General features: G+C 44.0%; 1 protein-coding gene across 2 annotated transcripts; it reads left to right on the forward strand.

Annotated features, from left to right (window-relative positions):
• The first annotated feature begins 66189 nt into the window (after nt 1-66189).
• On the forward strand, nt 66190-119556 carry LOC141127122 (probable tRNA methyltransferase 9B). Of its 2 annotated transcripts, XM_073613328.1 has the most exons (4): nt 66200-66370; nt 77183-77373; nt 96036-96209; nt 118403-119556. In XM_073613328.1, the coding sequence occupies exons 2-4, from the start codon at nt 77220-77222 to the stop codon at nt 119323-119325; spliced, it is 1251 nt and encodes a 416-aa protein (XP_073469429.1). In that variant the 5' UTR covers nt 66200-66370; nt 77183-77219; the 3' UTR covers nt 119326-119556. The 2 variants fall into 2 exon arrangements, with proteins under 2 accessions (XP_073469430.1, XP_073469429.1); XM_073613329.1 differs by lacking the exon at nt 96036-96209 and having other exon boundaries at nt 66190-66370.
• Nucleotides 119557-144179: the final 24623 nt, after the last annotated feature.

Here is a 144179-nt window from a genome sequence, read left to right on the forward strand (position 1 = left end):
AACCCACATTGCTATAATCTTTTTATATAGACTATAAACTGAAGGGCTTATGAATAAATGGTTGTGGAACAAATCATTTGAGTTTCCATGATTTCTTATGGAGAAATTTGCTTTGATATACAAGTGCTTTGGATTACAAGCATGCTTCTGGAACGAATTATGCTCGGAATACACTTTGTAGTGAGTTTATATACAGTACTTTAAAGAATTCCCATTTCTGTTCTGTGTCCATTGATGCCAATATTCCCTCCCAGTCTAAGTCCTGGAGAGCAGCCCTCATCCTTGGAAAATTTGCTCTCTTAAAGTTAAGTGTTTTTATTTTACCCGTATGTGTATGTTGCTTACAGTTAACATTAAATGAAATCGTGTTATGGTCACTGCTACCCAGATGTTCTTTTGTATGAGTTTTGGTAATAAGCTCTGCATGGTTTGAGATTTCCAGGTCCAGCAGTTCAATAAACTGAACCATAAAATTGTCTTGTAATGGGTAATACCTATACCTGAAAATATTACCAACATTAAATATTGAAAAAATATAAGAAAAGCCTATTTCTTAATTTTTTTCTCTTTCAGCATCTTAGTAGATGCTCCTTACTTATCCTTATGTGGTAGTGCAATACATGTTTAAACTTTAATGTTCTATTATTATAGGCTCTGGATTTAATTGTGTTGCCAATTTAAAAATGCCCAGCAGAGTAGTGTTAATTTTTATGTCAATTTTCGATTTAGTTTCAGTCATAGTCTTTTGACTAAAATGCCATTTTAGTTTTAGTCGTATTATAGTCATCTGAATTGTTTAGTTTTAGTCATATTTTAGTTGTCAGGGCTGGGCTCAGCCCTTCCTTCTCTGAGCTGGCCGCTCAGCTGTCGGCTAATTGCCAGCTCCTATCTCTCCACAGTGACACACCTGTTGATATCCTGCTCGTCAGTCCTGCATACTTAAGCCGTCCAGTCCAGATAATCTCTCCCTTCGCCTTGGTAACATCTCCAGAGATACTCACCTGTGTTCCTGTTAAAGTCTTGCTTGGCTGACATTCCTTCTGGCTCCAGATCCTGCTCTACCAAGCTGTTCTCTGGCTCCCTGATGTTTTCGCTTGTCTGACTATCCATTCCAGTTCTTGAACTCTGGCTATGTTTGACTAAGTTTACTCCGTTTACCTTTTTTTATTATTATTAAACAAGTGCGATTTAACTGCACTTCTGGCTCAGTCTGATTCATGGTTTCTGACATTAGTGAACTTAAATAGTGTTAATTTAATTGATGAAAATATTTTAGTCGAACATTGCGGGGAGGGATGCACGGCAGCTAGATGGCCCATGTCTGTCGCTCATCAGATCCACACCTCTCCAGCTCGTCCAATCAGAAAGTGCTTTGCATTTATTCAGACAATGCAAAGCATTCCCTGAATGGCACCTGTGCTAAACAGCCAACCTCCTGTGTTAACAATGCAGGAGGGCAACCACTCGGCACAGGACCCGGAAGTTAGTAGAGATCACTGGAGTTGTGGTGTCTACTCCAGCCAGGTATGGTTTATACAGTATATACAGTACATAGTTACATTGGTCCAAGCTGGACCAATGTACCTCTATATAACATACTGTATACATACTTGGAATTCTTCTTTAAAGTGTAGGTTCGCCTTTTCAGTAAGGTGATTCATCAATATACACCCTCCTGGTCCCCACTGTACTTACCACCATGGGTGCTAAGCTATCAGCGCGCACACACAGCCAGTATAGCAGTCAAGGAGTTTGAATGTCTCCCTCTTCTTACCCTTCCTTCTGTAGGGCTTCCTTGGAGTGATCAGAGCAATTCTGGTTGGTCAGCACCAGCATGTGACAGCTCTGACCAATCTAAATCACTCTTATGTGTCCCAGAAGCCCTACAGAAAGAAGAGGGAGAAGAGCAGGAATTTCAAATCCCTGGACCACTGCAGCGGCTCCATGGGCACTGACAGCTCATCGTCCATGGAGGTAAATACAGAGGTAAATACTGGGGAGTGGGGAGTACACACGGGCAGAATGTCGGGAGACATTTGTCAGTACAAAAAATACCGGCCGATATTCTGCCCGTGTGTATGTCAGTCTGTCCGACAGAAGCCGGCCATTAGGCCGACTTCTGTCGGACGTGCATGCTAGAAAACCAGCATCTAACTGACTCCCAATCAGTGGCAGAGAGCGCTGATCAAAGTGTTCTGGCGAGGGGGGTGTCTCCCTGTCAGAACACAACAGCTCAGCAGGGGAGATTGCTGAACTAACCTTGCATGGTTAGTACAGCGGCTGTACTTGTCAGTTTTTTTTCATTACACAAAGAAAAACTGTAGTGTGTACCCAGCTTTAGTTCACCTTTTCATTTTTTCTGAAATAATGAAGTAACCCTTTAAAGGGATATTTCACACTTACCACAAAACTTCCGTGCAGATAAGGGGCATCTGTAGGTCAAGACAACCTGTGCAGCTCTGACTAAAGTTAAATAAAACCCTTGCTATAGGTGTAGGCCATTTACATGCCTTATAAAGCCTGACTAGAGTACTCCCAGGACATTGCTAAGTGAGGCCTAGTCATCACTGCTCAGCTCCACCATCACAGGAGTGAGCTCTCAAATGCTGAGCTCAGAGCTACTGCATTAGGGGAGAGAAAGAGTATGTGAGGCGGTTTGAATCAGAAAAAGAGCTCACTCCTGTGATGGAGGAGGTGATCAGTAATGACTAGGCCTCACTTAGCAACGTCCTGGGAGTACTTAGCAACGTTCTGGGAGTATGCAAGTCAAGCTTCATAAGATATGTAAATGGCCTACACCAAGGCTTTATTTAACTTTAGTCAGAGCTGCATAGTTTGTCTTGATCTACAGATGCCCCTTGGGTACGCACTACAGTTTTTCTTTGTGTAGTGAAAAAAAACTGACAACTCCAGGCGGAGTAAGATATGTAAATGACCTACACCTATAGTGAGGGTATTATTCATCTTTAGTCAGAGCTACAGTTTGTTTTAACCTGCAAATATCCCTTACCTGCATAGGCAGTTTTTTTGTAAAGGCGAACTATCCTTTTAAGCTCTTAATTTTATAAAATGTTTATTTAACATTCTTTCTTGATAATTTTAGAATTTTTATATTTATATATTTATTTTCATTTGAATTAAAAACCGACCTTTGCTTTTAGTGTAGTGGGTGAGGTGTTGTGTAGTCTATATAAGAAAACACTCTGATTTCTGAGGGTTGACATTATGGCCAGAGATGTGTGCTTTACTAATGAGAGACAATTTTCTCACTGATTACAGAGAGCTTGATGCCTGTCAGACGCAGTGACTTTTGGCAGCCTTTTTATGCCGCCTGTAACTACTTTTGGCTTAAAAAAGAGCAATGTAAATTTATGAAGAAGTTTCCTTATCTCTTCATTGCTGAACAGACTTCCCAAAAGGATTTTAAAGAGACCCTGTTACCAACTACAGGCAAAAGTGCAGAAAAAATCAAGTGTTTTAAATGCTTAGTTGCAGCATTTTTTCCTTTCCAAAATGTATTTTTTTATATTTTTTTTATACACTACAGTACACAAAATTAGGTGATGATTTAAAAGCCTTTACAGCTCATCAGTTTAGAGTTTATTGTGAATGCTAGCCCTAGAATTAATGCTTCCACTCTGTTGTGCATGATAATACCTAATATGTGTGGAACAATTGTTATTTTTATCTGCAGTCACACCCAACGTGTGCAAATGGCCATTTACATGGGGGCAAGGGGACTTTTAAATTATTTTAGGTTGATTTTTATTTTTTTATCACATTTTAACCACTTGTCCTCTGGAAGATTTACCCCCCTTCATAAACAGGCCACTTTTTGCAATACGGCACTGCATTATTTAGCTGACAATTGCGCAGTCGTGCAACGCTGTACCTAAACAAAATTTGTGTCTTTTTCCCACAAATACAGCTTTCTTTTGGTGGTATTTGATCACCTCTGTTGTTTTAATTTTTTGCATTATAAACAAAAAAAATGAAAATTTTGAAAAAAAAAAAAAAAAAAACAATATTTGCTATAAAACATATCCAATAAAAAAAAATTTTTAAATATAATTTCTTCATCAATTTAGTCCAATATAAATTTTGCTACATATTTTTGGTATAAAAAAATCCCAATAAGCGTATATTGATTGGCTTGCGCAAAAGTTATAGCGTCCACAAGCTATGGGATATTTTAATTTTTTTCATTTTCATTTTTTAATAGTAATGCCAGCAATGAGCTACTTATAGTGAGACTGAGATATTGCGGCAGACAGTCGGGACACTAACTGACACTTTTGACACATTTTGGGGACCAGTGACACCTATACAGTGATCAGTGCTAAAATATCTGCACTGTCACTGTACTAATGACCCTGGCTGGGAAGGGGTTAACATCAGGGGTGATCAAAGGGTTAAATGTGTGCCTGACCAGTGCTTTACTACTGTGGAGGAGGTGCTTGTACTAGGGGAAGGCATGGATCGGTGCCCCTGCTTAGCAGAGACACAGGATCAATGCCTTCTGTACTGTTCTGTTCTGTGAACTTAAGCATCGGCAGGTACCCGCCGATCAGCTCCCGCTGTGTCTAATCACAAATCCTGCGCAACAGAGCCGCCTTGTCACAATATAATACAGTATGCAGTCAGCAAGCAATTCATTTTTTGTAAACCTTTTATGTTGACAAGCACCATATTGATAGCATAAGGTGGGTAATAAGTTCTCTTTAAGAAGAAATCAGAGATCTGTAGGACCATTGATGTCACCTCTGCTTTCCTCTGAAGCTAAATAAGTACAGATCACTAGCTCCAGCATACCATCATGGGGGTGTTTGGGAATATTTCTTGTTTGCCAGCGAAAACTTCTAGGGGAAGAGATACACTTTCATCAGTGGTCAGCCTTACAGCACTATCATGTTATGATATGTTATGTTTGAATAAGTCAGGTGTACACTCCATGGACACTATAGGGTTTTTAGGTTCTGGCTCTTTTTTCTCCCTACTGCACAGTTCCCCGAGCAGAGGGAAGTCATACTGTGCAATAATAATGGGGTACACACTACTCCTACCTGGCACTGGTGTACAGTAATTGTGGTGCAGCGTGGGGGTGCGGAATACACACTTATGCCCTGTACACACGGTCGGATTTTCCGACGGAAAATGTGTGATAGGACCTTGTTGTCGGAAATTTCGACCGTGTGTGGGCTCCATCACACATTTTCCATCTGATTTTCCGACACACAAAGTTTGAGAGCAGGCTATAAAATTTTCCGACAACAAAATCCGTTGTCGGAAATTCCGATCGTACACAAATCCGACGCACAAAGTGCCACGCATGCTCAGAATAAATAAAGAGATGAAAGCTATTGGCTACTGCCCCGTCTATAGTCCCGACGTACGTGTTTTATGTCACCGCGTTCAGAATGATCAGATTTTCTGACAACTTTGTGTGACCGTGTGTATGCAAGACAAGTTTGAGCCAACATCCGTTGGAAAAAATCCTAGGATTTTTTTGTCAGAATGTCTGATCAATGTCCGAGCCATGTGTACGGAGCATTAGTTCCAGTGCAATAAAAGCACTTGTATTGAAATAAAGCAGCAATAGTTCACAAATACCCAGTGGTATCTGTGTCTGTGGAGAGGGGAAGAATGCAGTCCTCGAAGTTGTAAGCCCTAAGTTCACCCTCCTCATCAGGAACCTTTCCTTGCCACTGTCCTACTAGGTGGGGTACCTGTCCCTACTGTACTAACTCACAAATGCGCACCAAACCTGGGAGCTAGGGCCTTAAATAGGCTCTGCCTGACTCAAGGTGGCTGCCAGAGTCACATGGGGTGGCATCTCCAGTGATCAAGTGACCCAGGATACCATAGAGGAACTGCGTTCCTCCTGACTTCCTCTCCAACTGAAGTTCCTCTGCAGGAGAGCACCACCTGCAGTGGGGAAAGTAGACTGCACCGTCTACAAGTGGAAAGTTTCTTCCCAGGATCATACTGTGCAATAATAACAGGGTATACACTACTCCTACCTGGCACTGGCTCAGTTGTTCAGGGTCTACGAGTGGGTTTGGACCAGGGTAACCATGCTACCGGAGTCTAGGAGGGCATGCACATTTTTGACATATAATCTGGCATGTCAGGATCAGCAAACAGAATGGAGGACCCAAACAAGCACAGCTGCCGGAGTAGGCCACACTCCATAAGCTTTTGGTTCACAGGATACTTGGCGGCAATATGACCCCACTCACTACACCTTCAACACTTAGAGACAGCCTTCCAACCATTCTTGGTGCCCCCCCCCCCCACTTTGCGGTATTGCAGTCTGTGAAGCTATTTTTTATTGGCAGAGGCCCTTGGCAGCAGAATAATGCTAAAGCCAAAGGCTTATTTTGGATCGGCTTGACTCACCCACCTCTGGAGGTAAAGTCCTCAGAAGCATATCGATGGGGACTCTCTCCACTAGTTGTGGCCCTATGAGAACCTCAGACTGTAGCCATAGTTTAACCAGGTTTATGAGGTCAAACATTTAGGAGAGGGGAGTTACCACTGTTTAGCTCCAGCTGTGTAACCACTGTGCCTTCACCCAGCATGACACATTCAAACATCGCAGGATTTTTGTTTTTTACTTGTCATAATCCTGGGCATTGACTGACATGAGGTCAAAGTACACCTTTTGTGAGTCTCCTAATAACAATGTAGTGGCAAACACTGCCCACCATTCTTAGGCCAGGCCTGCCTTTCTGCAAATTGCTAAAAAGTACATAAGAAGGACTTCCACATCATTCTGGGTTGGTTGTCGTTTGGGTTGGTTGGCACTTTTTCTAAGTTAAGCATACCTACTTGAAAATAATTATTTTAAAACCTTAATGTCACTTTAACAACTCTACTGTGGATGGAAAAGTGCTGTTTGTCACTATATATCTATCTATATATAGATAGATATATAGATAGATAGATAGATATACAGTGCCTTGAAAAAGTATTCACACCCCTTAAAATTTTCCACATTTTGTCATGTTACAACCAAAAAAACTTAAATGTAATGAAATGTAATTTTATTGGGATTTTATGTGATAGACCAACACAGAGTGGCACATAATTGTGAAGTGGAAGGAAAATGATAAATAGTTTTATAAATGTTTTCCAAATGAATATGTGAAAAGTGTGGCATGCAATTGTATTCAGCACCCATGAGTCAATACTTTCCAGAACCCCCTTTAGCTGCAATTACAGCTACAAGTCTTTTTGGGTATGTCTCTACCAGCTTTGTACATCTAGAGAGTGACATTTTTGCCCATTCTTGGCAAAATAGCTCAAGCTCTGTCAGATTGGATGGAGAGCATCTGTGAACAGCAATTTTCAAGTCTTGCCACACATTCTCAATTAGATTTAGGTCGGGACTTTGACTGGGCCATTCTAACACATGAATATGCTTTGATCTAAACCATTCCATTGCAGCTCTGGCTGTATGTTTAGGGTCGTTGTTCTACTGGAAGGTGAACCTCTGCCCCAGTCTCAAGTCTTTTGCATACTCTTAACAGGTTTTCTTCTAAGATTGCCCTGTATTTGGCTCCATCCATCTTCCCATCAACTCTGACCAGCTTCCCTGTTCCTGTTGAAGAAAAGCATGGTGTGTTCATGGTGATGTGCAGTGTTAGTTCTCCGCCACACATAGCATTTTGCTTTTAGGCATAAAAGTTAAATTTTGGTCTCATCTGACCAGAGCACCTTCTTCCACATGTTTGCTGTGTCCCCCCCATGGCTTCTCGCAAACTGCAAATGGGACTTCTCATGGCTTTCTTTCAACAATGGATTTCTTCTTGCCACTCTTCTATAAAGGCCAGATTTGTGGAGTGCACGACTAATAGTTGTTCTGTGGACAGATTCTCCCACCTAAACTGTGGATCTCTGCAGCTCCTCCAGAGTTACCATGGCCCTCTTGGCTGCTTCTCTGATTAATGCTGTCCTTGCCCGGCCTGTCAGTTTAGGTGGATGGCCATGCCTTGGTAGGTTTGCAGTTGTTCCATACTCTTTCCATTTTCGGATGATGGATTGAACAGTGCTCTGTGAGATGTTCTAAGCTTGGGATATTTTTTTATAACCTAACCCTGCTTTAAACTTCTCCACAACTTTATTCCCGACCTGTCTGGTGTGCTCCTTGGCCTCCATGATGCTGTTTGTTCACTAAGGTTCTCTAACATAGTTACATAGTTACATAGTAGGCGAGGTTGAAAAAAGACACAAGTCCATCAAGTCCAACCTATGTGTGATTATGTGTCAGTATTACATTGTATATCCCTGTATGTTGCATTCATTTAGGTGCTTATCTAATAGTTTCTTGAAACTATCGATGCTCCCCGCTGAGACCACCGCCTGTGGAAGGGAATTCCACATCCTTGCAGCTCTTACAGTAAAGAACCCTCTACATAGTTTAAGGTTAAACCTCTTTTCTTCTAATTTTAATGAGTGGCCACGAGTCTTGTTAAACTCTCTTCTGCAAAAAAGTTTTATCCCTATTGTGGGGTCACCAGTACAGTATTTGTAAATTGAAATCATATCCACTCTCAAGCGTCTCTTCTCCAGAGAGAATAAGTTCAGTGCTCGCAACCTTTCTGTATAACTAAGATCCTCCAGACCCTTTATTAGCTTTGTTGCCCTTCTTTGTACTCGCTCCATTTCCAGTACATCCTTCCTGATGACTGGTGCCCAGAACTGGACAGCATACTCTAGGTGCGGCCGGACCAGAGTCTTGTAGAGTGGGAGATTGGTATTGCATGCCATTGCTGACCCTATCATCTACTAGGACCCCCAGGTCCTTTTCCATCCTAGATTCTCCCAGAGGTTCTCCCCCCAGTGTATAGATTGCATTCATATTTTTGCCACCCAAATGCATTATTTTACATTTTTCTACATTGAACCTCATCTGCCATGTAGTTGCCCACCCCATTAATTTGTTCAGATCTTTTTGCAAGGTTTCCACATCCTGCGGAGAAGTTATTGCCCTGCTTAGCTTAGTATCGTCTGCAAATACAGAGATTGGACTGTTTATCCCATCCTCCAGGTCATTTATGAACAAATTAAATAGGATTGGTCCCAGCACAGAACCCTGGGGAACCCCACTACCTACCCCTGACCATTCCGTGTACTCCCCATTTATCACCATCCTCTGAACTCGCCCTTGTAGCCAGTTTTCAATCCATGTACTCACCCTATGGTCCATGCCAACGGACCTTATTTTGTACAGTAAACGTTTATGGGGAACTGTGTCAAATGCTTTTGCAAAATCCAGATACACCACGTCTACGGGCCTTCCTTTATCTAGATGGCAACTCACATCCTCATAGAAGGTTAGTAGATTGGTTTGGCAAGAACGATTCTTCATGAATCCATGCTGATTATTGCTAATGATACCGTTCTTATTACTAAAATCTTGTATATAGTCCCTTATCATCCCCTCCAAGAGTTTACATACCAACAAACCTCTGAGGTTTTCACAGAACAGCTGTATTTATACTGAGATTAAATTATACACAGGTGGACTCTATTTACTAATAAAGTGACTTCTGAAGGCAATTGGTTCCACTAGATTTTAGTTAGTATCAGAGTAAAGGGGGCTGAATAAAATGCACGCCACACTTTTCAGATACTTATTTGTAAAAAATTTGGAAAACCATTTATCATTTTCTTTCCACTTCACAATTATATGCCACTTTGTGTTGGTCTATCACATAAAATCCTAATAAAGAAAAATGTCAATGGGGTATGAATACTTTTTCAAGGCACTGTATATATAGATATATATATATATATATATATATATATATGTGTGTGTGTGTGTCTATATATTGTATATTTATATATATCTCCCTAGATTAATACCCATTTCCCAACAATGATGTCTGATGGTCTGGTTGTTATTTGCATTTAGTGTACAAGCATAAAATGCTCATGAATATGAACATGATCAATGTCATTTACATTTTTAGCGGTCGCAAGCATAAAAAAAGTCACTGTTGTGGTAATTTTTGCTCTTATCAGCCCCACTTAATTGTACCTTAATGGTTCACTCCTTCCTGCATGATAATATAGCATTGAAAGGGGAATCAACCTCTCCTAAAGTAAAAATATATGTTCACTATGATTCATGCTCTGCCAATTCATCACATTAATGTGATATTATTTTAATCAGCAAACTTTGTTAATTATATATTGCAGTATATGAATGCGGGTGTGCAAATTAGGTTCATGTTGCATTGGGAATAATTGCAGGAAAAATTCATTTTTTTAAAGCTTGTTCTATTTTTTTGAGCAAACATAACACTGCATCACTATTACAGGACATAATTTCAACAACCACTAGATGGCAATGATGTGGCTTTTTGAAAAGTAAAGAGAACGCTTGAACCAAAAATGTAAGAGAAACCTTCTTTAAGACAAGTTTTGTCATTGTCGGAGTTTTATCTTTCATCATAATCCTTCCAGCTGCAAAGATATTAACCATAAGACTTTAGTTATGATATATAAAAATGTATGTTATCTAAAAGATTGTCACAGTGAACAGACTGATAATACTATATACATGTTAGGGTGTGGATGCACTGGTTATGGAGTTCCTGTTGTCTAGAAATATTCTTCATATCTGAGCCGAATTATGATTATCTCTCCTCTAGCTATGCAACGTCCTACGCCGGTGCCGATATCTTCTCCCTGGTCTTCTTCCCAGTTCAGGAACTTCAGCCATCCTAACTGGTCACACCGAGATGACGTAACTCCAACACTTGTCTGCGGAGATCATTCATTTTGGAAGATGCTGAAAATGTACACTGAGCTGTATCTGCATAGCTCATTGCAGATTGTCAAGAAGATTGTAAACAGACGGGTAAGAATTCTCTATTGCAGAAAAGACATATTATATAAAGCCTGTCTGGTTTCCTTTTTTTCATTTGTATTTTAAGTTCCACTTTATATGATATAGAATGTAAAATACATTTCCTTAAATGTAAAGGTTTTGGAAACATAGCAGTAGGACAGGTGCAGGGATGTCATTTAACTAATGTGATCATTGGGGGGGGGGGGGGGGGTGTTATTAAAGTGAACAAATCAACAAAAGGGCACGGAGATGGCTTATCCCAAAATTAAAACATTTCATCAATAAAGATTGACTTGCTAAATTTCACTTAAATTGGAATCTTACCCATAACAACCCATTAATAATTATGCTGCCAAAATGAGTGTGTGCTGTAAATTGCCTCCAGCAGTGTTCCTGTTCCTTCTTGCTGGAGGCTGCCATTTTGCTGAAGCCCAGAGCCCCTGAGCAGCAGTAAATCGTTAGGCTGTCAGCAGATTGGCCTCCACATTTTTGGCACAGTGCTGAAAAATAGAGAGCAACTGAACATGTGCAGAGCAGGGTGGGTTTACATAAAAGGGCTTTGTAAGGGTCCCTTTTAAGGTTGGTATGGAGCATGTTACGTAGAAGGGAATAGACCCTGACCCATAGTCTGCAAACCTTAGGACATGTCCACCAAATGTGGGTCATTGTGCCCTCTAGTACGCATCCCTAGTAACAATTAGAGGAGTAGCAAGGAATAAAACGAGCTATCCTGGCTGGTGTATAATACCATCTGTAAAAGACTTTGTATGCATTCTCCAGAGTGAGGACATTCCTGGAGCTCTTTATAAGGGATGCTGTCATGATCTGCCAGTCCAATCCAATTTTTTTACCCAGGTCTTTCTCCCATTGAAGATGATATTTTCTCACTGGGGGCTTCCTAGAGGAGATGATAGAGGAATAGATTAAGGATATTAATCCTGAAGAGTGCCGTCGGGCCCTGCAGATACTTTCAAAGGGGGTCAAAGTGTATGGGGTAGGCTGGGCCCTTATAAGTTGTTGGAGGAAATGTCTGATTTGAATGTAACTATAATGCTCCCTAAGGGGAATATCATGAGAAGATCTACGGGCCTCAAGCGTAAGTATTTTCGTGGGGGTAAACAGAGAATGGACATCCGTGAAGCCATTATCTGCCCACCAAGAGAATTGTTTAGGGTTTTCGCAGCTAGGGGGGAATAAAGGGCAGTGAACGAGATGCAGCAATGGTAGATGGGGATAGCAATCCTGCTGAATATTTAACAGAGTCCCATATAAGGAGGGAGTGAGTCATACATGGGCCAAACCCATGTGGGCATTTTGAGGGGGGTAGCCAGGGTACAGAAGAAATAGGGATAGGCTGAGAGTCAATTAGATCAATAGTGGCCCACAGAGGCATTTGATATGTGTCATGAAGGTGGGATAAGGGAGCTATATTCGCTGCCGTGTAGTAGGTCTGAAGATTAGGGACTGAGAAACACCCGTTGATCCGTCGAGCATACAGGATTCGCTTGTTGATCCAGGGTCGAGCGGAACCCCAGATACATTTTAAAAGCTTCCATTGGTGAATTTGCAAAATATGGGAGGCAATGGGGACTGGTAGCACTCGAAAAAAATACAACAATTTTGGGAGGTAGGTCATACGGACTGCAGAGATTCTGCTGAACCAGGATAGCGGGAGGTGGGACCAAGAGGATAATGTATCAGTGAGTTTCCGAAAGAGAGGAGGAAAATTGGTCTGGTATAGACCATCGTATTTGGGAGTGAGGTGTATACCTAAATAGGGCAGCGAGGGGAGCCATTGAAACGGGAAATTTGCTTTCAAAGAGGTCGATTCTAGGGGGGAAAGATTCACGGACATCGCTTTTGACTTTGTAGGATTAACCCATAGACCTGAAAGAGACGCAAAGGTCTCCAAGAGGGAGAACAGGTTAGGCAAAGAGATTCTGGGTGATGTCAGTGTCAATAGGATATCATCTGCGAATAAGGAAATCTTTTGATCAGAGCCCGCAACCATAATACCTTTTATATCTGGGTGTGAACGGATCACCTCTGCCAGTGGTTCCATGGCCAGAACGAACAAGAGAGGCGAAAGTGGACAACCCTGTCGAGTGCCCCTCCGGATAGGAAAAATAGAGGATTCAAACCCCTAATATTTCATTTTAGCCTGAGGGGCATCATACAGGGCCACTAACCAGCGTAAAAATGAAGCACCAAAGCCATAGTGGCGGAGTACTGTCATAAGATAAGGCCAAGACAACGTGTCAATGGCCTTGTTCACGTCCAGTGACAAAAGCATAGTTTCCAAGGAGCGGTTGTGGGCTAAGTGCTGTAATTGAATGATTCTCTTAATGGCATCCCCTGTCTGTCTCAATGGGATAAAACCTACCTGGTCTTTATTAATTAAGCGGGGAAGGAAAGAGTTGAAACGTCGGAAATTGGCCCAAGAGGAGTGGCCATGGTCAGACTTCGACAACATCACTATATTAGCCGCCAGTAGACCGGGTGAGAGCGTCTGACCGTTTTTAACGGAATTTAGCATGCTCGTCAAGGGGGAGGCCAATACGTGGACTAGTTTTCTATAGTAAAGAGCCGTAAAGCCGTCCGGACCAGGCCTTTTACCTATCTTCAGGTCCTTAATACATTGTCGAACCTCAGATTCCTGAATATCGCAGTCCATAAGGTCCATATGTGTCTTGGATAAGGTAGGCAGCGAAATGCGCTACAAAAAAATCTGTCCTATCCTGTTCGATAGCAAGATCTTGGGCAGAGTACAATTTGGTAAGTCTATGATGGAACTCGTCCAGTATACGGAAGTATATTATGTAGCGTACATAGGGTGATAGGGGAGGGTTTGGGGTTAAGTGCGTAATCTCAAGGCCAGCATTGCATTTGGTTTGTTTGCTTTAATATACCAGTGCTGACGAGACCAACGCAATATGCGTTCTGCCTGATCAGTGAGGCATAGGTCTAATTCTATGCGAGCCTGGTCCAAAAGCTTACGATTAGCAGGCTTGGGAAGTTGTTTAAAAGCTGCAGAGATGGAGTCCAGCCGAGATTCCAATGTCATCTGCAGCTTTTGTCTTTCCTTTTTTCGTTTTGATGCTATTTGTATAATATGACCCCTGAGCACGGCCTTGTAGGCCCCCCAGAGAGTCACCGGGGAGGAGACAGAGGTAGAATTAAGGCGAAAATACTCTACGGAAGCTTTTATAAGATCTTCCCGAACGTCTGGCAGAGATAAAAGCGAGTCATTCATAATCTACGAAAAGGGGGTCATGGTCTGTCCAAGGGGCCGCAAGGATGAACACTGACTCTATTAATGGGAGATGTTTTCTAAGCATAATCATATGGTCAATTCTAGAATGAGAATGGTGTGGGTGGGAGTAATACGTATAGTCTTTACTCAATGGGTGAAATTCCCTCCAGAGGTCTACCAGATCATGAGAGCGCAGGGAGTGAGAAGATGAAGAAGCCACTTGTTCTGAAGGGTATTTGTCTAGTACTGGATCCAGGGCTACATTTGAGTCCCCTGCTAAGAGCAGGGTCCCCCTTTTGGTGGGACGTCAAAGGGAGCAGACATGTGACAGGAAGGGTCCTGGGTTAGAATTAGGAGCATAGTAGGACATTATAGTTATTATTATTATTATACAGGATTTATATAGCGCCGACAGTTTACGCAGCGCTTTACAACATTAGGGCAGACAGTACAAGTACAATACAATTCAATACAGGAGGAATCAGAGGGCCCTGCTTGTTAGAGCTTACAATCTAGGAGGGAGGGTCAAGTTATACAAAAGGGTAATAGCTGTGGGGGATGAGCTAATGGAGAAAATAGTGTAGTTGTTAGATGGAGGCAGGATAGGCTTCTCTGAAGAGGAAAGTTTTCAGGGATAGCCTAAAAGTGGATAAATTTGGAGACAGTCTGACAGATTGGGGTAGGGAATTCCAGAGGATCGGCGAGGCTCGGGAGAAGTCCTGGAGGCGGATATGGGAGGAGGTGATGAGGGAGCTAGAGAGCAGGAGATCTTGGGAGGAACGGAGATGGCGATTAGGTTGGTTACTTCCGCATCATGAATAGTTCCTGCAAGCAGAAGGTATCTGCCATCAGGGTCAGCTATTTGTTTAACACAATTAAACGGATTTACGAAAAGCTATCAAAACTCCCCTCTGTTTGGTCGGGCCATTAGCTAAAAATACCTAGGGATATTGGGCATCAAAGTACTTGGGGCTAGAGGTGGGGGAAAATAAGTTTCCTGAAGGGATGCTACGTTTATACGTTGCCTTTTTAGATACTTAAATATTTTCACCCTTTTTTGCGGAGAGTTCATACCTTGAACATTGGAAAAAATGAGGTTTCTTAGATGAAATAAAAGGTTTTATTTAGAAATTCTAGGACTGGGCATTATAAGATGTATCGCCAAGAGAGTAAGGATTAGTACATTATAGTGAATGTACAGTATAGTGTTCTGTTCAAATGCATTTTATTTACTTTATGTTTATGGCTATGTAACAATATAGACCCATACTACAGCGACTTATAGTGGGTTTGCAATATTGTGGCAGACAATCGGACACTTTGCGGGAACCAATGACACTAATACATTGATCAGTGCTAAAAGTACGCACTGGGGTCCTTAACTATAGCGCTGCGTGCTAATTAGCGCTCAAATTACCGCAATCATGGTAATTAGCACCCAAACGGAATTCACAATTCCGGCTCAAGGCTGATACACAGACCAGATTTTCTTTTCCTTTCACGAATTGAACCCATATGGGACGGAAGTCGTTTTTTCCAGTAGCCTGCTACTTTTGAGACTCACTCCCCCACCTGCTGTGGACTCATATATTATTCTACAATCACGGTTGTCCTGGATGGAACCTACCAGCAGCGTCTTCCAGCACAGTACTCCCGGGATCCCCAAAGCTCGCATGACACTCCACCGTACGGTGATTGTGTCCATCTCCACCGGTAAGAGTATCCACTTCTACCACATGCATGAGGATTCCTTCCTGAATTGCAACCATCATCCGCACTTATTACCTTGTTTTTATTTTCTAAGAACACTATACTGCATATACCAATGAAGTTATGAATCATTATGGACACTTTGCAGTTATTTGTGACTGTCCGCTCATTTTGTCATCTGTTATAACCACTATGTAATTTTATATAGGATGTGAGCACGTCATCCTGTCACTTATCACATTTAGCGCTGCATCTATCTATTACCTATATACTTATTTGCACGGTGCACCACACTGTTTGATGCTGGCAGCTATTTTCACTTTTTGTAATAGCGCAATTATTTATGAGTTTTATTTGTTACCCCTGGAACTTAGGACAGTTTGACACCACAGAGATGTAGACTACAAACATGGGGCAGCCCAGTGGCTTACAGGTTAGCACCTCTGTCTAGCAGCACTGAGGTTCTTGGTTCAAATCCCAATCCTGCTCCCTGGCTAGAGGTTTCTATGTTCTTCCTCTGTTGTGCTGTAAAAATGTATTTTTCACCAGTGATGACATTTTTTATGGGTTTCACATAATGGAACCCCAAGAAATCACATTGTAAATCAAGCAAGTGTGGGTTTGCACCACATTTAGAACTGGGGTGCTTTGGCCCAGATATGGATGTATAAGTCTGGTGTGATCCTGCACGCAAATTTTAATGTTGTATGCTTATGATAAATGACAAATGCGCTTGTCACCAATTTGTGTGAAGCAGCCCTCACAAAGTTGTCATTTCCTGTTTTGGACCCTCCACATGCCCAACAACGTACAAGTTTGATTTGGAGATTTTTGGGATCACTGATCATGGCCAGAGCCTTGGACATTTGTTATTTTGAGGTTTACCCTGCACAGATATCTATGCTGACTTTTTTCTTTTGTAAAGAGTGTATATTCCTAATGAACAGATGTGAGCACTTGATGCCTACATGAAGAGACAGAATCAATTACACTGGTGGGTGTGTCCTTTACAGAGTGGGTCTAGGTGGATGTGCTAGCATGCCTAGCTAGGTTATTCAAAGGCCTGCATTTGTGGGGGGTGTTTGGCCTAAGAACAGGCCTGAATCTTTCTTTGCAGTGTGTATATTGGGTTACAAATAGATATGTTTTTGTATTTTTTTTGGGGAGGGGTGCATAATTCCTGTCCCACAACCCACTTAGGTTGTTTGGTGATTGCTTCTAAATCTCACATGTTAGACTTACAACTGCTATGTAATGGTTTAGATGAAAAGGAAGGTTCCTGCTAATTCATTCCTGCTGTGTGTGTCAATGTAGTTTGTGTGCTGCTTTTTTGGCTTTTGTATTAATTTTGTCTGTTTTTGCTTATGATAATCCTGCCATTTAACTTTTTAGGAGTTTGGGGCGAGGACTTCTGATCACCACATAGGTTTGTCATGGTTGTTAGTAGCTTGATTTGTATCCCTGCTTTTCTAATGTTATTTGTTTAACGTGTCAATTTTTTTGTGTCCTACCCTTGTAGATTGAAAGCTCTTTTGAGCAGGGCCCTTCTAACTATATTGCCAAATGCTGGAGCATCATTTCCAAGCCTTTTATTTATTTTTTGGCAAAAGTACATTAATCTAACAAATGTTTATACTAATGTTGAAATAAAAAGTTGATTGTTTTTTGCTTTATGTTTGACTTTTGCAGACTTGAAATACATATTTTATAGTGCAAACTATTCATACCCCTTCAAATCTGTATTAAATCTAGTTGTATACAAAAGTATTTAGTTGTGCACACATGCTTGTACTTGATTATAAAGTGTAATGGAAGGGAGGGGGAAGCAACCCCCCAAAAATCCCTGCTCCAAAGCTGAATTTCAGGGCTCTAATAATTATTTTGTGGACTAGGTAAGCCGTGAAATATGTCAACTAAATGTGCATTCTCTCTAAGCACCAAATTAAAAAAAAACACAAAAACAATAGTTTAAACAAAATTTGGTGTGGGGGCCCTTTGGGTCTGGTATGGATTTTAAGGGGAACTCAATGCCAAATTTTTCAAAAAATTGGCATGGGGTACCCCCAAAATCCACACCAGGCCCTTCGGGTCTGGCAAAGCTTTTAAGGGGAACTCCACGCCAAAAGGTTTTAAAAATTGGCGTGGGCCCCCCCCAAATCCATACCAGATCCTTATCCGAGCATGCAGCCTGGAGTTAAGGAGGGGGGAGGGCCCCTTCATGAACAACCCTGGGCTGTGGTTGTCGGGGTCTGCAGGCGGGGGCTTATCGGAATCTGGAGGCCCCCAGATCCCGCCCCCCATGTGAATGGGTATCGGGTACATCGTACCCCTACCCATTCACCCCAAAAAGCAGTGAAATGTAAAAAGAAAACAAGAGCCAGTTTTTGACAAGTCCTTTATTGTAAAATAGCTCTGAGCTATCTTCTCCTCGAGCCGGCTCTCCCGGTGGAGTCTCTCCCACTACCATCTTCTCCTGCTGCTATCTCTCCAGGTGCCGTCTCTCCCGCCCCATCTTCTCCTGCCGCTGTCTCTCCCGGTGCCGTCTCTCTTGCCGCCATCTTCTCCTGCTGCTGTCTTCTCCCATAACTGTTCTTTCTCACCGCCGGTTACTCGCCCCATGGCTAGATAAGAGATGCAAGACAGCGGACGTCAACACAACAGAGGAAGACAGCCACAGAAGTTATTTTTATTTAGCGGGTAACCAGCGGCAAGGAAGAACACAGCAGCGGGAGAAGACGGCACCGGGAGAGACGGCGGCAGGAGAAGATGATCGGGAGAACACAGCTTAGAGCTATTTTACAATAAAGGACTTGTCAAAAATAATATGCTGACAATAGGCGATTGCATAAAAGCCAATGGCTTATGAGCATGGTTGTAATCATAATATTAATGCCTCAAAACATTATTGTATAGATTTAAAAGAATCAAACATTAGTACATGTATTTCCTATGTATGATTGTGGTCAGCTTAGTAGTGTAGTGGCGTGCCCTGCTACCTTTAAAGGTTAAAGCCATGGGTTTCAATCCCTGATGGTATCCCCTGCTGAAAATTTGCATTGTACTCGGCAGCATATTTCAAAAATCACACACTAGTTAACGTGCAGGATGTTAGTATACTTTATATGCTTTTATGGGTTTAATTCATTATGCACTGGAAAAATAAACACAGCTACCTTAGGTAGGTGGTAAAGGGCCTGGTATGTACTGGGGGGGGGTAACTGTTTTTAATTTTTTTACAGCTGTGAGCACGTTTGTATAAATTTTTTTCGTTTAGAAATGTCATTATTGCTGCAGCATTTTCTATACATCGCACAGATGCGCCACTTTACAGGCAGACCAAGGGGACCCCCAGGCACGATATTTAAAGGGATATTTCATTTTTATTGTTTCACTTTAACCACTTCAGCCCAAGAAGATTTCCCCCCTTAATCACCAGGCCGTTTTTTGCGATACGGCACTGCGTCGCTTTAACTGACAATTGCGCGCTCCTGTGACGCTGAACCCAAACAAAATTGACGTCCTTTTTTTCCCACAAATAGAGCTTTGTTTTGGTGGTATTTCATCACCTCTGCCGTTTTAATTTTTTGCGCTATAAACAAAAAAAGGGCAACAATTTTTTAAACAAAAACTATATTTTTTCTTTTTTGCTATATTAAATATCCAAAAAAACAAAAAAAAAAACACATTTCTTCATCAGTTTAGGCAAATATGTGTTCTTCTACATATTTTTGGTAAAAAAATCGCAATAGGAGTACATTGATTGGTTTGCGCAAAAGTTTAAGCGTCTACAAAATAGGGGATAGATTTATGGCATTTTTTTACAAGTAATGGCGGTGATCAGCGATTTTTAGCAGGACTGCGACATTGCGGTGGACAGATCGGACACTTTTGACACTTTTTTGGGACCAGTGACATTTATACAGCGATCAGTGCTATAAAAATGCACTGATTACTGTATAAATGACACTGACAGGGAAGGGATTAACACTAGGGGTGATCAAGTGGTTAAATGTGTTCCCTGGGAGGTGTTTCTAACTATGGGGGGAAGGGACTGACTGGGAGAACAGAGAGATCGCTGTTCCTATTCACTAGGAACAGACGATCACTCTGTACTTCCCTGTTAGAACAGGGATCTCTTTGTTTACATTGACAGATCCCCATTCTAGCTCTGTCCAGCTATTGCGGGTGGCCGGCGGACATCGCGGCTGCCGACCACGCGCATCATCTTCCCCGCCGCGCAGCAGGTGTTCGCTTGCCTGCTATAGCGGAAACAAGCGGACCTGCCGCAGTATAATGACGGCGGCTGGCCTTCAAGCGGTTAAGCATCATTAAAATCACTGCTCCTTTAAAAACAATCATTTTAAAAACTTTTTTTGCATGGATACATGTCCCCCAGGGCAGGAACTGGGTCCCTATACACTTTTTATGGCCAATAATTTGCATACAGGCCTTCAATAAGGACTTTTGATTTTGCAGGTTCGAGCCCTATTGATTTCACCAATTCCCACATATGCCAATGTACAGGCATGTTCGCTGGCAATAGCACGATTTTCCTTTTGCATGTCCGCCCAGTTAAAGTCTTAATTGACTGCTAATAAATGTGGAGTGCCCATACTTGCCGGGAATCTTAGTAAATGACCCCTACTGTCACTGTACTAATGACACTTGCAGGGAAGGGGTTAAACATCTAGGGTAATCAAAGGGTTAACTATGTAGCCAGTGTTTATGTGTACTGTATGTGCTGCTTTTACTAGGGGAAGAGGTGGATTCTAATCTTTGCTTTGCAGGAACACAGAATCTATCTGGTCCCACTGTCAGAATGGCAATTTGCCTTGTTTACATAGGTAGATCCCCGTTCTGTGTTGTTTATTTACTTATTTTTATTTATTTCACGTACTTATATAGCGCCGTCAATTTACGCAGCGCTTTACATATACATTGTACATTCACATCAGTCCCTACCCTCAAGGAGCTTACAATCTAAGGTCCCTAACTCACATTCATACATACTAGGGACAATTTAGATAGGATCCAATTAACCTACCATCATGTCTTTGGAGTGTGGGAGGAAACCGAAGTACCCGGAGGAAACCCACGGAGCCACAGGGAGAACATGCAAACTCCAGGCAGGTAGTGTCGTGGTTGGTGATTCGAACCAGTGACCCTTCTTACTGCTAGGCGAGAGTGCTACCCACTACACCACTGTGCCATTTATCAATGATTGCTGGGTGGCGGAGGACATTAAGTGTCCGGAACCTACAGATCGGCTTCTGCTGTGAAGTGTGCCCCCTGCGCCTCCTGCAGGCAGAAGTGTGCGAATGTATACGTGATCCTGTGCACAGCTGCCGCCCTGTAGCAGTAAAAATGCTAGAGGGCGGTTAGCAAAGAGCTTTACCTATAACAACTTAAAGTGGTTCTAAAGTCATAGCATTTTTACCTTTCTTACATTCCCTGCATTAAAGGATAATTAAACCGGGTTTTAAAAATAAATAAATAACAAACATGTCATACTTACCTCCTCTGTACAGTTGGTTTTGCACAGAGTGGCTCCGATCCTCCTCTTCTGGGGTCCCTCAGTGGCGCTCCTTGCTCCTCCCATTTTTGAGTGCCCCGTTGGAGAAGCGCTCTCCCTCGGGGCACTTCGTGCAGGCGCACTCCCGTGCCCTGCTGCTGCATCTATTGACACAGACAGCAGGACTCAGCCTCGAACATGATTGACAGCAGCGGGAGCAAATGGCTGCGCTGCTATCAATCTATCCAATCAGGATCTGAGACACTGCCTGGAGCTGGTGTGCTCGTTCTTGGCGCTGGAAAGAGAGTAAAACGGGGGGTCTGGGGGGGTGCTGCACTATAGAATGTTTGTCACCTTAAAGCAGAGTTCCGCCGTAAAAAAAAAAAAAATTAAAAGTCAGCAGCTACAAAAAGTGTAGCTGCTGACTTTTAATAATTGGACATTCACCTGTCCCACAGTCCAGCGATGCAGGCGTACGAAGCCCTTCTCCTCTCTCCCTCCTCTCCACGGTGTCTTACTGTGGCGCCCGGCTGTGGCTTCACAGCCGGGCACGCACTGCTCGGGCACAAACCGCGCTGCACGCTGTGAATGGCCGGATAACCTTCTGGGACTTGTGCCGTGTCCCAGAAGATTGCAGGGAGGGGGGAGGAGGTGAACTTCCTTCCGGACCCCCGGGGAGAAGTGGGAGCTTGATGCCTCTAAAAAGAGGGTATCTGCTCCCCCCCCTCAAAAAATAATTACATGCCAAATGTGGCATGTCAGGGGGTCTCCTTCACTTAAAGCGGAAGTTCCATTTTTGGAACTGTCCCCCCCCCAAAAAAAAAACACTTACCTGAGTTTGGTTTGTGGCAAACATGTCTGCTGCTACTATGACCGAACAACTATATCTGTGATTGATCAGTCTTCAGCACATTGTTTTCAGAAAACTTGGTCTTTTCCTGTATTTTAAATGGCAAACTGTATTCTTGTTTTCTTCTTGGACAGCAAATGCTTTTTCTTAACATAACGTTTATACAGATTGAATTGGTACTGATTGTAGGTGCAGGCAACCGCAACTGACCTGAACATCCCACAGTGAAATTTTGGATTTCTTGCAGACTTTCTTTATCATCAAATTGTCAGCTCTTGGGTTGAGTTTACTGCTCCAGTCAATCCTTAACAAATAAGCAGTTATTTTGAAATCTACACCACATATAGATAATTTTCCTTATAGTGAAATGATTGATTTCAAATTATTTGGCAATCTTTTTAAATCCCTTGCCAGATTCCAAGGCATCCGCAACCTTATTTCTAATCTCATAGGTTTGAAGCGTTAGTAAATATAGGGGGGGTGCTTACTTCTTGCATATGACAAATCTGCATTTTTGCTCATTTAGATCATGAAAATGAATGTACCATGTCAGTTTTATGTGTCATTTGTAAAGGCATATGATCTTTATCTTTAGGCACTGCTTGAATAAAAATCTAATTGCTTGCTCAAATATGTTAAAGAGGTCAACAAATTCCATGGGGTGTACTTATTTTTTTCACATGACTGGGGGATATGGGTCTATTTATCAATACCTCCACAACTTTCACCTAAGAGTCACCCATTTTTCTGATCACATATTTTGTCAAAAGTGGGTGCATCTTGGGTGAAAGCTGATAAACAGACCCCTTCGTTTATAAATATATAAAATAATTCATATCAATGAAACGTAAATAATATATTAAATTAATATTCAGAATTTCCATTTCCAGGTAAATATGAAATACTGCATATGAATATTTTACATTTTAAATTTCAGAAAACAGATGGGTTTTTTTTTTTATTTCATTTTAGATTAGGTTCATTTTCAAGTTTATCTCTCTATTCTTAGCTGTTCTGTTCAAAGAGCTTAAATTCCAAGTTACAAACAGAACTGAATTGAAGGTGTGGAGAGTGTCTACCTCCCCTTCGCTGTCTGTCTGTTCTGTTCAGGTGGAGCTGTGCAAAGCTTAAATAAGAGAGAGTTAGAAGTTAATCAGTGTCTTCTATGATTTCTCCTAAGAAAACATAGATAATTTTTAGTTTTTTAGGAGCAGCATTGGGGCCTTTGGTGAAATATCAAACAAGACCTCTGATGTTTCTCCTTTGAGACAGAGAAAGGTGATTGAGGACACAGCCCTCAATCTCCATCTCTGCAGCCTCAGCTACACAGAATGAATAGACAGCAACAGCTCTGTACAGAGCTTCCTGTTCATTCACAAACTCAGGCTTAGTAAACACCGTTTACTATGCTTCAGTTATGAATGGACACAGGAGTATTCGGATTCAGTACCAACAATCACTCACAGTGTCTATTCAGAAAAGGAAGGGGCCAGTAAATGACATCCTGAAAGTATGCCCTGCAGCAGCCAGCGGGAGAGGGGGATAGCCGGCAAAGCGGGAGAGGGGGGCAGCAACAACCTGGATAGGAGGTCATATAGAAGAAACTGCAGGAGGAAAATGGAGGGCATTGATTCCTTTATATACTGCCCCTGCCGCCCCACTTATTCAGGTGTAGACAAATGTGACAGGGGAGCCGCACAAGCCTTTTGAAGCATGGGGTCAGGTCACGATTGCGACCCCTATAGTTAAGCCTCTGGTTTAATTATATGATACTTTATAAATATGATGTATATGTGTATGAAGAAATTAATACAGCATCACAGCTATTGTTCATCTACACAGTAAAAAGAAAAAGTCCAGGTGTGAATTAGTTTGTCGTATACTGTAAATGATTGGCTTGCATTAACTTTCTGTTTCCTTAGCAATGCAAGTTCCGTTGGCAAGCATAAGTGCATAAAATTAGAAAAAAACAGGCACACATTTTCATTAAATTATACTGATTTAATCATCCAACTAAAATGCTGGCACAGCCTCAACTCCTGCACCTTTCAGACCAGAGGCTAGTCAGATGGGTTGTGGGCCGCTGCCTATTTGGACTGTGTGACCGTGTAAGATGTAAGTGTTCATTTTTTAAACCACATAGCAAAGTACTTCACCAGTTTCGATGTTTAGGTCTGTGTGTGGCTAACAATGGCCTTAAAGAGGAAGTAAACCCTGATGGGGTTTACTTCCATTATGTGTCACTTACCTGAAACCAAAGCCTGCTGTCCCCACTAGCAGCGAGCATCCATCTTCACCCCTCTTCCTTATGGGGCTGCGAACTCCGGCTCTGTGACTGGCCGGAGTCGTGTGACGTCAATCCCGCGCATGCGCTTGGGAGCTGTCAGTCACGGCATGACTCCCTTTAGAAACGGCATGATCTGCCCTTTCTAAAGTGCACATGCGCCGTAGACATCGGCGCACTGCTTTATTGTAAATATGTCCTAAACCAGGGGGGTTTAGGAGATATTTCCAGCACCTACAGGTAAGCCTTAATATAGGTTTACCTGTGGGTAAAAGTGGTTGTACAGGGTGTACAACCACTTTAACAACCCCTTTGTATAACTACAATATATAATCCACTACCCAGGGACTTTTCCTAAATATTAATTGTAGGCTGTTTCATTGACTTCACATTTGCAAATGTGAAATAGAAACATGTATATGAGGAAATCAGCCTTTAGGCTGGTAACCTATATGTATGCACACTAGCTTAGACTTCCTCATGCTTCTGTAACCCTGACTACATTAAATCACTGAACTGATGAGGATTAAGATTCTAGTGTCACTGCTGTACCTAAAAGGCCTGGCTGTCTCGGAACTGCATTAAGGAGCTGCAGGAGACAGGATCAAGAGTAACATAATTTACCACCAGCTACAGTATGTAATGTAGGGGCATACCTAGATAATCCTTTCAAACTCAATCCTGTGTTTACATGACTAGAGACCAGTTGTCATATTTTTTTGGGGGGTTCTAGGAAGTGATTGGATGAGATGGGGAAGAATGGAGAAGCAAGAGCTCAGAACTGCGGTAAAGTATCTGCAAAACAGTTGACACCAAAACGTGTTCCTATATATATGCTAGTACCTTTTATCAAAAAGCAGCAGCATTAAAGTGTGGAAGAACAAATGCTGAAGACGAGCAGTCAGTCAAGCAGATCATCTGAAGGTATCACTCAAAGTTCATGAATTAGTACATATATAGATGTTTAGTGGTCATGCAGACTAGCGTGAGTTTTCTGCACATGTGGTCCAAAACCTTCTAAAACTTGAATAAAAGATGATCAGAGCGTGTACCAGTAAACTCCTGCACTATTCCTATTAAGTGAACGCAGAAAGATTTTTGCAGCAATTTGCAGCCATGGATAAAGCTGGTCATACATTGGTAGATTTTTTAGGTTACAAGTCAATCAAAAAAAAAAAAAAATTAAACTCAATTTTTAATTAAACTCAAACCAATAGCACGGATGGATATATCCCCCCTGCCAGGCTATTGTATGCTGACAGTTGACAGAACTTCTATCGTAATACACAAGCAGCAGCTGTATCTGATCTGATGCAGTTGTTCTTCAACCAACAATTTTCCACTCGGCTCCTTCAATTTATCAATTGAAGAATGTGGGGCAGGGGGGGGGGGGGCAACAGGACCACCTACTGTGCAAATGTTGTCCATTTTATAGGGAAATGGTCAGAGCTTGCAAAGTGTATGCAAAGTGCAAAGTGTATGGTCAGATTTAGACAAACACTTACTATTATATCCCAGAGCCAAAACAGAAAAAATAATGAAGAAACGCTGGCTTGCCCATTACAAAAGATTTGGTGTTTGTGATTCAGCTGGAAGGGGACTGCAACAGTATTTTGGAGCATGGAGAATGTTGCCTTGGAGGGTTACCTTGCATGGAGCCAAATCCTCACAAGGACATACTATGCTATCTTGCTAGATTAAGGGAAACAGTAACTGAAAGCTAAACATGAAAGGGTTCACAAAGATAGCACTCCAAGCCACACATCAGCAGTTGTAATGACTGCAATCCATGAATTTGGATGTGTACCACTTATCATCCCAGATCTTGTCCAGTTTGAAATACCATTTTCTTTTCTAGCTAAAAAAAAATGTCTGGTCTGCATTTGGGATTAACAAAGAGGTTACTGATTCTCTGGAGGCCTATTTTGGCACCCTTGACCATTTTCATTTTAAGCGTTAAAGAGCTTTTCAAAAGAGCTTAAGGGAATTCCTCATAACTCTGAATGTCTTCTTTAAAATATGTGTAATTAAAGCGGTCAAAATATATTTCTCACAAGTGGCTGATGTTGGCCAAAATTGCCAACTAACCCCATTAAATACTGGCTTGCATGGAGTCCACAAGTTTTGTGGTTATATGCTATGCTTATAAGACAAGGACTGCATCAAATAAATCAAGAAATTTGTATCATTGTTAGATCACATAAGTTAGGAAGCATTGTATGAGCAAACCCATATCTGTGCTTTGTCCCATTTTCTTCCATAGTTCAGTAACAAGCAAGCTTTATTCACTTAGCAAAACGACGAGCACAAGGTGATAATATTATGTAGAAAAGATCAGTGGATATTGTTTTGAATACTATCAATCCCAATAATAATTAAAGTGTGATGGAATTTGTTTGGCAAGTTCCTGGATGTGCAGAATGTAATTATCCAAAGTACTGGATGCTGGTCACAGTGTTATTGGATTGTTCTTTGTCTAATCCTATTTTTACAATGATCCCATTGTATTGTTCTATAGACTAAATTACCCTTAATCTTAATAGATAAGCAACTTTTTCGCAAATGAAATTCGGTTGAAAAAAATGAATGATTAATAGTTTTGGGTTATTGAACTTAACATTCTGAGAAGAGTCAAGATTTATATGTATGGCTGGAGCAGCTGTATTGGCAGGGGAACCCCACCAGCTTCTACACAATATATACTGTATATCTATATGTAGCACCCTCTAGTTAGGTAGGTGCTAGAGTGAGGATTTTTCTAGCAGAGTGGGCAGGGCTGGGTGACTCACAGGTAGCATCACTGTCACCTCCCTCTTCTTTCTATTAGGTGCTAGAAAGAGAGGAGGAGAGAAAAGGTGGAGCTGCCTGGGGTATTTTGAAGAGCCTTGACCAATCCCCAACTTGGATTGGCCGGAGGTAGGGTCTCCTTTAAATACCCAGGGTCAGCCCAGCTGGGGAAGAGTTGTCGGGTGGAAGAGCTGGAGTGAGAGAGTGTGGAGGCTGTTGGGGCCCACGGGGAGCTCCCCAGTCTGGGGGGGGGTGACCCTGGGTCGGGACTTGGGTGCATCCAGGAGGAGAGAAGAGATCCTGGGAGAGAGGCACATGAGAGAGAAGGAGAGGGCAGCAGTAGAGAACACTGCTAAGAGACTCCAGGGAGGACAACTGGTCGCAGCCAGGAGGGCTGGGGAGTGAAGCACAGTTGGGAGGACTGGGGAGGCATGCCTGAGAGAACTGGGAGTATGCAGTTTGAGATGGGTGCAGATCCAGAAGAGTGGTCTGTGGGAAGGACAATAGAAAGATGTCTTTGCAGATGGGCTGACTGGCAGGTCCTGAAGAGAGCTATCTGGGCGTAGTAGCTGAGTAGAGGACAGTTAGCACCTGAACTATTTCTACATCATAGGGGCCTGAGACCCCTGCCCGCAAAAGGCAATCCACTGAGGCCTGGCTGAGTTACTGTCAGGCCTAACCATGCGGTGCTAGCTAGTCTGGAGGAGTAACAGTCTGAAGCAAGTGAAGTGCTGGAAGAGTAACAGTCTGTAGCAAGTGAAGTGCTGGAGGAGTAAAGGAAAGAGGTCTCAAGCAAGAGTTTGTGTTGGAGAGAAGACTGGAGTGTATATTCAGGAGTGTATATAGTAGTCCCAAGTAGGGATGAGCTTCGAGTTCGAGTCGAACTCATGTTCGGCACGAACATCAGCTGTTCATCAGTTCGCCGAACAGCGAACAATTTCCATACCAGGCCCTTCAGATCTGGTATGGATATTAAGGGGAACCCCGGCCAAAATTAAAAAAAAAAAAAATGGCGTGGGGTCCCCCTCAAAATTTATACCAGACCCTTCAGGTCTGGTATGATTTTAAGGGGAACCCTGTGCCAAAATTTAAAGAAAAAACGGCGTGGGGTCCCCCCAAAAATCCATACCAGACCCTTATCCGAGCACGCAACCTGGCAGGCCGCAGGAAAAGAGGGGGGGACGAGAGAGCACCCCCCCTCCTGAACCGTACCAGGCCACATGCCCTCAACATTGGGAGGGTGCTTTGGGGTAGCCCCCCAAAACACCTTGTCCCCATGTTGATGGGGACAAGGGCCTCATCCCCACAACCCTTGCCCAGTGGTTGTGGGGGTCTGCGGGCGGGGGGCTTATCGGAGTACCCCTACCATTTCACATAAAAACTGTCAAAAATGTTAAAAATGACAAGAGACAGTTTTTGACAATTCCTTTATTTAAATGCTTCTTCTATCTTCTTTCTTCTATCTTCTATCTTCTTTCGGTTTCTTCCTCCATCATCTTCTTCTTCTTCTGGTTCTTCTGGTTCTTCCTCCGGTGTTCTCGTCCGGCATCTTCCTCCGCGGCGTCTTCTTATCTTCTTCTCCTCGGGCCGCTCCGCATCCATGATGGCATGGAGGGAGGCTCTTGCTGTGTGACGCTTCTCTCTTCATCTTTTTCTCTTCATCTTTTTCTCTTCATCTTCTTCTCTTCATCTTCTTGTCTTCATCTTCATTTCGGGCCGCTCCGCATCCATGATGGCATGGAGGGAGGCTCCCGCTGTGTGACGCTTCTCCTCTTCTGACGGTTCTTAAATAACGGGGGGCAGGGCCACCCGGTGACCCCACTCCCCTCTGACGCATGGGGACTTGACGGGACTTCCCTGTGGCATTCCCTGTGATGTCAGAGGGGGTGGGGTCACCCGTTATGTAATCCCGCCCCCTTTTTTAAATTTTGGCCTGAAGGGTCTGGTATAGATTTTGAGGGGGGCCCCACGCCATTTTTTTTTTCAAATTTTGGCCGGGGTTCCCCTTAATATCCATACCAGACCTGAAGGGCCTGGTATGGAATTTAGGGGGACCCCCACGTCATTTTTTTTTTTTAAATTTTGGTTCGGGATTCCCCTGTGGGGAATTCCCATGCCGTTTTTATCAATGAACTTTTATGTGTATTGTCGGACCGGCAATTCTTTAATAGCCGCGAGTAGTTTTAAATGACTTTTTTTCCTTTTAAATGTCATTTTGCTGTCAGACTGTTCTAAACACGGGAAACATGCGCCCCTTTACAGGCATACTATAGACACCCCCCAGGTACGAAATTTAAAGGGATATTACACTTTTATTGTTTCACTTTAAGCATTATTAAAATCACTGCTCCCGAAAAAATGGCCGTTTTTAAAACTTTTTTTTGCATTGATCCATGTCCTCTGGGGCAGGACCCAGGTCCCCAAACACTTTTTATGACAATAACTTGCATATAAGCCTTTAAAATTAGCACTTTTGATTATTCATGTTCGTGTCCCATAGACTTTAACGGTGTTCGCGCGTTCGAACAAATTTTTTGCCTGTTCGCAAGTTCTGGTGCGAACCGAACAGGGGGGTGTTCGGCTCATCCCTAGTCCCAAGCAAGTTACACTGAATCTCCTGGGCATCCTATAATTTCCCATCCAAGTTCAAGAGTGCCTGAGAGATGGATGCCGGTTGGGCAGGGTGACAGGGGAACTACAATATTCAGTATCCCCTATAGGGGCATGGCTATATATATATATATATATATATATATATATATATATATATATATATATATATATATATTTTGTGTGTGTGTGTAAATACATATTAACTGCTCCAGTCAGCTTTCATACATGTACACCCCTTATGCACCAGAACAAATTTACATTTCTGCTATAGGCCTTATTTGGCAATGACTTTGTAATCATTTATACACATTGAGGTTGATTTACTAAGGTTTGGTTCACACTACTGCAAGCTGAAAGTCGTATGACTTACTGTTTACTTGACTTGAGTACTACTTTGATACGGCTTTGAAAGCTACTTTGGGGAATGCAACACATCAATATAGATGAAGATCCGATTTGGAGGCGACTTCCATTAAAGTCTATGGGCACAAGTCAGATAGATGTCACCTTGAAGTAGTACAGGAACCTTTTCTCAGAATTTTTTTTATTTTTTTTTGCAAAAACTGAAAGCTACATCTGAACACAAAAATCCCCCTCAAAAGATTTTTGAGGCCTCCCCACATATATGCTTGAAAACGTTAATTGCGATACACATGTTACATATCGCCGCACACGCCAGAGTGAGAGCAATATTTCCAGATTATCTGCAAGTGTCATTTTAAACAGAAGCATTTACATATTGACAGCTACTTCTGTCACATAATACATAGCAAGTCAATTTGACAGCCAAGAATTGCCTATATTTGCAATTGGGGAGGACCTGGGTGTATGAGCTACACTAGAGACCTTGCTGAATTTTTTTAGGACATATCTTCTGTGCCCCAAGTTTCTCAAGTGGTTAATATTTTGCCATTTGCAGCTAGTAGAAGATCTCTATGCAGCCTCTTTGCTATCTGAATGTTTTTTTTTTTTTTTGTTTTTTTTTTTACTCCAATAAAGTTTTATTTAAAAATAAAAGCACATAAACCAAAGTTTACAGCATTTCCAAGACAGTCTCTTAAGCATCTTGAACATACTCAGAAAACAGCTCATACAATGTATAATAAACACAATGGTATAAGCCTAGCTTGCCTCTGTCACAAAAAAGACAGTACAGTTTTAACATAGGTCAGTGATGGTGAACTTTGGCACCCCAGATGTTTTGGAACTACATTTTCCATGATGCTCAACTTCACTGCAGAGTGCATGAGCATCATGAGATATGTAGCTCCAAAACATCTGGGGTGCCAAGGTTAACCATCATTGACATACGTAAACAACAAACCTAATCTCCATGGTTCACTGCACCTGCTGATATGTGTACAGTAGGGATGAGCTTCGAGTCAAACTCATCTTCGACTCGAACATCAGCTGTTCGTAAGTTCGCCGAACAGCGAACCAAATTCGAATGCCGCGGAACACCCTTTAAAAGTCTATGGGAGAAATCAAAAGTGCTAATTTTAAAGGCTTATATTCATGGTATTGTCATAAAAAGTGTTTGGGGACCCGGGTCCTGCCCCAGGGGACATGGATCAATGCAAAAAAAAAGTTTTAAAAACGGCCATTTTTTCGGGAGCAGTGATTTTAATAATGCTTAAAGTGAAACAATAAAAGTGTAATATCCCTTTAAATTTCGTACCTGGGGGGTGTCTATAGTATGCCTGTAAAGGGGCGCATGTTTCCCGTGTTTAGAACAGTCTGACAGCAAAATGACATTTCAAAAGGAAAAAAAGTCATTTAAACTACTCGCGGCTATTAATGAATTGCCGGTAGGACAATACACATAAAAGTTCATTGAGTCTGGTATGGATTTTATAGGGAACCCCGCACCAAAATTTTTAAAAAAATGGCGTGGGGTCCCCCTAAAAATCCATACCAGACCCTTATCCGAGCACGCAACCTGGCGGGCCGCAGGAAAAGAGGGGGGGATGAGAGAGTGCCCCCTCCTCCTGATCCGTACCAGGCTACATGCCCTCAACATTGGGAGGGTGCTTTGGTGTAGCCCCCCAAAACACCTTGTCCCCATGTTGATGAGGACAAGGGCCTCATCCCCAAAACCCTGGCCAGTAGTTGTGGGGGTCTGCGGGCGTGGGGCTTATCGGAATCTGGAAGCCCCCTTTAACAAGGGGACCCCCAGATCCCGGCCCTCCCTCCTGTGTGAAATGGTACCCCTACCATTTCACTAAAAAAGTTTCAAAAATGTAAAAAATGACAAGAGACAGTTTTTGACAATTACTTTATTTAAATGCTTCTTCTTTCTTCTATCTTCTTTCTTCCTTCGGTTTCTTCCTCCATCTTCTTCTTCTTCTGGTTCTTCTGGTTCTTCCTCCGGTGTTCTTGTCTGGCATCTTCATCCGTGGCATCGGCGTCTTCTTCCCTTCTTCTCCTCGGGCCGCTCCGCATCCATGATGGCATGGAGGGAAGCTCCCGCTGTGTGACGCTTCTCCTCTTCTGACGGTTCTTAAATAACGGGGGGGCAGGGCCACCCGGTGACCCCGCCCCCCTCTGACGCACGGGGACTTGACAAGACTTCCCTGTGGCATTCCCTGTGACATCAGAGGGGGCGGGGTCACCCGTTACGTAACCCCGCCCCCTTCTGACGTCATGGGGAATGCCACAGTGAAGTCCCCGTCAAGTCACCGTGCGTCAGAGGGGGGCGGGGTCACCGGGTGGCCCCGCCCCCCATTATTTTAGAACCGTCAGAAGAAGAGAAGCGTCACACAGCAGGAACCTCCATCCATGCCATCATGGATACGGAGCGGCCCGAAAAGAAGATGAAGACAAGAAGATGAGGAGAAAAAGATGAAGAGAAAAAGATGAAGAGAGAAGCGTCACACAGCAAGAGCCTCCCTCCATGCCATCATGGATGCGGAGCGGCCCGAGGAGAAGAAGATAAGAAGACGCCGCGGAGGAAGATGCCGGACGAGAACACCGGAGGAAGAACCAGAAGAACCAGAAGAAGAAGAAGAAGATGGAGGAAGAAACCGAAAGAAGATAGAAGATAGAAGAAAGAAGATAGAAGAAGCGATTAAATAAAGGAATTGTCAAAAACTGTCTCTTGTCATTTTTAACATTTTTGACAGTTTTTTGTGAAATGGTAGGTACCCCCTTACCATTTCACACAGGGGGGAGGGCCGGAATCTGGGGATCCCCTTGTTAAAGGGGGCTTCCAGATTCCAATAAGCCCCCCGCCCACAGACCCCCACAACCACCGGCCAGGGTTGTGGGGATGAGGCCCTTGTCCTCATCAACATGGGGACAAGGTGTTTTGGGGGGCTACGGGCGTGGGGCTTATTGGAATCTGGAAGCCCCCTTTAACAAGGGGACCCCCAGATCCCGGCCCTCCCTCCTGTGTGAAATGGTAAGGGGGTCTACCATTTCACTAAAAAAGTTTTAAAAATGTTAAAAATGACAAGAGACAGTTTTTGACAATTACTTTATTTAAATGCTTCTTCTTTCTTCTTTCTTCCTTCGGTTTCTTCCTCCATCTTCTTCTTCTGGTTCTTCTGGTTCTTCCTCCGGTGTTCTTGTCTGGCAACTTCATCCGCGGCATCGGCGTCTTCTTCCCTTCTTCTCCTCGGGCCGCTCCGCATCCATGATGGCATGGAGGGAAGCTCCTGCTGTGTGACGCTTCTCCTCTTCTGACGGTTCTTAAATAAGGGGGGGCAGGGCCACCCGGTGACCCCGCCCCCCTCTGACGCACGGGGACTTGACGAGACTTCCCTGTGGCATTCCCTGTGACATCAGAGGGGGCGGGGTCACCCGTTACATAACCCCACCCCTTCTGACATCACGGGGAATGCCACAGGGAAGTCCCCGTCAAGTCACCGTGCGTCAGAGGGGGGCGGGGTCACCCGCCGTCAGAAGAGGAGAAGCGTCACACAGCAGGAGCCTCCCTCCATGCCATCATGGATGCGGAGCGGCCCGAAAAGAAGATGAAGACAAGAAGATGAGGAGAAGAAGATGAAGAGATGAAGATGAAGAGATGAAGATGAAGAGAGAAGCGTCACACAGCGGGAGCCTCCCTCCATGCCATCATGGATGCTGAGCGGCCTGAGAAGAAGGAAAGAAGACGCCGACGTCGCGGAGGAAGATGCCGGACGAGAACACCGGAGGAAGAATCAGAAGAACCAGAAGAAGAAGAAGATGGAGGAAGAAACTGAAGGAAGAAGATAGAAGAAAGAAGAAGCATTTAAATAAAGGAATTGTCAAAAACTGTCTCTTGTCATTTTTAACATTTTTGACAGTTTTTTGTGAAATGGTGGGTACCCCCTTACCATTTCACACAGGGGGGAGGGCCGGGATCTGGGGATCCCCTTGTTTAAGGGGGCTTCCAGATTCCGATAAGCCCCCCGCCCGCAGACCTCCACAACCACCGGCCAGGGTTGTGGGGATGAGGCCCTTGTCCTCATCAACATGGGGACAAGGTGTTTTGGGGGGCTACCTCAAAGCACCCTCCCAATGTTGAGGGCATGTGGCCTGGTACGGTTCAGGAGGGGGGGCGCTCTCTCGTCCCCCCCTCTTTTCCTGCGGCCTGCCAGGTTGCGTGCTCGGATAAGGGTCTGGTATGGATTTTTAGGGGGACCCCATGCCATTTTTTTTAATTTTGGCGCTGGGTTCCCCTTAAAATCCATACCAGACCTGAAGGGTCTGGTATAGATTTTGAGGGGGACCCCACGCCATTTTTTTAAAAAAAATTTTGGCCGGGGTTCCCCTTAATATCCATACCAGACCTGAAGGGCCTGGTATGGAATTTAGGGGGACCCCCACATCTTTTTTTTTTTTTTTAAATGTTGTCGTTTTTAAAACTTCTTTTTTTTTGCATTGATCCTTGTCCCCTGGGGCAGGACCCAGGTCCCCAAACACTTTTTATGACAATAACTTGCATATAAGCCTTTAAAATTAGCACTTTTGATTATTCATGTTCGTGTCCCATAGACTTTAACGGTGTTCGCGTGTTCGAACAAATTTTTTGCCTGTTCGCAAGTTCTGGTGCGAACCGAACAGGGGGTTGTTCGGCTCACCCCTAGTGTACAGTAACGTTTTCCTGTCGGGAGGGTATAACTTAACCAATAAGTAACCTGTCCACCATCACCATGAATGTTCTTTTTTACTAAATGTGCTAAAAAAATCTGATTGACTCAGGGTATACCCGTCCCAACTTACAGTGCTTTGAAAAAGTATGCATACCCCTTGAAATTTTCCACATTTTATCATGTTACAACCAAATACGTAAATATATTTTATTGGGATTTTATGTGATAGACCAACACAAAGTGGCAATTAATTGTAAGTGGAAGGAAAATTATAAATGGTTTTCAAAATTGTTTACAAATAAATATCCGAAAAGTGTGGCATGCATTTGTATTCAGCCCCCTTTACTCTGATATCCCTAACTAAAAACCTATTGGAACTAATTGCCTTCAGAAGTCACCTAATTAGTAAATTGAGCCCACCTGTGTGTAATTTATTCTCAGTATAAATAGAGCTGTTCTGTGAAACCCTCAGAGGTTTGTTAGAGAACCTTAGTGAACAAACTGCGTCATGAAGGCCAAGGAACACACCAGACAGGTCAGGGATAAAGTTGTGAAGTTTAAAGCAGGGTTAAGTTATAAAAAAGTATGCCAAGCTTTGAACATCTCACGGAGCACTGTTCAACCCATCATCCAAAAATGGAAAGAGTATGGCACAGCTGCAAATCTACCAAGACATGGCCATCTAGCTAAACTGACAGGCAGGGCAAGAAGAGCATTAATCAAAGAAGCAACCATAGGCCCATGGTAACTCTGGAGGAGCTGCAGAGATCCACAGCTCGAGGTGGGAGAATCTGTCCACAGGACAACTATTAGTTGTGCACTCCACAAATCTGGCCTTTATGAAAGAGTGGCAAGAAGAAAAAGGGCATAAAAAGTCCCGTTTGCAGTCTGCGAGAAGCTATGTAGGGGACACAGCAAACATGTGGAAGAAGGTGCTCTGGTCAGATGAGACCAAAATTGAACATGTTGGCCTAAAAGCAAAATGCTATGTGTGGCGGAAAACTAACACTGCACATCACCCTGAGCACACCATCCCCACCGTGAAACATGGTGGTGGCAGCATCATGTTGTGGGGATGCTTTTTTTCAGCAGGGAAAATGAAGCTGGTCAGAATTGATGGGAAGATGGATGGAGCAAAATACAGGGCAATCTTAGAAGAAAACCTTTTAGAGTCTGCAAAAGACTTGAGACTGGAACGGAGGTTCACATTCCAGCAGGACAACAACCCTAAACATACAGCCACAGCTACAAGGGAATGGTTTAGATCAAAGTATATTCATGTGTTTGAATTGCCCAGTCAAAGTCCAGACCTAAATCCAATGGGGAATCTGTGGCAAGACTTGAAAACTGCTGTTCACAGACGCTCGCCATCCAATCTGACAGAGCTTGAGCTATTTCACAAAAAAGAATGAGAAAAAATTTCACTCTCTAGATGTGCTAAGCTAGTAGAGACATATCCAAAAAGACTTGCAGCTATAATTGCAGTGAAAGGTGGATCTACAAAGTATTGACTCAGAGGGGCTGAATACAAATGCACGCCACACTTTCCACATATTTATTTGTAAAAAATGTTGAAAATCATTTATAATTTTCCTTCCTCTTCACAATTATGTACCATTTTGTGTTGGTCCATAGCATAAAATCCCAATAAAATACATTTAAGTTTTTGGTTGTAACATGACAAAATGTGGAAAATGTCAAGGGGTATAAATACTTTTTCAAGGCACTGTATCTAGCAGTCACAGGAATTTGTTCAAGTGTTTATCCATTCTAGTTTTTGATAGTGTGTGAGCATTATAACTCCTGTCTCGTTTTTACTGCTTATTGGGGTTCCATTAGTTATATTTTCTCTCACTTACCATCCTGGTGAAAATGGTTTTGCTGGACAGGAAGTGAGGAGAAATTTACAACAGAAACAGATAAAGATTTATTTTTTATGTTCAAGGTTTTCTGAGCAAGGTTTCCTGAGCTGGGTGTTTGATTTTTCTCACCTGCTTCTAGAAGAAACATCCATACTATGAAGCAGGGAGATTCAAATAGCCAGAATAAATATTTATCATGCTCCAGCCAATCCCTGGAAGGAGGCATCCAGAAGGGAGGTTGTTATATGGACTTCTGCTGTAGAATCCTAGATATACTGGCCATTACTTCAACCTCCAGGAAAGCTGCTATTTGAAGATTAGAGAGAAGTTTGTTCCTCTAATGTTGCTAGTGATTGGTTTGGAGTTTCTGTGATCCTAACCCCTCTCCTGTTGAAGTTCTTCAGCAATAAATGCTAAAAGATATACCCTAGACTGAGCCTGAATTGTTGGTGTGTGTGGAATAGAGCTTGTGTGACTGGCAGCCTCTGTACAATTGTGGGAGACCTAAGTACATTCTCAGTGGCCCCTTCGGGGGGTATCTACTACACCTCTATCAGCTATCTTTCTTGAGTGTCAAAGCAATGGAGCAGAGCGGTAAGAAAAGTGTCTTTTGGTAAGGTTTGTTAACGCCTACGGGACACAGTTATCACTAGTCATGGTCATATTAGTTATACAAGTCCATTTTCGCTAGTCCAGATAAGAAGTAAGCATATAAGTAAGTAAGCTATAGCTGGTGGCGCTGATTGAGCAGGAAAAACCTGGCAGGGCGGATAACACCTACTGTATATTGTTACCTATTCACATTGCATAACTTAAACTCAATGTCCACCGGCCACCCTCGATCGTGGGAAAGAGAGCCAGAACAGGGATCTGTCTATGTAAACAAACAGATCCCTGTTCTGACAGGGGAGGAGAGAGAGATCTGCTGTCCCTAGTGATCAGGAACAGCAATCTTTCTTTTGTCCCAGGCAGCCCATCCCCCATACAGTTAGAAACACCTCCCAGGAAACACAGTTAACCCCTTGATCACCCCCTAGTGTTAACCCCTTCCCTGATCATTGTATTGGTGTCACTGGTCCCCGAAAAGTGTCACTTAGGGTTAGATTTGTCCGCCACAATGTCACAGTCCCGCTAAAAATTGCAGATCGCCACCATTACCAGTAAAAACAATTAAAAAATAAAAAGTCCCTAAATCTTTCCCCTATTTTGTAGACTCTATAACTTTTGCGCAAACCAATCAATATACGCTTATTGCGATTTTTTTTACCAAAAATTTGTAGCAGAATACATATTGGCCTAAACTGATTAATACATTTGTTTTTTATAGTTTTTTTTTTTTTTGGATATGTATTATAGCAGAAAGTAAAAAATATTGTTGTTTTTTTTTTCAAAATTGTAGCTCCTTTTTTGTTTATAGCGCAAAAAGAAAGCTCTATATGTGGGAAAAAAGGACATCAATTTAGTTTGGGTACAACGTCGCACAACTGCGCAATTGTCAGTTAAAGCAAATTGCAAAAAATGGCCTGGTCAGGAAGAGGGTAAATCCTTACGGGGCTGAAGTGGTTAATGGTGCCATTATGTTTTGACCTCACCTTTTTACTATTAGTATATTTGAAAAACTTTTAGGGAATCTTTCACTCTCCTCAGCAATGTGTCTCTTATGGTCTATTTTAGCTGCCCTTATCGCGCTCTTGAATTTCTTATTGCATTCTTTGTAGTTTTGGATGGTGACCCCTCGTCCTTATATTTTTTAAAATACCATTTTTTCTCATTAATATGCTTTTTACACTAATACTTATCTACGAAGGATTAACTTTTGTTCATTTATATTTATTGCCCATTGAAATGCACTGTGGAATGCCATTCTTTAATATGTCCTTGAAGCACTCCCAATTTTCTTTAGTTTTGTTTGTTGCAAGAATTTGATCCCATTTAGCCCGGGTTCACACCACAACGGGCTGCGGATCGCACAGGAGCGCTGTGCGTCCCTGTTCACCGTTTCAGGGACGAATCAGGGCCGATTCTATGCCTGAATTCGGCCCTGAAACGCAGCCAAAGACGCACAGCGTTTTTGTGCAGTGCGCACCGCAGCCGCCCCTGAGATATGTGAACTGGCTCCATAGGGAGCCAGTCACATTCTCCTGCTATGCGAATTAGAGGTGCGGAAACGCACCTCTAATTCGCATAGGTGTGAACCCGGGCTTAGTATCCCGTAGTATGGAGTGTAGATTATTAAAGTTGGCTCTTTTGAAATGTAGTGCTCTTGTTCTATCTTTTTGTCCCCTTTTTCTAAAATGTATTACTCTGTGATCCCTGTTTCCCTTACTTCCACATCCGCATTCAACTCTATATTGTTTGTAAATAGTAGATCTAGCAGAGCAGTAGTTGAAGCTTTCACATTTGACTCATGAAACTGTCTTGCATTATGTTCAAGAAATGACTAGCATTAGTTGAATGCATAGTTTCATCTGCCTGGTCAATATCAGGATAGTTGAATTCTCCCATTATTATAACATCTTTCTAGAAAGATCTGGAAAGAGAGGAGGAGAGGAGAGGTGGAGCTGCCTGGGGTGTTTTGGGGAGCCAATTCCCAACCTGGATTGGCAGGGGGCAGGCCTCCTTAAATACCTAGGGTCAGCCCAGTTGGGGAGGGGTGGTCGGGTGGAAGAGCTGGAGTGGGACAGTGTGGAGGCTGTCGAGGCCTTCGAGGGAGCTCCCCAGCCTGGGTAAGTGACCTTGGGCCTAGGCTCGGGTGTAGTCGGGACCACCTTCAAGAACGCATGAAGAGGTCCTGGCACAAGAGAGAGCAAAGTGAGGACAGCGAGAGTGAGCACTACTAAGATACTCCAGGGAGGACAACTGGTCGCAGCCAAGAGAGCTGGTGAGTGAGGTACAGTCAGGAGGACTGGGAAGGCATGCCTGAGAGGACTGGGAGTTTGCAGTCTGAGATGGGTGCAGAACCAGAAGTGTGGACTGTGGTGGAAGGGGCAGTGGAAAGAGGCAGCTGCAGCCAGGAGGGCTGGCAGGGCCTGAAGAGGGCTTACTGGGATCAGTAGCCATAAATAGGACAGCTAGCATCAGAGACTTACTATTTTGCTACACCATAGGGGCCTGCGGTCCCTGCCTGCAAAGGGCACTTGCTAAGGCCTGGCTGAGTCGGTGTCAGGCCTAACCACTTTATGCTAGCTGTTCCTGAAGATTAGAGAGGAAGTGATGTGCAGGAGGAGAAAGACCCAAAGATTAGAGAGGATGCGATGTGCAGGAGGAGAAAGACTTGAAGATTAAAGAAAGAGGAAGTGATGTGCAGGAGGAAGCTGAAGAAGTATGGACAAGGAGTGTACATCGTTTTCCCAAAACGAATTGCTTTGATTCACGCTGGGTATCCATACCTCCCATTCCCATCCAAGTTATATCCCTCAATAAAACAAAAAAAAACAAAGTTCACTGACTGATTCAGGACTCAGAGTGCCTGAAGTGAATGCAGGGCTGGGCAGGATGACAGACCATCCACAATTCTCAGCAGCCGCTACAGGGGCACCGCTACATTGATATACAGGTACACCCCTCCCCCTCTTCTACCTACTTTAAGTCCAAATCTTCCTCATGTAGCAGAAGTTCTTGTGCTTCAATTTTTTGTCTAAATGCCTTTTAACTTTGCATGTTAAATGGACTAAGCCTGTTTATGGATAATTGTGCATGTCCTCTTTAAAACTTTCTACAAGATAAAAATTGTCCTAACATGTCTCCTATTTATCAAGAGATTAGCTGAAATCCCATCATCTACTTTTGTTCAAAAGAGTAAGGCCGGCCATACAGGTCAAATATTGGCAGATTCAGCAGGAACCGGTCAAGATTCAAACCAGGTGTGGGCAGGCTGAATGTACCAAGTTGATCTATCAATCAACTTGGATACAATCAGCCTGCCAGATTCACTTGCGATTATCGCTGCTATAGCCTCTAGCAATAATCACTGCTACCCTGCAATCCCCATCATCATCACCTTTATGGCCACTGGCACTTGGATTTTGTGAAGAGCCTCTACAACACTGGCTCCATATGCTCCTGGTATGTCTGAAGGGTCAGGCACCCCTCATGCACAAAGCTATCCTAGTCAAGAGACAAAAGCAGAGGCTTCAGTCTGAATGTATGTGCTCCCAAAGCCTATTAAGATCATTGAAACTGTCCTTTTCAAAGAATAGGCAAGGTCAGTCCTCCTACCACCCCAACCCAACAGAGGTTGCCATTGACTCTGCTAGTGCCTTCTTAATGCTTCATTTTTACTTATAGAATCATTTTATTTGAACAGCTTGTACAGACCTAGCTTAAAAAACATGAACATTATCAGTTTGCAAGTTGAACCAACATTTCCCTTGTTGGTATAGTCTAGAAAACCTAATGATCTGAGTCAAAAATGTGACAGTTGTGATGCTGGGACTTTGTCCATTCTCCAAACAATGGTATGATGAGCCATCTGTCAACGGACTGGTCTGCTCCATGTTTGTATAAAGCCCATCTGGTGTGAGTTTCCCTCCACTATCATGTCCAATGAGGCTTCATTCTCTGCTTTGGCATTGCTCAACATCATTTCTGCCTTTGTGCTCTGGTCAATCTCACCTGATTTTAAGAATTATGTCATGCAATTAATTTTCTCATAATTGAGTAATGCAAATGCTAAAACCTCATTTGTGGCAACAAGCACAGTGTGATGCCTTATGATTCCTGACATAAATTGATGAGCTCTCAACAGACAGAAATACATTTTACCATGCTACGTTTATAAAACAGTGGGAAATATAAGCTGAAATTGGTGGCCAAGAAACAAAGTAAAGTCGGGTGTAATTATTCTGTCATTATGCAGCTTGAGCTGGCCCTTGAGCTTGTACAATACTGTAGAACTTTATGCTATACATATTGTTAAACTATGATTACAATGTGAAATAACATTCTGATAACCATTACCCACATTGACAGTGGTATATATCTATTTATTGCTAAGCATTAGGGATGAGCTTGATGTTCAGGTCGAACATAAGTTTGACTCGAACATCGGGTGTTCGCCCGTTCGCAGAACATCGAACATTATGGGGCGTTCGTGGCAAATTTGAGCGCCGCAGAATTTGATGATTGGCCAAGGCATGCACCTGACCTGCATGCTTTGGCCAATGACAGAGCCCTCTGCCAAGAGAGCCATGGCTCAGAGGGACTAAGTCCACGCCCCACACTATATAAGGCAGCTTACACGGCGGCCCTGTGTAGTGTTGTTGGCGTGGACAGAGAGGTAGATTGAGTTAGATTAACCACTTAAGGACCGCCTCACGCCGATGTACGTCGGCAAGGTGGCACGGGCAGGCAGAATCACGTATATGTACGTGATCTGCCTCCCGCGGGCGGGGGGTCCTATCGGACCCCCCCCCGGTGCCCGAGGCGGTCCCCTTTTGTCCAGCTGCGATCGGAGATGAGGGGGAGACCATCCGTGCGTGGCCCCCCCCCCCCGCGATCGCCACCAGCCAATCAGATCATTCCTATGCTGCTGTATGCTAAACAGCAGCAAAGGAAATGATGTCATCTCTCCTCGGCTCGGTATTTTCCGTTCCCGCGCCGAGGAGAGAAGACTTCACTGTGAGTGCACAACACTACACACACACAGTAGAACATGCCAGGCACACAAAACACCCCCCTTTACCCCCCGATCCCCCCCGATCACCCCCTAATCACCCCTCCCCCGCCCTGTCACACTGACACCAAGCAGTTTTTTTTTTTTTTTCTGATTACTGCATGGTGTCAGTTTGTGACAGTTAGTGTGGTAGGACAGTTACTGTTAGCCCCCTTTAGGTCTAGGGTACCCCACTAACCCCCCCTAATAAAGTTTTAACCCCTTGATCACCCCCCGTCACCAGTGTCGTTAAGCGATCATTTTTCTGATCGCTGTATTAGTGTCACTGGTGACGCTAGTTAGGGAGGTAAATATTTAGGTTCGCTGTCAGCGTTTTATAGCGACAGGGACCCCCATATACTACCTAATAAATGTTTTAACCCCTTGATTGCCCCCTAGTTAACCCTTTCACCACTGATCACTGTATAACCGTTACGGGTGACGCTGGTTAGTTAGTTTATTTTTTATAGTGTCAGGGCACCCGCCGTTTATTACCGAATAAAGGTTTAGACCCCTGATCGCCCGGCGGTGATATGCGTCGTTTAGGCAGCGTCAGATTAGTGCCAGTACCGCTAACACCCACGCACGCAGCATACGCCTCCCTTAGTGGTATAGTATCTGTACGGATCAATATCTGATCCGATCAGATCTATACTAGCGTCCCCAGCAGTTTAGGGTTCCCAAAAACACAGTGTTAGCGGGATCAGCCCAGATACCTGCTAGCACCTGCGTTTTGCCCCTCCGCCCGGCCCAGCCCACCCAAGTGCAGTATCGATCGATCACTGTCACTTACAAAACACTAAACGCATAACTGCAGCGTTCGCAGAGTCAGGCCTGATTCCTGCGATCGCTAACAGTTTTTTTGGTAGCGTTTTGGTGAACTGGCAAGCACCAGCCCCAGGCAGTGTCAGGTTCGCGCCAGTACTGCTAAAACCCATGCACGCAGCATACGCCTCCCTTAGTGGTATAGTATCTGAACGGTCAATATCTGATCCGATCAGATCTATACTAGCGTCCCCAGCAGTTTAGGGTTCCCAAAAATGCAGTGTTAGCGGGATCAGCCCAGATACCTGCTAGCACCTGCGTTTTGCCCCTCCGCCTGGCCCGGCCCACCCAAGTGCAGTATCGATCGATCACTGTCACTTACAAAACACTAAACGCATAACTGCAGCGTTCGCAGAGTCAGGCCTGATCCCTGCGATCGCTAACAGTTTTTTGGTAGCGTTTTGGTGAACTGGCAAGCACCAGCGGCCTAGTACACCCCGGTCGTAGTCAAACCAGCACTGCAGTAACACTTGGTGACGTGGTGAGTCCCATAAGTGCAGTTCAAGCTGGTGAGGTGGCAAGCACAAGTAGTGTCCCGCTGCCACTAAGAAGAAGACAAACACAGGCCCGTCGTGCCCATAGTGCCCTTCCTGCTGCATTCGCCAATCCTAATTGGGAACCCGTACTTCCCCCATTCACATCCCCAACCAAATGCAGTCGGCTGCATGAGAGGCATTTTCTTTATGTCCTCCCGAGTACCCCTACCCAGCGAACCCCCCAAAAAAGATGTCGTGTCTGTAGAAAGCGTGGATATAGGCGTGACACCCGCTATTATTGTCCCTCCTGTCCTGACAATCCTGGTCTTTGCATTGGTGAATGTTTTGAACGCTACCATTCACTAGTTGAGTATTAGCGTAGGGTACAGCATTGCACAGACTAGGCACACTTTCACAGGGTCTCCCAAGATGCCATCGCATTTTGAGAGACCCGAACTTAGAACCGGTTACAGTTATAAAAGTTAGTTACAAAAAAAAGTGTAAAAAAAAATAAATATATATATATAAAATAAAAAAAAATAGTTGTCGTTTTATTGTTCTCTCTCTCTCTATTCTCTCTCTATTGTTCTGCTCTTTTTTACTGTACTCTATTCTGCAATGTTTTATTGTTATTATGTTTTATCATGTTTGCTTTTCAGGTATGCAATTTTGTTGTGCTTAAAATGCCAGGACAGTTCAAACCCCCCCCCCAAATGACCCCATTTTGGAAAGTAGACACCCCAAGCTATTTGCTGAGAGTCATGTCGAGTCCATGGAATATTTTATATTGTGACACAAGTTGCAGAAAAGAAAAAGAAAAGAGACAAATTTTTTTTTTTTTTTGCACAAAGTTGTCACTAAATGATATATTGCTCAAACATGCCATGGGAATATGTGAAATTACACCCCAAAATACATTCTGCTGCTTCTCCTTAGTACAGGGATACCACATGTGTGAGACTTTTTGGGAGCCTAGCCGCGTACGGGACCCCGAAAACCAAGCACCGCCTTCAGGCTTTCTAAGGGTGTAAATTTTTGATTTCACTCTTCACTGCCTATCACAGTTTCGGAGGCCATGGAATGCCCAGGTGGCACAAACCCCCCCCAAATGACCCCATTTTGGAAAGTAGACACCCCAAGCTATTTGCTGAGAGGTATAGTGAGTATTTTGCAGACCTCACTTTTTGTCACAAAGTTTTGAAAATTGAAAAAAGAAAAAAAAATGTTTTTTCTTGACTTTTCAAAAACAAATGAGAGCTGCAAAATACTCCCCATGCCTCTCAGCAAATAGCTTGGGGTGTCTACTTTCCAAAATGGGGTCATTTGGGGGGGGGGGTTGTGCCACCTGGGCATTCCATGGCCTCGGAAACTGTGATAGGCAGTGAAGAGTGAAATCAAAAATTTACACCCTTAGAAATCCTGAAGGCTGTGATTGGTTTTCGTGGCCACGTACGCGGCTAGGCTCCCAAAAAGTCCTACACATGTGGTATCCCCATACTCAGGAGAAGCAGCTAAATGTATTTTGGGGTGCAATTCCACATATGCCCATGGTCTGTGTGAGCAATATATCATTTAGTGACAACTTTGTGCAAAAAAAAAAAAAAAAAGTTTGTCACATTCCCGCAACTTGTGTCAAAATATAAAATATTCCATGGACTCAACATGCCTCTCAGCAAATAGCTCGGGGTGTCTACTTTCCAAAATGGGGTCATTTGGGGGGGGGGGTTTTGTGCCATCTGGGCATTTTATGGCCTTCAAAACTGTGATAGGTAGTGAGGAGTGAAATAAAAAATTTACGCCCTTAGAAATCCTGAAGGCGGTGATTGGTTTTCGGGGCCACATACGCGGCTAGGCTCCCAAAAAGTCCCACACATGTGGTATCCCCGTACTCAGGAGAAGCAGCTGAATGTATTTTGGGGTGCAATTCCACATAGGCCCATGGCCTGTGTGAGCAATATATCATTTAGTGACAACTTTTTGTAAATTTTTTTTTTTTTTTTGTCATTATTCAATCACTTGGGACAAAAAAAATAAATATTCAATGGGTTCAACATGCCTCTCAGCAATTTCCTTGGGGTGTCTACTTTCCAAAATGGGGTCATTTGGGGGGGTTTTGTACTGCCCTGCCAGTTTAGCACCTCAAGAAATGACATAGGCAGTCATAAACTAAAAGCTGTGTAAATTACAGAAAATGTACCCTAGTTTGTAGACGCTATAACTTTTGCGCAAACCAATAAATATACGCTTATTGACTTTTTTTTTACCAAAGACATGTGGCCAAATACATTTTGGCCTAAATGTATGACTAAAATTGAGTTTATTGGATTTTTTTTATAACAAACAGTAGAAAATATATTTTTTTTTTCAAAATTTTCGGTCTTTTTCCGTTTATAGCGCAAAAAATAAAAACGGAAGAGGTGATGAAATACCATCAAAAGAAAGCTCTATTTGTGGGAAGAAAAGGACGCAAATTTCGTTTGGGTACAGCATTGCATGACCGCGCAATTAGCAGTTAAAGCGACGCAGTGCCAAATTGGAAAAAGTCCTCTGGTCCTTAGGCAGCATAATGGTCCGGGGCTGAAGTGGTTAAGGAGGTAGGTTATTCAGTTAGTGGCAGTATTAGATGTATATATACAGTCAGTCTAATATATATAAATAGATAGATAGATAGATAGATAGATAGATAGATAGATAGATAGATAGATAGATAGATAGATAGATAGATAGATAGATAGATAGATAGCGAGAGACAGAGAGAGAGAGAGAGAGACAGAGACAGAGAGAGAGTAGGTAGATTAAATTGTCTGGAAACCATCACAGTTTACATTGTCATCTTTCTTTATACATCCAGAAGGATATGAATATTCTAAAAATAAGACAGGTGGGCTGGTATCAGCAAAGTGTGTAGCTGTGACTGGCAGTACTGAGAATATACGGTATATATTCAGTCTTTTACCCGGGACTTTTTACAGACTGCTGCATCAAATGTATTAATATGAACCTGTGCTTTGCACATGTGGGGCTAAATAACAGGTTTAATCTACAGTAGACCTCTGCAGACAGGTATGCTTATCTTCCTTTTGTTCCACTTCCTCTTCACTCAGCTGCAAGTAAAAAGCAGCCCTGTGTAAGCTACAAGTCACCAGAGCCATAGCTCACTTATGCCTCTGTAGGCAGGTGCTTGGCTAAGAATGGAGAGTGAGAAAAACAATGGCAATGGCCTCTCTCTGTAGCTGCTGCCCTGTAGCGCTGAACTGGTTAACAACTACATTAGTAAGAGGAAGAGCTGCAGAGCAGGAAGAATTCAATAGACTTAGTCAGGCAGCACTGCAATGCGAGCACTGTAGTCTAGAGCAGCGGTCCCCATCCTTACACGTGGGGGGTAAGCGATTTTTCGCTGGCAATTTGTCAGGGCAATAGCTGGTGTTAGTGTTTCAATCATCACGGCACCGTGCTTGATATGGTGTCAGGGTGATTAAAGCGCATTATTTCTATTATTGCATTGTAGTAATAAATTAAATAGTTCAGCTCATCATAATGCAGAATCAGTGGGAGCCCTGAGCGTGTCACCTGTCACTGTCGCCTGCCACCAGATGTGGAATGTCACTTGCCACGTAGCCTGCCACCAGATGCGGAATGTCACTTGCCATGCTGCCTGCCACATGATGCAGAATGTCACTTGCCACGTTGCCTGCATGTGGCAAGCCATCACTCCCAAACAGTGGCTCATCGCCACCTTGCGGTACTTGGCGACGGCGAGAAGTCTGCAAGACATCAAGTTCTCGACAGGCATCTTCCCCCAGGCTCTGGGAATCATTATTCCAGAGACCTGTTCTGCCATCATACGGGTCCTGCAGAAGGACTATATTAAGGTAAGTTTTCTCCTTTAACATCACATTCTATGTATTTAATGTTTGCTAATGTATTGTATTTATTTAATCATTCCCTAATTACCATGATTGTAATATGCTGTGAATGTCCTCTTTATCCTCATGCATGCTGGAAGCTTTTAAAGTTCCTTTTTTGTCCTTCATGCATATTTGCCTTCATTAACCTCCCCAGCATGCTATCCTGGGCCCATACACACCTAGCCTAGTCACTTAACAATGTATTTTTTCAGCTCCATTGTAGTGCTTACCCTAAACACCCCCTAAAATGTGTACAAATGTTATTTTTGTCCTTAAATTCAGGCAGAGTGCAAGAGGCTTTGTTTTTTTGGGGGGGCCAAAACTCATTTGGAACCCTCCCTCCCCCCAACTGCTAAGTCAACCGATCCCAATCCTCTATCTGCTGACTTTGCCAAACCCATACACACTATACCTACCTCTTTTGTGGTCAGATTTATGGATGAATTCACCAAAGCATGTAGTGCAAGGGCCTGCCTGAATACTTTCAAATGCTACTGTTTAAAGTTTTGTTCTCCTATTATCTTGATAGGTAATTGCAGAATATAAAAATGTGCTTCAATTTGCACAGTGTATATACCTAATTTTGTATTATGACACTTACCTGTCCAGTGGGCTGCCAATAGTGTAAGTAAGGAGGGGCTGGCCAAAGTAAAACACATTATTTATGCATTCAGCTCTCAATGAAGTGGAGAGGGTTACCTGTCGAAAACATCTACCCCCCCTAAAATTTTTACAATGGGCCATCAGAGGGGGTGAGGAATCTCATAAGTGGACCTTATACTTTTGTCTTTAAATACTCATTTCAATAAATGTTATACTTATGTTGGCCAAGAATGTTTGTGTCTAATCTGCTTGCAATGTTATGTGCAAAAGTACAATTTTTTTTTTCCCGTTTGACTCCACAGTTTCCTTGAAACCCACAGGACTGGCAGACTGTGGCATCCCAATTTGCTCAGCAGTGGAACTTCCCTAACTGCGGAGGGGCAATTGATGGGAAGCACGTCCACATTGTCCCACCCCCCAACTCGGGGTCATACTATTATAATTATAAGGGGTTTAATAGTATTGTGCTGTTGGCAGTGGTGTCGATGACATACGAGCTTTTGTATGTGGACGTGGGGAAGAATGGCCGAATGTCGGATGGTGGAGCCATCGCCCAGATGGAGTTCTACAGACGGCTCCAGAATGGCAGCTTGGGCTTGCCACCTGCAGAAGACAATGTGGCTGGTCTTCCTTTTGTGTTCGTCGCTGATGAAGTGTTTGGGCTGGGAGACCATCTGATGCAGCCGTTCCCCATGAGGACCCTCACCCCAGACCAGAGGGTTTTTAACTACTGGCTGGCCAGAGCCAGAAGAGTCGTGGAGAATGCGTTCGGAATAATGGCCAGCCGGTTCCGCCTATTTCTGACAGCAATCCACATGGCGGAATATAAACTGAACCATATTGTACTTGCCTGCTGCATTCTCCACAATTACCTCCGAAAAAATGCCACAAACTATCTGGCCTCAGTTGGGGCTGAGGCCGGATTTCAAAATACAACTCTGACGGTACTTGAACCTGGCCGTCCTGGCTTGCCCCCCCAAAGCGCCCGTGAAGTTAGACAGAAGTATGTCAAGTACTTTGCGGGTAGGGGGGCCATTGATCTGCCAGCCAATGTATGAAACATTTTTTAAATAAATATTTTTTGATAAACTGAACTAATATTTCCTTTGATTTACTGCTTGTGTTACTTTTAGGTGTCTCCTAGGTTCTCCAATGTTATTTTTTTGGGCATTTTCTTCAATATTGCAAATGTAATTTCTTTAATACATGAGGTGACAATCTCTTCTTCAGCTAACTATTATGTTGTGGGTCTGCTACACACACACATTGTTTTTGTTCTTAATGTATGTAATGCATTAATGATAAAAATAATCATCCTTTTCAGCTGCATTAATTAATTGCTTTGAGTCCCTAAAGTGGTGTGATTGGGGCAAAGTTTAGAGCACTGTGGGGGTTATTTACTAAAGGCAAATCTACTTTGCACTACAAGTGCACTTGTAGTGCAAAGTGGATTTGCCTTTAGTAAATACCCCCATTGTCACTGTAAACTACACCAACTTACTACAAAAACTGGTATTGAACATTGAAAGAAGAAGCCACACATTGTTGAGTATAAAACATTTCACTCAAAGCACATTCACATGTGCGTTAGAAAAGGGTTTTTTAACAAACCAACATCTTTGGTGTATAACATTTTTATGTTTGACAGTAGAAATGTCCTTTTTTGGGTTAAACAGGCATGTTTAAAACCATAACATATACAACTCGGGAACTTACAAAGTTCAAATTTGATAAATTGAAGGCAATATGTGACATTGGTATGTCATATCTGTGTTGATTTTGCCTTCATCAGATGGGGTGATGTAAAAGCCAAATTTTTGAAGATGCACACAAATTGGGAGTGAAATGTGGATTTCCCTCCTGATCCCATGCCTAATGTCAACATGTGCTAGCTCCCATCATGGGGGATCAATGGGCATGTTTCGGGGGTGCAACTCCTTCCTCTCATCTACTTGAGTTGCGAGGAAGGGGTTGCACCCACAAAACGCGTACATTGATAGCCTGTGATGGCAGATAGCACATGTTGACACACTGTGTGCATCTTCAAAATTTGGCCTTCAAATTACTTTAAAACTTTTTGAAAATAAAAAAATATAATGACAAAATGTAAACATTTTTGGGCGTTTTATATTCTGCCTAAAGCATCAATGATGTTGTTGTGTCTTTTTTCAATATCGATGATGTTTTCCTTTATCTTCTCTAATTCCCAATTGCACACCATGATCTCCCCAATGAGGATGTGTGCACCTGCACTGATGAAATGAGTTTCTTCTTCCACAACATCCACCACATCACCTAAAAATAAAAAAAACACACCATGCATTATAAATATGCATGCATACATCTATTACCTGAAGCTGTGATCTCAGACACTGACCTGTAGTGGTCACTATTTCGCCCAATTCCTGAACCTCTCCCTCCATATCTTCTTCAGGGTATGTGTGGATTTCCCCTTCTTTAGGAGGTGTGGTGTTCTTGGTGTCCTCAGATGTCCCGAGTCTTTTATCCCCTATGTGAAGAAAAAAATAAGGTATACTTAGCACACAGATATTTGAGGCAAGAAATAGGTATATAGAAATAGAAATAGGAATATGAAACATTCCAAGCTGAAAACATGTTTTTTTCCCTTTCTAAAGCTGGAATACTTACCTTTTTTGTTATTAAAGTTTCACAGATGGAGAGACCCCCAGTATCCAATGGAGCACCTGCGTGGGACACCCTAAAAAGGGTGTTCTGGTGTCCCACACTAGTGCTCCTGCGTCCACATTCCTCCCCTTCCTGGGCGTATTTGTTGGAAAGCGGAGGGGAAGAACCTGCGATTCGGTCAGGCTACTGGACCCCACCACCTCCTGGCTGCCACTTTCCCTGGCCACCTCCTGGCTGTCACTTTCCCTGGCCACCTCCTGGCAGCTTGCTATGGGGCACCCGAGCCGAGCTGCAGCTCCATGTGTCAATTCAGACATGGAGCTGTGACTAGCCCCCCCTCATCATTGGCTCATAGACTTGATTGACAGCAGCAGGAGCCAATGGCGCTCCGCTGCTGTCTCAGCCAATGAGGAGGGGAGTCCTGGGGAGCCAAGTCTTTCCTGCAACATCGCTGGATAGAGATGGGGCTTAGGTAAGAGAGGGGCTCGTGGGGGGGGGGGGATGGCTGCTGCACACAGAAGGTTTTTTATCTTAATGCATAGAATGCTTTAAGATTAAAAAAAACCCTCTGCTTTTACAACCACTTTAACTGTCTGTGTAAGAGCTGCAACCTCTATCAGAGTCTTCTTAGTTCCTGCATCTCCCACCTCACGATTCCAATTACTAACTCTTGCCTGACCACCATGTCCTATATTGATAGAGGGGCAGGTTAGAGGAACTGCAGAAGGCAGTGGGGGACCAGGCATCTCACACACTGGGAATTGTAATAGATGTGAAGAGGCAAGAGGGCAAGATAGCGAAGTTTGGAGGAACAATTGGAGGAGTACATATATGTGTACACCATTATAGTAACCCACTGCAATATGCCCATGTGCTATGTTGCTCTTTATATTTTCAGAATTTATTAAGGTCTATACACTCTGCAATAAAATGGGACTGTTGCCCAATTCTTAGCTCCAAAATGGATTTAAAACTTTGTGCTATTCTGGATATAAAGAACACAGACTGCGTATTTGTAGCAGCTTCCAATTATCTGCCCCTGGCAGGCTCCCCAGCGAGAGGGAGGATTAAAGAAGGGCAAAACTGTGATTTTGACAAAGCTGATGTTTTCAGAAGAACATTTGCTTTGACTTTTGACTCTGCTGCATTTATATTTCATACATAATGTACATATTTAAAAAAAATAGATAGTACCTTCTATTCTTGGCAGGTGTTGAAATAATCCCATAAATCTATTTCTATTGAGTCTGTTGATTCAGACTTGAGTTTTCCCTGGCAGAACATGGGTCTTGGCAGAGCAGGATATATTAAAAAGCTATGCTTTTACCAGAACAATTCCTGCTTTTCAATAGCTAGAAAAGCTCATGCCAAATCTTCACACATTTCAAAGCAGGATTAATCAGATCTCTCAATTATATTCTGTGCTGAAATGTATATCTTAGAATAGAGATATGCCCTGTGAAGACAACATATAATGATGTGCCTCAGGGCTGTCTCAAATAATATGCTGCAGGTGTGCGCAGCCTACTGCATTAGTGTGTGCACCCCAAAGCTCAAACACACATGCCATTCTATGCAGCCTCAGCTGCACTGGACAGTGAATGAATTGGTCTATGCTGAGCAGCTTCCTGTTCATTCACAAACTTTTGTGGATAGCACAAACTACGGGCAGAACAGGTGCCACGCAGCTGTCGCCGCTGCCGCAGAGAGCCCAGGAAAAGCGCTGATGGGGTAAGTGCATCAGACCCGATGACCGACTGGGGGAGGGTACTGTTTGCCCGTCCCCCAAAGAAAATTACCACCAGCCGCCACTGCATACAGGTACGTCCACTCACAATGATGAAGCTCTCACCTGGCTGTTTATGTACATTGGCCGGGTGGGAAGCGGTTAAAATATTTTTTTTACAGCAAGAACTCATCTATATGGTCTTTTATTAAACTGTCCAGTATCTTTCCAACTATAGAAGTTACTTGGTAAAGACTTTGATCCCTTTTTAGATTGGCCTTATGCCAATCCAGCAGTACTATTCCAGTCATTAAAGAGTCCCTACAAAATTACAATCAATGGCTTTTAAATTAATTCTTTTAGGATTTGTGGGTATATGCCATCTGGTCCAGGTACTTTATTTACCTTAATTCTCTCTAAATATTTCTGGACCACATAAATTTTGAGCAATTGCGGATCATTTGGGACTATGTCAATCCCATTCCCATTATGAACATGAGCTCCCCCATGCTCCTTTGTATACACAGAGCTGAAGAAGGTATTTAATACATTTGTCTTATCTCTGTCCCCAGTCACCCACTCTAGATTATTTTGTAAGGAGGCTACATGCTCAGACCTGACCTTTTTACTATTAAAAGAGATGTATGGGAATTTTTTTTTCTTTGCAGATTCATACTTACCTAGCTGGATGCACCATCGCTCCGATATTCCATCTATCCCCCGCCATCACTAATACTGAGAATCGAGCAATCAAACACCACTGATCACACAGTTCTCAGGGCTCCTTGAGCAGAGAGCTGGTCACTATCAGTCAGCGCTCTTTGCTCTGCCCCCCTTGCTAACTGAAGCGCTGAGCTGTGGAGGGGGGCAAGAGCTGGCGGCTCAGGCTCTCAGAGGCTTGCTAAGAGGCTGAGCTAGGTGCTGGTCCAGGCACGTGGGCGGATCCCGACCATATGGCCATGATACTTCCTGAGCCTGTACCAGCTCTGTTACGTCAGCCGACAGCTTTGGCTGTACTTCTCCTTTGATATATTTGTAGAATTTTGGGGGGTTTGTCCTATCTTTTGCAATCTGTCGTTCCTTTTTAATTTTTGTGGCATTGATTTCCTTTTTACATATTCTGTTATATTATTTGGAACATTTAAAGGAGAATAGTGTTCCTTCATTTTTATATTTTTTTAAAAAGCTCTTATTATTTATAGCTGTTTTAACTTTAGCCGTGAGCCACATAGGTTTTATTTTTAGCCTTTTAAACTTATTGACCATGGGAATATGTTTTTCAGGGTGTTCACATACAGTCTTTTTGAAGAATTCACATTTCTGTTCTGTGTTCATCGATTCCAATATTCCCTCCCCGTTTAAGTCCTGGAGAGCAGCCCTCACTCTTTGAAAATGTGCTCTCTTAAACTGTTCCAGCAGTGCCATTAATTACTTGTTTTGTCAAAGCTAGGTCCAACCCTCTTAAGACAAGCTCACTAGGGTTGGCCTGCTGGCAAAACAAAGGACTCTCTGTATCTACCCCAAACATAGGACTCTTGAACAGAGTAAGTGACTCTTCACAAAGTAACTGGCAAGTGGTGTCATAGAGATAATTCCTGAGTGCAATGCCCTGCAAGATGAAACACAGCCCAACATAAGATAAAAGCGTTAAAAATGCTTTGCATCCTGTTTTGACTGTCGTATAGTTAGAAAGTGTAGGAAAGGCACAACCAGTAAAAGTGGAGGGTTTATACTTAAAGTGATTGTAAAGTCTTGATTTTTTTTTTTTTTTGCTTAAAAATAACAAGTTATACTTACCTGCTCTGTGCAGTGGTTTTGCACAGAGCAGCCTGGATCCTCCTCTTCTTGGGTCCCTCTTCGGCCCTCCTGGCCCCTCCCTCCTGACGAGTGGTCCCACAACAAGCAGCAAGCAGATCTGGTCTTGCAGGTTTGTTTGGGGTCGTTATGTTGGAATACTGCCCTGCGACCCAGTCTCGGAAGGGAGGGCATCATGCTCTGCTTCAGTTTGTCACAGTACATGTTGGCATTCATGGTTGCCTCAATGAACTGTAGCTCCCCAGTGCCGGCAGCACTCATGCAGCCCCAGACCATGACACTCCCACCACCATGCTTGACACCATCTGAACCAAATACGTTTATCTTGGTGTCATCAGACCACAGGACATGGTTCCAGTAATCCATGTCCTTAGTCTGCTTGTCTTCAGCAAACTGTTTGCAGGCTTTCTTGTGTATCATATTTAGAAGAGGCTTCCTTCTGGGACAACAGCCATGCCGACCAACTTGATGCAGTGTGCGACGTATGGTCTGAGCACTGACAGGCTGACCCCCCCACCCCTTCAACCTCTGCAGCAATGCTGGCAGCACTCATACGTCTTTTTTCCAAAGACAACCTCTGGATATGACGCTGAGCACGTACAGACAACTTCTTTGGTCAACCATGGCGAGGCCTGTTCTGAGTGTAACCTGTCCGGTTAAATTGCTGTATTGTCTTGGCCACTGTGCTAAAGCTCAGTTTCAGGGTCTTGGCAATCTTCTTATAGCCTAGGCCATCTTTACGTAGAGCAACAATTCTTTTTTATAGATCCTCAGAGAGTTCTTTGCCATGAGGTGCCATGTTGAATTTCCAGTGACCGTTATGAGAGAGTGAGAGCGATAACACCAAATTTAACACACCTGCTCCCCATTCACTCCTGAGACCTTCTAACACTAACGAGTCCCATGACACTGAGGAGGAAAAATGGCTAATTGGGCCCAATTTGGACATTTTCACTTAGGGGTGTACTCACTTTTGTTTCCAGCGGTTTAGACAATAATTGCTGTGTGTTGAGTTATTTTGAGGGGACAGCAAATTCACACAGTTATACAAGCTGTACACTCACTACTTTACAGTACATTGCAGCAAAGTGTCATTTCTTCAGTGTTGTCACATGAAAAGATAGAATAAAATATTTACAAAAATGTAAGGGGTGTACTCACTTTTGTGAGATACTGTGGGTTATTTACGAAACGCAAATCCACATTGCACTACAAGTGCAAATTACAAGTGCAAAGAGCACTTGAAATTGCACTGAAAGTGCACTTGGAAGTGCAGTCGCTGTAAATCTGAGGGGTAGATCTGAAATGAGGGGAAGCTCTGCTGAATTTATCATCCAATCATGTGCAAGCTAAAATGCTGTTTTTATATTTTCTATGCATATCCATTGGATCTACAGCGACTGTACTTCCAGTGCAATTTCAAGTGCACTTGTAGTTTGCACTTGTGTGTATATATATATATATATACATATATACATACACACACACACACACTATCTTACCAAATGTATTGGGGCGTCTGCCTGTACACACACACAAACTTTAATGCCATTCCCAGTCTTATGCCCCGTACACACGGTCGGACTTTGTTCGGACATTCCGACAACAAAATCCTAGGATTTTTTTCCGATGGATGTTGGCTCAAACTTGTCTTGCATACACACGGTCACACAAAGTTGTCGGAAAATCCGATCGTTTTAAACGCGGTGAAGTAAAACATGTACGTCGGGACTATAAACGGGGCAGTGGCCAATAGCTTTCATCTCTTTATTTATTCTGAGCATGCTTGGCACTTTGTCCGTCGGATTTGTGTACACACGATCGGAATTTCCGACAACGGATTTTGTTGTCGGAAAAATTTATCTCCTGCTCTCCAACTTTGTGTGTCGGAAAATCCGATGGAAAATATCCGATGGAAAATGTCCGATGGAGCCCACACACGGTCGGAATTTCCGACAACACGCTCCGATCGGACATTTTCCATCGGAAAATCCGACCGTGTGTACGGGGCATTAGTCTGTAGGGTTCAATATTGAGTTGACCCACCCTTTGCAGCTATAACAGCTTCAACTCTTCTGGGAAGGCTATAGTGTATTTGTATTCATCTGTGTTTAGCTGCTTGCCTTGAGCTTTGTTCAAATGTATGTAATTCTTTCACTGTAAATATGTATATGTAGAAAAAAAAAACATTATTTGGCATAGTCTGGCTGTATGTGTTATTGGCATTCTGTGTCTATAAATGTAAAATATTTTCACTTCCCCACCCAGAGTTCTTTTAGGCTGAATGTACATTGTTGCAATGTGGCAATGCGTGGTTATGTGTGTAGATGCACTTCAGGGATAGTCATTCATTCTGAATAACAATCAAACACACCAATGCTGCAGCACTCCAAAATTCATGGTAATGCACTACTGTGTCTTGTAGTGCACTGCATTGCTTAAAATGCGGGAAGCTTTTTTTGTGTGTTCCTGTGAGCATTGGTGTGCGCCGCCTATTGCATTAGGGTGTGCATCCCAGAGCACAAACACACATGCGTCTATATCAGCAGAACAGTGGACGGTGTCAGTAGAGAGGAAATTGGTGTCAGTATTTTTTTTTTATTATTTTCTAAATTATTTTTTACAAAATTATTTTTTATTATTTTTTTTAGGAGCCCATTGGGGACTTTGGTGAAATACCAAGGGTCTAAACAGAGAGAAAGGGACTGAGGACAGAGCTCCCCCAGTCCTTCTCCCTGAAGCCTCAGCTGCACTGGACAGTGAACACATGGAAAGTGCTCTGTGCTGAGTGGCTTCCTGTTCATTCACAAACTGAAGCATAGTAAACACGGTTCCAACAAAAGATTTCCTTACTTTTTATATTATTAGCCAGTATCTTTTTCATATGGGCTATTCCTGTATAACGATTGCAAGCTTTTAATGAATGTACAAAGCCGAGTGCTGCATATGCAGCACTCGCCTTTGTACATTCATCAAAAGCTTGCAATTGAGAAAATATCAGTGATAATTCACAGCTGGTCCTATATGGAGCAAATTTCATCCAGTTCCTGATGAACTGGACAAAATTTGCTCCATAGGTGGCCCTATCAACACCCACCTGCCTGACTCCTTTGATTAAAAAATAGAAGGAGCTCAATAGAAAATTATTGGCAGAGCAGCGCCTGAGAATTTCTACTATATCTCGACACAATGCCTGTCTGTGCAGCAACAATTGGCATTATTACCAGTGGCGGCCTGTAATGCAGGGAGCAGGGGCACTGCCCCCCTAATCCATGCGTCTAGCCCCCTAATCTACATGCAGGGCGCCAGATGCATGGATTCCAATTGGGTTTTTTTTTTTTTTTTTTTTAGATGCATGTGATTATAACCAGAGGCTCTAATAGGCTTCAAAAAAAAGGGCGGGCTCAGGGCGCAGGCCCACCCAGTTGTGTGACATTAGCAAATTAATATTCACTGTCGTCATCCTGATTCTCCTCCTGGCCAATCGGGAAGCGGGTCCTGAGACCCGTCACGAGTAGGAGGAGGGAGGAGAGGGGAAGCTCCAGGAGGAGGAGATGCCACCTGGAGGAAGCGCTGCCCGTGACCTGGTTGGGGTAAGTGTGGTGCGGATGAGCAGCCAGCAGGGTGGATTGTTTGCCCCCCCCCCCCCAAAAAAAAATATACCACCAGCCGCCACTGATAATTAGTAGCTTCAGAAGCTGGCGATTCTGTAAGTAATTTTATTTTCTCCAAGAAGTTGGTCACTCCACTGATATTGTGGTTGTATTGTGCTAATGAAAAGTACAATACACAGTAATGCATAAAGGTGTCCGTTTATGAAGCAGTGAAATCTATTCACTGCTTCATTCTCCGGCATTCACAGTGAAGATTTTTCTCCTCTGTGTGCCAGTTTATGAAGCTTTGTAGATCGCTTCACCTTTGGAGGAGTGAAGAGATCTACAAATGCTTTCAACAGTGGAGAAAGGCTCCTGATACTGGAATCTCGTGAGACTTTACGAGATTACAGCACCAGAAATACAGAGATGTCAGTTTATTAAGCAGTGATAAATTATCACCGCTCAATACACGGACAGACGGCGTGAATTACTGTTAATAAAATAATGAGTCCCCCTACATTATATACATATGTATACACACACACACATTATATATACATGTATATACACATACATTATATATATATACATATACACATTATATCATAGCTGCCAACTGTCCCGAATTTCCCGGGACATTCCCGGGACTTGGACTTCATTCCCGGATTTGTGGCGTCCCGGGAAATGTCCCGAAAAATTCGGTTCCGGTTTTTGAAACCGCCGCCGCCGCCGCTAGAGGTCGGCGGCCGGCGGAGACATTGTCTCCGCCGGCCGCCATTTTGTTGGAGTTCAGGAAGACGGCTGGGGGGGGGCTAGACGAAGCTTCTGCGTCGCCGCCCACCCCCTGCCCCGCTCCGCCTCGGCCCGCCCCGCTCCGCCTCGGCCTGCCTCGGCCCGCCCCGCCTCGGCCCGCTCCGCTCCGCCTCGCCCCGCCTCGACCCGCCCCGCCTCGGCCCGCCCCGCCTCGGCCCGCCCCGCTCCGCCTCGCCCCGCCTACCCCCCGCCCCGCTGCCAGTCTGTTATGGAAAGGGGCGGGGGTTCTAGGTGGGGGGTGAGCGCGCGCACCGCTGTGGGACACGATGTGAGTGGGGGGGGGCACAGGGGACACCTGATGTGAGTGGGGGGGGGCACTGGGGACACCTGATGTGAGTGGGGGGGGCATTGGGGACACCTGATGTGAGTGGGGGGGGCACTGGGGACACCTGATGTGAGGGGGGGGGCACTGGGGACACCTGATGTGAGGGGGGGACACCTGATGTGAGGGGGGGGGGCACTGGGGACACCTGATGTGAGGGGGGGGGGCACTGGGGACACCTGATGTGAGGGGGGGACACCTGATGTGAGGGGGGGCACTGGGGACACCTGATGTGAGGGGGGGGCACTGGGGACACCTGATGTGAGTGGGGGGGGCACTGGGGACACCTGATGTGAGGGGGGGACACCTGATGTGAGTGGGGGAGGGCACTGGGGACACCTGATGTGAGGGGGGGACACCTGATGTGAGTGGGGGGGGGCACTGGGGACACCTGATGTGAGTGGGGGGGGCACTGGGGACACCTGATGTGAGTGGGGGACACCTGATGTGAGGGGGGGACACCTGATGTGAGTGGGGGGGGCACTGGGGACACCTGATGTGAGGGGGGGGCACTGGGGACACCTGATGTGAGTGGGGGGGGCACTGGGGACACCTGATGTGAGGGGGGGACACCTGATGTGAGTGGGGGAGGGCACTGGGGACACCTGATGTGAGGGGGGGACACCTGATGTGAGTGGGGGGGGGCACTGGGGACACCTGATGTGAGTGGGGGGGGCACTGGGGACACCTGATGTGAGTGGGGGACACCTGATGTGAGGGGGGGACACCTGATGTGAGTGGGGGGGGCACTGGGGACACCTGATGTGAGGGGGGGGCACTGGGGACACCTGATGTGAGTGGGGGGGGCACTGGGGACACCTGATGTGAGTGGGGGGGCACTGGGGACACCTGATGTGAGGGGGGGGGCACTGGGGACACCTGATGTGAGGCGGGGGCACTGGGGACACCTGATGTGAGGGGGAGCTCCGCCGGGGACTCCTGATGTGAGGGGGGGCTCCGCCGGGGACTCCTGATGTGAGGGGGGGCTCCGCCGGGGACTCCTGATGTGAGGGGGGGCTCCGCCGGGGACTCCTGATGTGAGGGGGGGCTCCGCCGGGGACTCCTGGTGTGAGGGGGGCTCCACTGGGGACTTCTGATGTGAGGGGGGCTCCGCCGGGGACTCCTGGTGTGAGGGGGGCTCCGCTGGGGACTCCTGGTGTGAGGGGGGGCTCCGCCGGGGACACCTGATGTGAGGGGGGCTCCGCCGGGGACTCTTGATGTGAGGGGGGCTCCGCTGGGGACTTCTGATGTGAGGGGGGCTCCGCCGGGGACTCCTGGTGTGAGGGGGGCTCCGCTGGGGGCACCTGATGCAAGGACGGACTCTGCTCGGACATCTGAAGCAAGGACGGACGGCTGGTGGCAGGCGACGTGGCAGGTGACACGCTCAGGGATCCCACTGATTCTGCATTATGGTGAGTTGAATGATTTCATTTTATATTACAATGTAATAATAGAAATAATGCGCTTCAATCATCCTGACACCATAACAACCATGGTGCCGGGATGATTGAAGCATTAACACCAGGTGTTTGGAGTATCTTTATCTGCTGATTGTTAAACTTTCTAGAATACACATATTTTTATTGTGTAGGATCTGGGGCTGCTGTCCTGTCATTTCCGTCTCTCTCCCCCTCTCCCCCCCTCTCCATCCCTCATTCATTTCAGACTCTAACCACACCCTCTAGAGCCACGCCCATTTAAGCCACGCCCACAATTTCGCGTAAACCACGCCCATTTTTCGGCGCAGCGCGCTTCGCGCGCCGCACTTGTCTGTTTTTGATAGGCCACGCCTGCTGGTGAATGCCCCGCCCCCTAATTATTGGACAGCTCCGCCTACAGCCACAAAAGTGTCCCACATTTTTTTTTTACAATGTTGGCAACTATGATTATATGTATATATGTATATATATGTATACACATAAATATGACAGGGGGACATGCTTACAGTGTTGGGGGGTCTGAACGAGGCATAAGGAAGTTAAAAATCTTCCTCCTTCCCCCTCAGATCCCCCCAGATTTCCTCTTCACTCCCAGATTCACCACCTCTGAGCTGGTGAACCTGGGAGTGTGAATTCTGACTCAGATCACCAGTGAAGCGGTGAGATCACCGCTTCATAAACTGGCCCTTTCTGTGTCATTCAATGAGGATTCTCCGTGTGTAGAGATAATCGGAGGGAGAACAAGTTCAAACATGTTCTCCCCCGATTATCACTGTTTCATAAACTGTTTATGGACTGTGATCAGCGGTGATCCTCGGGATCACCGCTGATCACTGCTTCATAAACGGACACCAGAGTGTAGTACTCTGTGGGGTGTAAATAATTTAGTACAGCAAGTACTATTTAGCCTTGTACTGACGCCAACTGCGACGCGCATACCATGCATTCTGGTGCACTGTGTTAAAAAGAAAAAGGAGGGCAAATCTGTAGTTGCTACAAATTACTACAAAACTGTTCTTTGTTACATGGCCCTTTCCCTCTCTTGTTGAAATTGATGAGACTGCAACTCTGTGGCACCTTTTCCTGCTGACTTGTGAATAGAGATAAATGGATCAAATCTGCACCTTTCGGTTCACTGGCAAATCTGAAAATGGCAATACACAGTGTACAGTATATGTAATGCTGATATAATAAGCAGTGAAAAGTTTTCATTAATTGTCACATCATTATTTAAAGCTGACTACCAGGCAAAAAACTAAAAAGGAGTTAATGCACACACAATGAATATTCATAACACTTGGGGAATGATGCACATGTTCCTGAAGCAAACCGCATACAACTCAGACTGGACACTGAGGGGTTAATGTTTTAAGCTGAGGGTAGGTGACTGAGGCTTTAACGTTCATTCTGTGGTGGCTGATCACATGGAGGTTAATGTACATACACTGCAGTCTGGTCACTGATAGATTGTCATATACTACAGACTGATCACCAATGGGTAATGTGCATGTAGCGCCACCCTGAAGGAATCGCTTGGTAATTTTGGGTTCTTTGTTCTGCACCTCAATCCCAGGAACAACTTCAGCCCCTCTGGCACACCGGATTAAATAAAATCACTGCAGACACAAGGGCAAAGGACACCAGACTATAGCAAAGTAAGTGAGTATTTTACTAAGGATTTTTAATGCAACAAAGGAAAGCAATATCAATGCAAATAAATTCAACCTCAGACTTTGGTCTTAGAAAATATACAAAAGATATGCAATGCAAAGGAAGATCACAGGTATAAATGGGAAGAGAATGACCTTTCTGTGTCAGACTGCTCCCTTAAATCCCTGATGCCACAGGACCGGAAAGTGAACAGTGCAGTCTATAAAACAGCAATTTGTAAGAAATTCAATAATCAGTATCTGAGTAGAGTTCCCATTAATGTGCGCAGATATTATGCACTATGAGTCCTATGTGTTAACTATGAGTTAAGTGGGGGGAAGAAGAAGCGTGAAGGAGTCCTTGTAGTGTAGATGTCCAGAGTCTTTAGCTAGCTCAACAAGGGTCCAGGGGTATTTCTGTGCAATGGTGACCAGAAATAAAGAATAATATATGCAAAGTGTCACCTTTGGAAGCTCAAATATAAAGAGACGGGATAAAGGTGTCTGCAGGCAGTGTCTTTGTAGTGTGTACACAGGGTGGGCTTCTGCCTGCTCACCAGTCTTGATGATACCAAGGCTCAAAGGAATGACATGTCCTGGAACGGGTTCTTAAAGGATCTGCAGTCAGATGAGGGATGCCGGACTGGTGACCTGATAACCCAAAGATCCAGGGATGTGTGTATAGGTGGCACCAGGAGGTGCCCCGAGTGTCCACACAGCTAATGGAGTGTCTGCGACGGTTGACCTGCGTCCAACTTTGGAGCCTGCTGGCTGAGAGGGTCACCACTTTGCCTAGGCCACAATGTCTTCACACAATGGGCAAGCGGGAAGAACTCCTTCTCCTGAAGCTGATCATGGGTCTTCTCTCCCAGGTCGCCATGTGTCCTCTCTCCTTCCTGGGTCACTCTCCTCTGCTACTCAGCCTGCTAGGGGCCTGTAGTCTGCCTCCTGTGGATCACCCTGGGGCTGCTTGTCCCTGGGACTATATGTCCCAAGATGCTCCACTTCACTGATTGGTCCCCCTCTCTGGCCACTGGAGCAGGCAGTGGGGGGGTGGGGCTACACAGAGCCCTCTGTCTCTCTCTGGTCTCGCGTTGCTGAGAGGGAACGGGGAGTGAGCGGGGGAAGGAGACACTATCAGCCGCTCTGTCCCCCATGCAGTGGTGGCTGTGCACACTCTGCCCGCGAATTGGGCAGGAGAAGAAGGTCGGGCTCGGCAGAACCCCCCAATACATGCCTATAATGCAGACTGGTCACTAGGGATGAGTCAAACACCCCCCCCCCCCCCCCCGGTTCAGTTCGCACTAGAACATGTGAACAAGCAAAGACCATTAAAGTCTATGGGACACGAACATGAAAAATCAAAAGTGTTCATTTTAAAGGCTTATATGCAAGTTATTGCCATAAAAACTGTTTGGGGACCTGGGTCCTGCCCCAGGGGACATGTATCAATGCAAAAAAAAGTTTTACAAACGGCTGTTTTTTTCAGGAGCAGTGATTTTAATAATGCTTAAAGTGAAACAATAAAAATGAAATATTCCTTTAAATATCGTGCCTGGGGGCGACCTTAGTATGCCTGTAAAGTAGCGCATTTTCCCGTGTTTAGAACAATACCAAAGCAAAATGACATTTCTAAAGGAAAGAAAGTAATTTAAAACTGCTCGCAGCTGTAATGAATTGTCAGATCCCGGCACTATAGATAAAAATCATTGAAAAAAACAGTATGGGTTCCCCCTCCAGTCCATTACCAGGCCCTTTGGGTCTGGTATGAATATTAATGGGAACCTCGCACCAAAATTTATAAAACAAATGCGTGGGGGTCCCCCAAAATCCATACCAGGCCCTTCAGGTCTGGTATGGATATTAAGGGGAACCCTGCACCAATAAAAAAAAAAAAAATCGCATAGGGGTCCCCCCAAAATCCATACCAGGCCCTTCAGGTTTGGTATGGATTTTAAAGGGAACTCTGTGCCAAATTTAAAAAAAAAAATGGCGTAGGGGCCCCACCCAAAAACCAAACCAGACCCTTATCTGAGCACGCAACCTGGCAGGCCACAGGAAAAGGGGGGGGGGCGAGAGAGCGCCCCCCCTCCTGAACCATACCAGGACACATGCCCTCAACATAGGGAGGATGCTTTGGGGTCCCCCCCAAAGCAACTTGTCCCCATGTTGATGGGGACAAGTACCCTTACCAGGGGCTAAATGGTTCAGTGTGCAGGATCTAAAGTGTGGATACTACCAGATACCCATGCATTTGGATGACCGAGAAACGACGGCCTTCATCAGCCCCCTAGGGTTTTTCGAGTTTCCCACTTTCCAGAGACTGATGGAGAACACTGTGGGTGATATGAATTTGGTAGAAGTGCTAGCGTATCTTGATGATATCATCGTGTTTGGCAGAACGTTGGAGGAGCATGAAGTTTGGTTGGAGAAAGTTTTCCGATTACACACAGAGGTCCTGAAGCTGTCACTAGAGAAGTGCCAATTCTACCAGACTTCAGTCACGTATCTTGGGCATGTAGTGTCAGCCGAGGGAGTCACTACTGACCCTCAGAAGTTGGAGGCTGTTACTTCCATAGCGTTTGATGGCACAGTGGCGGCAATTGATGGGCACAGTGGCTGCGTTTGATTGCACAGTGGCTGCGTTTGATGGCACAGTGGCAGCGTTTAATGGCACAGTGGCAGCGTTTAATGGCACAGTGGCGGCAATTGATGGGCACAGTGGGAGCATTTGATATGGCACAGTGGTGGCAATTGGTGGGCACAGTGGCTGTGTCTGTTGGCACAGTGTCTGCGTTTGATGGCACAGTGGTGGCAATTGATGGGCACAGTGGCTGCATTTGATGGACACAGTGGTGGCAATTGATGGACACAGTGGCTGCGTTTGATGACACAGTGGGAGCATTTGATGGGGCAGTGGGAGCATTTGATGGGGCACAGTGGGAGCATTTGATATGACACAGTGGTGGCATTTGATATGACATAGTGGCTGCATCGGATGGGCACAGTGGCTGCATTTGATGGGCACAGTGGCGGCATTTGATGGGCACAGTGGCGGCATTTGATGGGCACAGTGGCTGCATTTGATGGTACAGTGAGGCTGAAATTGATGTGTTTTTTTAGAATTTTTCAGTTTGTTTGCGCCCCCCCCCCCCCCCAAACATTTTGAGCACCAGTCGCCACTGGCCTCCACTAAGGATGAGCTCCGGCGTGTTCACACACTCCACGTGCAGAGCCCGCCAGGAAGTCGACACAGCGCTGCGCTAATCACAGGCGGTGAGACATTTTCCTGATGTGCAGCTGCAGAGATTGGGAAATTCCTCACTGCCTGCGATTAGCGCAGCGCTGTGCCGACTTCCTGGCGGGCTTGGCACGTGGAATGTGCGAACACCCCGGAGCTCACCCTTAGCCTCCACAGTCACCAGATTTCAATCCAATAGAGCACCTTTGGGATGTGGTGGAATGGGAGTTACGCATCATAGATGTGCTGCTGACAAATGTGCAGCAACTGTGTGATGCTATCATGTCAATATGGACCAAAATCTCTGAAGAATGTTTACAACACCTTGGTGAATCTTTGCCATGAAACATTAAGGCAGTTCTGAAGGGAAAAGGGGGTCCAACCCGTTACTAGCAAGGTGTACACAATAAAGTGGCTGGTGAGTGTATATCCTTTTTGGTTATTGAGGAATATATTTAAGTGAAAGTTTGTGTGTCTGGAGTTCACTGTTAACATCGACAGATGACAAGTTTCATCTTGTCGGTGGACAGAAAAGTCAATTGTTTACATGGCAGGTATTGTGTAGCAGCACCTTTTGTCCCCCATCTCAGAGGAGTGGCTGTGTGGCTGATGAGTAAGCACAGAGGACATCAGAGGGGCCAGCCTGCGGAGGATCTGTCATGTCTCTCATTGGCTGCACACCCAGGACTTCCCCCTCCCCCACTGCCAGGTGAAGCAAAACTTTCATTCAGGTGGAATTTTGCTTCCTTTTGTTTGTTCCAGGTAGAAATCTCAGGCTGGGAGGATGTGTTCATTTCTGCCAGGACACAGAGGCTGATCTTTTCTTTATAACGCCACCAATCTTCATACAGGTAATGATTTACTATAGAACTTACTATAACAATCTAGGGGCGCTCTGTTACCCAGGGAGCCTGCTTTTCTTCTTACTTTGTTTAGTACATTGTTTGATTTGCAGCTTTTATAGGCCTATTGTTCTGCGGGCAAAAAAAAAAAAATACACAGTCCCTTTCTCTACAGTGCTGCAAAAAGGCCAGAAAGCACCCTGGTCATTCTGTGTCTCTTGGCTAACCTTTTAGCCCTTGGCCATCATCCTAGTTTGACATCTGTGCGTTTCTGCAGGCCACGTTTGCGCAGGCACAGCAGCGCATTTTATTTCAATGGGCTGCCGTGCCTGCGTTTCCTGCAGAAAAAGGTGCCTGCACCTTTTTGAAAACGCAGCCCGCAGGGAAATCATATGGTCATTTTGACCATGCGATTTCCCTGTGGTTCTTGCATGCGCACTGCGATCTTACATGCGCGGGGGTTCCATTTAGAATAAATGGCAGCCCTGCGCATTTTCTCAAAGCAGTGCGGGTGGGGGAATCGCTAAAATTCCTGTACCCGCACCCACATGCATCGGTGCAAACCTAGCCTTAAACCTGAACACACTGTTGATTACTGTCATTTAACAGTGCTTACCTGGCAAAACAGTTTTTCTTAAATAATACTAGAATTTTGTTTCCCTCTGCACCTCACTGTTCCAAGACACTACACTACACCTTAGGCTGGATTTGCAGCATTTTCAATTTGTTTAGCGCGCGTTGACGCGCTTGTGCTGACATGTTTTTTTTTTTTAATGTGTTACATTGCTGTCCGATATTTTTCCCCAGCGGGAGCCTAAGTACTTTTTCTTGTGTTTCTGTTGCTGCATGTTGTGATGCGTTGCAATGCGTTTAAATACAGTATGTAGTATTTAGCATCCAGCGCACATGAATGCAGCACATTGGTGTGAACTGGTCAGAGTAAAAACAACCTTGATTTCATTTTCATTGAAATGGGTCTGTGTTGAGCATTGCTGCCCTGTACAGGTCATGAGTCTGGCCAAAATAAGAATCACGATTTTTTTGCTTAGAATAAAAAGATCACGATTCTCGCAACGTAAAATTTTTCACATTATACAAAAAAAAAAAAAAAGGGCCAACTTTACTGGTAAGTTGTTTTTTTTTTTTTTTTTTTTTAATTCATTAAAGTAATTTTTTCCAAAAAAAATGAATTTGAAAGACCGCTGCGCAAATACAGTGTGACATAAAATATTGCAACAACCACCATTTTATTCTCTAGGGTCTCTAAAAATATATATAACGTTTGGGGGTTCTAAGTAATTTTCTAGCAAAAAAATGATTTTACTTGAAACCAACAATGTCAGAAAAAGGTTTAGTGGTTAAACTTCCCTCGTTTACACAGAAGTCTATTCCTTTGACAAATTGTTACAATGTTTATACTCAAGTTCCACTGCTAAAGAATGTTGTGATTCTTGGCAGACTGCACATTTTTTTTGGCTGTAGCAGAGCAGAGAGAATTCTTTGCATAAAAAAGAATTGTGAAACACTTTTGTCAAGATCGCAACGGGGGGAAAAAAAATCGCGATAACGATTCATGACGATTAATCATGCAGCTCTAGTGTAGTAGCATGTTCTGCACCTCTGCCATATAGTAACACATGGTTCCAATTCTTTCTTTAGCCGCTCCTTCTATAATAAGTTTATAAAGAAGGGATCTAATAACACCTTTTTTTTTGGGGCGTTCGGGTTCCCCTTAAAATCCATACCAGACCGAAGGCATGGGGTTCCCTTTTAAGATCATCAGAGCATAAGTCGCATGCCAAAGTTGGATCAGTTAAGACGATGAGTTTCACGGGTGCCAGTGTGAACCCAGCCTCAAGGAAAGTAAATTGAGTAATAGACTTTTTTGTCAGGTCAGCAGAGCCACCAAATGTTGTATTTTCAGCTGATATTCTAAAGTGTAAAGGAAGCTTAAAGCAGAACTAAACTCAAAGAAAAAACTCTTTATTCCAGGGATGTGGTGGTTAAATCCCTTAGACTGGGTTCACACTATTGTAAATTGGATGTGATGGGATTGTGACCGGCTCTCTGTGGAGCCGGTCACAATGGATCTCAGGAGTGGCTCCGGTGCAGATCACTCAGAAATTCAGGCTGAAATCAGACCTGAAGAGATGAACGGGGACGCACCGGACCCCTGCTGTGAGCCCCTCTGCGGTGGGAACCCAGCCTAAATCTTTTCCTACATCCAGGTGTCTGGTTTTTGGCCTCTTGATTGACTGGTCAGGAGAATGACATCCTCCCATGCATGCGCACAAGTGTCCATCATTCCAGTGCAGCCAGCTTGTGCCAGCAATGCATGCTGAGCTATACATGCACAACTCAGAGTGCATTCAATAGAAAACTGCAAGCAGGCAGTTAAGTGTTTGTTATTGCAGCAGAGACATAGCGTTGCGTACCTAGTAAGTGAGCCCGAATTGCAGAGAATGGCCTCTCTTACGCCTCCGACTTGAGGCCCCTGATAGGATAAACAGGAAGCACAGGAGTGTGGAGTGGTACGAGTGCCTGGCAGGATCAACAGCAGGTCAGTCCAGAGGTTCGGGAGATTCCTTGCAGAAGGTAGAAGGCAGGAAATGGCACAGCAGGCTGGTACCCAGAGCAGGCGGGATGGGTAGGCAGGTACAGCAGGCAGGGACTGGATCAGCGGAATGGAACCAGAAACAGGCTGGATCATCAAATAGGCACAGGCTGGAACTGGATCAGTAAACTGAAACCAGGAACAAGCTGGATCAGCAAACAGGCTCAGCAGGCTGGGACTGGATCAGCGGACTGGAACCAGGAACAAGCTGGACCAGCAAACAGGCTCAGCAGGCTGGGACTGGAGCAGCGGACTTGAACCAGGAACAAGCTGAATCAGCAAACAGGCTCAGCAGACTGGGACTGGATCAGCGGACTGGAACCAGGAACAAGCTGGATCAGCAAACAGGCTCAGCGGACTGGAACCAGGAACAAGCTGAATCAGCAAACAGGCTCAGCAGACTGGCACTGGATCAGTGGACTGGAACCAGGAACAAGCAGGATCGGCAAACAGGCTCAGCAGGGTGGGACTGGATCAGCTGACTGGAACCAGGAACAAACTGGATAAGGACTTGTGGAAGGTCAGGCAAGCCGGGTTGGTTATCAGGCGGGCAGCAGAGGGACCAGAGGAGCAGGAATAAGAGTAGTCTGACAGGCCGGGGGTCAGATGCAGGCGGATAGCAGGAATGGTCTTCAGGCGAGCCGGATCAACACAGGAACAGAATTTAGATAAGCAAGGAACACACGGAACGCTGTAGAACAGATAGCAAAGTTCACCTGTGTCAGGTTTAAATAGCCCGCCTGGCACTAATGGGCGTGCGCATGCGCATTGGCACCCGCTATCGCAAACCAGCAGGTCTGGATCGACTGTTGCTGGCAGGATCTTCCTGACACATAGCATGTCTCTTCTGTAATAAAAAGCTGCCTGCTTGTATTTTTTTTACTGGTTATGTTCAGTTCTGCTTCAATGGTGACCACATGTAACAACTGATACTACCGTTCTTCTCAGAATCCTTTATGATCAGATCTATGACTTGTCAGAAAGACGCATACTGTGTCAATCAAAATTATTCTGATCGTTCTGGTCAGAATTGTAAAACGATTGTAAAAAGTACATAACTCGATTGTCGGATTATCAAACAATCTTTTCAGTCTAAATAGTATAGTGTCCCCGCGCTGTGGTGTGCTCAAATTAATTTAAATGAAGTTTGACTGCTGCAAGAAATAGGTGTGTACTCCTTTAAGAATTAGTATGGGAAGTCCCTGCACTGTCTGTACTCAGTAAAATATATAGAATCATAAAAAATAGTCTACAATATCTATCATATAATCAACAATGTCTGCTATAACAAATGGAAAAAGGATAACAATAAAAGTTTATGTAGTCCTGCAATGACGCTCCCGGGGTAGAGTGAAATGCATTCAGTATGGAGACTTCCGGTGTCACCATTTCTTGGATTTCGGGAACGCAAATCGTGGATTGCACGGCGTTTTATATGCTCGTCATGAAAGACCAACATGCGAGTGGATATTATTTTATAATAAAACCTTTTTTAAACGATATCACGCCATGTATGCTCCATTTCTTATCCTATGAGTACATCTAACTATTGGGGACGTGTGGAAGAGGATAAAGACACATCTATGAACGATCGATTTCATCAGTACAGGTGATCTTTACATGGATAGCTGGTGAGTGATGACACACAGGGGAACACAGCACTTTCATCACCTTTTGCCATATATTATTGCACGGATTGCACTTTTAAAAGAACTTTAAAGGAATCATCGCAATATTGAAGAATCACAGCACTATATAAATTTTTATTTTTATGCTTTGTCATTTGTTCTAGCAGACGTTGTTCATTATACGGTAGATATTGTAGACCATTTTTTATGATTCTATATATTTTACTGAGCACAGACAGTGCAGTAACTTCCCATACTAATCTTTCCATCTAATCCAGATAGTAAATCTATTGACAATATGACTGTATATAAAATGGTTCTGTGTATGGTCACCATAATACAATTGCAATTATAGTTGAATCCTCGCTTTCAATAGGGGTTTTCAGTTTGCATGTAATCCCCTTATCTGTTCCTGATCCATCAATGCAGAGAAGTCTTTCCTTTTACAGCCACCCTGTGAACCAGATTCTCATCCATCTACTAGTATACACTGCTTGGTGGGGAAAAGCCATTATAAAGGACAATGATCTCAGATTTTATCTGGTAAAGCTTTTAATGAAACCTGGAAATACAAATCCTGGTGAAAGAACTGTAGGAGAATGGATGGGACATTCCATATAACCACTTCAGCCCCGGGCCATTTGGCTGGCAAAAGGCCAGGGCACTTTTTGCGATTCGGCACTGCGTCCCTTTAACTGACAATTGCGCAGTCGTGCGATGTGGCTCCCAAGCAAAATTGACGTCCTTTTTTACCCACAAATAGAGCTTTCTTTTGGTGGTATTTAATCACCTCCTGAGGTTTTTATTTTTTGCGCTATAAACAAAAAAATAGCGACAATTTTGAAAAAAGCACTTTTTTTTACTTTTTGCTATAATAAATATCCCCAAAAAATGTATTAAAAAAACATTTTTTTCCTCAGTTTAGGCCGATACGTATTCTTCTACATATTTTTTGGGAAAAAAATTGCAATAAGCATTTGAATGGTTTGCTCAAAAAAGTTAGTGTCCACAAAATAGAGGATAGTTTATGGCATTTTTATTAAATTTTTTTTTTTTTATACTAGTAATGCTAGTGATCAGCGATTTTTATCGTGACTGCGACATTATGTCGGACAGATCGGACACTTTTGGTGCTATTTTGGGACCATTCACGTTTATACAGCGATCAGTGCGATTAAAAATGCATTGATTACTGTGTAAATGTGACTGGCAGTGAAGGGGTTAACCACTAGGTGGCGCTGTAGGGGTTAAGTGTGTCCTAGGGAGTGATTCTAACTGTAGGGGGGAGGGGCTATGTGTGACAGGACACTGATCACCGCTCCCGATTACAGGGAGCTGTGATCAGTGTCACTAGGTAGAATGGGGAAATGCTTGTTTACATCAGCATTTCCCCGTTCTTCCACTCCGTGAGAAGATTGCGGGTATCCCCGTGGACATCGAGTCCACGGGACCCGCGATCACACTCGCGGAGCTCACAGCGTTCTTAAAGGGCAACGTACAGGTACGTTAATATGCCTGTACGTGCCCTCCTGCCAACGTCTTCTCCACATCTGTAGTACTGAATTATAAAGCTGGTCTTGAGAGCTCAGGCAAAAGGGGCAGAGAGCTGAAATTACACCCTTCAGAGCTCAGTGAGGAGAGCTCTTAGAGTTGATTGGAAGGAAGGGACACACCCCCCCTTCAGACAGCACACAGGAACAGAGCGGAGGCTGTCAATCTGCTGGAAATCCCTCTCCTGTGACCTTTATTCTCTTGGTGTCAGGAAAAGTTGGCAGAAGTGATTCTTGCTAATAGCAGAGGAACGAAGAAGCAGACAGAAATGACACGACGTGCTCTTAATTGAGACAAGTACACACTATAGAGGGATATGCTTTGTACATATTTTATGTCTGAGGTTTACAACCACTTGAAATAACAGCCGCACATCCTCCTGCCCACCCATTCCCATAAATTAGACAGTAATTAAAGAAGTTCTGCAACAACCAACTTGCACAAAATGCTGCTCTGGGCTCTCATTGGGTCTGACCTTGTGACTACAGAAGAAGGGGAGGATCTGAACTCTTCAGCAGAAATTATGTGCCTAAAAGTCAAAGCATTTGGTTATGTGACTGGCCGCTGTGGGAGCCTGAAGCAGTATTGTCTACAAGATGGGTATTCCAGAATGCCTGTTGCCATTTGATTTCAAACTCCAGGCTAACTACACAACTGAAATGCAAATAAGGAGCTGATTTCCCTGCCAAAGGATTTTCGTTTTATGTCGGTTCACACAGCATAGCCAGATGGATGACACTGCTTACTGTTAAAGATTATCTGTGGGCAAAATTTCAAATCATATATTCATTTTCACATTGTAGTTCAATTATTTCTTAGTCGATTTTTAGGTATGCTGTTTGAATGGGAACACATAACAAACGGTGGGGGTTCTAAAATTTGGCTTCAAAATTGGAAATAAGCTTAAAGGGTTGGGTGAGCAGTTAAGACCCCTTTCACACTGGAGGCGTATTCAGGCGCTTTAGCGCAAAAATAGCGCATGTAAAGCGCCTGAAAAATGGCTCATCTGCAGTCCCAGTGTGAAAGCCCGAGTGCTTTCACACTGGGGCGCTGCGCTGGCAGGACGTTAAAAAAAAGTCCTGCGAGCAGCATCTTTGGGGCGCTTTAGGAGTGCCTCTAAAACTAGCGGACACGCTGTGAGTGTGAAAGAGCTCTGAGTGTTGGGGCATGTTACAGTGGTTCCTTAGGCTTCCATACTAAGTATTCCCTCCCAATCAGCAGCTTATAACCCTTCCTAATAATAAAAAACTCAAGCAAAGAGGTGCTGGAGGTGGAGAATAGGGTGATAACTCTCCATCTGTCCAATGCATTTGGTTATGTGATGTGATACATTGTCTTTTGGAGGGGTGGAATGGCAGTGACTGCTGTAAACATTGTTCTTAAAGCAGAGCTCTGCTTGTTCGCACCCTCCACTGCCACATTTGGCACTTTTTGGGGGGGAGCGGATACCTGTCAAAAACAGGTACCCGCTTCTGAGTAAGATCGCCACACAACAATGCGGTGATCTGCGAAATTTCGGGCCCCTCCTCTTTCACACCCTGCTGCCTTCTGGGAGACACACAGGTCCCAGAAGACAGCAGGACCATTCAGAAAACTCAGCACGACTCGCACTTGCACAGTAGGAACATAAGGCTTCACTTCCAGTTTCCCTTAGTAAGGATGCCAGCACCTGCACCCAAAGCCGATGGATAGATCAGCTAGGTCTGCCGACATCGCGGGATACCTCAATAGGGAAGTGTCCTTATATCAAAAGTCAGCAGCTACAGTATTTTTTTAATACAGGCTGGAACTCCACTTTAAGTATCTGTGATTCATTTGAGGTTCTGTTATTAACAGAGAAGTATGGGTTTGGGGGAAAAAAAAAGTATACTCCCCTAGGTGGATGCAGCATCTGTCCCCCCGCCGGCTCTAAGACCTGAGCAATCAAACCCCACTGATCACTCAGTTTTCTGTCTTCAGAGAGTAGTGTCTGTTAGTCACTGGCTGTTGGATAGCAACATGGTCTAATGTCATGTTTCTGGAGTTTTACTTCCTGGTTGATACAGCCAGGTGGCCTAAGTTGGAAGTTGCAAGTTGACCCAGCAGGGTGTTGATTCATGCCCCCTGGCAGGGGAGTAGAGCTTGGCTCCAGAACACCTGGTGTGATAAAGATTGGAGTGCTTGATTAACAAGTCTGCAAAAAAAGCTTCAAAGAGAGCCACTGCTGCCAAGATGACTGATGGGTTGAGCTACAGAAGATCAAAGACCAAGATGTCTATGAAGATTTGACCCAGGTCGGACAGTGACATTCATGGACAAACACTGCCCCCTAGTGGACAATACAGCATGCTTCCTTGAGAATGGACAGGTATTAGAAGGACTACCTCTTGGCAATACCTCATTGGACAGAAGGATGGTGGGGGTGGTTACGAATGGGTCTGGATGAATTTGTAAATTCAGGAAGCAGTTCGTCCCCTTATCGCTCCTGGCTTGTGCCTGAGCTTCATGGCTATCTCTTTAACATCTGAGCCTAGCCCGATGATACAAAGCCTCACAGAGAGCCTTGTGATAAGTATCTTTGATATTCTCATATGACGTGTTTTGTTAATATGTTTGTAATATTCTTTTAATACTTACTACTTTAATACTAGTGTTTAGTGTATTCCTATTTTCTTGGGGAATAAATAAGACTTTGTTATTAAGCCGTGTGCTTGGTTTCATAGCTAACCTTGTATTATTGTGATATCAATAGTAACGTGGTCAGAGTTTTAATAGACTAGCTAACTAGGGGAATAGACAAGTTAATACAGTACATAGGTACAACAATATTTATTGTACCATTTACAGGCAGTCCCCGGGTTACAAACAAGATGGGGTCTGTAGGTTTGTTCTTAAGTTGAATCTGTTTGTAAGTCGGAACAGGTCCATTTTTTAAGTGTAGCTCCAGCCAAAAAATCTATTTTTAAGCTTTTTGGATAGCATAGGGAAGAGTTATCACCTCTGTAACATTTGTTTTGCTGTCTGTGCCCCTGTTCATTGGATTTTGAAAATGTTGGGCTGTTAGGGAAACAAGGATTGGTGATAAAGCTTCAGTGGAGACATCTTTTTCCCATATTAACTCTTACAGGAGTGAATTTCCCTTCCTAGGGGTAGATTTCCTCTCACTTCCTGTTGTCTCTCGGTTTGTAAGTAGGAGTCGTTTGTAAATCGGATATTTGTAAGGGGACTGCCTGTACTTCACTGGCTCTCTGTTCTGCCCCTCCAGCGCTCACTGGAGCGCTAGGCTGTAGAGGAGGCAGGATCAGCTGGCTCAGGCTTTCAATGGCTTGCTGAGAGGCTGTGCCAGCTGCCAGTCCAGGCATCTGAGTGGATCCTGGCCATGGGGCCGGGATCTTTTCAGAGCCTGGACCGGCTCTGTGACAGCTGAAATGGGCCACAGGAGGGCAGAACGAATTGCACTGCTGTGATCCATAGGAGTACAGCCAAAAAAGCTTTGGCTATACTTCTCCTTTAATAAAGAACTTTGCGTTTTTGAATAAATGTTTGACCACACTCAATATTGTACAATCCATGGGGCCTCATCAATCATACAGGAATTATTTCCTTCTGTCTAGAGTAAAGAGAATAATCCTTCAAAAGTTGCATATATTTTTATTCTCTCTGAAATAAAGATTTAAAGTGACCCTTCTTTTGCCTATGCAGTGCCACTTTAAGTGGAATTAAAATCTGAAATACTTACCTCCTCTTCAATGGTCCAAAGTCCGGGAGGTCCCTCTCCATCACCGACATCTTCTCCCTGGCTTCTTCTAAGTGCAGGTATTTGGCCATTTTGCTTGGCTGGCATGGCATGATGTAAGGACAGAGGAATATGAGCAGACTGGTGGGTATATTTTATTGCAGAAGGGAAGAGCGAGAAGTGTCTTCTGTGATAAATAGATTCTCTGCTTGTAAGCTGTTGAATTTTGGCTTTAGTTCCACTTTAATTCCCTGTTTCCCCAGCAGTATGTGCTCATCTTTCCTCGCTACTGGTATCACTGTGCTTGATTGGCCAGCAAACTCCCCTGACCTAAACCCCATAGAGAATCTGTGGGGTATTGTCAAGAGGAAGCGGAGACACAAGAACCAACAATGCAGACAAGCTAAAGGCCTCTATCAAAGAAACCTGGGCTTCCATAACACCTGGGCGTCTCATTAAATATAATGTACCATTTCTTGTGTTAATACATCTTGGGAAGTCCTACAGAAAAAATAAAAATCCCTTTACTGCTGCATTGGCTATATGGGCACTGACAGCACATCATCCACAGAGGTAAGTACAGCAGGGACTAGGACAGCGCACGTGGTTAAGTTTTTTAATTTTTCCAGAAAAGCTGAACTTACACTTTAAGCTTTAAAGTGCACCTGTGCCCAGAATTCAAACTACATGACACATGGTGTGCAGGGGTCAGGAAGCCGCGTATGGGTCAGGAGTGCGTGCGGCGCAGCATGCATGGGTCAGGAGTGCACGCGGCGCAGCGTGCATGGGTCAGGAGTGCGTGCGGCGCAGCGTGCATGGGTCAGGAGTGCGTGCGGCGCAGCGTGCATGGGTCAGGAGTGCGTGCGGCGCAGCGTGCATGGGTCAGGAGTGCGTGCGGCGCAGCGTGCATGGGTCAGGAGTGCGTGCGGCGCAGCGTGCATGGGTCAGGAGTGCGTGCGGCGCAGCGTGCATGGGTCAGGAGTGCGTGCGGCACAGCGTGCATGGGTCAGGAGTGCGTGCGGCGCAGCGTGCATGGGTCAGGAGTGCATGCGGCACAGCATGTAAAAGTTGAAAAGGTGAAAACATTTTATTGTGCTTAAGTAAACTGTCATTCACTTAGAGTTTACATTTACTTTAATAACACTGCTAAAAAAATTTTGATCATAAGGAAGACTGTTATGTAGTAGTTTTGATTAAGTTTACGAGGTTTCTGTGTCAGAGTGCGATAGACGCTATGTAAGTTGACCAGATGCCTATTTATAAATCATTGATGTCAAAGTTTTACGTTCATAGAATATTCTATGTCACTTTAGGCCATTTCATCTGTTTGGTGACGGAGTGAGAGGAGCAATGGAAAAGGAGGCAAGCCACCTGGAAAGACAACATGTTCATAATGTATATGAGAAGATTGCTCCTTACTTTAATGACAAACGGTACAAGGCCTGGCCAAAGGTACAAGAGTTCTTATTAGCTCAGGAGCCAGGAAGTCTGGTGGCTGATATTGGTGAGTGTGTTAATAAAAAAAATTTAATTTAATTAATAGCTGCCATAGCACTGTAAGGATTAACTCATGTATTTCTGAAATCATACAAAGACTATAAGCATTTTCCTATGTACTACTTATCAGTTTTATTATTTATATTTCTGGCACCTATCTGGTTACAGCAGAATGGCTGGCCATAGATGTTCAGATCTCTCTCTGAAAACAATGGCATGGGAATATCTGTTTTGCGAGCCATTGAGCATTACAATCTGCTGCAATACTCACTCCCCCCCCCAATTCCCCTTCCTTCCCAATCCTTAGACCTCATTCACACTGGATATTTTTTCCTTCCTTTGCTCCTGGCAGGAAAAAAGTAGGTTAAAAAACGCACCTAAAGCCACGGTTTGCACATGCGTTTATGCAAATTTTCATTTATTCTGGCTATTAGAATTCATTAATGTGTGCAAATGCACCTAAGCACATCTAACTTTTATGTGCGTTTGCAAATTTTTTATACCCAACTGCTCCTCTCCTAAATGCACTGGTGAGGGTTTTTTTTCCAGCCTATAAACGCTCTTCTTCTAATCTGCCTGTAAATGCCTATGTGTGCAGGGACTCATAAGCTAACACAAAGGTGGTTTTAACACACTGAAAAAAAATCAAACGTTTTTTTAAGCCCAGTGTGCCTGACAGTGGCATGCCCACAGTATTTTAGATTCCACAGTCTTCTTTATCTAGGAGTTGAAGGATCAGGTTCTGCTTTGGGGTAGACATTCAAACATGAGGAACAATCTCCAATTGTCTAAAGCACTAATTGCCTCTCTGAGTTTAGAAATTGCCCAACTGTGACAAGCAATTTCCACTTGGAAAACATCATTATCTATGTCCACCTATATTCTTACAAACCTATATTTTACTACGTTCACTAAAGCCATAAAGAACATTGAAAGTTTTCCTGAAGTTATTGCTAATCTTCAGCCCACCAGTGCCAGTCATGTGGCCGATCCCGAGACATTGATCATGAGGTCTGTAATCGGGGCCGAGACAAGGGGTGGGCGGGGGGCGGCTGCCCTGGGCACTGTAGTATCATGTGAGGTGGGGGGTGCTGCAAGGAGATTGGGTGGAGGGGATTTGTGTTGGAAGGGGGATTTTGGGGTGCGTCAGGGGTTAAGTATTCTTGAAGAAGAAATTTGGGGGGCCTAAGAGTGGTGATTTAAGGAGATTTGTGTTGGAAAAGGGGGGTGGGGGAATAGGATTTGAGCTAGGAAGGAAAATTTGGGGGGACATTGTGCTGGGGGGGGATTTGAAGTTGAGGGAGAAGATGTGTACTAGGAGGGTAAATGTTAGGTGTAGAGGAAGGGTGAATTGTTTTTTTGGTTGTTTTTTGTCATTTGAGCTGGGGGGATTTGGGGCAAAGATTCGTGCTGGGAGGAGGGGGAATTTATGATAAGGGGGCAAACATGCAGATTAGTGATCAGTGTTTTTGTGGGGGGATTTTTGCTGAAACATATTGCTCATACATCTTGGGGGAGTAACAGTTTGGCATGTTCGTCCTGGACACTAGATGACCTTGCCCCAGCACTGTTTGCAATGAGAGGGTGCCATTGAAATGTTTGATGATGCTGTCAAGTGCTCATCTACTCTCTGGTATTGACCCTCGCTATGATCTACTTTTTAGTCAGTGCTTAATACTCAATTGAACCTTGAGTTTAAATCTGCTAATTACATTCCAGTTTTATAAGGCTGGCCATATGTAGTCAGATGCTGGCTAAATTAACTGTGTCATGGGGGGGGGCACTCTACAACATCAGCCACAGTGAGGCTGTTCCCTCCAGTGGTCAGCCTATACACTATATTGTCGTATCATGAATGCAGAGAGAGACCTGACAGAAGAGCAAAGGATCTTGGGAAATGTAGTCCGAAGAGCCAAGTCTGCACTGGGGACGGACCGTTGTGGGCGACAAGTTTCAGCCGGCTGGAGGGAGAGAACAGAATGCTGTAAGAGGTGATATATAGCCTGTGTTGGGGAAGAGTCGATCTCTTGGGACCCCGGCCTTCAGTTGGGAACAAGGACCTGGAAGCTTGGGGTCATAAGGTGCCTTGCGGCCTAGTCAGTGTAAAGAACATTTTGGTGGATGGGTGGAATCACCTTTGTCAGCTTCCTGTGAGCATTGGGGGTCACTTCTATCATCCTAGGCGCAGATCCTGCTGAATCCCAGCAACGCAAGGTGTGCAGTCAGGCACCTTTCCCCAGTGACAGGTTCTACAGGGGCCTATCCAGGGACGTCCTATTGCCTTGAGCTTGGTATCATCAGGATTGATGAAAGCCCACCCTCTATACACCCGAAGAGACACTGCATGCAGACACCATATCCCATTTATTTGCACTGGAGTTTGAACAAGGAGACACTTTGCACATGCAATTTGCAGTATTGGATGCCATTACACAGATATTCAGTCTGGCCCCTTTTTAAGCCCCCAATAAAGGACTTTGTGCACAAGGGGAACTCTCCTCAGAAATGTAAGTGTTACATTTCTGGAAATTAATTGTTTTATATTTGGTCACAGAGGTTGTGGGCCCGTGACACCAGGAGTTGAAGGGAACAGTCTGATAAAAAAATGTCCTTCTCCCCCCCTTTTATGCCTGGGGTCTTCAGAGTCTATTGAAAATATATTAACAAGGGTTGTGGCGCTTCCTATGGGGTAATAGATGGGAGGGGTGGTTACCCAGATGGTTTCCCTCAATAGATCCAAATAGAGGTACCTGGTACCTCCCAGGGAAAAAACTTAGTTACCGTAAGGGTATATATGTCTGTGCCTACATACATACACCTATATATCCACATGCACCCGTGTGTATCAGCAAGTATAGATAAAATACATAAATAAATAAATAAATAAATAGGTAATGTCTACAGTGGTGGTTCAGTTAGACCCTTATAATTAAGGGGTATGGCCTAAGGCCCCTATTACTGTGATATATCTGCACCATATGCCACCACTAGGTGAAAATATCTATATGCTGTACTCATCCAAAATAATTCAAACCATCAAAATAAACCTCTGCTCCCCGTGCAGAAAAAGCATGTGTAAATATGAATTAAAAGACATTACATATTATATCAAAATAGTGCAAGTAAACGTATTATAATCAAATAAGTCCAAAGAAAACCAAGGTTAACAATTTTACAGTGATTATAGTCCTTAAAGTGAGAACTTTTGTGAAAAAACTTTTTTGTGAAAAAACTTGTTCAGATCCAATGTTTCAACAATTTCGTGACTTGAGTGCTCTCGGATAATTCCTGTGACTTTAGTGCACCCCCTTGCGGGTCCCCACTCACCTGATCCAACAGCCCCAAAAGGGGTGACCAGCATAAGATGTCTCAATCACGATATCCTCTCCGCGGCAGTTATGCGGGCTCCTCAAGGTGGTTTCCGTGCCGTTGATTTTCCCAATGGATTCCTCCAGCCTCAGATGGAACAGGTTGCAGGGGGAATTGCGATACCAATATTCTCTCCCCACCGTCCTACCAAGCATCCAGATAGTTTCCTACTATTGGGTTCAATGTTCACAGTGGCTCCCTCATAGAAAGAAAAAATAGGAAGCTCCCATGGTGTAGTATATATAAAAAGCTTTTATTCAGAAAACTCCATCAGCTTACAGCGGAGTAAAAAATAATAATAAAAATAAATAAATAACTAAATGAAATAACCAATGGATAAAAACAAATTAGCTAACTCAGGAATGACCCTGAGAACAGACCCGTAGCGGTAAAAAGTGCGTGCCGCTGGTTAGAGCTGTTTGCGCTCCACCTGCGTTCCAGCTAGGGTCCGTACCCGGAAGTGACGTAGCGTGCGAGGAGGAGTGGCTTCATCTGCTAGATAGGTTGTAAGTAAGCTGCCCTCTCAAGCCCTTCTGATAGGCCTGCAAAATCAGACCCTCACAGAGGAGGCGTTGCCCCTTTTCCAGTTCCAGCAATCTGCTGGCCATATATGTCCCATACGCCTCCTCTGCATTGGGTGGTGTGCTTATTATTTGGCTTGCTTCACGAATGAGAGCTAGGGATTCCTCCTCAGTTTGTGTCATTCTTCTGTGCCTTTTGGTGGTAATGCGGAGGGGAGGCACCTGACACTCCGTGCGGCTTCTACTGGGCCCAGCCACAGGCTCCTCCTCTCTCCTACTGGGCAAGGCCTCCTCCTCTCTCCCACTGGGCAAGGCCTCCTCCTAGCTGAGGTCATCCTGTGTAAAAAAAAAAAAAAAAAAAAAAAAAAAAAGGGGGACATAGTTGTAATTTTGGGTTACGCAATCACACACAATTTTCAGCTCATGACTTACAAATCTAATTATAAACAAATAGTAAAGGCTATCTATTTGACCCCACCATTATTCCAGCTGATCAACAATATCTGAAGTACATAGGCGTGCGCACAGGGTGTGCCAGGTGTGCCTGGGCACACCCTAATCGCCTTGTGTGGTGCATATTCCCCCCTGTTTAGACCACTGATATTTCATCCCCCAAAAAAATGTTACAAAATAAAATTATTTAAAAAAATATCAAATAAAACTACTGACACTGTCCACTGCCCTACTGACACCATCAGTACATATACACATGCATATGTATTAGAGCTTTGGGGTGCACACCCTAATGCAAGAGGCTGCGCACACCTATGCAGAAGTAAATTTTTGGCCACTACTGTCTAGTGATATGTCTACATATTAATATTTGTGATGAAGTCAGTCAGAACTCCCAGGATTATTTTTTGAAGAATCTAGGGGACACATATATACACACACACACACACACACACACACACACACACACACACACACACACACACACACACACACACACACACACACGTTTAATCTTACCTTAGTTTCTGACGCTCGCTATACACTGTGCATGTGTCATGCTCTGCCTGCGTCGCCCGCCCCTGATGTTCTTTAGTACGATTTGTCCCCGCCCCTTCACTCTTCGTTGCGCAGTGGGAGTATATAGAGAAAGATGGCGGAGAGATTTGTATTTGTAATAATGACACATAATCACACACATAGGTTGGACTAGATGGACTTGTGTCTTTTTTCAACCTCACCTACTATGTAACTATGTAAGATTAACTGGAAGTAGCGCGGAGGAAAGCCCGGAGCCACAACCATCCACATCCAGGAGGAGATATAAGGCCACCAACATGGCTTTTGAAGAGATGGTGGAGATGGTGTCCATATTGAGAAGGGAGGACTACGATGGTAAAAAAGGACCGTACACACGACCGAATATGCGTAAGGACAAAATAATGTCCTCAGTTGTCACCGCTCTAGAAGCTAAATTTGGCACTAAACGGTCTAAAGAACAATTGAGGAAGCGGTGGTCTGACATCAAAAGTAGGGAGCCAGAATAATATTGGCGAATAAAGCTGCTTAAAAAAAAGTAAGTACTTGTTGTGTGTTCCTAGTGAGATACTTAACTTGCATGCTGATCCATCTTTTTTTCGTTTAGACAGCATCGTTCGTAAAGACCGTTCTATGTAAAATACATATGATACTAAGAAAATGACGTTATTTTTTCGCCAAATACGATGTTACAGGGTTGGACATACATTTAGGTCTTGAGAATTTGTCGTATTCCCAAAATTTGGTGATGTGGTGTAGATGTGTTTGAAAATATAATGCTTCTTCAAAAATGATTCAGTGTAATGTAAGGACAGGACACAGCAGCTGTTTCCACATCTGGACTCACAAGCACTAGTGTACTATGTGACCATAAAGAAATTTTTGAGGGGTAATACACATACAGTAGGTGACCGCGATATTGTGTCAATCTCGCCACATTTCTCGGCGAGATTTGACACCTGCGAGCCCCGTCGCGGGAGCCAGCGCCGGGATGGCTCACTGATCGGGAAAGGAAAACTGTTTTCCTTTTGCGATGAGTGAAGGGCAGTGATGACAGCTGTCTGGTATGAATCCTGAGGGGGAACGCCGCGCAAAATTTTAAATGAAAAAAAATCGGCGTGGGTTCCCCCCCCCCCAGGGGCATACCAGGCCCTTAGGTCTGGCATGGATTGTAAGGGGAACCCCCTATGTGGAAAAATCTGCGTGGGGTCCCCCCCAAAATCCATACCAGACCCTTATCCGAGCACGCAGCCCGGCCGGCTAGGAAAGGGGGCGGGGATGAGCGAGCGCCCCCCCTCCTGAGCCGTACCAGGCTGCATGCCCTCAACATGGGGGGTGGGTGCCTTGGGGGAAGGGGGGGCCCCCCACCCCAAAGCACCTTGTCCTCATGTTGATGAGGACAAGGGCCTCTTCCTGACAACCCTGGCCGTTGGTTGTCGGGGTCTGCGGGTGTGGGGCTTATCGGAATCCGAAGCCCCCTTTAATAAGGGGGCCCCCAGATCCCGCCCCCCCCCCCTCCCTATGTGAATGGGTATGGAGTATATTGTACCCCTACCCATTCACCTGGGGGAAAGTGTCAATTAAAAAAAAAAACACAGCACACAGGTTTTAAGAGTAATTTATTAGGCAGCTCCGGGGTCTTCTTCCGACTTCGGGGGTGGGGGGGTGTTTTCTTCCGACTTCTCCCGGTGTTCCGCCTCTTCCAGCTCTTTTGCCAGCGAGGGGCCCGGTTTGCTGCCGCTGTCTTGTCGCTGCCTTCTCGCCGCTGTCTTGCCGTTGCTGTCTCGCCGCCGCTGTCTCGTCGCTTCTTCTCTTCTCCTCATGTTGACACGACGCTCTCTCCGGCTGGAATGCTGTGTGCGAGCTGCCGAGCCATTTATATAGGCGGTGACCCCGCATCCTTGTGACGTCACGGTACCAGCATGCGCAGGGACTCTGGCGTCATAAGGGGGCGTAACCCCAGAGTCCTTGCGCATGCTGGGACCGTGACGTCACAAGGGGGCCGGGTCACCGCCTATATAAATGGCTCTGCAGCTCGCACACAGCATTCCAGCCGGAGAGAACGTTGTGTCAACATCGGAAGAAGAGAAGAAGCGGCGAGACAGCAGCGACAAGACAGCGGCAGCAGACCGGGCCCCTCGCTGGCAAAAGAGCTGGCAGAAGATAGCGGAGGGGCCCGGGAGAAGAGGCGGAACACCGGGAGAAGTTGGAAGAAGACCCCGGAGCTGCCTATTAAATTACTATTAAAACCTGTGTACTGTTTTTTTTTTATTGAAACTTTTCCCTAGGTGAATGGGTAGGGGTACGATGTACCCCATACTCATATACATAGGGTGGGGGGCCGGGATCTGGGGGCCCCCTTATTAAAGGGGGCTCCCAGATTCCGATAAGCCCCCCGCCCGCAGACCCCGACAACCAACATTCAGGTTTGTCGGGAAGAGGCCCTTGTCCTCATCAACATGGGGACAAGGTGCTTTGGGGTGGGGGGGCCCGCAGGGAGCCCCCCTTCCCCAAGACACCCACCCCCCATGTTGAGGGCATGCGGCCTGGTACGGCTCAGGGGGGGCGCTCGCCCCCCACCCCCTTTCCTGGCCGGCCGGGCTGCGTGCTCGGATAAGGGTCTGGTATGGATTTTGGGGGGGACCCCATGCCGATTTTTCGGCATAGGGGGTTCCCCTTACAATCCATGCCAGACCTAAGGGCCTGGTATGCCCCTGGGGGGGAACCCACGCCGATTTTTTTCAATTAAAATTTGGCGTGGCGTTCCCCCTCAGGATTCATACCAGACAGCCGTCGGCACTGCCTGTCACTCATCGCGAAAGGAAAAAAGTTTTCCTTTCCCGATCAGTGAGCCAGCGCGACATGCACAGTACCCTGTTGCCGAGAACCAGCGCGATGGTATCGCGCTGGAAACACAATCTCTCGGTCAGGTACTGTAGAGGATCATTGAGGTGTCTGCATCTGTGAAACTTGCATGAAAATGTGTCTTGTTTATAATTGTTGTTCAGAGGGAATTTTGATCCTGTCTTCTAAATTTTTGTGGATAAAAAAAGGCAATTGTCCACAACTCATAACCAACGTTTCATATTAATTTTAAAAATATATCACTGTGTTTTAACTATACCTTTTGTTTAATTATCATAGGGGAGAAAAGACTCAGACAACAGTCCAAGGATCCCAGGACCCCCCCAAGTCACCAGCCTGAAGCTGAAGATACCCCAAGCCCCAGCCCAAGACCACACCCACCCGACAAGCTGGAGGAAGGAGAGGTGGAGGAATTGTGTGAGCTTTCAACCCCACCAAGCGAGTGACTGACACCCCAGCTTATTTAGGCGTGCATATTTTAACCCATTTTTTTTATCCACACATTTTAGGTGAGGTTCTGGTTGTGGAAGGCCAAGCGGCAGAGCCATTCAGCACAGACAGTGCACAAAGACTTATTGGCCAGATAATTTCGTGGAATGGCCAAATAGATCGAATGCGTGACCAAATTGACATCATGAAAATTCGGCTGGACACCATGCAACAGGAACTGAAGAACATGATTGATGTTTTGGGCAGAATATAAAAACGTTTTGCCTAAAAACATCAATCATGTTCTTCATTTCATTGTCAAGTTTGTTTTTTGTTACAATTTTCAAGTTTTATCCTTAAAAAAAAAACAATTTGCAGATGCACAGGGTGTGTCATCATGTGCTATCTTCCATCAGGGAATATCAATGTACTTGTTTTGTGTTTGCAACCCCTTCATCCTAAAAATGTTATTTTGTGAGAGGAACAAAGGGATTGCACACACAAAACACGTACATTGCTTCCCCATGTTGGGAGATAGCACATGTTGACGTGAACCTTTTTTAATACCCAATTTTGAACATCTGCAAATTTTAGCCTTTACAATTGTGACATCATCAGCACCATTATTCACACATGTTGAACTTTGTAAGTTCTTTTTTTTTATGTATGTTTATAAAAACACTGTTGTTAATTGTAATTTTTTAAACAAGGTCTATTTTTTAAGAAATATGCCTTAAATAACCCAAAAAAAAAATGTTTTTCCAAAAAAAAATTAAAAAAAAGTTTAAAAAAAAAAATGCACCTTTTCAATGTGCACACAGTAAAATGTTTTAACTACTACAATGTGTGTGGCTGATTATTTATCAATAAGATGTTTTGCTAATTTTTGTTTGGTTACAGCGACAAAGGGCCTTATTAACTAAAGGGAAATGCACTTGCCACCACTACAAGTGCACTAGGAGACAGACAAAACTAAATGCAAACAAGAATAAAAACAAGATATTTGAGCCAAAATGTATTTTCTTTATTTTTTTAAGAAATTAGAGCTCTTGTTGAATAGCAATGGCCCCCCGACCATTAAAATAATTTACATATCGGTAATTAAATACCCTCCTCTCAGGGGTGAGTATCCTTTGGAGGAACGGCCTCATCAAGTGCTCGCCGAGAGCAAACGCTTCATCGGCGATAAAAACTGAGGGGAGTCCATCCACATTCTGGTCATCAGGTGGCAATCCCAGGCCACCAGTCTGGAGACGCTGGCACAGCTCGGTCTGTGCAAAGACTCCTCCGTCAGACATCCGGCCGTTCTTCCCCACGTCCACAAACAAAGTCCAAATGGGCCGAGACCACCGCCATCAAAACTACACTATGGAACCCCTTATAGTTATAGAAATAATACCCCAAATGGGGTGGTGGCACAATGCGGACATGCTTCCCATCAATCGCCCAGACACAGTTGGGAAAGTCCCAACGGTCAGCGAACTGGGAGGCCACAGTCTGCCATTCCTGTGTACTGGAAGGAAACTATGGAGTGAAACAAAAAAAAAATAAAAATAAGATAAGTGTTAAACATAACTTGGATATCAGATTACACAAAAACATTCTTGAATAACAGCAGTCGAACATTATTAATATGTTTTTTTGTTAGTTTAATTCTAAAAAACATAAGGCCCACTTATAAAAGATTACTCACCCCCTCTGATGGCCCATTGATCAATTTTAATGTGGGGGGAGGGGTTCTGGGTAAAAAACACACCTGACAGTTGCAAACATTTAAGGGGGTGGGGGAGGGGTTCTAATTTGGGTAAAAAAAACACACCTGACAGTTTCAAACATTTGAGGGGGTAGGGGAGGGTCAAACAGTACAATGGAGCTGACAATATACATTGTTCAAGGGACTATAGGCTAGAGATATAAATGGACCCAGGATTGCATGGTGGGGAGGTTATTGAAGGTAAATATGCATGTAGGGCAAAAAAGGATTAATGTAAAAAAACAGGCATGCATGAAGATAAAGGGGACATTCATAGCATATTCCAAGCATGGTAATTAGGTAACGAGGACATTTAGACAATACATTAGCAAAACATTTAATACATATCATGTAATGTTAAAGGATAAAACTTACTCTCATATAGTCCTTCTGCAGGACCTGAATGATGGCAGAACAGGTCTCTGGGATTATGATCCCCAGAGCCTGGGGGGAGATGCCTGTCGAGAACTTCAAGTCCTGAAGACTTCTCCCAGTCGCCAAGTAGCGTAAAGTGGCAACTAGCCTCTGCTCCGGACTGATGGCTTGCCTCATGCAGGTATCCTGCCTGCTGATATAGGGGGTCAGCATAGCCAACAGACGTTCAAAAACGGGGTCCGTCATTCGGAGAGAATTCCTGAAATCCTCAGGATTATTCTCACGGAGCAAAGGCATATGCGAGAATTCGTCACGCTGGCGCAACCAATTCTTCATCCATGAACTCCTCCTCTCCCTGTTCATGGACTGGACTCGGGTCAAAGTATTAACCCCAACACCAAGTCCCCACGCAGCACGAACTCGAGAACGAGTGCGTCCACACGACATGGCTTCAAAGCGGTTGGCTGGTCAAACAAACAAACTTATAACAAACGCACTGAAGAACAGCAAGGCCTATGAAGAACGACCTGAAAATCAGGAACGTGCGGACCAGAACGGCCTGCTAGGCAGGTTACGAACTGACCAACACGCACTGAAAAGCAGATACAAACCTCACAAGCACAAACTGAACCGCAGAAAACAATCGAAATAAGCTGAAGTGTGAAAAACGCGAATCGTCTCTAACCAAACTTCTACTAACACAAGATAAACACGAGATTAGCAGAAGGAGCCCAAAGGGTGCCGTAGTGGGGCTTGAACTTCCTTTTTCTAGTCCTGTCGTACGTGCTGTACGTTACCGCGTTCAAAACCAGTGGACTTTTGGAGTGATCGTGTGTGTCCAAGTCCGTCCGTTTTTAAGTCCGGCGCACCTAGTGGACAAAGTCCGGCGAAAAGTCCGCCGGGCAAAGTCTGCCGTAAAGTCCGCTCGTGTGTACGTGGCATTACTGTAATTTTCTCTACATTGCATACCAGTTTATATGTGCCAAGAGAAAATTGAGTACTGTCCGTGATACTTTTTTTTTTTATTTGCACTAACCTATCATTTTTCATGGACGAGCTTTCGGGGTGTGTCCATGAAAAATGCTATATTAGTGCAAATAAAAAAAGTATCACGGACAGTACTCAATTTTCCTCTGTCACAATTGCACTAATACAGCTTCAATAACCTCAAGTATGTGCCAAGAATAAGAGTCTAAAACTTATAAGAACATTTGCATTAGCTAATATTGTTCTACCTGTTTAAGAATGTTAAGTAAAAGAACACTTGTTTACCTTACTGCAGTGTAGTGTCTGTACAATTGCATTGTCATTTAAAAATGTCCGAACCCAGGGTGTCCGAGGTGTCGGGAGGCTTGTAAGGTCAGGGCAACCTTCTGGGGTCAGTCATCTTCAAGCGGCCCTCACGGGGGTGGCACTACACATACATTTTGCAATTTTTTCTTTCAACCAATTGTTGCAGGAAAGAAAATTGCTCGATACATTGTGCTGTGCTAAGGAGATTTCATTGCTGGCAGAATACAATGATCACTGCTGCCAGCTATAGCCAGCTGTATCACCAGATGAAAATAAAGCCTAAAAAAGAAAAACGAATGCAGCCGTCAGATCTAGGAATTGGTAAGCTGCAATATCATAAATGCTTGCTTTTGGATTTAATACTGCTTGAAGTGCGTTTTCCAAAGTGCTTCAGTGCTGAACATCTAGATTACCAATATAGTCAATGGTGCCCATTCATACCTGATCAATTTTATTGAAGCTTGTCACTTGAAGCTCAAAAAAAGTACATCATCTTTGTGACAGTCGCATATTTTTGGCTACTGTAAAGCCATGTACAAACTGGCGCTATAAAAAATTCTCTTTCTTTTTTTCTTTCATAACTAGCTTTCCATGTGCTAAGCCTAAAAGTAAAAAAATAGGTAGCATATACTTTGTTAATTAGTATGACTTGATTGTCAAAATATTTGTGTGACAACAGATGAAGGTTAATGTACGTTTTATAGAAGTTATGTACAATATAACTATAACTTGTTTTCTGGGTTGATGTAGGGAGGGAGGGAAACAAGACAATGCTGGTTCTACTTGTCTGTGTACTGTGAACAATTTAATAAATGCTTTAAATACTGATTTATAACTTATATTCTGAATCACACGCATGTGATTTAGAATGTTTATATGTTTTCACATCAATCAAAATATGTTTCAGTGTTTAACGTTAAATTCCCATTACATCTTATGGCCAAAGTCAGCACTACTCTTGTCAACTGACATTTGATAAGTGGCTGGTTCACTCTATAAATCTGTCTCAGGCCCATGCATCAAAAACCTCTACTGCAAAAAAAAAAAAAAATAATAATTTACACACACACACACACACACACACACACACACACACACACACACACAAAACCTGTAGTGAGAGAATATGGAGGCTGGCATTGGTGACACCTCTGAAAATGTTCTACAGATGCAATGGTTTTTATACTCCCCCCGTTTCTTCTTCTCCCCTAGTTCTGTCTCCGTCTCACCTCTCCAGTTCCGTCTCCTCCCCCGGTTCCGTCTCCTCCCCCGGTTCCGTCTGATCTCCCCCAGTTCCGTCCATCCATTTCCTCCCCCAGTTTCATCTTCTCTCCAGATCCGTCTTCTCCTCCCAGATCCGTCTGATCTCCCCTGGTTCCATCTGTCCACCCCCCCCACCCAGTTCCGTCTTTGCTCCTCTGCCGTTCCGTCTTTGCTCCTCTGCCGTTCCGTCTTTGCTCCTCTGCCGTTCCGTCTTTGCTCTGATTTTCTGATAATGCTTGCATGTTCTGGGTCAGACAACTAGTCTTAAAAGAAAGAGTAATGGTACCCCCCCCCCCCCCCCCCATGTTTCTGCCAGTACAAGGTTCTTTTGGTTACGCTAGATACATAAAATTTTATTGCAACTGAAATTTTGTGAATTATTGTAGGTCCAGTTTAATAGATCTGGCATTGAATTGCTATTTCAATTCGTCCCTAATGTATTCAACAGGGTTGAGGTCAGGGCTCAGTGCAGGTCAGTCCAGTTCCTCCACAAATCGTCAAACCATGTCTTTATAGAGCTGGTTTGTGTACAGGGGTACAGTCAAGCTGGAACAACCAAGGGCCTTCCTTAACTGTTACCACAAGGCACAATATGTTTGGTATAATGTAAAAAGTACCCTTCCTAGGCAATGCCTGAACCCTATAATTTATTGGTGTGTCCTCATACTTTGAGCATATAGTATATGAAAGTGAGCTACTATTTATTTTATTTTTCTTATGGACAGTTTCTCCACTTTGCTGTTAAAATTAAGACTTTGAATTTCAGAAATCTTCATCTTTCATGGAGAAATATGGATGCATGCCAGAATGTACATATTTCGCATGAAAACAATATACCAATTAAGCAAATACAATGCCAAAGGATAAAGTTTACATTTTCATTGCAGTCATTATTTGTGAACGTTAACACTTATTATACTTTGAATAATAGGTTTTCTGTTCTCTTGTATGGCTAGAATTTATCAGGAACATTTTCAGCAAAATTACGCAAAGCCTGGCAACAGTAATTTGATTCCAATTCAAATTAAAACAATTGCTGCTAACAATTAGCAGTAATGACTCATTTAAATACATAGCCTTTTAATTTTCCTCTTGCTGAAGAATCAGAAGAGTGAAATTAGAGGCTGAAGGTTGTAATTATTTGGATGATACAAGCAATCTGTGTCAGGTAAGTGTGTATATGGGAGTCTGTCGAACTAGTACATCAATGGTTTACTGAGGTCAATTGTTTAAACACTCATAACAGAAGAATATCACATTAGAAAAATAAAATGAATGTGGTAATTCATAGTTAAAAAAAAAAAAGTATGTATAATGGCTATAGAAAAAAAATCCCTCAACTTTGCTGAATGGAAGTAAATGTCAGCGGCTTACAGCATGTAAAAATTGAAAAGTTATTTCACTAAAAAGTGGTGTAATTTTTAAGTAGACACTGGTTGATTTAACTTTAAACAACGGAAACCTGGAAAGAAGACCTACTTAAAGGTACAGCATTTCCAAACCCTATAAATAAGAAATATGGTCACCAGGCTAGTGCGTTTTTCACACTATATTTATTTTATAAAAGAGTAGGAAAAGTGTGGAGTACACCAACAGGTTTACATGTAACAATTTTCATCTGCAACGCTTGTTTACATACAAATCTCATGTATACACCATGTCCTTTGCTTTACAATTGTTAGTTTGGACCAGAAGAAGTAGACATGTACAATTAGTTTCAAATTTGTTTTTGTAACAAATTTCGACAAATTCGTTAATTCAGAAATATCCAAATTAACGAAAACCCATTTAACAGACTTTTCTGAATATTTGTAAATTCGAAAATTAAAAAAAATCTGAAATAACTAATAATAACGTAACTATTACTAACTATTTAAATTATAGGTATTGGAATTTCCTTTCAAATCTGGCTGTTAGTGAACGTAACGAATACAAATTTATGTGAAGTTACGAATTATCCGAAATAACGAATGCCGTATCTAAACGAATGGAACGTAAAAAATTAATACTAATAAATAACCATAATAAAAACTTTTTTTATTATTAATTTGTTCAGTTCCATTTGTTTAGATACGGCATTCGTTATTTCGGATAATTTGTAACTTTGGATATATTCGTAACGTTCAGTAACAGCCATATTTTGAAAGAACATTCCAATATCTATAATTTAATAGTCGGTTATTATTAGTTATTCCTTTGAATTTTCTGATTTTGTCTTATTTTCGAATTTGCAAATTCACAAATTTACGAATTGTGATCATAACGAATGAGCCGAAAAACAAAAATAAAACCCACGAATGAAACGAAAACTAACAAATTTTTCGGCAGTGCACTTGTCTAACTAGAAGTGGTCTCGGAACTAGGAACCTGCACAGGAGCATTATTCCACGCAAAAGCATTAACATTACCTCCGCATGGGACATCATCTACAATCTACTGAAGAGATTTATAATATTACATGCTTGCTTTTTCATATTTTTGCCATTTTAATATAGAGAATTGTAAGTTGGCCACCATAGAGTGCCCTCAGTGGCTTCGTACCTTTGTCTCTATGTACCACATTTGAAATGAGGTGTGAATCACATGGGCAGTGTATTTTGTTTTGTATTGTGCAAAAGTCAAGGAAGAGCCTGCAAAGGAAATGAGCAAATATGGCCCCAAATGTTCGAAATGCCTGGAGTTCTGCTTAAAGTGGTTGTAAAGCTTCATTTTATTTTTTATTATTATTCTAAAATGGCAAACGTGATACTTCATGTGGTACCTGTCCTGTGCAATGGTATATGCTGGAGTTCTCGGCGCACCACCACAGGAAGCCGATCCCGAGCCAGACTGTGTGCATCCATAGACACAATGTGGCTTGGCCCTGCCCCCCCTCCCTCCTCACAGGATTTGATTGACAGCAGCAGGAGCAGTAGCGGAACTATCAGGGTCGCAACAGTCTCCCCTGCGACTGGGCCCTGCCATTCTGCCACTGTGGGGGGGGGGGGGTCCCAGGACAGCCAAATCATGCTCAGGTTTGGACAGACTTGGGGGCGGGACAGCCACGTGGTGACGTTTCAAGGAGGCGGAGGATAGGTCAGCACACACCAATCCTGCAGAATGTCTGCAGAGTCGCACTCCAGCTTGCCTGGACGGGACATCTCCCCTCAGCTCTCCATCAGCTGGAGCCCGCCCCCCTGCCAAGCTAATGTCTCCATTGCCGGCGCCATTTTGTGGAAGTTTGCCCATATACACAGAGTTGGTCTTCAACAAAATGGCGCCCAAAACCCACAACTATGGGACAAATGTTATTTGTGAATGAGATAAACTACACTGAATGGGTGGGTGATATGAAGAGGGGGAGTGGGAGAGCCGGGAAGAGAAGAGGATCAAAGATCAAAGCCAAGGTCTGCCTGAGCCTGTTCTGCACCCGAGCAATGGAGGAGGTGAGGTCAGTTTGACAGCTCCAGCCAGGCCACACAGAGTATAGGGGGGGTCACTGTGGTCACCAGAATCCCCCCTTCACATCATACCCTTTACATCAAAGTCTGAAGGATTCTCCCCCATGCAAGGGAGAACTCCGCGGACCCTGATGTAAAGGGGAGCTCTGATGTAACGGGGAATGCTGCGGACCATGATGCAAAGGGGAATGCTGTAGACTCTGATGTAATGGGAGGAGCCACCTTACAGAGTTTCCCTTTTACACTTGAGTTCGCAGCATTCCCCCTTACATCATGGTCTGCAGCATTCCCTTTTACATCAGAGTTCCCCTTTACATCAGGGTCTGCAGAGTTCTACCTTACACTGTAAGGGGGAACCCTGCGGACTCTGATGTGAAGGAGAATGCTGCGGACCATGACGTAAGGGGGACCATGGTCACCAGAACCCCGCTTACATCAGAGTCTACAGCGTTCCCCTTCACATCATGGTCCGCCACATTTCCCTTTACATCAGAGTTCCCCTTTACATCAGGATCCACAGAGCTCTCCTCTTCATCAGGGTACACTGAAAGGGGGAACCCTGCGGACTCTGATGGAAGGGAGAACTTTGTGGACTGTGATGTAAAGGGGAATTGTGGAATCTGATGTAAAGAGTAACTCTGCAGACCCTGATCTAAAGGGGAACTCTGTAGATCCTGATGTAAAGGGGAATGCTACAGACCCTGATGTAAGGGAGAGCTCTGATGTAAAGGGGAATGCTACAGACTGTGATGTAAGGGTGGGGGTGTCGGGGGGGGGCCCCTTCATGGTTTCTTGCATCTGGCCCCGAAGGTTCTAGTTACGCCTCTGAGCAGGAGCCAATGGCTCTCACTGAGTCCTGTGAGGAGAGGAAGAGAGAGTAGTGCTGCTGCACTCAGGCACAGCACTGGATCAAGATAGGGCTCTGGTAAATATTTATAAAGGTGAAGGGGAAATAAAAATTTCCCAGTATTTGTACCTTCATGCAGGGAATGCATTAAAGGATAAGTTCATCTTTCTGAACATGTTACATACCGGTATTTTGGGAGTAAAATGTTCAGCAACCTTCCCCTGCAGCGCAGATTTTCACCCCCCCCCCCCCCCCACCATATTGTGACAGTGATTTAGGCATCGTCTCCCTGCACCCTGTGTCGCAATTTTAAAACCGTGTGGCTGTGCCGGACTCTGCCCACACAGCTATGCCATTCATTCACAGAGTTCAAATTAACTACAAGTACCATCTTCCATTGCGGCAGATGGCATGTAGTTGTCAATGAACTGTGAGGGCGCTGATAAGCTCTTGTAGTTTTATTGATTCCTGATCTCCAGTAACTGTCTGCTCATATGGGAGGTACGAGCAGGCAGCTTTAGGGCTCATGCATACTGAATCTCAAAGAAGTGGCTCCTACAGGCTTTTGAGCTTTTTTTGAGCTCTTTTTTATGCCTGCAAACTCCCCTTTATGTTAGCCAATGTGTCCATGCACAATATGGTTTTTTTCAGGAGTTTACGTGCATATGCTCTTACAGGCAGAAAAAAGTCCCACCAAAATTGCGTTTTTGAGAGGAGCTTTTGAGCGGACAATAAGCCTAAGTGCCCAGAAACACGTCAAAGAGCATGAAAAAGCTCAAAGAAGCTCAAACACAAAAAAAAAGAAAAAAATAGCTGATGGGAGGGTTTGTGAAAAAAGCTCCAAGGAGCTCAAAGAAGCTCAATAAAAACACGTAAAAGAGCCCAAAAAAGCACAAGCTTCTTCAAGCTGAAATAAAAGCTTAAATGCCTGTAAAAGCAACTTTTTTTGAGCTGCAGTGTGCATGAGCCCTTACAAGCAGAAAAAAACCCCACCAAACTTTTGAGCAGAAAAGGTGCTTAAGTGCCCAAAAACACGCGAAAAAGCACAAAGAAGCTCAAATGCACACAAAAAAGGGAAAAATTTGCTGAGGGGAGGGTTTGTGAAGGAAAAACGCTTATGCTGAAAAAAGCTCATAGAAGCTCAATAAAAACATGCAAAAGAGCACAAGCTTCTTCAAGTTTTAGACAGAGAAATAAAAGCTCAAATGCCTGCAAAAGCAGCCTGCAGTGTGCATGAGCCCTAACTCAGTCTGTAGGAGCCTGGCATTGCACCCACAACCTACTAATCACCGGTGCAATGCTCTACAGGCGCCTAAGAAAAATATCAAATTTTTTTTTAATAAAAAGTGGACTTCTCCTTTTAAGGTAAAAAATATTCTGCATTTAGAACCACTTTAAACTCTAGTAGTCCACTTTATCCATAAACTATGCACACTGCAATTTTCCAGTATCTTTATATATCAAAATGTATTTATTTTAAATGCAACATGTCTAGTACAGTAATGAATTTTGATATGATTTCAGGCTGTGGAAACGGGAAATATTTGCATATCAACAGTCAGACTTTTAAAATAGGATCTGATTACTGCTTACCACTGGCAGAGGCTGCAAGAAATCGAAATTATGAAGTAATGGTGTGTAATGGACTCCAGCTGCCATACCGTGATGGCGCCTTTGATGCTGTTCTCTCTATAGCTGGTAAGGTACTGAGGCAGTAGACATACACTATATAATATAGGTGAACTTTTTTGTATTGACCTACAGTTTGAAGGTTTCTAACTGATTAGTGAAGGTTCATCTCTGGATATAAACACATTATGTACAGGGATAAATTTGCTGTCTGAAACCCCTTCATTGATAAGTTCACCTTTTTAAAAAAAAATAAACGCACATTTGTTTGCAGGTAGAATAAAAAAGTGCATTTATTTTTTCTTTTCTAAGGAGCCTGTAGAGCATTGCATCTGCGATCAGCGGATTGCAGGTGAAATCTCAGGCTCCTGCAGACTCTCAGGATAGCTGTCTACATGGTATGGACAGGCAGGTACCTGAGAGCAGGAAGATCAATGGACTATGAAAGCGCTCACCAGCGCCCTCGTAGTTCATTGAGAACTACAAACCATCCACTGCAATAGCTGGCAGTACTTGTAGGCATTCATTCACAGGAAGCTATTTTCAAATTGTGACAGCGGGGGCAGGGAGAAGATCCCCCGCCCGCTGTCAGAGAGGGGGGGGGGATTTGGGGGGAGAGGCTGCAGATGCTGGAACATGTTACATGTTCCACCTTAAAAATTTGATGAACATGTAACAAGTTCCAAAGGTGAACCTATCCTTTAAGCTCCCCATAGATGGCTCACATTTCGGCTGATGCCACCTGTATTGGTAAGAACCACCTGGTTAAACAAATGTTGATTTAAAAAAACAGCTGAGCCAGGTGACAAACAATTGAGTTAATTTGTTTTGACTGTTTGGTTATTCAGGCAGCCATGGGTGCCGCAGCTGCCTAAAAACAATAGCTAGCAGCAGAGATTGCTCTGTTCAAGCTTTGAGCTTAGATGGTAGAAACAATTGATTTTCTTTCATTCAACCCTCTGGCGGTACAAGAGCAAATCAGGCCATGTAAAGCAGCCTTTAGGCCTGGTTCACACCTATGCATTTTTTTTGTGCGTTTTCAGTTTTGCAGAAACTCACTACAGTCCATTTAACATGGTTTCCTATGGATGTACAGATAGAGATAGCGGCGCTAATATAAATTGTGTAAAATAATGGGTCAGAGCAGCATAATGCCTATGACCCTCTACTTATACATAAAAATAATAATGATAATAGTGTCATGAAAAAAAATTATTTTTATCATGAAAAAAATTTCTTTAAACACCCAGTGAAAAGTGTCACTATAAATAATAAATTACAAGAAATGAATGATCAAGCTCAACAGTTGTTTTTCAATCTTCTTGTGTTAAAAATCTTCTACTCTTCCACCACACCACCGTGATAGTGACACCACTCCCTCTGAAGAGCGCACTCACCAGATTGTATAGCCTCCCACTGTCGTGTTCGGCAAAACAGCAATTGAACCACACCTGGGTTGCATGTGATGAACCGTGAATTCAACCAAGCCAGCTCCATATGTGAAAAAATGAATAAAGTGCTCCACATAGTGTGATACCATTTTGACAGATTTATTAAAATCGCTTCAAACACACTTCAATGGTTACACTCACTTTTAAACTGAAACATAAAAGCCTTTAAAAAAAATCCACAGCAAGCAACAGGATCAGTGATCAAACGATGCACCGCGGTCACAGCGGACCTGAAGTGTAAACTGGTGTATCCCTCACCCAACCTTCTAAGGCCCAGCCATCCGATCGGTGTAGTCCTCCTCAGACAGCGGCATCTAATGTCAGTGCGATGGAATGCCGTGTAACCATGCCCAAGACATGTTTCGTTGAAAAGACTTCTTCAAATGGGATTGGCTACACGGACGGTTCATCAATCCTTATATACTATCTATGATCAGTCATGTGATCATCATCAGTCATGTGACCTCCTGCTCTGCACATGCTCACACTTCGTGTCCCCCTGACCGTGAAGCACAATGTACAAAGACTGAATAAATTGGTGGATCACAAACATTTTTACGGTGTGTAGTTAGAATGCTGCATCCAGCATTACCATATATGACATATCCTAACTTATAATCTTTTATACAGCTTTGCACTTTTCTTTGGCGCAGTGGAGTAAGAGAGATTCAGGGGCGGTTTATTTGTATATCTCTTGCTACAAACCATTTCCTATGGATGTAGTTCACATCTGTGCATTTTATGAAATGGGCCAGTGACTTTTTTTCTGGTTTTTGGTTCCATAGACTTCAATGGATCAAAAACGTGTATTGAAAAATGTAAAATGCACCTGAAATATGCAATCTGCACAGGTGTGAACCAGGTCTAATGCCGCGTACACATGAGCGGACTTTACGGCAGACTTTGTACGGCGGGCTTTACGACGGACTTTCCGAATTAACGGACTTGCCTACACATGATCAACCAAAGTCCGTCGAATTCGTACATGATGACGTACGACCGGACTAAAACAAGGAAGTTCATAGCCAGTAGCAAATAGCTGCCCTAGCATCGGTTTTTGTCCGTCGGACTAGCATACAGACGAGCGGACTTTTTGACCGGACTCGAGTCTTTCGGAAAGATTTGAAACATGTTTAATTTCTAGGTCCGTCAAACTTTTGGGGGAAAAAAGTCCGCTGGAGCCCACACACGATCGAATTGTCCGACGGACTCCGGTCTGCCGGACCAAGTATGCCGTAAAGTCCGGTCGTGTGTACGCGGCATTAGAAGCAGAATCGTATTGGAAACCTTTTGTTCTTGTTATATAACCAAAATTCTAAGGATTGTAAAATTTTCTTTAAAACTGCATGCAAAACAAAAAGCCAACAAATGTATATTATTGCCTTTATACATTCATGACTTTTGTATTTTGCCTTTCCTTGATATTACACGTGCACCTTTTTTAAATTATTTCAGCAATGCACATTCAGTTGGAAGGATATCCTTAGCCACTATTGCAAAGCACACAATTAAGGCACGCTAGTGCAAGGTTAAAGCAGGTATTGAGGAGGCAATATGCCTCCCCACCACCTGTCAAAAGCTCCCTGAAGAGCGCTCCAAATGCTGACGGCTCTTCAGATAGCAAAACGCATGTGAACGAGCCCTTTGTTTTTGTTAATTTTTTTTTATTAGGCAGATTATGTGCGCATTTTCTCACACTGTGCTCTAAAGCATTGCCCTTGTGATCTGCTGCGGTGCCATTGTATTGTTAACAGCACCCCAAAAACAGATTGCAAAAGCATCAGCCAACTTGCATGGTACTGCAGCATGTTTTTAAAAGTAGTGCATGCACTAATTTTTTTGTGTACTGGTGTGATTAACAGCCAAATAAATAGGTCCCAAAATTGCACCACCTGGGAATGCTCAGGAAAACCAAACTTTACCCCCTCCTCTCAGTACAAATCTCCCCTCCAAGGTCATATTCCCCCCCCCCCCCCCTCCCCACAGCCCCATATCCCAAACCCAGTACAGATTTTCCCCCACCTCAGCACAGACCATCCTCCCAGCCTTATTTAAGTAAGACTCATCCCAGTAGGGATCATGGTGGGCATAAGAACATATTAGAGAAATTAGAAAATGTAGAAGGAGCTTTTGCTCTTCTAGCCTTCCTTGCAGCCTACATTTACTAAAGCCAGCCACCTTATCAGTGCACTTTAGCCAGGTACAAGTGGCAGGGCAGGCCCTGTGTCCCTCTGTGATGGGTGGATTCTGTGTCCCCTCTGTGATGGGCGGATTCTGTGCCCCTCTGTGATAAAAAAAAAAAAATAGTGCAGCTCTAAAAATAAAAAAAATATATATTTCTAAAAGCTCATATAGGTAATGTCTGACAGTTCTGTGATATATGGACAGTCCCAGTTTACATAGTTTAAGAGCCAAGGGTGACGTAGAAAAAGGCACCAACACACAAAAATAAGTCCTTAGTAGTGATCAGGGTGCTCGAATACAATCGTATTTACTGTGCATCCTTATCTGTGCTTCCACCACTGTTGGTACAGGCCGCTCACCTTACTCTGTGGACCTCTGAATTAACAGGTCAATCGAGCATTCCCCACAGGGGCAATCAAAGGATGAAATCCTGCCTCTATATTATTCCAACGATCAAAATCCGGCCTCAAATATATGGCAACAATAACGCCCTCGCGTATGCAGTAGATATCATCGTGGTTCATGCAAAATCAATAGAAGGTATATAGTGCTCTCTGCTTGTGCTTAAAAACTGTTTATTCAGATAATAAAGTTACTTACAAATAAAGCACTGAATCCCCAGTGCTAGGAACTGAAACTTGGGCCACAACACAGCGTCTCTTAGTGAATCTGAAAGGTGGCTGTAATGACGTCAGAGCCTTCCCATCTGCCCGCGTATCGTCCCTGTGAGCGGGACTTCCTCAGTATATCACAGGGGCTCGCTCTGGACGTCTTTATATATAATCCACTAAATGTCTGCCCCCCCACGTCCATTGCCATAGTGACAAGGATGCTCGGGGGTGTGGCTGAGGTCTCAAGCTTGCCCTCCACAGCACACGCCGCCGCGTCAACCAGGACGCTCGAGAGGCGTAATGACATCCGCCCCCTCAGCGTGTACTGTCAGACATGCGTGGCGTGTGAGAGGCACGCTCGATAGCCTAAGTCTGCCTACTAAGGGGCGTGATAAAAAAAACACTGTCCTTTTATAGATTCCGGAAGTATCTCACCCGTCCTGTACGTTCCCATGACGATGGAGATACTCGGAACAGTCACAGGGTTACCTCACGTGACCACATATCCAGCTCTGTATCACGGGCACTAGGGCCAGAGATATCCAGTGTAAAAGTCCACAGAGGCCCCACTCTGATCAGGTACACCAATGAAAGAAGAACCTTGGGATTTTTCAATCACAACCTATAGGTTGCTCACCCATTTCATAGCATGAATGTTAAATTGTAATTTAAAATGCAATTAAAAAAACATGTATAATCTAAAAGACATAGCATAAAACAAATTTTTTTTATACAAATTTCATGCAAAATCCTGTAAACCTCTATTGTAAAGCCCTAACTTTACTATACATGTTATTAGCTGTTTAATTTAATAGCTTTTGTTAGTAGCAAACGCAACAAAGTATTTGTTTTTTTTTAATATTACACCTAGCCTGCTTGCACGCAGGACATCGGCCACATGCATAAAAGACTGCGAGGAAATTAAAAATCCTATTTTCGAAATGTACTGGTGGGTCAATGACTCCTGGAGCTAATTTATCTCATAATTACAGGGCTTTCTTGTATATAAATTGCGAACGTTCAGGTAATACTGGACCTAAAACCTTGTCTTGCTTTAAAATTGGCCAGTATTTATAAACTATTTTTTCAAATTTCCTGTATTGGACGTTAAAATCTAAAATAATTCTCGTGTTTGTAGACTAATTATGGTTAGGTTTAGGGAGAGTAGACACCAAAACTCTCCTATCCATATTGCGAAACATTTCAATCTCCCTATCCAAAACAGATTTATCGTACCCCCTTCTGTAAGAACCGAGAAGCCAGAACTTGGGACAGAGAGACAAAATCCCCTTCATACGAACAGTTTAGTCTTAAACGTATAAATTGTCCCCTTTGGTTATTACAAAGCCACTTGCTATAGTGGTAACTCTCCACTGAGATAAAGGCATTACCGTCCGTAAGCTTGAAATGGTTAGCCATCCTGATCTGGGTCCCCCTCTTTGGATATATCCAAATCGAGGGAAAACAAGTTCGTTCAGTGTCAACATTGCAAGTCAGGGTAATGTTTTTATTATTAGCATTGAGTCTCTGCATGAATATATCAAGACCAGATTTATCTCGTCCCACACCATGATGAGGTCATCGATATATCTCTGGTAGCAGATTAACTCTGTTCTTAAATAAGGCTTTTTCCTCCCAGTGTGCCATAAAGAGATTGGCAACACTGGGAGCAAACTGAGCCCCCATAGCTACCCCCCTGGTTTGAAGAAAAAATTGCTTTCCATACCAGAAATAATTCCTCGACAGTCAAAACTTAAGACTATCTATCAAAAAGTTTTTATGTCTTCTGGATAGGCCAGATGCACTGAAGGCCCAATGCACTGATGATAAAGCATCCTCATGGCCGTAATTAGAAAACTGGAAGAGGAGACTGTCAAGGATTCCAAAATTTGGATGATATGTTTAGTATCCTTTAAAAAGGCATTGGTTTTACTGACCAAGGGTTGGAGAAAGGTGTCAATATATTGACCCATAAATAAAGATACAGGACCTCTGCGCTACTATAAATCTGAAATGAATAAAACATATATATACAGAGAACGTGGAGATGCTGCAAAATCAATATGGTGATCACTAGTCACCTAAATAAGATAGAAAGTATATAATTAAATTATATGTGATCTTGCGCATAAATCTCAGTTGCAGTGAATGGTTGAGAAAAGTGCTAAAAATAATCGTGTGTGCGGCAAAGTCACCAACCAATAATAAAACTTTCCACCAATAAACTCATCTACAAAAAATGTGCTCACATGTGTAACAGAATAGGAATGCTCAATACATAACACAATACGTGTGCAAGCTATAAACATCAAAAAGGGTGTATACAATGAATGTTCATAAAAAAGTGTTCAAAATCATGTGCAAAACACTCAATGTATCCTGTGAAAATACTAAATAAAGTTCCAATAAAAAATTCCAATGTGTAAAACTTTCAAGAGTCTTCACCAGCAGATGAAAAATAAATAATGTGTTGACCGTGGTTCAAAAGATATCCCTTCATTGTGTTCCCATTGCTCTTACCTTGAGAGCATGAATCAAATGCCTTGACCATTCCTAGGACAATCACCTCGGTGTTGGAGCCCACACTCAATCTAGATAGGGGATGGATTCTTGATGCAATAGGTGAATATCTCCTCCAGCCCGGTATCCGGATCAGATATTACTGGATTTATTGCATATCTATTATTTATTGCATATTTATTGCATAGAACAACATACCCAGAGATGTGCAATAAATCTAGTAATATCTGATCCGGATACCGGGCTGGAGGAGATTTTCACCTATTGCTTTAAGAATCCATCCCCTATCTAGATTGAGTGTGGGCTCCAACACTAAGGTGATCGTCCTAGGAATGGTTCAAGGCATTTGATCCATGCCCTCAAGGTAAGAGCAATGGGAGCAAAATGAAGGGATATCATTTGAACCATGGTCAACACATTATTTATTTTTTATCTGCTGGTGAAGACTCTTGAAAGTTTTACACATTGGAATTTTTTATTTGAATTTTTTAGTGGAACTTTATTTAGTATTTTCACAGGATATATTGGGTGTTTTGCACATCATTTTGAACACTTTTTTATGAACATTCATTGTATACACCCCTTTTTTGATGTTTATAGCTTGCAGATGTATTGTGTTATGTATTGATCATTCCTATTCCGTTACACATGTGAGCACATTTTTTGTAGATGAGTTTATTGGTGGAAAGTTTTATTATTGATTGGTGACTTTGCCGCACACACGATTATTTTCAGCACTTTTCTCAACCATTCACTGCAACTGAGATTTATGCGCAAGATCACATATAATTTAATTATATACTTTCTAGTATATTGACCCAGCATGAAGAGTCAATACCGTTAACTATCGGTCTCCCAGGAGGATTAACACTATCCTTATGGACTTTAGGTAAAAAGTAAACTACAGTGGGGCAAAAAAGTATTTAGTCAGCCACCAATTGTGCAAGTTCTCCCACTAAAAAAGATGAGAGAGGCCTGTAATTGTCATCATAGGTATACCTCAACTATGAGAGACAAAATGTGGAAACAAATCCAGACAATTACATTGTCTGTCTGATTTTTGAAAGAATTTATTTGCAAATTATGGTGGAAAATAAGTATTTGGTCACCTACAAACAAGCAAGATTTCTGGCTCTCACAGACCTGTATCTTCTTCAAGAGGCTCCTCTGTCCTCCACTCATTACCTGTATTAATGGCACCTGTTTGAACTTGTTATCAGTATAAAAGACACCTGTCCACAACCTCAAACAGTCACACTCCAAACTCCACTATGGTGAAGACCAAAGAGCTGTTGAAGAACACCAGAAACAAAATTGTAGACCTTCACCAGCCTGGGAAGACTGAATCTGCAATAGGCAAGCAGCTTGGTGTGAAGAAATCAACTGTGGGAGCAATAATTAGAAAATGGAAGACATACAAGACTACTGATAATCTACTTCGATCTGGGGCTCCACGCAAGATCTCACCCCATGGGGTCAAAACGATCACAAGAACGGTGAGCAAAAATCCCAGAACCACACGGGGGGAACCTAGTTAATGACCTGCAGAGAGCTGGGACCAACGTAACAAAGGCTACCATCAGTAACACACTACGCCGCCAGGGACTCAGATCCTGCAGTGCCAAAGATGTCCCCCTGCTTAAGCCAGTACATGTCCGGGCCCGTCTGAGGTTTGCTAGAGAGCATTTGGATGATCCAGAAGAGGATTGGGAGAATGTCATATGGTCAGATGAAACCAAAGTAGAACTGTTTGGTAGAAATACAACTCGTCGTGTTTGGAGGAGAGAGAATGCTGCGTTGCAACCAAAGAACAGCATACCCACTGTGAAGTATGGGGGTGACAACATCATGCTTTGGGGCTGTTTCTCTGCAAAGGGAACAGGACGACTGATCCGTGTACATGAAAGAATGAATGGGGCCATGTATCTTGAGATTTTGAGTACAAACCTCCTCCCATCAGCAAGGGCATTGAAGATGAAACGTGGCTGGGTCTTTCAGCATGACAATGATCCCAAACACACCGCCCAGGCAACGAAGGAGTGGCTTTGTAAGACGCATTTCAAGGTCCTGGAGTGGTCTAGCCAGTCTCCAGATCTCAACCCCATAGAAAACCTTTGGAGGGAGTTGAAAGTCCGTGTTGCCCAGCGACAGCCCCAAAACATCACTGCTCTAGAGGAGATCTGCATGGAGGAATGGGCCAACGTACCAGCAACAGTGTGTGACAACCTTGTGAAGACTTACAGAAAACGTTTGACCTCTGTCATTGCCAACAGAGGATATATAAAAAAGTATTGAGATGAACTTTTGATATTGACCAAATACTTATTTTCCACCATAATTTGCAAATAAATTCTTTCAAATGTCAGACAATGTGATTGTCTGGATTTGTTTCCTCATTTTGTCTCTCATAGTTGAGGTATACCTATGATGACAATTACAGGCCTCTCTCATCTTTTTAAGTGGGAGAACTTGCACAATTGGTGGCTGACTAAATACTTTTTGCCCCACTGTATATGTGCTCGTCAGAATAGGGGGTCTAGGTATAATGCTTCCTTTGTGTTCAAGGCTCCTAAATGTTTCCCTCTTTCAATCACGAAATGCAACTCGCCTTTGTATTCTAACATGGGGTCCTTAGCTATTATACTATGTGTTGGTGTCACTAAGTAGATTCTCCATTTCATTCCTATAGTACACCTTACTCAACACAATCAGGCCTCCACCTTTGTCCGTTGGACGGATTACCAGGTCCTTCCTGTTCATTAATGATTCTATACCTTTGTTAAAGTATGATGGGTCATTAACCTTTCGTCCGCAATTTATATACAGGAAAGCCCTGTCATTAAGAGATAAATTAGCTTCGGGAGTCATTGACCCACCAGTACATTTCCAAAATAGGATTGTCCTGAGTGCAAGCAGGCTAGGTGTAATATTAGAAAACATAAAGACTTTGTTGCGTCTGCTACTAACAAAAGTAGCAAATTAAAGAGCAAATTAAAGAGCTAATAACATGTAACAAGATAGGTGTAGTGTACATGTTAGAATGTGAGTGTGGTTTACAATACGCGGGGAGGACCTCGAGGTCTTTACACAAGAGGATTGGAGAACACGTGAACAATACTAAAAAGGGTCTCAAAACTCATAATGCCTCCAAACATTTTAGATTGTTCCATGATTACAACCCCGCAGGGTTGAGATTCTTGGGGGTCGAAAAGGTGACCAATCATTGGAGGAGAGGTAATTTTCATCCGGCTACTCAGTTGATTTGAATCCTTTTCGGTGTATGAAACGAAGGTAGGAGCCCCCACAGGGTTGAACGTGGAGTTTGATCTGAATTGCTTCACCTCAGATCGATAAAACTTTTGAATAGTAAGTTAGGGCTTTACAATAGATGTTTACAGGATTTTGCATGAAATGTTTGTATAAAAAATTTGTTTTATGCTATGTCTTTTAGATTATGTGTTTAATCTCTGTACCAGTGATGGGAACATACAGGGTGGGTGAGATACTTCCGGAATCTATAGGACAGTGTTGTTCCTTTATCACGCCTTAGTGGGCAGACTTAGGCTATCGAGCGCGCCTCTCACACGCCACGCATGTCTGACAGTGCACGCTGAGGGGGCGGATATCATTACGCCTCTCGAGTGTCCTGGTTGACGTGGCGGCATGTGCTGCGGAGGGCGGGCTTGAGACCTCAGCCACGCCCCCGAGCATCCTTGTCTCTATGGCAATGTACGCTGGGGGGGCGGATGTTATTATGCCTCTTGAGCGTCCTGGTTGATGCGGCGGCGTGTGCTGCGGAGGACGGGCTTGAGACCTTAGCCACGCTCCCGAGCATCCTTGTCACTATGGCAGTGTACGCAGCCGGGGGGGGGACATTTAGTTAACAATTACGATAGATGGATTATATATAAAGACGTCCAGAGCGGGCCCCCGTGATATGCAGAGGAAGTCCCGCCCACAAGGACGGTGCGCGTGCGGACAGGAAGGCTCTGACGTTATTACAGCCACCTTTCAGATTCACTAAGACGCTGTGTTTGTGGTACAAGTTTCATTTCCTAGCACTGGGGATTCAGTGCTTTATTTGTAAGTAACTTTCTTATCCAAATAAACAGTTTTTTTAAGCACAAGCAGAGAGCACTATATATGTTCTATTGATTTTGCATGAACCTCGATGATATCTACTGCATACGTGAGGGTGTTATTGTTGCCATATATCTGAGGCCGGATTTCGATCATTGGAATAATATAGAGGCAGGATTTCATCCTTCGATTACCCCTGTGGGGAATGCTCGAATGACCTTTCTGTTAATTCCACAGAGTTAGGTGAGTGGCCTGTACTAACGGTGGTGGAAGCACAGATAAGGATGCACAGTAACTACGATTGTATTCGAGCACCCTGATCACTACTGAGGACTTATTCTTGTGTGTTGGTGCCTTTTTATACGTCACCTTTGGCTCTTAAACTATATGAACTGGGACTGTCCATATCACAGAACTGTCAGACATTATTTTTTGCGCTGCACTATTTTTTATTTTATGTCTGTTCAAGGAGTGCAATATATTGACCTTGAGTGTCCAGTTGCTTATGATAGGTGTATTAGATTTGTGTTTGTGCTGACTGAACTCATTTGCTTAGTTTTATTATTTCCCCTCTGTGATAGGCAGATTCTGTGCCCCTCTGTGATGGGTGGATTCTGTGTCCCCTCTGTAATAGGCGGATTCTGTGCCTCTGTGAGAGGCAGATTCTGTGAAAAAAAAACAACTAAGTGAACTTAAGTGCCCAAGCCTCTGCCTTGACTGTCCTGACTGCCTGGTTTAGCATAAAAATCTGTGTCAGCATAGGCAGTACAGCTGGCCCTCCTGCTTGGCAGCTGCCAAGGCCTCCCTCTTGAACAGATGGGGCTCGGGCCCAGTATAGGAGGGCTGGCTGTACTGCTTTATCAGCGGCCCTGTGTCTACTTATCCACCTATATTGGGGTTTTTCAACCGGGGAACTTCAAAAGGTCCCCAGGGGTGCCGCGCCAAAAAGACACAAAGCCCTGTACAGTCCGACCATGAAAGGGTTACTGTGTTAAGTTCTGTGTACAGAGATTAGGGAGAGCACATCCCGTCCCTCCTCCAGGCTCTCTCCCTCTCTATGCTATTGTCTGTATTTTACCGGCAAAACTGAAAGCTTGCGGTTTGTGTGAAACACCTGGTCTGGCTAATCTACGAAAAACAAAAAAATGGAAGAACCTGGTGCTAAAAAGCACAGTAATACCCCTCTGGATTTTTGTAGACAGACCAGGTAATGTAGTAAAGTATTTTATTATACATATACAAAATAACAAGAAGAAAATGTATACTTTGGCATAAAACAATTTGTAGCAAAATATGCTTGAGTAAATGTCGGTATAAAACTCAGCTGTCCTGTAGACAAAGTTGAACTAGCAAGAGCACATACTGGAAACGAAGCCTGACATGTTTCGGACCTTGTAGTCCTTCTTCAGAGGCTTATGTAATTTTTCTATACAGAGTCATAGATATTTTAAAATGCGAATGCAATGGTACGTTAGTATAACAAATAAGTACAGCAATTAAATCTATAATAATTTCAACAAGAGAGAAGAGTGCTTTATGTAGCGCTGGTAGATTTACAATCTACCGCAGGTTAGGTAAATTTAGTAAATTGTGTGATAGGAAGGTTAAAAGTTCGCCTCTGTTCCAGCTTGGCTGACGTTGTGTGTGCTGCAGTGCTGACCGGTGGGTGTCGCTGTTACCACTGGTTGGTGTTGGAAGGGCAACGTGTCAAAGTGTATAGATGCTGCTCTGTCTCGGAGGCAAGCTCGGTGGAGGTGGTCCTCCGAGTTGCATTCTGGGAAGAGGGTATTTATGGGACAGACGCCATGCTCTAGGGTTTTTTTACAGCCACCTGCTGGCCCTCCTGGCCAACAGGTATGCGTTAAGGAGCTACCCCGTGGTCCTCCGATCGGGAGTCCCACGATACAGTGGCGCAGGGGTGGGCCCAGAGGCTTGTCTGGGGCCTACCACCGCGGCCGAGGAATGGTCCTGAGCTGTCGGTCCTGTGTGACGAAGCTGGACGACCGGGGAGAGCCCAGGGGAGGACCTGTCTTGAAGGGATCATGCAGCGTGCTGGTCTAAAGAGGGGCCTGGTGACTCGGTAGAAGAACGTATCCAAAAGAAGTAACCATACAGCATAGTGTTGCCGGTTCAGCTTAAAGGTTCAGGCACTGTGACTGACTTTCACTGCAGAGAAAATCTGATACATCCTGTGGCAGAGGATAGTGCGGATTTACCCCCCAAACAAGTCTGTGGCAGAGACTTTTGATTCGTGCTGCTTACTGGCTGCTAGACCGGTGAGAGAGGCCTATCCAGACGAGCAAGGAGTGTGTTCCACGAGGGGAGCGCATTCCACCTAATTATCTAAATTCTACGGGACATTAGTTACTAAGATGGTATAAGAAGATATTTGAGTTTCTCCTGAAAGTTTCCTTTTCCACCTTTTTCCTGCTACTTACTAAAGTTTGTTTGTTCAATAAAGCATTGAAAACGTACTCCAGTGTTGGTGCGTGTGTCGTCCAGAAGTAAACTCAGCGAAACACCTAGACCCGGTGCCGGTAAAACCAAGGGAAGCAAGGTAAAGGTAACAGACCCGCTTAAACCAGCAGCTCCACCGTGAGTTAGTGCTACATTTATGGTCAAAGGGACATGCACCTCCAATCGTGTTTTATATCAATGTAACAGCTCAAAAGTTAATACTTGCAAAGATGAACCCATAGCTGCTAAAAACAAATGAGGAGGGCCCAAGGTGGGTTACCATGGATATTTCGCAAGATCAAGACCTCAATAGTATGTCAAGTGGGAGAAGATGGAAATACACAAAGGGCAAGAGAACAGAAAGGCGGCACAGATTCTCAGCTGCAAGGACTTCAGGCATATGGAGCAATGTACTCCAGCCTAGATCCTAACCACAGAGTGAGTAGAATCCTGATATATATATTAGGTTCTCTGTACATGTGTAAGGAGACAAAGGAAATATAAGATAAGGGGTATTCATGGATTATTATAAGAATATAAACGTCAAAGACAAGGCAGGAATGGGACAATTGTCCCAAGCAAAAAAGTGCCCAGTGCAAACGATGTAGTAAGAATAGTAATCGAGTAGACTGCAGATCACCAGAAAGGATTTTTTAAGTTGTATATATGAGTACTACTTACACACTACTGCCTGATGTACAAAGTGCTGTATGTCCTCATCTCCACGGCATCACTGTGGATGTTCTGGGGTGAAGTTAAAATACCCTAGATGTACCACAGCTGAGATCGATTGCACATCAGTGCAAGCGAAATCAGATGGTGGTCAGTAGACAGGGCGGGGCCGCCAACCAATGGCAGCCCAGATCCCTCAGGAAGTCCCATGACACATGGCGCAAGCGGGGGCGGGGTCGCATCCCGCATCATGACGCCACCGACGTGCGCAGTAACCCTCCGCTCTGTGCCTCAAGGTGAGGCGAGGACTGGAAGGAACCAGTCAAAAAGACAGGCAGGGGTGTCACGAGTGGGGACACAAAAAGTATCCACATAAGGGACCACTGCACGCCGGGCAGTGGGAATGTGTCCCCCGATCGGCATAACGAGCCCCCGGAAAGTGTCTACAAGGCACATAGGAGAGATACAAGATGGAAAGTGCAATGTAAAAACCAGGAAGGTGCCCCCCTCCCCGGGGAGTAGTCAGCAAAGGCAGGCTCATCACACAATCTTGCTGGGCAAAAACCCAGTCTAGGAGGAAGCAGAGATACAGATAAATTTGACAATAAACATAACAATAAAATTACAAAATACATAAGTGCTTTCTGTAAGACATAGTTCAGTTGTTCGATATCGGTGGATCTAATACATCAAATACAACAAATTACTAGTTAAAATAATTGACATGTACAGATAAATACAGTAAGATATCAGCTTGGCATAAACAGATATCGCATATGTATGTCAAATAGACATGTACATTCGTTTTCGTCCGAATGCATTTTCGTCCGAATTTCAGGTATTTTCGCTATCGTTTTAACAAACGATAATGAAAGTGCAGGATCCAAAAAACGAAAGATCTGACATAAACAAATGCTTTATTTTTGTTTTCGATGCGACAACAGATCGATTATAGATAGGAGATTCGACATGATGCTGACAATAACAATCTGTGTCCATCAAACCTGTGGTCGAATGTGCCTAACCTTAGCTCTATTAGTCCAAGATTATTCTACATAGAGAGAAAAGATTCGACATAGGGGAGAAAAGATCACTGCTGGAATTGGGTGGGGGAAGTAAAATAAAAATAATGATGATGATGAATGTTTTTGGCTGATTGTAACCAAAGAGGAGGAGCAGTAAAATAGCTAGAACTAAGTACACACGTACAGCCAACTTACTTTCACTTACGATTGCTAGCAGAGAAAGACACACACTGAATCATTTCAGAAGACAGTCAATCTTAGCTGGTCCGTTTGTCAGAGAACCTGAATTATTTAGAAATTAAGCATTAGCACAGCAGCAGAACAATAGCAAAGCAAGCTACAGTTCAACTTAAAGTGGTGTTCCACCCAAAAAAAAAAAAAACTAAATGAAAAATCCTAAAAAAAAATACAAAAAAAATTTGGATTTTTTTTTTACTCGTCTCTAAATGCCTGTTGCTAGGGGGTCCCTCGTAGTCTGCCTCTTTCAGTGCCTGGGCTGGTGACATAACTTCCGTCTTGGCACAGGAAGGGCTCAGCTCTGCTCCCTCCCTCCTGTCAATCATCTGGGACCCATTACAGGTCCCAGGTGACTGAGCGGCCAATCATGGCGCTCGGCGCCGCTCGCGCATGCGAAGTGGGTGCCAGGCTGTGAAGCCACAGCCCGGCGCCCACAGTTGCAATGCCGGCGCCGCCGAACGGAGGGGGAGACGAGCGGGGCTTCGATCCCCCACATCGCTGGACCCAGGGACAGGTAAGTGTCCAATTAAAAGTCAGCAGCTGCAGTATTTGTAGCTGCTGACTTTTAATTTTTTTTTTTTTTTTGATGGGCCCTCCTCTTTAACTTTTTCATAATAATCTGCTGCTATTGTGTTGGTGTTGTGAACTTGATAGTGATACTAGTGTTGCTAGTGTTGTGATAGCCTCAGAGGCTGCCCGTGTTGTGGGGGGGGGGGGGGTTTAATTATTATAGATTCTATATTGTAGATTGAGATTCTATATAGATTCTATATACCCTATCTTGTTACCTGTCCGATCAGTGATCACTATCACCAGTCCATTTTCTGTTTGAACTATATACATTCAACATGAACGACGAAGATTCGACAAAGCAACGAAAAACATACAAACATCGAATCTTTGGCTTATGGTGTCTGTTGAAAGTTCTAGGAAGATTCAACGGAGCAGCTAAACTATACAGCGTCGTACAGTTTAGCTGCTCCGTCGAATCTTCTTTGAACATTCGACAGACACCATGAGCCTTCAATGGATTCAACCTTAATTAATTTGGATTTTTGGACGAATGCAATTTTTAACGAAAAACGAAATGAATAAAAACAAATTTTGGGAGTAACTAAATTTAGTTATCACCATGTACCATACGGCTATGTCTTCCAAGGGGTAGACCAGGATCTTTCCTATTTATACTGGTGATATGTCTGTATATGCCATAATGCGAGTTTGGTTTTACCCACATGGTAACATCCACATTTGCACGACAATAGGTATACCACGCCTGCAGTACAGCAGTTAAAGTATTTTTAGGTCTATACCTTTCTCCATTAGGTAGGTTAATATATTTTCTAGTGTCCATGTATTGACAGTAATTACAATTACCATATATGAGCGTCCCTGTTGGTATTGTGTGATCAGATTTTTTTGTTTTATGTTTGCTATGCACGAGTTTGTCCCGTAGGGAGGGAGCTCTTCGGAATGTAATTTGTGGTCGATCGGAAACTAGAGATGTCAATATAGTGTCCAATATAGGTGCCAATATTTTTGTAAAATCTGATTAATTTGTCGATGTTGACAAAACCCAGTTATCAATTGTGTGGTCATGGGTTCTTTTTCTTGTTTCTGTGAAAAATGTAAATCATTCCAGATTTTTATTCTTGGCTTTTTTGTAGGCTTTCTTGAGGATTCCATTTGAGTATCCCCTAGCTCGCAGTCTAGTCCGTAGTATTGAGGCCTCCTTCTCAAAGAAAGCAGCGTTCGAACAATTACGTCTCGCTCTAATATACTGTCCAAAAGGAATGGATGCTAGTAATGGTTCAGGGTGGAAGCTCGATGCTTCCAAAATAGTTTTGCCCGCTGTGGGCTTTCTCAAAAGCTCAGTCTGAAGAGAGCCATCCTCCTCTTTCTTAATTGTCAGATCTAAGAATGTAACTGCAGATAGGTTATAAGTCATGGTGAATTTGAGGTTAAATGCATTACCCAAATTGATGTATTCCAAAAACTCCTCAGGAAGTAAGGTGGAGCCATCCCATAATATCATGTCATCAATGTAGCGATACCAAGCCACTACATGACTGGTATATCTGCATGCCATCACATCAGAGAACATGAATCTTTCCCACTCCCCCAAGTACAGATTGGCTTAAGCCGGGGCACAACATGTGCCCATGGCCACGCCCTGTACCTGGAGGTAGTGGGAACTATTGAGAGAAAAGTAGTTGTGCTTTAAAATGAAGGGATGCTACTATGAATTACACTAAGGGAAGGGCAACACTATTCTGTCATAGCAATGCATGTCGTATGGCAGACAGGCCTAGCTCGTGTGGAATGGAGCTGTACAAAGCCTCCACGTTGATCGAGACCAGAATAGTGTCGCGACCGACGTGGAGGCAGTCCAAAATCTGCAATATACATTTAACCTCAAATTCACCATGACATAACCTATCTGCAGTTACATTCTTAGCTCTGACAATTAAAGACGTGGATGGCTCTCTTCAGACTGAGCTTTTCAGAAAGCCCACAGTGGGCAATACTATTTTGGAAGCATCGAAGCAGCGCCAAAGCCTCCTGCTCCTCATCGTCTTCATCCTCCTCGTCGTCCTCGTCATCCTCCCCCCGTGTCCAGAGGCGGCTCTCTCCACCGGTCGCCGCTGTGTTTCCTGCCCAAGCCTGTCCCTCCTCCTGTCAAAGAAGGAGAGTGAAGCAGCCGGAGATCGGAGCGGCTGTCTGTGTGGAGAGAGACCAGCCACGCAGTGATGTCGCTGGGGGGGGGGGGGGGGGGCGGTCCGTGCCTGACATGTGTCCTCCTCTGTGTCTAACTCCTGACTGCTGCGATCTGTTCTCCACCAGTGTGGTGAGGCTGCACACTGTCCTCTCCTCTCCAGCTGCCGTCGGGTGTTTTTATGTACCCTAATGGAGGGGGGGGGGGTTGTCCTGGGGGTCTGTACTAATGGATTGGGTGTGGCTTTTCCTGGGGGGGATCTGTACTAATGGAGGGGGGGTGGTTTGTCCTGGGGGGGTCTGTACTAATGGAGGGGGGTGGTTTGTCCTGGGGGGTTGTACTAATGGAGGGGGGTTTGTCCTGGGGGGTTGTACTAATGGAGGGGAGGTGGTTTGTCCTGGGGGGGTCTGTACTAATAGAGGGGGGTGGTTTGTCCTGAGGGGCGGTCTGTAATAATGGAGAGGGGTGGTTTGTCCTGAGAGGGGGTCTGTACTAATGGAAGGGGGGTGGTTTGTCCTGAGGGGGGCTGTACTAATGGAGGGGGGTGGCTTGTCCTGGGGATCTATACTGATGGAGGGGGGTCTGTACTGAGGAAGGTCTCTACTGAGGGAGGGGTTTATACTTAGTGAGGGGTCTATACTTAGTGGAGGGGGGTCTGTACTGAGGGTTGAGAGAGAGAGAGAGAGAGAGAGAGACAGGCCCAGGAAAGCTTTCAGGGAAATGCACCCAGGGCACCAGAGGGCGAGGACAGTGCTGAGAGAACGCCACCAGAGGGAAAGCCACACAGCCTAGCGCCATCCCTGGCGGAGAAAGGAATGGCGTCATTGCCAGAACACAGATCTGGGCTCTACCCAACGGAGTCACCATGGGCAATTCAGAGTGAGCTGACTCATGATCAGAGGAACTGTTGTTGCTGTATCGCTAGGTCAGGTGAGAGGGCCGATCGGCCTTTATCTACTAGCGTCCATAGGAACTGCAGTCTCTGACCATCTCCTCTATTATAGCTGCAGTCTCTGAACATCTTCTGTACTATGTCTGCAGTCTCTGACCGTCTCTTGTATCATGTTTGCAGTCTCTGACCATCTCCTGTATCATGTCTGCAGTCTCACTGATGATACAGACAGGACTTGTCCTGTCTGTTGGAATTAAAGCTTTTGCCCTCCCCTCTGCAATTTATTGTGATGGGTGACCTCACTGACAAATAGAGAGGCTCAAGATACAAGAGGACCGACTCGCCTTGCATGTAAAAGGTTTGGAGTCGCAAGATCCATCATCCCACCCAGCGTGGCATCTTTACAGCATTGAAGCACCAGGAACCAAGGGTTCAGAGCTTGTTTGACCCACTGCTGTATGGCATGTGCGTCCACCGTATTCGGTAAGAGTACCCAACTTTCTATCTGAGAATTCCTTGAAGTTTTTTTACAGGCATTTGATTGGCTCACTTGGATTACATGTCAACACCCTATCCTTTCCATGCACTTATTTGGACTTTGGCATACATTTCTTGTGAACTCTCACCGTGTTTTACTTTTTGTTTTTTTATTTGCATTGCATGCATCAACATTTGTATACGTTTTTCCATGTGTCATAGTGGGTTCACACTTACTATATCTTCACTGTCACTGAGAGCTAGTGATTTACTGTCACTAGTCCTTTTATTGTGTGTTTTTATTTTCAGTTTCATGCAAAGATGTTTCCATTCATTTGGTCTCATTATTCAGCTCTACACTAATTTTTGTATATTGCTTTAGACTTGGAGTGTTAGCAGCTATTTGTCTCTCTAGTTCGATTTGGTTTAGCGCAGTATTTTTCCCCTTTTTCCACATCTCCTGTACCATGTCTGCAGTCTTTGACCATCTCCTGTATTATGTCTGCAGTCTCTGACCATCTCCTGTACTATGGTTGCAGTCTCTGACCATCTCCTGTACTATGGTTGCAGTCTCTGACCATCTCCTGTACTATGGTTGCAGTCTCTGACCATCTCCTGTACTATGATTGCAGTCTCTGACCATCTCCTGTACTATGGAAGGGGGTATGGCTGGAGGGTTCTCAATAAAATACTGCACCTCATCCCAATGATCAATAAAGAGCAACAATTGGGGATAGAGAAGGGAATTATAAGGGGGCCAAGGAATTTAAAGATTTGTTACACAAAATTATTTAAAAAGTATATAATTTTATTGGTATACAAAGTAGCAAAATGTATAAAGTACAAGGGTGCAGTACATATAAAATCACTATACAGATGTATAGAAAATACAGCAGGAACCGGCCAGTGTGTAAACAGGCAGGTTTTTTGTCAGGTAATAAATTCCTACATGTTTCGTCAACTTTGGCTTCCTCAGGGAAAGATGATAATACCTGTACACTTCTGTAAGTTCTAAAAAAGAAAAAAAACATAACAGTATTTGCTGATAATAAACAATCAATTAATTTGTCAGTGATTTTATCAATAAATGAATGCTGGACATGCATAAAAAAATAATCCCCTCTCATGAATGCCCAGGTCAACCTGGGGGTGCCTTGTGCCCCTTGGTGCTCACTGTGAGTACTTGGTAGGTACCCATTTTTCCATCTGGGGGGCTTTGATGTTGACCTGGGCATTCATGAGAGGGGATAATTTTTAGTCATGTCCAGCATTCATTTATTAGTCAATTTTTATTGCACCCATACCGAGCATTTGCATGAGTACACATGCAAATGCTCAGATTCTTGACCTGATTTCTGGGCAGCATCACAGATGAACGGTGGGGGAGTTACAAGCACCAATCTCCCTGTATAGCTTTTCCTGACAGACACTTCTCCTCCTCTCCTTCCCACGGCTGTCAGGTGAGATTGGTGCTTGTAACTGCCCCCACCTCTGCACCGATCACCCCCGACTGTCCCCATGACCCCTGTGTCACCACCTCCGGGTCCCCCTGGGTCCTCCCTGGCTCCTCCTTCGGGCCCCCCTCATCCTGGATCTCTCATTTACCGTCTCCTTCCTTTTCTGAATGCACAGAGTCTGAACCTGTGCTTACGATGTCTCAGTTTATGAACGGGGAGGAGCCTGTTTCCTGTCCATTCATCTTCAGTGCAGCTGAGGCTGCAGCGAAAGGAACTGGGGAATCTGTGTCCTCAGTTCCTTTCCCTAATATTTCACCAAAGCCACCCCCCCCCCCCCCCATCAGGGCTAATAGAAAAATGATACTAATTAAATAAAAAAAGAAGAAATTTTAATAAACATTTAAAAGTTAAATTGTAAAAAAAAAAATTAAAAACACTGCCACCAACCTCCCTCCCCCCCACCACCATCAAAAAAGGAAGCATTGTAAAAAAAAAAAGAAAAATAACAAAAAAATCTAAATAGTAAAAAATAAAATTGTAAAAAAAAAAACTACTGACACAGTCCATGCCCCGTTAGTGCCCATTAGTGCTGCATATTAGTGCCAATGTCAATAACATAAAAAAAAAGGATCGGCCCTTTTACTCGGTCTTAAAGTGGTGTTGGTGCAACCCTAGTGAGGTTATTTACAGTATTTGTACTGATGTTATATTTTAATCATTTTTTTTGCTTGGTTTGTTAATTTTAAAGGTTCTTTCCATTTTTTTTTATTTTTTGTTAGAATAAATTCTAAATTTGTGATTACCTTTATACAATTTCGGTTTTTGTAGATTTTGCGCATGTTTTAAAAAGATATTTGCATGGGTATATCCCTCTTTTAGGGCATGAATTAGTCTGACTGTAAGGATACAGAAGTTCACTGTAGTAGATGTAGTGTTGTCAGCTTTACAACAAAAAGTTAGGACACTCTGTTTTGGCAGATCAATAGGAATTTTTCTGCCCTTGCAGGATTTTACATACATTTTAACTGAAGCAAAGAAAGATCAGCTCTTCTACCTTGCCAGACATTGCTGTGTTATGTGGTAGAGGTATGTAAGGCCAGCTATAGATGGTTCGAATCTCGGCCAGCTCAGCAGATTCAAACCATGTATGAGTAGGCTGAATGTACACATTTTGTGTGGCACAACCAGCCTGCCGGATCTATCACTAGCGGCTGGCATAGCTGCTAACAATAATCACTGTCTTCTCCCAACAGGAGAACCCCCCCCCAATGGATCAGTGGGAGGATTCCCCCCATCAACACTCTGTATTGATAGGGAAATCGAGCAAATTTCTTTCCTGCAACCCAGGGCAATACTGGCCCAAAGCAACATACATTTAAAAAGGAGTACATTCGAAAAATCCACACACTTACTATATAAAAAAATTCTAAAATTGTTTGGCATTCTTATGACCTAGCATAAACTTCTTTTTTTTTTTCTTCAGTAATCCATCATTTTTCAACCAAGGAGCGCCGCATACGAGCTATTAAAGAGATGGCTCGGATTTTGAGAATTGGTGGACGGATGATGATATATGTATGGGCAATGGAACAGAAAAGAAGGACATTTGAGAAGCAAGACTTGCTAATACCATGGAATAGGGAGCCACAAAAGGCTTCAGAAAAAAGGAAGGACCTGACTGAACCAGATTTCAAGAACCTGCCACTGATCAATCCTTTGAGTAGGGTTCACAGCAATATGCTTTCAAATAGTAGGACTAAACATTCTTCATTTGTTGATAGGATGCCTTTAACATTTAAAAATGGCCTCCGTTCATCAAGATGTTTAACACGGTCCCTAGAATCAGGACTGGATAAAAGCAGTATGTATGTAAGCACTGACCAGAAGCATGGAAGCATTCTACGTAGACTGTACAACTATTGCACTGAATTAGGAAAATCCGCAAACGTGCATCCACCCAGATTGTCCAAACCTCATTTCGTAAAACAAATTGGTGACCTTCTACCAAAATACATACAGGACCTGGATAATAATACTAACAAACTCAAAGAGTTATTTACCTTTCCACTTGCTAACAATAGTTATTGCACATCTTCCAATGTAGAACTTGGCGGAGAAATAATCAAAGACTTTGGTAATGTTCCATTACCAGATCTGAAATCTAATTGCAATGGACCAGTTGATATGAAGCTGTGTTCAAACTCTGACACTAAATGTAAAAAAGATCAACAGATCCCCACAATTGACAATACAGACTATCTTCGATATTATCACATATTTAAACAAAATGAACTTGGTGATCTCATAGAACAATATATTCCTGAACTCCTCGTTGTAAGCACATTTTATGACCATTCCAACTGGTGCGTCGTCGTAGAAAAGAATCCTCTTTGGAAAACGTGTTAAGTACTCATAATTGCTACAATTTTTAACCTGTTATGCACAGAAAATTACTACTGCACAAAGTTATGGATCAGTTCTAATGATTATCAAAAATACTTCTTCCTATTTTTAATTTACTAATTTTTTTTATACCTTTTTAACATTTTTTTTATTTAATAGCTGTGAAAAATGTAAATATTGTTCATCATATTTTAAATAAATCTTTTATACCGGAAAATATTTTTGAATAAATGTTATTCTTTCTTCAGATGTTGGGATGGACAAGGTACAAAGTCATTAAAGTGAATCTGTCTGGAGGAAAAGATGCAGTTACAATTTAACCCAACTACTTATCTCCCAGTGCAATATCCATGCCTCACTTACTGTATCTATTGAGAAGCGTCAACTTTAACTTTTTACAGTGCCTTTTAAAAAGTATTCATACCCCTTGAAATTTTCCACATTTTGTCATGTTGCAACCATTAACGTAAATGTATTTTATGTGATAGACCAAAACAAAGTGGCATATAATTGTGAAGTGGAAGGAAAATTGATAAATGGTTTTCAACATTTTTTACAAATAAATATCTGAAAAGTGTGGCGTGCATTTTTATTCAGCCCCTTTACTCTGTTACCCCTAACTAAAATCTAGTGGAACCAATTTCCTTCAGAAGTCACCTAATGCAGTTTGCGAGAAGCCATGTGGAAGGGGTGCTCTGGTCAGATGAGACCAAAATTTGACTTTTTGGCCTAAAAGCAAAACACTATGTGTGACAGAAATCTAACACTGCACATCACCCTGAAAACACCATCCCCACCGTGAAACATTTTAGTGGCAGCATCATGCTGTGGGGATGCTTTTCTTTAGCAGGGACAGGGAAGCTGGTCAGAGTTTATAGGAAGATGGATGTAGCCAAATACAGGGCAATCTTAGAAGAAAACCTGTTAGAGTCTGCAAAAGACTTGGGGCAGAGGTTCACCCTCCAGCAGGACAATGACCCTACAATAGAATGGTTAAGTTCAAAGCATATTCATGTGTTAGAATAACCCAGTCAATGTGCAGACCTAAATCCAATTGAGAATCTGTGGCAAGACTTGAAAATTGCTGTTCAGACGCTCTTCATCCAATCTCACAGAGCTTGAGCTATTTTGAAAAGAAGAATGGGCAACAATTTCACTCTCTAGATGTGCAAAGCTGGTAGAGACATACCTAAAAAGACTTGCAACTGTAATTGCAGTGAAAGGTGGTTCTACAAAGAATTGACTCAGGGGAGCTGAATACAAATGCACAACACACTTTTCACATATTTATTTGTAAAGCTTGAAAACCATTTATAATTTCTTTTCCGCTTAACAATTATGTGCCACTTTGTGTTGGTCTATCATAAAATCCCAATAAAATACATTTACGTTTTTGGTTGTAACATGACAAAATGTGGAATATTTCAAGGGGTATGAATACTTTTTCAAGGCACTGTAAAGGATACCTAAACCCAAGACCAAAAATGCAATTTATTGCAGCTTACCACTTAGATGTAGCTCCCTGATGTTTAGGCAGGGTTGCTAGTAAATGTATTTGCCAAGTGATAGTTGCTTTGGCTAATTGATAGGTCAATTGATTTCACCCTAATTCTGGAATTGCTGCACTTCTCTCTTCTGTCACTAGATGGCTGGGTATCTGGTGGCATTAGATAAGACAAGGGCATTGCAAGGACAGATTAGGAATGAATGGGGTGTCTCAGCCAATGGGAAGGGATTTTCTTAGGTCCCTTGGCCTGCTGGGAGAGCCTATTTATTTGGGTGAGGTCAGGTGATCGGGGTTCTGTGCCACCTGGATGGCTGTCTGTGTGTAGTGCTGCCCTGGGCTGCTAGGCCAGAGCCTGAGGCCTGTCCCGGGCACATCTGGCTGTTAGGCTGTGTGAGGGCCTATCCAGAAACAAGAGAGCAGCATAGGGTTGGGATTGCAGCTTGTAGTCCAACCAGAAGTGATGGTTCTGCCGTCCGGAGAACCTGTCGTGGTTGGAGGTAGGGGGGAAGCTGTCGCCACTAAGGGACCATCCACCCTGTACCGGGGACCACTGTGAGTAGCTGAAGCAAGTACCAGAGCACTATTCTCACCAACCGGGGGCGGTGAAGAATTGGGAAACTTCAGCAGACGTCAAGCCAGGGACCAGCTAGTGGAGATGATGCTTGCTGAGCAATATTGTGTGCCAAGCCAGGGACCTAGCCGGCTAGTGGGGTGACGCTTGAGGAGTATCTAAATGCCAAGCTAGGGACCCAGCAGGGACGCGGGGTCGACGCTTAAGGAAGATACTGAGTTAGAAGATTGGAAGAGCTCAAGGGAATCGGTGGCAGTGGATCAGCAAGTCTAGTGAAAGACTGGAAACTCAGTTGAGTGAAGATCTACAATAGGAGATTGTAGAAGTGAATAAGTTAATTACAACCTTTGTTAGAAACTGTTTCAAGATTGTTGCCATAGGAGACAGCAGTCCTACTCGTGCAGATGTGGTGTCTTGCTGGATGCCTTTCCCTGCGTGGCTGTCTACCTATAGAAGTCTTGGAATCTGCTAAATTAACATTGCAACTACTAAAGTGTGTCCCGGCCCTAACCCTCTATCCCCCAGTTCTGACTAAGAGACAACAAAGCTCTTTGCATTCAAAAAGTGTCTGGTGCCCATTAATCTACCTTGCATTGCACCCACCATGCCTCGTAACCCACTCTACATAGAATGATGTCAACTGTCCCTAGCTCTGGAGGTCACCACTAGGCCTGGAGAGGATCGGGACATGGCTACAGATGTGATGTGTGCATTCGTTTCTTTTCTTTTTTTGGGGGGGGCTAAGAACTGTAGCAATAACTCTTGGTGGAGCTGCTGGTTTAAAGTGGGCCTGTCACCTTCACTCTCAACACCTCTGTTTCACTGGCACCGGGTCTAGGGTTCTGTTGAGTTTACCTCTGGACGATATAAGCACCAAACACTTGAGTAGGTTTTCCAATTCTTTAATGAAACGAACAAGGGAAGTAGCAGGAAAGAGGTAGTAGGAAAGCTGCAGGGAAGCTCAAATACCTTTCTGTTGTATTTCTTCAGAACATTCTTTGCAATTGAACACTTGTAATTGAATAGTCCCCCTTTCGTAGTATTCAATCTTTGCCCGCCTGGATAGACATCTCTCACTTGCCTTGCAGCCAGCACGTAGCACGAACAAAAGTCTCTGCCATAGACTTATCTGGAATAAAACCCGTACCATCCTCTGCCACAGGATGTATTGGTTTGTGGTGAATGTCAGATACAGTACTTAAACCTTTAAGCCAGCCCGGCAGTACTATACTGTAAGATTACTTCGGAATGCGTCCTCCAACCGAGTCACCAGGCCCCTCTCCAGACCAGCACTCTGCGTGATCCTTCCATGATGGGTCCTCCCCTGGGATCTTCTCGGTTGTCCAGCTTCTTCACTCAGGATAGACAGCTCAGGACCATTCCTCCGCTGCTGTGGTAGGCCCCAGACAGGCTTCTGGGCCCACCCACACGCCGCAGCGACACGGGCCTCCGGAACGGAGGACCACGAGGTGGTATTCCTAGTGTGGTATTCCTAGGGCCAGCAGGTGGCTGAAAAACGAACCCTAAAACATGGCGTCTGTCCCATAAATACCCTCTCCCAGAATGCAACTCGGAGGACCACCTCCACCGAGTTATCTCCGGGACAGAGGAGCACTCATTCGCTTCAACACGTTGCTTTTCCAACACCTGCCGACAGTGACAACGACACCCACCGGCACAATGTGGAACTGCATGCAACGTCAGCCAAGCTGGAACAGAGGCAAATCTAACTTCCTATAATAAGCGACCCACTAAATTTACCTATCAACGGTAGATAAAATCTACCAGCGCTACAGAACATATTCAGCAAGTACAGATAATGCCTGATTAAATGCCTGATAAAATGTGGCTGCAGCAATGAGCTTGGTCTAATTTGTTTTTCAGCCATTGATCAGCTGTTCTACAGCTCCCGATCACTTTTATGGTAGTGAGAAGGGCCGACTCCCTCCATAAAATATGAGGTTTCACTGGTAAATAAATACTAGATATGTCAAGCTTGAAAATTAGGTGCACCCATGGAGTGGTGACAAACTTTGGTAGACAAACATTTTTCTATAAGCGATGCTTTACAAGTCATAATTTTAGAGTTAAATGTGACTAATAGCCTTAGAATTATTGCTCTTACTCCGTCATACACTGTGTACAGATCATGCTCAATTAGCTGCTTACCCAGCCTGGGAATGACAACTCTGAACCAAGACGTGACTAAATACATGTGGTGTCTTTGTTCATTTACCAGAGGGAGGATCAGCGCATAGATGTTTGCTGAGCTCCTTTTACCCTACCCAGTAACATCCACAATGGTCGTTCTAGGCCTTCATGTGGGACAGCAGAGCCCAGGAAACATGACAGGGGGGGATTGCATGGGGGGGGGGGGGGGCAAACTGTCACAGTGCTGTGGAAGTTTTTGGGTGGCTATGCTCAAGGAAGCTGCCATTCAGCTTCTACGGTACACATGTTCCCAGGAGCTGCACACACTTGCAGTGTGTGTAAAAGCACCCGCTGTCACTGATGTAAGCCTTAAGCCTTTGGCAGTGAAGGGATTAAATATTCCTGGAAGGGGTGGATGATAGGCTTCCAGTTCCTTGTGCTGGAGGTAGGTAGACAACCTGTTAGAGGCTCCCAGTATAGGCAACCATCCCGGGTGCTGATTTGGCAGGGAAGATGCAGCCTGACCTACCCCTCTTACCAGCACTGTACTTTGTGAACTCTCTCTTGACTCTCTTGCTTACCAGACCGGTTTCCTCTTGGCTGGAAGTGGCCATCATATATGCAGGGATTGCGATCACTATAGCAATCCCACAACAATGCGCAGGGGAACCCTCAATGCACCTTGACCAACATACTCCTTGGGGGGGATATAAAGGAAGGGCTGCGCCAAGCCCCAATGTCTGTGTGGGAATTCTATGCTCCTCTCCTCGATGGAGTCTACTGTCATGTTTTGCTGCCATGGAATACAGCAGTTTACATTTACCTAGGTGTTCCTATACAATTTGGATGAATAAAATACAAAAATCTGTTTACATTTTAGTGCCTCTGGATATTGCTAGGCCTAAGTATCTGATGTACAGTGCCTTGAAAAAGTATTTATACCCCTTGAAATTTTCCACATTTTATCATGTTGCAACCAAAAATTTTAAATGTATTTTATTGGCATTTTATGTGATAGACTAACACAGAGTGGCACATAATTGTGGAAGGGAAATGATAAATGGTTTTCAATTATTTTTACAAGTAAATATCTGAAAAGTGTGGCGTGCATTTGTATACAGCCCCCTTTACTCTAATACCCCTAACTAAAATCTAGTGGAACCAATTGCCTTCACAAGTTACCTAATTTAGTAAATAAAGTCCACCTGTGTGTAATTTAATCTCAGTATAAATACAGCTGTTCTGCGAACCCCTCAGAGGTTTGTTAGAGAACCTTAGTGAACAAACAGCATCATGAAGGCTAAGGAACACACCAGACAGGTCAGGGATAAAGTTATGGAGACTTTTAAAGCAGGGTTAGGTTATAAAAACATATCCCAAGCTTTGAACATTTCACAGAGCACTGCTCAATCCATCAACCAAAAATGGAAAGAGTATGGCAAAACTGCAAGCCTACCAAGACATGGGCATCCACCTAAACTGACAAGCCGGGCAAGGAGAGCATTAATCAGAGAAGCAGCCAAGTGGCCCATGGTAACTATGGAGGAGCAGTAGAGATCCACAGCTCAGGTGGGAGAATTTGTCCACAGGACAACTAAGTTGTGCACTCCACAAATCTGGCCTTTATGGAAGAGTGGCAAGAAGAAAGCAATTGTTGAAAGAAAGTCATAAGAAGTCCTGTTTCCAGTTTGTGAGAAGCCATGTGGGGGACACAGCAAACATGTGGAAGAAGGTGCTCTGGTCAGATGAGACCAAAATTAAATTTTTTGGCCTAAAAGCAAAATGCCATGTGTGGCGGAAAACTAACACTGCAAATCACCCTGAGCACACCATCCCCACTGTGAAACATGGTGGTGGCAGCATCATGTTGTGGGGATGCTTTTCTTCAGCAGGGACAGGGAAGCTGGTCAGAGTTCATGGGAAGATAGATGGAGCTAAATACAGGGCAATCTTAGAAGAAAACCTGTTCGAGTCTGCAAAAGACAAGACGGGGCAGAGATTCACCTTTCAGCAGAACAACGACCCTAAACATACAGCCAGAGCTTTAATGGAATGGTTTAGATCAGGGATATGCAATTAGCGGACCTCCAGCTGTTGCAAAACTACGAGTCCCATCATGCCTCTGTCTCTGGGTGTCATGCTTGTGGCTGTCAGAGTCTTGCTATGCCTCATGGGACTTGCAGTTCTGCAACAGCTGGAGGTCTGCTAATTGCATATCCCTGGTTTAGATCAAAGCATATTCATGTGTAAGAATGGCCCAGTCAAAGTCCAGACCTAAATCCAATTGAGAATCTGTGGCAAGACCTGAAAATTGCTCTTCAGACGTTCTCCATCCAATCTGAAAGAGCTTGAGCTATTTTACAATGAAGAATGGGCAAAAATGTCACTCTCCTAGATGTGTAAAGCTGGTAGAGACATACCCAAAAAGACTTGCAGCTGTAATTGCAGCAAAAGGTGGTTCTACAAAGTATTCTGAATACAAATGCATGCCATACTTGCACACAATACCATTTTTAGCATTTTCCTTCCACTTCACAATTATGTGCTACTTTGTGTTGGTCTATCACATTTACGTGATATTGAATACTTTTTCAAGGCACTGTATGTTACCTTATAAAATTAGTTGATAAGCCCCCAGTGGTTTGAACTCTTGCATTTTTTGAATTTTTGCTATCCATTAAATGCCAGTATTGAAGGCACACAAAATATCACTATAAGTGTGGAATACAAACCTTATTTGGACTGCAGGACAGCGGAGAACGGCCTATCCATCAGTGCACAAGAGGGGACCTAAAAGATTAGCCACAAGCATCTATCCAGGTGGACCATACCTTATCAAATTTCCCCGGCATTGTATGCTTTCATAAGTATGTCTGTGCAGGGGCAACACTGAGTTAACCTAACTCTGCCAAGAGGCATGAGTGGGGGGCTTCACCGACTTCCATTTTAACAGTATTTCCTGTGTAGCGTAGTACAAGGAGAAGGTCAAACAGAGTTTGCAATCTCTATCCCCTTCTACATATTCCATATGGCTCAGTAGTAGAACCTGAGGATCCAGCTGCACCCTTGTCGCACATATCTCGTTTAGTGTGGAGGCTACAGCCACCCAATATGGTAGGAGTTTGGGACAGGACCAGAACATGCCTATCTCTTGGTTGCATCTTTGACAAGTCATGTTGAGGGTAAATGTGGGCCAGTTTCTGTGGGGTATAATAAGCCCTGTGGAGGAACTTAAGTTGTACAAATCTGTCTTTAGCTGCAATCATGGAGGGAATATACGTGGAAAAGCATTCCTCCCATTCTTCCTCACCTAGGGACGGAATATCTGCCCTCCACTTATCCCATGATCTAGTCAGTTTGGTGGCATAAGCCACCGTCACGTATAAGTACAGAGAGGAGAGGGGCTTTCCCATCACGCTGGATGTCAGGAGGCACTCTATAAAGTCTGACTCAAGGATCAAAAGTACAGTAAATTGAGCCCCAAAAGCATGTTGCAACTGCCAATATCTGAACTCAAAAGAGATAGGTATTGAGTAGAGGCATCTCAGTTCCTGAAAAGACATGGGTCTACCATTGGGTATTATGTATTTCAATGTGGTGATCCCCTTTTAGCCCACAAAGAGGGGTCCAGGATACTATTCAAGTGTGGTAGCATGAGATTGCCCCATAAAGGCATATGTGGGGAGATATGAGCAGGTCGCCTATAACTAACTACTCTGGCCTCCTGCCAAACCCTCACCGTAGTCCGCATGAGAGATGTCATGAAGGGACTGGCCTTCAGTCCTCGGAAAACCAGGTTGCTCAAGGCTGCATAGGAGCCCAGAATAGCCGCTTCCAATGTGGTCGCTGGGTTCTGTCTGGGCTGGTAGAACCACCATCTTACCATGACAAGGACGGCTGCCCAATAGTATAGTTGGAAGTTTGGGAGCGCCAGACCTCCTCCCCGACATAGGTAGATACAATATCCGCTTTGCCACTCTAGGGGGTCTCCCAGCCCACACAAAGGAAATCAGCAGCCCCTCCAACCTCCTAAAGAAAGTCTTGGGGATGTGTGATAGGGTGTTTTTGAAGAAGTACAGGTATTTTGGCAGATAAATCATTTTCAACAGGTTTACCCTGCCTACAGGTGTTAGAGGGAGAGAACGCCGGGCCTCACATTTAGCTGTCAGTTGTGACATAAGAGGTTGTATATTGTTTCCCATATACTCTTCCGATTTGCCACTAATTTTAATGCCTAGGTAAACTCGTCCACCCATTTCAGCTGCGTGCATGTAGTAATTCGGGGAACCGAGGGGTGCAGCGGGAACAATACCGATTTGTGCCAATTACGTATGCCTGAGTAGCAGCCAAATTGATTAAATAGGGTCAATGCTGTTGGAAGGGATGATGAGGCATCTGCCAGTAAGGCGTCATCTGCATACAGTGACAGTTTTTCCTCGATCGGGCCCACCACTATCCCTCAAACCCTCTCTTCTGCTCTAAGCAATATAGCTAGGGGTTCCAGTGCTAGGGCTAACAGTCCCATGGAGAGTGGGCACCTCTGTCGCGTTCCCTAACCCAGCGTGAATGCCTCTGAGAGACAGCAATTGGTGTGGATCCTGGCTTTCGTGTTGGCATACAGCATCCACAACGAAATTCATTAACCTTGGGCTAAACCCGAATTTGGAGAGTACTTTCCACAGATAGCCCCACTCGGCAGAGTCAAAAGCCTTCTCCGCGTCCAGTAAGGCCACCACTCCTGCCATATCAGGTTATGCCCTGTCAATATGGGTGCAGAGTCATCTGATATTGATATCAGTTCCCCTAAGGGGCATGAACCCCGCTTGGTCTGGGTGTATCAGTGCAGTTATAACTGTATAACTGTGTTCAGTCAGGCCAGAATTTTAGCCAACAACTTGGTGTCAACATTTAGTAGGGAGATAGGGCGGTACAAAGAACATAAGAAGGGGTCCTTCCCTGGCTTGGGGATCACCACCAACTGCTTCTCTCATAGAGTTGGGGAGTGCCTCCATCTTTGCTGATTCAGCAAACAGAGTGTGCAGTCTGGTGGCGAGTTCATCAGTGTACTGTTTGTGGAACTCGAAGGGATGCCATCAGGCCCAGGAGTCTTACCAGACTGCAAGGTCTTAAGTGCCTTCAAGATTTCTTCCACCATGATAGGAGCATTGCGTCTATTACGGTAAGTTGATGCGAGAACTGGTATGTCAATATCTGCTAGGTAGGCCGTCAGATCCTCCTCCCTGTAATCCGCCCTGGAACTATAAAGGGTTTGGTAAAAAGCTACAAAGCAGCGGTTTATCTCATCTGGGGAGTAGATAAGGTCGTTAATAGGGCCAAGGATATGAGGCACACTAATACCCCCCCATTGTTCTCTGGAGAGCCAGGCCAACAATCTTCCAGACCTCTCCCCCTGCTCAAAAATCCATTGGGATTGAGCAAGTAGTTTTTTCTGAGTGAGAGAGGTGCGAAGACAGAAAACCTCTTTAGTCAGGAGCTGCAACCGGGCATAGTGGTGGGGGTCACGAGATCTAACATACATTGCCTCCTGAGTAGTCACCTCCCTCTCAGCCCTTGTCAAGTCTGCCCTATGTTCCCTATGAATCCTGGCAATAAAGGTCTGGTACTGACCCCTTGTGTTGGCCTTAAAGGCATCCCACACAGTGATAGCATCCGCCGATCCAGGGTTAACTGCCCAGTAGCCATTCAACTCAACCCTAAACTGAGCGTCCACCGTTGTGTCCGAGACCCAAAATCTAGAGAGTCTCCACAACCTTTCTGACAGGTCAACAGAGAGATCCAGGTTCGGAAGCAGCGGTGCATGATGCGAAATACCCCTAGGCAATATTTTAATGTCCCTGACTCTAGGCAGGGCAGGCCTTCCTGCATAGACCAGGTCTATACAAGAAAATGTCCTGTGGGACGCAGAGTGACATGTGAAAGCCCGGGTCTGGGGATGTCTCGCCCTCCACACGTCCGTCAGCCCATAGGTGTCCGTCCAGCCAGCCAGCCTTGAGCAAGTCGGACCCGCAACCGCGAGCCTGTCCATACCCGAGTCAGGAACTAGATTGAAGTCACCTAGAATGACAGCGTTATCAGAAGCAAACTCTTCCATTTTAGTCGTGATCTGATTCAACAGCAATAAGGAAGCCGGTAGTGGCAAATATAGACCAACAATAGCCCGGGTTAAGGAATGTATCCTGGCATTAATTATGACATATCTACCATCCGGGTCCAGGGCCAGGTCCAGAAGCCTGAAGGGGAGTGTCTTGAGCACCAGTTCACTGACCCCTCTGGCAAAACTGGAGTGGGTGGAGTGGTAATATATATATACGTTATTATAGAAAAATTTTCATCTTTCTCCTGAGGAAAAAACAAACACTAAGCAATGTGAAATGTTTTGGAAAAATACTGCTCCCCTATTACCACAAAAGAACTAGGGTGATATTTGACATTTTGGGGAAAGCTGCCTCAATATTTAAGATGCACACTTTGCTCTTAAGATATGATTTTTTTTTAAAATTAATGTATTTAATTTAATAGGAATTGTTTTTTATTGATGCTGTGTAAAAAAAACAAAATGAAAAAAGAGGAAAACTTTTTTTAACAACCCAAAAGTCCCAGTATATACTGTACCTCCCGACTGTGTTAAATTCAGTTTGGACGCAATGTTTGATCCCTCTATCACCCTTAACTATGCTTTGATAATCCCCATTGACTCCCATCCTGATTACCCCATTAAGGATGGGTCTACTTTTTTGCTCAGATAACACAATCTGCATATATTTAGATTAGTGAGGTGATAAATATGGACAGAAATCTTTGTGTTTTAAGTAAGCCTTTGGAGGCATAATAGCCTGAAATCCAATATGGATAATTGTTTTTTAATGCCAGAAAATAAGTAGTAGTTTATTGCTTATTTATTACTGTAATTACAGGTCTGTCTGTTGCTCTCTATAATCCAAACACTTTATAATACACACTGGTAGTCCACTCATCCTTTTAAAGAGATTTCCACTTCCAATAGCTTGGTTTGCTGGTAAGAGATATTATCTCTTCATGTAGATCCAGTCTTCTGTTGTCTTAATCACACCATTAAAAGGCTTAGAAAATCCTGGAGATTTTCTTTTTTAAAAACCCTGCATAATCTACACTATCTGCACATCTAAAATTGCAGCCAAGTAAAATGACCTGCAAATATATTATGGATGCATGTAGTATCAATTTAAAAAGTTGAATTAAAAAAATATGTAAAAAATGTAAATGAAGTATACAAGTGTGAAAAATGAATGTACGATTCTACAATATAAGCAGATCTAGAGTAAATATGCCTATCGGTCAGGGTCAAGAATTTTGGTTAGAAAAAAAAAAGATCTATATTACAGGAAAGCATTTTTTTAATAGGAGTTTTACATTTTTGACCTCTGGGACATTATGGGCTTTGAGGTTTCAGTGATGAGTATATTGGCCAAAAATTGGTTCAACCCTAATTTAACCAATAAAAAAAAAAAAAAAAAAAAAAAAAAGACTCATTGGTTGTTAAGGACGCGGCGAGGGGCCACATATTTACATGAATTGTTGCCCAAAAAGCTGGGCAGAGAGCGCGCTCCTGACACAATTACCGACACCTAACCAAAAACTCCCGATCACTGAGTTTGTGGACCACGTGACCCCCATGACAGCCAATCACGGCGATCACGTGTTTTCTTAATCCCTGCCCTGTCTCCCAGCTTCACAAACCTCTTAAAGGGCCGGGAGGCGCCAGTGTAAAAAGGTTAAAAGGACAAAAAAAAATTCAAAATGCATGCAAAAATGCATGCAAAATGTGCCTAGAAAAAATAGGATTTTTATAACAGCTTACCTGTAAAATCCTTTTCTTTTAAGCACATCACAGGACACAGAGCCATAGTAGTTACTATGTGGGTTATAGGCCACCTTCAGGTGATGGACACTGGCACGCCCTAAGACAAAAAGTGCACTCCCTATATAACCCCTCCCACTACTGGGAGTACATCAGTTTTGTAGCAAAGCAATACACGTGTATACCAAAGAAGGGAGGGACCTCTGTGTCCCGCGATGTACTTCAAAGAAAAGGATTTTACAGATAAGCTGTTATAAAAATCCTATTTTCTTATCGTACATCATGGGACACAGAGCCATAGTAGATACTATGTGGGATGTCCCGTAGCAATGCCAACTGAAGGGAGGGAGACACAACAAAAGTAGGGCACTAAGAGACTAGAGGACTTATACTGCAGCCTGCAGTACACTTCGCCCAAAGGCGATATCCTCATGACCTTTTACATCTACTTGATAGACTCTGGTAAATGTATGGACTGAAGACCAAGTTGCGGCCTTGCAGATCTGAGCCATGGAAGCTTGGTGATGCACTGCCCAAGAAGCACTAACAGACATGGTGGAGTGCACTTTAATATGAAAAGGAGGAATTTTCTTCTTTAAACCATAAGCTTAAACAATCACTTGACAAATCCATTTAGAAATAGTAGATTTTGACGCTGCCTGTCCTCTTTTAGGACCGTCTGGAAACACAAACAAAACATCTGTTTTACGAATCTGAGGAGTCACTTTCAAATAGACCTTGACTGCTTTCAGCACATCAAAATGTAGTGACCTCTCTTCCACAGAACCTTATTTTTATGAGTAATCAAATATGGCTCTTTACATGACAGAGCAGCCAATTCTGATACTCTTCTTGCAGAAGGTATGGCAACCAAGAAAATTATTTTCCTCGTCAAGAGGACGAAGGGAATATCTCGTATTGGCTCAAAAGGCTGTTTTTGTAATGCCGACAGGACTAAATTTAAGTCCCAAGGGTTTAGGGGTAACTTAACTTGAGGATTAATCCGTATTACCCCCTGAATAAAGTTACGAACCAGAGAGTGTGAAGCAAGTGGTCATTGAAAAAAACACCAATAAGGCCGACACCTGGCCTTTGATAGTACTCAAGGCCAGCTTCATTTCTAAACCCATTTGTAGGAATTCAAGGATCCTACCTATTTCCTGGGGTGCTAACCCCTGGATTCACACCAGGAGACATATGCCTTCCAGACTCTATAGTATATGACTCTGGAGACCGGCTTCCTAGCATTAACCAAAGTAGAAACTACTGAAGCTGACAGCCCATGGTCTTTCAGAATGTGGGTCTCAATAGCCTAACCGTTAAATTTAGCATTTGGAAGGTAGGATGGAATACCGGACCTTGCGAGAGAAGGTCTGGCCACAGTGGTAGGGTCCAAGGGTCCCCTACCGCCATCTTTATGATCTCGGCAAACCAAGATCTCCTGGGCCACACTGGGGCCACAAGAAACACCTCCTTCCCTTCTTGCTTGATCCTGCGAAGAAGGTGCGGAAGCAGCAGAACAGGAGGGATAGATCAGTGAAAACTGATCCCATGGAAAAACCACGGCATCTGTTCTGTATGCCAACGTATCCCTTGTCCTTGACACTTGTCCTTGTCGATCTTGTTTTTGAACTTGGACGCAAACAGATCCACGTCCGGAACTCTCCATCTTTGACATATTGACAGAAAGATGTCGGGGTGAAGGGACCATTCTCCCGGGATTGTTGGTGACTCAAGTAGTCCCCCTGCCAATTCTCTATTCCTGGAATGAAAATTGCTGATAGGCAAGGAATGTTGTTTTCTACCCAAGATAGAATATAATTCACCTCTCTCTGGGCCGCACGACTTCTCGTGCCCTCTTGGTGATTGATATAGGCCACTGCTGTGGCATTGTTGGATTGGATCCTGACAGGACAATTCTGTAGTCTGAGCTCTTCTTCTGCTATTAATGCTCAGCCTGATGCAGTAGTAAATGTGTCAAAAGGAATCCCTGTGTCACCAAACCGCTTACATGCCACCTTTGCTCTTGTGTCCCTCCGCAGCTTGCAACAGCAACACGGTGCCTTTTAAAACACCCCTTCCTGCGCTGGATGTTGGAGGATAAACTAAACCCCGCCTCCCGTCGTCTACAGCCCTTACTCTTTCCTTCAAAAAAGAGTTTTTCCCACGCGAGTGCGGGCTCTGATCCTATGGGATCACAGAGAGAGGGGAAGACATGGTGAAGGGGGGGCCTGAGAGCCGCCGAGCGGTGTGCCGTTCACACCCTTTTTTTTTTTTTTTGAAGCGCTCCTACCCCGAGAAGAGGGGAAGAAAAACCTGCGCAGGGGGGTGTCTGGTGGGGGGAGGAAACCCCCCCCCAGACTTACCGGAGGTCTGCTGCAGGCCGGAGGAAGAAAAAACACAACTCACATTGTGTCATTGCAATTAGTTTACACAGGTGAAATAATCACAAATAAGTAGATAACAGCAAGTCAGTTACTCCCATGGGAATCCTTCCCAGCCGCTGGCGGTAATCGAATGTAAAAAATCTGACAGGCTAGTTGTACCGCCTGCCCATACATGGATTGGATCTCGGCTGGTACCTGCTGAACCAGCCAAATTTTGATCCATGTATGGCCGGCTTTAGAGGGAATTTCCCTAATCAACTTCCAGGACATTAATTCCACCATTGATGCACATTGCAATGTTATATATATTTGTACATTCAAGGTTCACTTATGGATTTTCAGCTTGTTAAATTTTGTATTCACAATTGATATTTTTTGGAATGATATATGAGTATGATCACAAATTCACGTTCCTTTTCTTATTCCTTTACACATGAACACAGCGCCTTCCCTTTCATTCTATATACACAACTTCCAGGACAGCCACATGAGAGGATCATAAAAACTCCATACCTTAGGCTGGTCATACACGGTGCAAATTTCTTTCCTGCAACCACAGGTCTGACTCGCAGTCTCCACTCTAATTCATCCCAAAACTAATCTATCAAGTTGAGGTCAGGACTCTGTGCAGGCCAGTCAAGTTCCCTTACCCCAAACTCGCTCATCCATGTCTATATGGACCTTGCTTTGTGCACTGGTCCAAATCATTTGGTGGAGGGGGATTATGGTGTGGGGTTGTTTTTCAGGGGTTGGGCTTGGCCCCTTAGTTCCAGTAAAGGGAACTCTTAAGGCGTCCGCATACCAAGACATTTTGGACAATTTCATGCTCCCAACTTTGTTACATAGTTGGTGAGGTTGAAAAAAGACACAAGTCCATCCAGTTCAACCTATGTGTGTGTGCGTGCGATTATGTTAATAGTACATTGTATACCCCTGTATGTTGTGGCCGTTAAGGTGCCTAACTAATAGCTTTTTGAAATTATCGATGCTCCCCGCTGATACCACTGCTTGCGGAAGAGAATTCCACATCCTTACCGCTCAGACACTAAAGAACCCTTTACGTAGCTTAAGGTTAAACTGCTTCTCTTCAAATTTTAGTGAATGGCCGCTTGTCTTTTTAACCACTTGCTGCCCGCCATATAGCAGAATGACGGCTGCAAAGTGGTTTCAATATCCTGACTGGCCGTCATATGACGTCCTCAGGATATTAAGCCACTGCGCGGCCCCGGGGGCGCGCATCGCGGCGATCGTTGTTGCGGTGTGTCAGTCTGACACACCGCAACTCCAATCTAGGTAAAGAGTCTCTGATGGAGAATCTTTACCACGTGATCAGCCGTGTCCAATCACAGCTGATCACGATGTAAATAGGAAGACCTGGTGATCGGCTTTTCCTCACTCGCGTCTGACAGACGCGAGTAGAGGAGAGCCGATCGGCTGCTCTCCTGACGGGGGGGGTCTGTGCTGATTGTATATCAGCACAGCCCCCCCTCGGATCCCACCCAGGACCATCATCATGCTGCCCAGGACCACCAGGATGGCCATCCACACTGGACCACCAGGTATGCCCCCCCTAGACCCCCGGGGAAATACTAATTTGTGCCCAGACAGCTGCCAATCAATGCCCAGGCAGCTTCAAATCAGTGCCCACTCACAATGCCTACCACTGCCAGTGCCACCAGGGATGCCTATCAGTGCCGCGTATCAGTGCCGCCTATCAGTGCCCATCAGTGCCGCCTATCAGTGCCACCCATAAGAACCCATCTTTGCAGCCTTTCAGTGCCCATCAGTGTCGCCTATCAGTGCCCATCAGTGCCACCCAGTGCCACCCATGAGTGCCCATCAGTGCCACCTATCAATGCCCATCATTGCTGCATATCAGTGCCACCCATCAGTGCCGCCTACCAGTACCCATCACTGCCGCATATCAGTGCCCATCGTCAGTGCCCATCAGTGTCCGCTCATTGGTGCCACCTCATCGGTGCCGCCTTATCAGTGCCCATCAGTGAAAGAGAAAACTTACTTATTTACAAAATTTTATAACAGAAACAAAAGGAAAGCTTTTATTTTTTTCAAAATTTTCAGTCTTTTTTTATTTGTTTAGCAAAGAATAAAAACCACCAAAAGAAAGCTCTATTTGTGGGAACAAAATGATAAAAATTTAGTTTGGGTACAGTGATGGATGACCGCACAATTGTCATTCAAACTGCGACAGCACTGAAAGCTGAAAATTGGTCTGGGCAGGAAGGTGTATAAGTGCCCTGTATTGAAGTGGTTAAATACCCTTTCACTGAAAAGTTTTATCCCTATTGTGGGGTCACCAGTACGGTATTTGTACATTGATATCATATCCCCTCTCAAGCGTCTCCTCTCCAGAGAGAATAAGTTCAATGCTTGTAGCCTTTTTCCATAGCTGAGGTCCTCCAGTCCCTTTATTAGCTTTATTGCCCTTCTCTGGACTCTCTCCAGCTCCAACATATCCCTCCTGAGGAATGGGGCCCAGAACTGGATGGCATACTCAAGATGCAGCTGGACCAGAGTCTTGTAGAGTGTGAGAATTATCGTTTTATCTCTGGAGTGAGTCCCCTTTTCAATGCATGCCAATATTCTGTTGGTTTTGCTTGCAGCAGTCTGGCATTGCATGCCATTGCTGATCCTGTCAGCTACTAAGACCCCTAGGTCCTTTTCCATCCTAGATTCCTCAAGAGGTTCTTCCCCTAGCAAGTAACTTGCATTCATATGTTTGTCCCCAAAATGCATTACCTTGCATTTTTCAACATTAAACCTCATTTGCCATGTAGTTACCCACCCCATTAATTTGCTTATGTCTTCTTGCAAGGTTTCCACATCCTGCATAGAAGTTATTGCTCTGTTGGAACAGTTTGGGGATGGCCCCTTCCTGTTCCAACATGACTGCGCACCAGTGCACAAAGCAAGGTCCATAAAGACATGGATGAGCGAGTGTGGGGTGGAGGAATAGCCTTACCAGAAGATTTGAAGCTGTTATAGCTGCAAAGGGTGGACCAACTCAGTATTGAACCCTACAGACTAATACTGGGATGTCATTAAAGTTTATGTGATTGTAAAGGCAGGTGCACCAATACTTTTGACAATACAGTGTATCTCTTATTCATCTAGTGACTCTTAAGCTGGGTATACACTACAGTATAAGTTCTTTTTTGTTCAACCCAGCAGGCTGAACGAAAAAGAAACTGAGAGATGGCTGTACTAACACATGCAATGTTAGTGCAGCAATCTCGCCGGCTGTGCCTTTGTACTCTGACAGGGGGACGGCCCAAAAACACACAGGTTGGAAGTTGGCCGGTTCCTGCCAAATCAACCGTTTTCAGCCAATTTTCGGTCTGTCTGTACCCAGCTTTCATTGCTTGGAGGCTCTTCCTAGGGCCACTGAAAAGCATCAGAAGATGATTAGAGGTGGCCCTAGGAAGAGGTCCTTCATTGACTCCAGATATTGTAAAAGATATCTAAAAACAGCCAAACAATGCAACGTTTTTTGTCAGGTGAAAATAAAGAAAGCCAATGTAGTAAATGTTTGCTTTTGGATTTGATACCGCAATAATAAATAACAAATATATATATATATTTTAAATTGTTCTTTTTGTGAATCTGTGAAAAAAAGAAGGTACACAAAGCTGTAAATAAACAATCTGGAGGTTGGCTTTCGGAAAACAACTAGAGATTCGAACTTTAAAGGCAATTTGGAATACATAAGTTATATTTGTATGTAGCGATGCCCCCGAAGGAGCTGCTTTTGTTAGTTCAGTCCATTACTCTGCCTCTCAACCCTAATAACCGTCTCAGACCCCTCTGGCACACCTGGCAATAGTGTAAGTGCAATGACCAATGAGAAACACACACGTTATGATAAAACACAGAAATTGTCTTTACTGCAATATTTCTGTGGAAGAATAACAAACAGTAACAGTATATAGTCAAGTAATCAACTAGAGATCAATAACTGAGATTTATGAGCAATAGAGCTCTCAATCCTATATTCAAGCTGCTTTCAGGGGATTCCAAACCTGAGAATGTCCCCAAGAGCAGAGTCACACTTAAATGGTAAATAAAGCACAATATGGCACTTCAAATTAGATTGGTTACATTTAGTCAGATTGGCTCTATGAGTCCAGGTAGGAGGAGAGTAGAGGAACTACTTTTTGTCAGACCTCTCTCTAATGTCTCCTGACACCACCGACCCAACTTTACACTCCTATTCAAGTCAGAAAGTAATGACTTAACCTTATAGATAAACTGTCCCACACACCCAATACATATGCAGAGCCCTGAACATTTGTGTGCGGATCCGTATGGCCCTAACAGCTTAAGTTCTTTTTTTGAAGAAAAGATGAACTTTGGTGTCTTCAGCTAGCCACTTTCGTTGGTGCACTTTAACTCCTGGGTAGCAGGGCAAACAATATAACTGACCCAGAATATCAAGTGAAACAGACAGGATTTTGTTCAACAAGCTGAGAGGACAATGGTGTCTGTATACAATGTCCCATAAATGGATAGCCTTATCCTTTATCCCTGTAGTACTACAAGTGTCAGCAAGATGACTGCCAGCAATGATATCTGTATACAGTGTTCAAATAACTCTTCCTGTAGTGCAGTGTCTCTGTTCCCTGCAGATGGGCAGAAATGCCCTCTCACCAAATCCTGCGATCAGGGCCCAAGCGAACGTCCTGGAACAGGCATGCTTTCAGGGTGACCCAACCGGTCCCCTCACACTGGAATGGTTCGCCATTGGTGGAGATGCGCCTCAATATTCACCTGGGATCCCCCTCTCTCAGGCTGAACATCCCAACTCACAGTGAAGGCCTGAATCGTGCAGGGAGATAATCTGAGAGCACCTCTCCCTCAGGTCTGGTCTCTTTATTCCCTCATTCTTGACTCAACTTTATCTCGGGACACAAAATGGAGTCTTTTACTTTCCTGTCAGCAAAGCCTGCTGGGATTTGTATTTCTCCCTGTATACCAGTCTATGGGGCCGTTTTATGTGGAAACTGCATGTCTCAGAATCCATTGCTGCTCTTCCCTACAGTTCAGTACAATCCCTTCCATTGGCTGTTGTAACTGTGACTTTAATTGTTTTTCCTCTTCTGGCCAATAGGGGCACAAGACAAGCTACTGAATGCCGAGCTCTGTGTGTGTCAGCTCACATTACATTATTTAGACCAAATGGCCTCCTATATACTCCCGCCGCCGGAAGAGACACCTTGTGATAAAACGTTGCAGGCATAAATTTTATTGCAACACAGTGTGTTACAATGTGTGGAATTGCACATTTGTTTTGTGTTTTAGGCCTCATTCACATGGCCACAAATGGCCATACAGCATCAAGAAGGAGCATATTTGTGGAGACCAAATGTGTTTGTGTACAGCCGTGGGCAGCAGCCTCTGCAAATCCATAACAGGCTGACAAACATAATGACTGAATGCATATAACCGAACATCTGAGTGGTTACGTGCATATAGGGATTTATGTGCAGCCCAGTTTGCATCTAGGATGTTAGATTACATTTATACAACTGCAGTGTCTGTGAGTCTGTCATACAGCCTGCAGCTGTATGCAAACATCTGTGACCCCTAAGTGCAGAAATCTCTGCGTGAATGAGGTCTTGGGGCCCATTCACACTGTCTCTGTGGCCTGTAGAGTGTGATGAGAGGTTTGTTTATGCAAATGGAGCTGCCTGGAGCTACATGGGAGACAGCCTATGTTACTTTATGGCAGTGGCCGCTCCCCTAATCCATGAGCCCGGCCCCTATTCTACATGCAGGGTGCTGGACTCATGGATTTCAATGGTTTTTTTTTTTTTTTTGAAGCACATGATTAGAGCCTGAGGCTCTAGGTGGCTCAAAAAACCCAGTTGCGTTACATTAGCGAATGAATATTTGCTAATGGCTTCCTGTTTCTCCTCCCGGCCAATCAGGAATTGGGTCCTGAGACCCGATTGGCCGGGAGTCCTAAGACCCAATAGGGCTGCGAGTCCTAAGTCCTGATTGGCCAGGAGGAGAAGCGACCACTGGGACTCGGGAGGAGATGCAGAGGGCAAGCCGCTGAAGCCGCGACCTGGATGGGCTAAGTGTGGAGCTGGCAGGCTACGAATGAGCGAAGCGGCAATCTATTGATCGAGCGACGGGGGAAGCAGCGATCGAGCGACAGAGGGAAGGGTTGATCGAGCGCTGCTTCCCCCCCGTCGCTCGATCAATAGATTTGACAGATGCGCAGGTAAGTGACCCTGAACTCAGTGTGCATTCGGGGTCACTCACTCAGTCAGTCCTGTCAAATTAGGGCCTGCCACTGTGTTTATACACTGCATCCCCATGGAGTGACAACAGTTGCCTGCATGCAGCTCCAGCTGCATAAATAATCCATTCATTACACTATATGGCCTACAGCACCTGTATGAATGAGCCCTCAATTATGCCTCTATTTAATTTTTATTATTTGTTACTACTTAGTTTTAATTATTTTTTCAAAATTTTATTTACTTTAACACCCCTGTTGGGGGGCTTTGGTTAAATATCAGGGGTCTAAACAGACCCCTAATGTCTCACTTTTGAGACAAAGAAAGGGACATATATCCCCAGTCCCCTTCTTTGCACTAAATGGATGAATAGAAAGCGCTCTGTACAAAGGCTTCCTGTTTCATCACAAACGGTTTACTATTCTTCATAGAATGTTTACAATTCATCATTTATGAATGCACACAGTGAGCGATTGGCCATTGACTGAGAGCGGCGCTGATCAGCGGACCTTTTTCAGTCATGCCGCCATACCCGCCGAATGTTGGTGGTTCCTATTGGACGGGCCGATGCTGCCTGACCTTCTGCCCATGTATACTAGGCTTTAGACACCACCTATGTCAATTCTAACACATGCTCAGAATGTTTTTATTGAACTAAATGTCAGGCCAGCCTGTCTGCCCAAACTTCTAACTACACAGGATAGAGTTTATTTTAGTAGCATAAACAGCCTGTAATAGTCCTCAATATCCTCCAAAGAGATGTTTGTAGGATCTACCCAGAAATTACATCCAGTGTTCCGAGAGAAGCACAGGACCAAAAAATATGGCACCAAATGCACTGGCTATCTGAGAACCTTCAGTTCTAAGCAATCAAAACATCAGCTTAAGGCCCCTTTCAAACTACTGCGACTTCAAAGTCGTGCAATTTTGCCGCAATTTCAGGGAATGCCTGTGTAACTGGCATCAAAGTCGGACCAAAGTAGTGCAGGGGCTACTTTAAAGAACATTGTTGGTAAAGAACATAGAATATGGCCCAAGAGGAGTCTCGGACCACTCCCCGCTGGTACTGACAATAAATATCGAGAATAAAGTCCACCTAAGAGAATGGAAAATCAGAAAATCAGTCCTTATTGGCTAGAATTGATAGGTGACCCCGGAGAAGTGATGATTGGATTAAATGAATTTATCCAAATTAATGTGAGCACGGCGTCGGCTGGAGTGGTTTGGGACTCCTTGAAGGCCTATCTTAGAGGCCTTTTGATTCAACAAGTTGCAAGAATCAAGGGGAAATATAGGAAATGGGAAAGGGACATTAGGAACGTGACGATACAGGCAGAGAGGCGATATGTTGAAGATCCAACCCCAGATAGGCAAAGAGAATGGCTAGATAAACAGCAAGCCTATGAAATGGCCGTTACAAGGAGGATAGAGAACAAGCGAATGTTCCAGAGACAGTCATTTTGGAGAGGGGGAGAGAGTGGGTCGTATACTGTCCCTTTTGATTAGATCCAATACCCCCCCTCCACTGTCTCAGCAGTTAGGACATTGAGTGGAGAGATCTCCACAGACCCGACAGAAATAATACACACAGTTAGTGAATATTATAAGTCCTTGTATAAATCCAACAGAGGGGCTGGGAGTGAAAGGATGGATGGTTTTCTTCGGGGAATAACAATTCTGACTTCCGACAGAGAAGGACAGAATGGACACGGAGGCACCGGTGACTTTGGATGAACTGCAGCAAGCGGTGGCTGGGATGTCCAATAAAAAGTCACCAGGCCCGGACGGGCTCCCAATAGAAATATATAAACGTTATGGTGAGATATTGCTCCAAGAATTGCCTGAAGACACTGAGGTGGGCATTAATTAATGGGAGACTTCCCACCTCGATGTTGGAAGCTACCATTACAGTGATATACAAGGAGGGGAAGGATCAATTGGATGTATCCTCTTACCACCCAAAATCACTGTTATGTACCGACGTAAAAATTCTGGCCAAAGTGTTAGCGACTCGACTGAATGGATGTATTCAAAACCTTATACACCCTGACCAGTCGGGCTTTATCTCCAATAGGTCAACTAGTATTAACATCAGAAGAGTCTTTCTAAACATGCAGATCCCAACAGACAATGAAGGCTCTAGGGCTGTATTGGCCTTGGATGCCGCTAAGGCCTTTGATAGCCTGGAATGGGACTACCTATGGAGAGTGCTAGAGAGATTTGGGTTTGGTCCCTCCTTTATTGAATGGGTGAAAATATTATATGGCGAACCAAGAGCGAAAATAAAAATCAATAATGAACATTCAGAGCTGTTTCAGTTGGAAAGAGGGACGAGACAGGGCTGTCCTTTGTCCCTCTTGCTGTTCACCCTCGCGATGGAAGCACTTGCAATCATGACCAGATCAACGTCAGGTATGCAGGGGTTCCGAAGGCAGGCAGGGAGGACAGGATAGCACTGTACACAGACGATGTCCTATTTTTTCTTGGAGACTTGAAACTTCCTTAAACACAGTGATAAAATGGTTAGGGAGTTTGGACGATTTTCTGGCTTGGTTATCAATTGGGAGAAGTCGGCCTTGTTGCCGGTTGACCCACTTGGCAGCCAGATACTAAAAGTAGTGGCACAGCTGAAATATCTGAGTGTTTGGATCACGAGTGATAGAAACCAGTATGTTAATAACAATCTAACCCCATTATTACTTAAATTAAAGCAATATCTGGAGTTAACTCCCGCTATCTGTAGCAATCAAAACATCAGCTTAAGGCCCCTTTCAAACTACTGCGACTTCAAAGTCGTGCAATTTTGCCGCAATTTCATGGAATGCCTGTGTAACTGGCATCAAAGTCGGACCAAAGTAGTGCAGGGGCTACTTTAAAGAACATTGTTGGTAAAGAACATAGAATATGGCCCAAGAGGAGTCTCGGACCACTCCCCGCTGGTACTGACAATAAATATCGAGAATAAAGTCCACCTAAGAGAATGGAAAATCAGAAAATCAGTCCTTATTGGCTAGAATTGATAGGTGACCCCGGAGAAGTGATGATTGGATTAAATAAATTTATCCAAATTAATGTGAGCACGGCGTCGGCTGGAGTGGTTTGGGACTCCTTGAAGGCCTATCTTAGAGGCCTTTTGATTCAACAAGTTGCAAGAATCAAGGGGAAATATAGGAAATGGGAAAGGGACATTAAGAACGTGACGATACAGGCAGAGAGGCGATATGTTGAAGATCCAACCCCAGATAGGCAAAGAGAATGGCTAGATAAACAGCAAGCCTATGAAATGGCCGTTACAAGGAGGATAGAGAACAAGCGAATGTTCCAGAGACAGTCATTTTGGAGAGGGGGAGAGAGTGGGTCGTATACTGTCCCTTTTGATTAGATCCAATACCCCCCCTCCACTGTCTCAGCAGTTAGGACATTGAGTGGAGAGATCTCCACAGACCCGACAGAAATAATACACACAGTTAGTGAATATTATAAGTCCTTGTATAAATCCAACAGAGGGGCTGGGAGTGAAAGGATGGATGGTTTTCTTCGGGGAATAACAATTCTGACTTCCGACAGAGAAGGACAGAATGGACATGGAGGCACCGGTGACTTTGGATGAACTGCAGCAAGCGGTGGCTGGGATGTCCAATAAAAAGTCACCAGGCCCGGACGGGCTCCCAATAGAAATATATAAACGTTATGGTGAGATATTGCTCCAAGAATTGCCTGAAGACACTGAGGTGGGCATTAATTAATGGGAGACTTCCCACCTCGATGTTGGAAGCTACCATTACAGTGATATACAAGGAGGGGAAGGATCAATTGGATGTATCCTCTTACCACCCAAAATCACTGTTATGTACCGACGTAAAAATTCTGGCCAAAGTGTTAGCGACTCGACTGAATGGATGTATTCAAAACCTTATACACCCTGACCAGTCGGGCTTTATCTCCAATAGGTCAACTAGTATTAACATCAGAAGAGTCTTTCTAAACATGCAGATCCCAACAGACAATGAAGGCTCTAGGGCTGTATTGGCCTTGGATGCCGCTAAGGCCTTTGATAGCCTGGAATGGGACTACCTATGGAGAGTGCTAGAGAGATTTGGGTTTGGTCCCTCCTTTA

The sequence above is a fragment of the Aquarana catesbeiana genome, linkage group LG02 (genome assembly GCF_042186555.1).
Source record: "Aquarana catesbeiana isolate 2022-GZ linkage group LG02, ASM4218655v1, whole genome shotgun sequence".
Classification (NCBI taxonomy): domain Eukaryota; kingdom Metazoa; phylum Chordata; class Amphibia; order Anura; family Ranidae; genus Aquarana; species Aquarana catesbeiana.

Coding starts and splice junctions, on each gene's coding strand:
- LOC141127122 (XM_073613328.1), top strand. CDS start 77,220: ATGGAAAAGGAGGCAAGCCACCTGGAAAGACAACATGTTCATAATGTA. Junction 77,374..96,035: donor AAGTCTGGTGGCTGATATTG/GTGAGTGTGTTA, acceptor ATATGATTTCAG/GCTGTGGAAACGGGAAATAT. Junction 96,210..118,402: donor TGCTGTTCTCTCTATAGCTG/GTAAGGTACTGA, acceptor TTTTTTCTTCAG/TAATCCATCATTTTTCAACC.